The sequence below is a fragment of the Acromyrmex echinatior genome, chromosome 11 (assembly GCF_024713525.1).
Source record: "Acromyrmex echinatior isolate Ae372 chromosome 11, ASM2471352v2, whole genome shotgun sequence".
Classification (NCBI taxonomy): domain Eukaryota; kingdom Metazoa; phylum Arthropoda; class Insecta; order Hymenoptera; family Formicidae; genus Acromyrmex; species Acromyrmex echinatior.
The window spans coordinates 10,600,932-10,737,461 of record NC_141862.1 but is presented as its reverse complement, the minus strand read 5'-3'; the positions used below and the strand labels follow the sequence as shown (position 1 = coordinate 10,737,461).

The 136,530-nt window shown below is 43.5% G+C and overlaps 2 protein-coding genes across 13 annotated transcripts; both read left to right on the top strand.

Moving 5' to 3' along the window:
* The first annotated feature begins 44,154 nt into the window (after window positions 1-44,154).
* Window positions 44,155-121,072, top strand: LOC105148447 (protein groucho). 8 transcript variants are annotated; one of them, XM_087411171.1, is made up of 13 exons: window positions 44,155-45,534; window positions 65,947-66,044; window positions 68,544-68,607; window positions 76,319-76,363; window positions 92,478-92,615; window positions 96,137-96,410; window positions 100,378-100,403; window positions 115,229-115,348; window positions 115,428-115,707; window positions 116,944-117,310; window positions 117,434-117,712; window positions 118,024-118,627; window positions 118,749-121,072. In XM_087411171.1, exons 1-13 carry the CDS (start codon window positions 45,475-45,477, stop codon window positions 118,854-118,856), a joined length of 2,463 nt encoding a protein of 820 aa, XP_087267297.1. In that variant the 5' UTR covers window positions 44,155-45,474; the 3' UTR covers window positions 118,857-121,072. The 8 variants fall into 8 exon arrangements, with proteins under 8 accessions (XP_087267297.1, XP_087267295.1, XP_087267294.1 ...); XM_087411169.1 differs by lacking the exon at window positions 68,544-68,607 and adding an exon at window positions 70,419-70,482 and having other exon boundaries at window positions 44,156-45,534; window positions 96,131-96,410; XM_087411168.1 differs by having other exon boundaries at window positions 44,157-45,534; window positions 96,131-96,410.
* Window positions 121,073-122,392: 1,320 nt separating this feature from the next.
* Window positions 122,393-124,311, top strand: MBD-like (methyl-CpG-binding domain protein 2). 5 transcript variants are annotated; one of them, XM_087411173.1, is made up of 5 exons: window positions 122,393-122,649; window positions 122,854-122,983; window positions 123,294-123,347; window positions 123,712-123,957; window positions 124,100-124,311. In XM_087411173.1, the coding sequence occupies exons 1-5, from the start codon at window positions 122,525-122,527 to the stop codon at window positions 124,196-124,198; spliced, it is 654 nt and encodes a 217-aa protein (XP_087267299.1). In that variant the 5' UTR covers window positions 122,393-122,524; the 3' UTR covers window positions 124,199-124,311. The 5 variants fall into 5 exon arrangements, with proteins under 5 accessions (XP_087267299.1, XP_011058478.1, XP_087267301.1 ...); XM_011060176.2 differs by having other exon boundaries at window positions 122,842-122,983; window positions 123,712-123,924; XM_011060175.2 differs by having other exon boundaries at window positions 122,394-122,649; window positions 122,842-122,983.
* The last annotated feature ends 12,219 nt before the right edge of the window (window positions 124,312-136,530 follow it).

Below are 136,530 nucleotides of genomic sequence, written 5' to 3'. Positions count from 1 at the left end.
CGGCTGTTTGCGCAACCCTCTTTCATGCTACACCCTGCGGCCCTCCATCGCCGCTCGAACAAAGAACACCGTGCTCTGCCTCGCCGCACCAAGCGCCTCCGGCGTTAATATTTTAAGCACACTTTTCTTCCACCGTACGTCCCGCACACCTCTCCCCCTGGTCTTTTCGCTTTTCCCGCTCGTCTCGTTCTCCTTTCCGCCGAGAAGCCGCTACGGAAGGAAAGCAGGCGATGGTTCGTTCGTTCGCTCACTTCCCCGACCTGAAAGCATCGTCGTCGTCGTCGTCGTCGTCGTCGTCGTCGTAGTCGTCGCAATGGCGGTCGGGGATGACGGGGGCAATCGGGGGGATGAAAAGAGCCAGGAGAGATAGACGATCGGGAGGAAAAAGAGGGACTGAATTTTGCAAGGCAAATTAAGTGTGCGGTTTTACGACAGCGGCTTTCACACCATCACCCTTCGCGCCGCTTTGCCTCGCCCTGCACCTGTGAACCCGAAGGGGATGTTTAAAGAGAACTTCCTCTCTCCTCTCTACCCGTCTATGCGCCCTAAGGTGCCTTCTGGCAGACAACATTTTTGCGTCTCGCGTGTGCTGAAGATGTTCTCGATTAATCGCGAAGGACGAGCGGAGGGAAAAAAGAAAAAAGAGCGCGGATGGTTCCTCGAGCATTATTACTTCGAAAGATCCTGCAGATTGTCTCGGGAAATACAATCTTCTCGAAGGAAATTTCATTTGTTCCTGATTTATTTCGGCTTGTGGAACCTCTGCAAAAAAAAAAGATCCATTAAGCGACTACATTTAAGTCATTGCAACGATATTTATCATAACCCGACTAATCGTCGCGAACTCCTGGCGAGTCGATTCGATCAAGGAGAGAAAATCAACCTTCCTTCGTGCTCGTCGATCGATAAGCGCGCGTTTACGCCGACGTCGAATATAGCTTGCAAGCACGAAGCGAGCGAAAAGTTCTTTTCTTACCTCGGTGTATGTCCGTACCGCGTTGCGGTCATACGTATGAATAAATCGCGAGCATGATTAAGAAGTCATAGGAGGAGAGAAAGAAGAGTCGCTTTTCGTTCAAAGTTTTATGACTCCTCCGCACGGCAGCTCTTCTTCCGCGCCACGTCACCATCTCTCGCTGCAAATATCGGAGCTTTTCTGGCGATATTCGCGAATCTTTGAGTAAGTTACGACGTGCCCTGTGGAAAATTTCAACGTGTCTCGGCTCTCGACGTCAAGGAGAAACGACGAATATACGATGTTATCCCGGAAGAAGAAAACACCGAAGGGGAAAATGCATCCCCTGTCGTATTTCGTTTTCGCGGCGACGATCTATTGCCGCATGCAGATCGTCGATTTTCCCGGTAGCGGTACGACTTTCTCGGCCGTGATATCGTAATGCAGTGATAATGTCGCGGTGGTGTCGCGGTTTCCTCGCTCGGAGGGAAGTTTAGCGAGCCCGAAGGCGAGAGTCAGTCGTGGTCTTGCAGGTGCACGTATCTCAAAGGCTGCGTGCTCGTAAATTCTCTATCGTTTCTACCATCGGTCACCCCCTTCCCGCGGATGTATAGTTCCTGGATAGTGTGCGTTCCACGGTCGTTGAACCCGCGCGATCCTGCCGACGACGACGAGTTCACTTTCGATCTCTCGAACTGTCTGTTAGACGCCGCAATTCAAGGGGAGGGAGGGAGGCTATAGCACGCGCGATCGTTCAAAACTCAACCGACGTCGCTCATTAAACTATCACAAGTTCCAAGTCTGAAAGCACAGCTGCGGCAATGTAACTCGCCGTTTTGCTATGGCCGTGACATTTTATCATTAAAAAATGATCTCTTAAAGGTAACATGCCGCAGCGATGTAAAATTAATGTTTTTCTCACTGGAATTTTTATATATTTTTATGTATTATAATTTTTGCAATATTTCCACGCATACGCATCGTATGTTGTATTGTTAATATTTGCCGTTGAACCTTGAATAAAAATTCTAATAAACTTCCCGAAAAATAAAATTTTTTTTAAATGAAAAAAAAATTTGAAGAAATTGATAAACAAACTAAAATTTATGGATTGCAATTCTAAAACGTTATGTACGCAGGTAGATACCGTTCGATCTATTTAACATGCGAGCTCACGCAATCGGACAATTTTCTCGCATTCGTCCGATTCCTGCGGAACATATTGCGCGTTACCCCGAAGCGTTTTTGTCGAGATTTGCGCGGTTTCAACGCCTGGCAGGTCTCCTCTACACGAACGTACCGCGACTGTATTTCATAAATCCGCCGGCGTGTATCCTACTGCACGTGTCTCCTCTTTGATCCCACGGGGAAACGATGCAACCTCCGCTTCTTGCGCCCGCGTGAATGCCACGTTTTGCATCGCGTCGCGTCGCGTCGACAGAACGACAAAAGCCGGGCTCGCACACTACATCGTAATCTATTCGCGGTGGTTCGTATCACGACGGAAAGCACGTTGCGGAGGCTCCGGGGCGTGTGATATCCGGTCGCTTCGCGCTTCGACGCGCTCGTTCCCGTGCTGTAGCAGTTTTATGCCCGGCGTCGCGAATGTTACGGGACGATTTTAAAAAATGTGTTTTCCTTCTCTCTCTCTCTTTTTTTTTAACGCCGCGCAGCGTTCGTTCGAGTTGGGTTTTATCATAAACTGTAAAAAAATTTTCCGCGATTCCACCGATTTTTTTTTTTTTTTTTTTTTTTTTTTCCCCACGTATATAGATGAAACGACCGGCATGAAAACGCTGGGGCGCGCGTGCAAAAACGACATTTAAAGTTAAAAATATTCGCGTAGCCGTGACAGGGAATCTAGTTAAATGCAAAAACACTCGGAATACACGACGAAATTTCCACGTGTCCCGATTCATTTAATGCGGGAGACGCTGCGATGGAAATCCAAAACAATCCTGCACGCATATATTGACGTACAGCGATCCCTTCAGTTCAGACGCAACGGAAGAGATTCCAATCGACGAAAGACAGGTGGACGAGATTGAAATCAATAGGTACGCGTTGCCCGGATAAAAATGTCAATATCCGTGCGCCACTAGTTTGCTTTACACCGACCCGACAGTGTTCGTTCCGTTGATTGTACAAAGTAATTTGGTTGGTTTAACTGGCGCGTGAATCAACAGCTTTTTTTCCCTTTGAACGAACAATCGGCCGACGAGTCGTTCTAGCGTCAGATTGTTCACGTCACGATTCACTACCGGTGTATCCGGCTGTCCAGTAATTAATTGCTCGCAATCAATAGCGCTTTAATATTAAGAGTCACGCGATCTGCACCAACTACCGACGTACATAGATATTCGTGATAAACGACGCTGCGGTCGAAACTGGATCCAAATCGATTCGCAAAAAAATTTACGAGTTGCGTGAGCACAGCTTCGTTGCCGGATCAGTAAAGGTTATTACAATAAACGTTATTGCAAACGTTACAATTTAAATAAATTTCTTTTTTCTCCGATATTTCCATCGGCGTAATCTCGAGGAGAACGAAACAATGTTGAGAGTCACTGTGGTGAAAGAAGGGGTGCAAAATATTTAGATCCGATCATAAGTGCCCGCGCTTTCACCTAGAGGCCGTCCTAACAGCCCTTGTTTACGTTTATGGCTTTGGGTTTGACGATCGCGTGTTACGTGCCCGTTCGTTCGCATGCATATGCACGTGCATGGCACTTACACACGTGCACGCACGCGTTGCACATACGACTATGATGTAGAGAAAGAGCGAGGGAGAGAGGAGAGAGAGAGAGAGAGAGAGAGAGAGAAAGAGGGAGATGGATTTTGCCACTAGTGCGTGTAGATACCAATCTCGGTAGCAGGGGTTGAAATCGGCCGCGGTAACCTAACCCCATAAACTCTCTACGAGCCGCCGCCCTTCTCTCGGAACTTAATTCGTCGAGGGTCGGCGAAGAGCTGAGAGAGAAATCGAAGGGGGAGAGAGAGAGAGAGCACACGAATGAGAGATGGGAGGGAACAAAGAGGTGACGAGGGTAGCAGAGAAGGAGAGGGTGCGAGAGGGTCGCACGTTTATGGGGTGAGTTTCACGCGATGGCCATCGTCATTTATTGCCAATTTGCTAAATGAAACGTGCCGCGCGTACATCGTACGATTATTAGTACCCTCTGTCGCATAGTCTCCCCCAATTCAAAGTCGACTCGAAACGCGTCTATCGACTCTGCCGACTATTGAAGATGAAATTATGGATATGTACGTTTTACCATTGTCGATTACTATTTTAGAACATTAGAGGATTCGACAGCTGAAACCAGTATAATTCTGATTAATTTAGGGGAGGGGGAAAAGGATCGTTTAATCGTAATGAGAGATAGGCGTACGTTATATTTTTCTGCATTTGTAGTAGCGTCGTGAAAATTGAAGATTTTAATTCCCATTAAAATTCAGCGAGTCTTGGTCAATTACGCACATTATCAAGCGTGAAGATAACGCTCGCGCGAGAAGAGGAACAAAAGAAAGGAGAAAGAAAACTACGTGCGAAGGCGCCTTAGGTGAGAGGAGAGACGGTGGTTTGGGTTTAGAACGGAACAGACGCGGGGACGAGTCATAATAAAAAGATTTATTCGGCTTTTATCCCGGAGTTATTCAGCTCTTTCCGCCCGAGCCCGTGAACCCATCTTTTTTTCTCTTTCTCGTTTTCTCTCTCTCCTTCACTCGCTATCTTTTCTTCTTTATAAGACTCCTCGGGCGGAGCAACCTGAGCAAGGAGTCCGAAGAAGATGAGCCGAAGATAAAGGAAGAAGAGGGGCGAAGCCAGAGGATCCTGATTAAAATATACGAGCCGCAGCCTCACGGATTTCTTCTTATAACCCCCGGGTCCTTATATATCCCTCTCTTTCGTTTGCGCGCCCCGACGAGACGATACCAGGGCGCGCATTCAGGGAATTCGAAATGAAGCCCCGCCATCGCGAATTCACGCGCCGCGTTCCGCGCGAGGCGCGGAATTGGACCGGGCGTATATATTTTACGTGCCGGATTGGAGGGCGGATGCCGGATATATTGGGATTATACCCGCTTTATACACCGTCAAGACGGCTGATGCGCGTAAACACGGTTACAATGTAAATCCGCCGCGTTCTCGCAACATGCGATGGCGGAGTTCTACCACAGCCCAGCCATTTCGCTCGTACCGCGCGAATAGCGTATGACTAATCGAGAGGAAGATTAACGAATGAGTATGCATAGAGTATACGTGTACGAAGGATTTAGGGAATGACCGAAACGGACGAGATGTCATTTAATTTGCACCGATAAATTGCAATTAGCGTAGTTCACTTATTATTCACTATTCCGAGCACGGATTATTTGCCGATGTCTCAGCTGTTTCTGCATGCGATATCAATCAGTTACTCAATATTCAATCAGCATTCCAGATTCGATTACATATCCCTTAGTTACATTATATATGTTACCGATTTTGACGACATCTGCCATGGCATTTGGATAGCGTAACAATCATGACGACGAACGTCACGTTTGCTCCCATAATTTCGTTGCCATCGACTTGATCGCTAGATCGGAGAACACAAGTGGCATGGCGCGAGTTTTACGATCGGAGCGAGAAACGATCAGCGACTGAAGTTATTCGCATACGAGCGGAACTGTAAAGCTACCGTCGTCGTTCAGGTCCTGTTTTATGTACCGTCACCTAATCGAGATCCGTCCGCCATCATCACGATCGATCGTTATGTTACAATGCAGCAATACGTACCAAGAGGTACTTCCTCCTCCTTGTTCTTTCCATGTTTAAAATAGATTCGATATAAGTTAAGTGTATTTATATATAATTAGTTCTATATCTCTTTTATTATCGATCTTTGACAGAGAATGTTGAATCATAGACGACAAACGTAATAAAAAATAAAAGAAGACTTTTAGCTCATATTTAGCTATTTTTTTATTTAGTTTTTTTTATTCTGCACTGATAATAACAGTGTTTCCTTGTATAATTAACTGCAAAAAATCGAAAACTACAATAAAAATTAATCACATCAATATTAGCCTATTAGGTATATATAATATATCATCTCACATATTGTCTTTTATATATTTTTACATCTACAATAATAATAACATTTCTCAACATTAAATTATTTTTAAATATTGAATATTAATTTTTTTCACATAAAGTTACATTTAGAAAGTAATAAAAAAATGTATTTATATATAAATGGTATTTATATATATATATATATATATATGGTATTTATATATGTAATGGTATTTAAATATATGATATTTATATTTATATAGGTAAGTATTAAATAAATAAATGTTCATTAAATGATGTAAAGTATAATCAAAACAATAAAAAATATAAAAAAATAACTGATTCGATATATTACACGTAAGCTGTATCAATCAAATGTTTTTATGACATAAAATGAATTTTAGAATTTTATAATCAATATTGATTCGTGTCGTCAATTGACATAAGAAACGAATTGAATGATAACAACTACGTAACAAAGGTGTCGAATTATAAATCGATAGATGGATTCACAAACCAGAAGAAACTTTATCCAGTTCTCTGTTGTAACAGGGTCGTAACAACGTTGTAACTACTCCAAAGTTTAGTATGTCACGGTTGATGACGATCGGCGAGAAATGATACGAGATCCGACACGAATGATGGATCTGTATGCGTGCTGCACAATTCATATTGCTGTCAGAATGAATTTTTCATATTCTCGATATACGTCTTTATGAATTTTCATATCGACATAGATATTCCGTTATATTGCCAACGCTATCAGAAAAAGAGAAAGAAAGAGAGAGAGAGAGAGAAAAAAATTATTTTTAATATAATACATTAGAGATTATAAATTTCAACATCAAATATTTTAATATAATTGATACGTACCGTATCAACTCCAAGATAATCTCATATGTAAAAAATTTTTTTGCTCCATAACGAATTACGTGATTCATGTAATTATATTCATAATAATTCTGTAATAATTCTTTTTAGAAGAGTAATCAATCAACACAAATTTTCGTTTTAAAAAGATTTAATAATCTGCGAGTAACAAAGTTAAAATATGTCATTAATAATTAATAGTCAGTTAATGTTGACAGGTATTGTCAATATTAATAGCTTCTAACATATATATATATATATATATATATATATATATATATATATATATATAACGTCTACGTATCTATATTGAAGCAAAAGGCAAAATCAATTAAGCAATGATAATCAATCTCATCTGCGAAAATCAATAACAGATGACAGATCGATACGCGTGCAGTTAGAGATTTAAGCTCGTAAATCCTACGAGATAATTTCATGCTAATTACTACCTAATTTGTAACTCGAAAGCTATTGTAACTTACGCATTTCCGTATTTAGAGTTTTAGAGATTCTAATTAATCTCTAGAATTGAAGTATTGTGGTTGCGGGACACCCTGTATACAAAGTGGCGGTGTATGCACGAAACCGATATACAGCCGACAGTGGTCGGTGTAGGTATCGGTGTTTATGGCGATAACTCCGGGGTCCGCGTGCGATAACGATCCGCGATATACCTCGAAACGTCGCGTCGATACGCGGCGGTTTTGTGTTTCGTAAAACATTATCGTTCGTGTTACCGATGCCAATGTTAATCAATTACAGCTTGACCAATGCCGCGCCGCCGCGGGACTGTAACTACAGGCATTATTGCGTTCACTCATTTATCCCAGCAGACGTTCAATTTTGTCGCTTTCTAGGACACGCGCGGGACTCTCGAAATATGATTCTCTCTCATTAAGGCAACGCGACACTCGTGTTTAGCCTCGTGAATGTCGAGGAATCTACGGATTTCAATTTTACTGACGAATACTAGGAATTAAAATGTCAACGTAGTCGAATGTGACAAAGAGAAAGACGCAGCTGGAGTCTCGGGAGCAAGAAGACAACACAAGGAGCGGAATTATGATGTCGAAGCGGAAGTGTCGGAGTTAGAAACGAGCAAAGTTAAGAATCGCTCCGTCGTCACTGTACTCTGGCTCTTCTCTTCATCCTCTTTCTGTCTTCTCCCTATCTATCTATCTATCTACCTTTCGGTGCGCGCGGAATATCCGTTATTAGATCGCGGAAGATTCAAAGGTCTGCATGCGATCCAGGCCCGAAGTACACTACATCCTCAGACTGCGTCACCCAGCACCGGGTCCTGTTTATCATCGCAGTCATATCGAGGGATGGGGAGACGGCGCGTTTTGCCGGAAACTCAAAAGAGAGAGAGACTCCTCTTCCACGGCGCGGAGGTCGCGCAGCCGTAACGTAATTACGGGCGCGCTTAATTTGTTTGAAGTACATTGCGAAGTACGACGCGACGCGGCAGAGGTGTTAATGGCAATGCAAGACCCCATCCACTTGCACCGCGAAGCTTGTCTAGCCTCGACTCTTTCTGCCAGTTGCAGGATGCTGCGACGCGACTATAAGCTACCTCTCGCAAATTACTAAAAGGGAGGAGAAAACTCAGCGAGAGAGGAGTAGTCGCTATCTAACGCGATGAAAGGTTGCGTCGGATCTATATAGGATACCGCAGCACATATATAAATGTTGTAATTAATTCTTGCTCCCAAAAATATATTTCAAATCATATATAATCTAAGATATGTCTCAATGATAAAAAATTGTTGAGAATGATTGAGAAAGCTTTGATTTTTGACTTTGTATAGATTACAAAGTATTGATAATAACGAAAATTGATAATAACGATAGCGATAGATAACTATCAAAAAAATGAAGGTTCTTAAATGGACTTGATTCATAAGATAAATTCAATCCTACTGTCATCTTCGACAAACAGATCTGTGACTCGTGATGATTGTGCAGACGCGTTAATATTTATTGTATCAATAAGGAGAGCGTAAAATATGATCGGCGTTCCCACCCACCCACCAACAACTCGTTAAATAATGTCATGCAAACAGATACACGGCATACGTGTTCATTGTTATTTAACATCGGTCGGTAGCAATAACATGGATGGACGTAATGCGCCGGTTTGCGCACCACCGGCACAAAATTGTCCAATACATGAAATATAATATTCCCGATAGAAATAATGGAGAACGCGTGAATCGTTAATACAAATAAAGTAATCGTTTATACATATAAATCAATGGTCCTTCCGCTCCTCCCTCCACGGTGATTTTGCCCGTTAATTCCAAATTGTCGTGAATTTGCGCTACGTGCCAATCTCTCGGTATAACGCCATGTATATACCGTGAAAAAAGATAATTGGAACGGCACGTGGATAAACTCATGTCGCGCTTCGTATTCACAAATAATTAGTTAATCACATTCGTTCCCGTTACGCCGCCGTAGAACATCCGAATAATCTCCACTTCGGTCTCCGTGCTTGGAACTTGGCCGTTACTTCCACCGCGGAAACTCTGATACATCGTGCCTCGTATCTCGGATGCGCGCAACATTGCTTTTGGATTACGAGCACTAGGAGTGTAGTACTCACGCGAAGCGCGCTGAGAGTTAGAGGAGTCAAAGGAGGAGGAGAAGGCAAAGGAGGAAGTGCGGAATGAAGTGGATGAGGACCCGTCGTGGATAGGATGTATACACTTACATAACCACACATATACATGGATATATCATAGTAACGTAGGTCGGTTGCCTTCAGCCATATCGCTGCAAGAGTTTGGCCAGCGAGTTGATTTCGTTGGTGTTGGGGCACGTTGACGTGGATGTTACAACGAATGAAAGAGAAAGATAGAAACAGTGAGAGAGACAGAGAGAGAGAGAGAGAGAGAGAGAACGGGTGAAAAGAGCGATGGTAGGCAGAGCGGGGGTAGAGTTTCGAAAGGGACGAAAGGGGAAGAGGGTTCGTAGCCAGAGGGGCCGCTCGAGCGAGTCTGTTAATTGGACCAATTACAGTAATTACTGAAAGTTTCGGTGCGGGCTACGAGGGAGCGAGACAGGGAGATAGGGCTGTAATACGGTACCACGACGAACACACGCTTGCGACCGCCGCCACCGCCGTCGCCGTCGCCATCGCCGTCGTCATCGCCGACGCCGACGCCGACGCTCTCGCGTTCTCTCACTTCCCTCCGTTAACGCCGCGTACACCGACACCACACACCAACACACGCTCGACGCCCACCGCCCGCGACATGACACAGAGCCGGGTATTAGCGATGACGCGTACTCGAGGGTACTTGCGGCTGGATACGCTTGTTTTCGTATTTAACCCCTCGGTGTCCCCGCGCACACTTTGACCCTCTCATTTCTCCCCGCCTCGTTCCCCATCTACGTTATCAACCTCCATTAGAAGTAGCCGTACGCGAAAGTGGCTCCGATCGAATTAGCGATTATCATTCAGCGGGCTTGAGTAGGGCTTTTCAAATGAGAATTTGAAAGTTGAGTGTTCTCATTTGTCGGGAGGAGACCGTAAAAATATATTGAGGATAAAAAAAGTTATGTCCGCGAAAGAAATCGTGTAAACGAGAGCAAGTGTCTTGCCACAGACACGAGGAACAAGAGTGCTACTAAAAAAAAAAAAAAGAAGAAGAAAAGAAAAAGGAGAAGACGGATCATGGGTGAAGTGTGTTGTCGGATTCCGAAGAGCCGTTGCCCGAATCACCGAGGTAATAAAAACTAAATGAGGAACAAAGCCTGCGCCTTTAGCGATCGGAAGCGGAAAATACAGCCGCGGGAGAAACGATGGGGCGATTGGAGACGTGCTGGGAATAATGGTAGCGGAATTACGCGCTTAGTAACGGCTCGAGAAGGGAAAAAGGCCACGCGATAGATCGAAATCGTGGTCGGGGTTGTAGGGATTGCAGAGAAAAGGGTCGGGCAAGAAAATCGAGAGAAATTAATTTATAGGGTCTACACAGGTAATTAAGTTTTCAGAAGGCCCTAGCTAACTCGAGCCCCTCCGTTAAAGTCGAGAATCCCGCATCTTCCTTCTCAGCCGGAGGGAATCATTTTCGCCTCTTTTTCTTCCTGAAATTCAGACGTTCGTTCCGTCGCCGGCTGTTCGCGACGACAATGGGGGAAAGACTACGCCCCCTTTCCTTCCTTCCGCTGCGGTAAATCACGTTCCGTTTGGATCGAAGGGACCGCTTGGATCGCGGAACTCGTTGATTTTTATTGCCATCGAGTCACGATTTATTTTACTTCGTTACGTCGTATCGAGAGTTGTGTTCGCCTGCTGCCTTCGAGCACGGCTGGATATGTTTGTGTGAGAGAAGCGCTCGTATACAGCGGGTAGGGACGTAAAAATCTGTTATATCTGCCACCCACGCCAGAATTCTTTCGTGATGATAATCCGGGAAAATGGTATTGTCGTCCGCATTGCGAGGGTTGCGCGCGAATGGATAACTTATCCTTATCTCACCTTTATAGGCGAGGCTTGCGACGACGAGAAGATCGACGGTGGGCGCGTATCGCGACGCCCTTTACCGATAACACTCCCTCAAGCCTCGCGTCAATGTTCCATTTCCGTGTTGCGTGACGCCATGAGCTCGCATGTCAAAAGTCACCTAACGTGATGCTAACGACGGAGATCTTTCAACTCCTTAAATTACATTAGTCTTCTTTCTACGAGTAAAAATCTGTAATTAAGCAAATCGTTTATATTTAATTGAAACGATAATGTTTCTAGTAAGTTAGGACGACACTTATACAATCTGTTCTTATTTTAAAACTGTCTTAATTATCTTAGGATGTTAATGCAGCCCTCTTATTGACTTATGACATCTTAAGACAATCTCAAATATAAGAATCGACTAAAAATATAATGAATGCCGGCCTTAAACGTCTGAAATTATAGATTGCATTTAAAATTGACAAGAACAAAGGATTCTTAATTTCGAAAACAATATAAAGAATGTACAGGGCATATAAGAATCAAATTTAAAAAATTATAAAACGTGAAAATTACGATAAAACTATAATAATCTGTAATTAAATACACATTACATGCTCGGTCTCACGAGTGAGTCTTCTTCAGATATTCGAAAAAATTGTATATACGCAATGAAATTAAAAATAAGAACGATGTGTTCGACGCATGTTTATAACCAGCGTAAGTAAAAATTGACAAGAACAAAGCGGCTCTTAATTTCAGATTGCATTTGGAATCGCAAGAAGATTTCACGTTCATCACCGTTTTAGAGATCCCTCTAGTATACGCGCGTATCATCGATTGCATATGTCGCGTGCACGTACGCATATACGCGCGGACGCAAACGATTTATACCAATTTGCCCAATAATTGTTGCTGTTATGTTAATTCTCAATCACCGACGCCGTTCGCCTCACTTCGTACCCGCGTGCGTGACATGCAAATTTGACCCGGTGTATATGCGCAAAATGCGCTGCGGGCCAACGGAAGCCGCGATAAAGAGAGACGCGGATACGGTGGCTGAATATGAGCGTGCGAATTGGCAAAGCGTGACAGCGAGCGTGGGCGACGAAGAGACGGAAGTACACCGGCGACGACGAGATTGGGCTCGTCGAGGGATAAGTAAATACAGTTAATCCCGGAAGAATGAATTTTTTCGAAATCTTTTTAAATCATAATCCTGAAATAAATTTTGTTGATACTATCTTGTACAACGTTCACCTCTGGGAACGAATCTATGATATTTTAACTTTTAAACACCGTATATCGCTGGAACAATACATTTATGACTAGAGATATATGATAGGGTCTAGCTGTAACGGAGTCTAGTTACGAGCAGTTTTGCGAACAATTCTTTCAAAACAAGAGAAAAAGGATATGTACGCTGTTTTTTTTATACATGTATATGTTATTCTTAACTTATACTATCTTACTCATTTTAACTTACTAAAGTTGGCAAGAAGGACGATCTAATCAAAAGTTCGTCATATCGTGGCCAGACTCTGTTAAACTGCGATCACACTACGAGTTGCTGATTACGGCTGTTAGATAACGGTTCTATTTTAGCCAATCACGTTACAGCTAGTCCGTACTCGCTGCGTTGTGATTGGCTAAAATAGAACCGACAACTGGTAACCGTAATCGAAAATCTTTAATGTAATGACAATTTTATAAAGTCCCCTGGGTATGTATATAATCCAATTTGAGATTACTCATAATTTTATTTGAAATGAACATTGTAAAAAATTTGTTTTCAATAAAAATACCAGATATTAAGGAACGTAACGATATCAAGCGTATGTATGTATCTTTACGAATAAAAAAAAATTATAAGCGATAAAAAAATATTAAAAAAGCATTAGAAAAAAAGTCGGATATGCCACATATACATATCTATATCAAAAAGGCATTTAAAAGTTAAATATAAAATTTTCCTAATTTTCTCGCAACAAATTTTTGTGACAGCATTTGCGACTTCGCGATGTTGTCTCCTTTTCGTTCCCGTATGTGAGCCAAGCGACCACGGATATCCAGGTTTACAACCCTGTAAAAGTTTCATAGCTATATTCCACATCCACACGTTGTTAATTTTAGCGCGAGCGAGCGAGCGAAGCGAGCGACTCACTTTATTTTTATCGACTGACCTCAACACGATCGTTAAACCACAGCGGATGTTTTCCCAACTTGCCGGACTCTATTTCTCTTTCACTCTTTCCCTCCAGCGAGTATACATAACGCGATCGCAGAGAATTACATGGAATATCGGGATAAGCTTAGCTAATGGATGACTTGGAATTAGTTTCAGTTAGCGCAGTTCTTCTTTCGACATGGTTCAAATAAAATATAATAAAAAAAAAGGGCTACGTGCATGGCATGCCCTAAGCCGATGTGGATATGGTAGCTTTGGGAAAGCAGACGGATTGTGAGATTCAGTCGATTGACATGGAGGTCGATAGCGGGCGTGTCGCCAGGGATGGCAACGTGTCAATTCCGAGGAAACAGGTGCTCAACGCCTCTGTGACAGCATGTTCGAGTTCTATCGGGTGCGCTGCGGCCAACGGAGATCGCGATGGGACGCGGGGAGAGAATCAGAGGAAATGAGAGAGAGAGAGAGAGAGAGAGAGGGTAAATTCTGTGCGCGGAGAAGCGCGACGCCGACACCGTCGACGTCGACGCCGGCCCGCTGGATAGTAGGGTGGTAGGGGGCTAACACGGGGATCGCGTGTTGAACATACACACAGTTAGCACCGCGCTCGAGGGGGTTAGTCGGGAGTAATGTCGGCTTGCCGGATGTTGGCAAGGGTTGTTAATAGGCCACCACGGTCCCTGGTTCCGCCCGACCGCCTCCCTCTCCTCTCTCTATTTCTCTCCCCTCTCCTTCTCTCTATCTCTCTGCTTACTCTTCCTCATCCTCGTCCTCGTCCTCATTGGATCTCGTCGCTTGCCGAAGCCCCGCACCGCCGCACCCTCGTGATTGTATCAACAGCCTCATCAGGCTCATCCCCCTAAACCTACTCTGCGCGACCGTTGCACCTCTCGACTGCCACCTATCGTCCTCGACCCTGGAATTTAACGCACATACACATACACACAAACCCACACACATATACACATAGTTAAGATCAAATCGACGAATGAATTCGCAGAGATACCTATCAACAAAGATTATTCGATCCTGAATAAGGGATAGATTTAGGATAGGTGAATCCCCCATGATGATGTCATTGGAAAATTAAGAAAACACGGGTCGACCCGCATATGCGATTTAACGCGACTGCCAGGCGTGCCCGAAAGCACCCTGGCGAATAAAGCACAAGGGGTGTATAACGAAAAGGGGGCCACATGCTCTTGCGAACGCAAGCTATGGGGTACCATGAAGATAATGGATATGAGAACTCGTAGCGCTCAATTTTCGAAGGGGAGAATCCCCTCGGAGAATCAAGGGCGCAAGGGTGAGAAGATTCACTTTCTATTTTGTATACTTTTGCCACTCTCGCAACATAGTATTCCGAGTTGCATTATTCACTGTATCCCTCGGAATTTCCACGTGAGAGAAGTTTCAAGCAAAATAACTTCGACCTAAGTGCACAATCATAATTGAGAGAGAGAGAGAGAGAGAGAGAGAGAGAGAGATATCGTTATAAAAATTGCTTCAGCCCCTCTATAACGGAGGTAGATGGTTTTCGAGTTTTACGCATTTGTTCGTGCGTAATATTTGCGCATAATATTAATAAAACGCATTCGAAAGTACATGCGTAATGCGTGTACGGTTACGTTTGTATTCATTAAAATAATTAATTAAAATAATGTAACGAACGAGACGTGGTCCGCAAACATCAACGAGATTAATATCAAATATAAACATCCAGCGATATCTCGAAAACGTGCGTGCATGCGTTCGATCACGTACGATACGCACACCAGCACCCTGCAATCGTGAATTTTATTGCGCCTACCCTACCGCTGCCGCCACCACCCCCGTCAATCGTCCTTTTACCCGACCGCAGATATGTATCCAACCAATCGAGGGCAAGCTCATGTAGGCTCGGTGGCCCTTCGGCAGACCGGAAATGGTTGCCACGCGACAAATTGGCCGGCGATTGGCACCTAAAGAGAGAAAACGGGCGCGACAGGCAAGAGAGAAGAGTTTTTGCTTTCTCCATCTTCTTCATTGTCTCAATTAATTTCTCTCCGCCATAATTGCCGTCGTCGACGAAATGGGTGGAGATGTTAAACGATACATTCTTCGTGACATTGTCTTTTTATCCTCGATTACACCGCGATGGTGCGTAAGTGCAGCGATATATTGGGAACGTTTTTCGCCTCGTATAGTTTAACGAAATCGACGCGTATGCGCGTGTATAGCATGCATAAATGTTAGCTGCGTGCTTTCATGCCCGCATTGTTCGAGGATATTTTTTTCTTTTTTATCGTTCGTACTGGCGGTAGGTATTATTGTGTTTGTCATTCTCGGTATATACACGTGCGTATTGACTGATTGCAGCGATTTAAAATCATACTCGTTTAAATATCAGCGTACACGCGCGTGACGTAACACGCATTTCGTCAAATTCCAAAACGCGTCCTGTACTTGCGAAGGGTCTTATTCGCGGATATTGTGAATATAATAATAATTTGCGAGAACTCCTTGCATAAAGAATATATTTTTTGCAAAATGAGAAAATTCTTCTCATTTTTCAAAGTTTTTATTTTCTTGCAGCAGTTTCTATCTCGCAGTTCTTGGTACGAGATTTACTTTCCTCGCGGACTGTACACCAGCCTCCCTTGGTTCCTTCCCCCAAAACCGGTACATCGACACTATAGTGCACGAGGTAATGAAGTGGCAACACGGCGTTTCCAGGGGTCGAGAACGGGGGTGAGATTGATACCTCCAGTCACGTCGGACGGCAGGGAGGGATGAGGTGTCGAGAAACCGGATCGACGATGTAGAGGAAGCAAGTAGAGAATAAAAGCAGAAGAAGCGAAACGGAAAGAAAATGTCGATAGTACGATAGAGATAGAAAAGGCGCGAGAAAGAGACGCGGAAGTTGATTTCAGTCCTGGAGGAACAAAGAGAGCAGAGCAAAGTAAATGGAGAGGGAAAAGTTTTGGTCGGTTAGATATTCCCCAACGACGCGACGTTCGCTCGTTAATTTAAGAAATTAGGAGCCAGATCGGTTTCCTGCGTTATCATGATTTTAATTGAAACTCTAAAATAAATTGAACTATATATAAGTTTGTTTATTTGTTTGATAATATTTCTAACAAGTATACAAGATATTATATATACACGATGTATCAGATTATCAGTGCTTTTTTTCTTGAAAATGGATAGTCTAAAATTAGGGAAAAATTTTTCATTATCAAAGCCTATCTAAATTTTACATACTTATATATATATATAAATAAAATTTTAAATAGGAACATAGGGAACGAGCTGAATATTAATATTATTGGCCTTTAAGTGCAAAAATTTTGGGAGATTTCAAGCAATACGAACAGATCTAAATGATCAAAAAAATATATCCAAGTAAAAAACTGTCAAAAAACTGTCAAAGTAAAAGGAAAAAAATCATTAATTTCTGAGTTTTTTATCCTAAAATTCTAGTATTTTTCTGTTGTTTTCTCTAGACTTGACCCAAGTTTACCCTACTTTCGAAAAACTGAAATGGCATCGTTAAATATTTCAGATAGGCTTTGATAATAAAAAATTTTTTCTCCAACTTCCGATCATAATTTATTTTCGGAAAAGGGGGCGAGAAATGAAAATTCAATAGTTTAATACATTCTATATATCAAATAAATGGCGATCACTCGATAGATAAAATATCTCCAATTTGATTGTTCATATTCGGCATTATTTTCCCGCCTAACCCATCATATAGTTATTTAATATGCGCTAACGAGTGATATACATATCTTGAAACAATAAAGATATATCACTCTCGAAGTTACCGCTGTGCATTGTTCGACCCGGATCTGTCAAAATCGATGCATTCAAGTTTCAAGAAGTCGAGAGAGGCCTCGACGTGTGCACGAGGGAAGAAAGGGAGGCAGAGGGAGAGAAAGAGCCGCAAATGAATTTTTCCTGAGCAGGCGAGCATACGAGCGCTCTCAACTTGGCCGAGTCGGCAGTCTATCTACTACCGGCAGAATGTGCAGAGTGGCCTTTCGTCCTCGAAAAGATGTTAAGAGCCTCTCAAAAGTGACAATGCGTCAAATGCTACGACGATAAGTAGAGTTTCAAAAAGAGGGACGTGGCCTCGGTACGGCCTCCTCGAAATCTCCAGTCAATATTGAGCAAACGAGAACGACAATTCTTGTCTTTCTCTCTCTCTCTCTCTCTTTCTCTCTATTACGTGAGTTATACGCAGGAATCCACACACCAACGGGGAAAAGACCAATGATTGCGGGTAATTGCTTTTCCGCCGTTATGCGTATCTTTCGCTGCGCGTTTTGCGCAACAGCCGCAACGTTATGCTCCACGTCGATTGTATTTGTTATTGAAACATATCCCATATAAAACGCGAACAAAATTCAATTTTTTTTTCACAGACCAAAATATATTCGATTCGTTTCCCCCGCGCACTTTTTCTCTTCTCTCTTCCCGTTTCTCTCTCCCTTCCGCCCCTCTTCTCCGTGCGTTCAACGCAATTAGTCCGGGAAGTTATTAAATTGCGCGCGACTCGATACGATGTGACACAAAATTGCAAGCGGCAAACGCTTTGGAGTATTCATTAAATTTTGTCGCGCGCAAAACGTATTTGCGAAACAAATTAAAAACAAACAATCCCCCTCGCGGTGAGTATCGCGATACCGAACGCGGAAACGATTCTCTCTCTCTCTCTCTCTCTCTCTCTCTCTTCTCTTTTTCTTTTTCTCTCTCAATAGATGTTCAACATTTCACGTGGAATGTTACTAGTTTCATTTAATAGACACTTTTGATGAGAGATCAAGACGCATTGATTAACTTTAAAAATTTTTCCACGATCCCATTTGAGTAAACAGATAAATGTTGCATCGTAAAGTTCGCGACAATTTCAAAGAAAGCATATGGTAATATTTGCGTAATATATTAGATAATGAATATACACATTACAATGAGTGTAAAAAGTATTTATACGGATCAGATATTTTTAAAAAATCTTACTTTCAAAAATAAACATTAATTAACAACTTTTTAACCAAGAAAAAAAAGACTGTACATCTCTCAAAATTATTTTACATAAAAATAAGCACTTTAAAATAGGCACAATAAAAAATTATATTATTTAAACAGATGAAAAAGTATTCATATACAGAAATTTAGTATCAGTAACATACAAAATTATATCAGGACCGTTATGTACTCGATTGTGTAAAATTGCTAATTAATATTTGTTATCTACGAATAATGTTTTTTAAATGAAAATTTCCCCTGTATAAATATGATATACTCATTGTATGCATACATATAGATAAGCTGAATAATATAAAAATATTTCTACATCTCTCGTTGTACAATAATACAGTAATTGTTGCAATGATTTTGACGTTTTAATTCGTACATAAGTGTAGACTTTATCTATGAACTCAACCGCTACCTTTTCCGTCTCCTTCGTCTCATATTTCTTCATCTTTCTTCTAGGTCTTATCGACCTTCGTCCTGAGTTAACTCTCGGCCGGTACGAGTCCACGGCATGCGCGATGAAAAGATTTGCCAAGTTCGTAATGCATTGCCTGCAAGCACGTACGAACGCTATAACGGTACAGCGATAATGACTCATTAATGCGCGAGATATTTACGCGCCCGAGCTTGCGGCGAAGAGGAAGAACGGGAGAATAGGCTAGAGTTCAGGCGGCACTCGGGGATTGATTATCTCATGCTGTTACAGTCACCTGCAAGTGTAGACGATGTTTATAACTACTACGTGTCCCGCATGCGTGTGAGTATACGGTGAAGCGCGGGGTCCCGGTAACCGGAGGCGGGAATGAAGTATTATCGTCGGCAAATATTTATGTCACGCCGGGCTTTGAATCACGTCCCTCTTCTCCTCTTACCGCTGCATCACCGGTGGAAGAGACGCTATTTACTTGCTAGATTAGGCCGTCGTGCTCACCTCGCGCGAAATTTTCGCGACGTGTCGTTAGGTGCCGGGTGATAATAATCGTTTCGTTCGCGCGTCGATACAGCGCCGTTGTCGCGTATAAAGTCATCGCGGAACACATGGAAGGATCGACGATGCACTGTTTACCTTTATCGCCTCGTCACAAATGCGAGCACTATGAAAAAAAAAGTGCACGAAACATTTTTATTTGCGCGGCAAGAGAAAAATAGAGAGAGAGAGAGAGAGAGAGAGAGAGATGAAACAAAATATCGGAATATACTGCACGGTCAATGTATTAGGCAACATTGGCAACTCCGTGTACGAGCTGTTATGCATGTTTTACGATGTTTAGATTGTTTATTACATATATGCAATAAAGATTTGCCGTGTTTGACGTAACGGTTATTTACCATCGACGGAAACACTCGACACAGTGCGTTATCACGCGCCGGTTGACGCTTTAGAAATTAATACGCTGATATCACATATTAATTCGGCACGATCGATAATACATGCATGGCGAAAACGGTAAACGACCCAGTCGGATAAAGCCGACGGCCGTATGTATTTTTAATGACGCGGACTCGAGAGCATAGTGGACTTGAACGATGTCTAATAAAGGCCCGCTATTACGGGCCAATTGCCCAGTCATCGTTAAGGTTAAAAGTCTACGAGAGCGGTTTCGGTGGCTCGAGGGATGATAATTCGCAAATGGCTCGTTACGGTGAAACGTCATCTTTCATCGTTCAGCTGGAACACTTTATACGCTACTTAAAAATCGAGTACAGAGTATCTTCGAAAAATCAGCGTCGTTAGCGCGCGTTTTGTAGCAACTTTACTAATAAATACATAAATCATACGCTTCTTTAAATTCTTCGTAAAGCCAGAGGAGACGTCGCTCCTCGCCTCGTTCCTCATTTAAATAAATTACCCGAAGAGAGATTATCGTGCGTTAGAGAGAGGCGAGAATCCGCGGATACATTCACAATAGACACCTGCTTGATCCCGTTTAAGCCAACGAAGGAGAAGCACCGCGTAAGGCGAGAACGCGGGACACGCACTCGCACTTTGGTTCGTATGGAACTCGTACGCCTTGCAACGCCTTGAAAGGCAAGAATTATTTTCACGAGTTCCAGGTAGGCAGAGGCTTGTCTCGCCTTTGTGGGCCTCCTCTTACACTGCAGGCAGGTGCTCGATCGTCGTGCTCGCCGCGCTTGAATTCTCTCTTTACGGGCCCACAGCTTGCCTACCTACCATTATATAGAAAAACGTCTCCATTCAAACGCGTTTTAATCCGCCGCGTGTCTCCGCTGCGCGCTCGGCCTTGCTGGATTGCACTTTTATCGGGCGACCGGAAAGCCACGGCCAACGATTACGTTCACCACGTTCGATTCGATTCGACGTAGCCGCGATTATCAATCGTATCGTCGCGCGAGATAGCGGCGCGATTAAATCGCGCAAAACTCTATACTCCTTTCTCGAAATCCCTTCCCTTCCGTCTCTCTTCCACCGACGACGGCTCCAATCGGAGGATCGTATGTACAATTACATCGCTATTAAAAATTTTATCGCCTCTCGCGCAATCCGATGCAAACGAAATCGCGCGGGGCAGGTAATGCAGCCGGGGGTCGTTAACCCCGCGTGTACCGCTAATGGTGCCGTCGATTATAAAATTATTTTAATTCATGGATATCATCGGTATACTCGTGTATACTGCCTAATTAAAAAAAAAATTACGATACAGCGATCGCGCGTTTATATCGCGCGCGAGCGTGTAGAGTCAGAAGAGCTCGCGCGTAGAAACGCTAATAACGATTAATTGAAGAGCGCATAAATTTTTCAAAAGAGTTTCTCGTGTATATATATTTCTCCTGAATGATATATAAAAACTGACTCGTCAGCACTTTTGCGGCCACATGTACACGACCACGATTCACTTTCCTCGCCAGACGTAGCTTCACCTTTCTCGCGTCTCCCCCCCCCCCCCCTCCCTTCCTCTATCTTTTTCCGTCTCTTCTCCTTGTTCCCCTACATATCCGGTCCTATCCTTTACGAGATAGAAAACGAGGCTAAACAGTCCAATGTTTGTGGTAGGGCGGTCGGGTAATAAATCGCTCGACGAGCTGGTGGAAGCCGATCCCGACCCGACGAGGAAAGAGAACACGGCTTGAAAGGAAGCGGGTAAAAGCGAACAAAGAAGAAGAAAGGAAAAAAAAGCTCGCACGAGCTCTCGCGCGAGGCGGCGGGTAAGGAGAGGGGAATGCTCGGAGGGAACAGGCTGGGAATGGAAGGATTCGGAGTACTTGTATCTTGTTACCCTGTTTGTTAGAAGAGGACTCGAGAGGCCGCGGGGGTAAGCAGAAATCGGTTTTAGAGACCGGAGTTTCAACAATGAGGACGAACGAAACGAGAAGCGAGGAAAGAAAAATGCGTGCGCGCGCGCGCACATCTCTAGATCCCTTCTTTCTCTCAGTGCTAAAATCCAAATTTACGAGAAAAACATCCGTCCTAGAGGAAAATTTCACTTCTCGCCCTCTCGGTGTCGATCGTACATCTCGCGTATTCCACAGACGGGATAAAACGAAAAGAAAAAAATAAAGTGTGTTATATATCTTCATTCGTAAACGCGCGGTATGTACAGAACGATTTCGAGTTAAACAAGTCCTCGAGTCGTGGCCGCAAAAATTCCGCTCTTATCGCGCTTTACATTATCGCCGCGCTTCCATATCGGTCGCTTATCTCCTACGCGAGTGAGTCCCACGACTTAAGTCGGACGCAAATACAACGATTCGATAAACAGATCGACATGTTCGGTTGTCCCATATCTCTTCGCGCGGCCGATAAACGCTTACCGAATGACGCGTAGACGCGGGGCGGGGAGAAAGGTCGAAGCGCATTCTTTTTCGACGCGATGGAATCAGCCGGAGCCCCGGGAACGGCCCTCTGCCCTATCTCGAGTATATATGACGCGTATGTACATATCGCGGTGATAAAGTGAGGATTGTGCAAAACAAATCGACGGCGCCGACAATTGTGTCTGAATGATCCGTGGGTGTACTATTACGAAACTGTTTACGATCCCGATCGGAAACTTGCGAGTTTCTGACTAATGCATCTTCAAACTGTAGCCTATCGTTGAAGCTAATGAGCTCTATAATATACTGGAGCGAGCTAAAGATTCTCAAGTAAGACATTGTTTAAACAACTTCTGATTGGTTCGCCATATTTTTCATAAAATAGAATGAGACGCATAGATGTCTCGTACGTTCTATCTCATTCCACTTTAAGTTCTGAAAAATATGGCGGACTAAACGTAAGGTGTCCAATCTCTCACTTGAGGGTGTTTAGAGAGAGTCATTGAGGAGTATCTCAATCCCTAAATAAGGATTCTCTGATGCAAAGATATGGTACTGTTTTCTTTGTTGTGGAATTCGCTGATTGATTAATGTTGGTTTGACCATAAATAGAAAAAAGAAAGATCAATATTTATAGAAGAAAATTTACCTTCCTTTTTGGATCACAATTTTCTATAGTTTAATGGAAGGGAAGGCTTGCTCCAGTATATCATAGAGCTCACTGAATAAAGCAAACGATACAGCTCTCTTCTTCAATTATGGCGCAAGGACCTTTACAATTTCGTTTTCTGATTGAAGTCGACTTTCCACTTGTTCGCAAGCTAGTCGGAAACTTTTCGATCGTTTCGAACATCATCCAGACGTCCATAATGGAATAACCGATGAAAAACTGCACCAATCCAGCTGGAAACCTCTTCTGAATCAGAGAAAGACCGTCATTGTTCGTTACGTTGCATAGCGATGGTAAGCCGATTTCGAAATTCCCTAGTCGGAAATTCGCGTTTCCGATCTCGAAATCGTAAATAGTTTCATAATAGATGTCCCAGCGCGTTTACCAGAGGACTGAACAATTTACACATCATCTCGCGCGTGCATATTAACCTTTAACGATACAACCGATGTAATGTACATTCAATAACAATTTCATTATTGGTTTAAACCAGAAAGAGAAAGAGAGAGAGAGAGAGAGAGAGAGAGGGATTCGAAGCAGAGAGAAAAAAAAAGCAAGGACACCGAATTGCGCAATTTCGCGGAACTATTGCGCAGTGATACATGTAACAATCATATTTTTTCAACGAGATACGAGAACGAATATGTCGCTACGTTTATATATGTCGAATGTGCATCGATATAACACAGGTCAAATATATTCAGAAGCGGCGATTTACAAAGTGAGATACGAGCGAGAGCGTAACGAAAGAGGGTGGCTTTTTTTCCAACGCGGGAACGCAGAAGGTATCCTCTCCCTCGATTACAATCAGGACAATCCGCGAGAGAGTGGGGAGGATTATGGATAAAAGACGCCGTCAGCAATAAAGAAGTAGCTGTATAATCTCATTCGAGCCGAGGGTATAATGTACTTACAATTAGGTATCCCTTCACGTTATATTTGCTTTCATTGCTCTTTCTCTCTTTCTCTCTCCTCTTCGTCTTTCTGCTTCTTACTCTCTCGCTCCTCTTCTTTATCCAAACAAAAATTTCTTCTCTCTCTCTCTCTCTCTCTTTCACGCTCGGTAACCACCCCATGTATCCTACCATTTATGCTTTAATCAGCGATGCAGTCGAGGTTAAGGGATCTTCCCTGATGCGATGACCCCCCTCTTGGAACTTCCATCATCTCTTTCGCCCTTCTGTGTACGTTATATATACGTACGGAACTAGCAGAAAGGGAGTATAAGGGAGACGGGTCAGATTCAACTCCTCGGGTGGAAATTTCCTTGCTCTCGTTAGAAAAACTTGAGGGAGAGAAGAAAGCGTCCCTCCTTAGGAAGAATAAATAAACGTAACGGCGAAGAACGGCGGGATACAGCTGGAGACGAAGTTGATGGAGTGGCGTCTGAGAAATCAGTTATTATAATTAAACCATCCTGATTATTATCCCGGTTGCGTTTACCGTCGAAGCGAGTCGATCGGAAGATCGGCGCGCGTTCGACACGCCCATTAATTCGCTCTCGAGCACGTAAGTGGATCTTTAGCTCCTCGAGCTGAACATGATCGGCACGATGCGATGGTCAGCAGCGCTCGTTCAGATCGAGCATTTACCGCGAGGAGTTGCGAGGGACGAAGACAGCAGTTTTGCATCCGGTATCGTCATGCCGGTCATGCGGGATTAGCGATTGTATGCACGAGGATGCGCGCGCGACGGCACCGTCGTGTAATTACCCTGTTTTCCACGCTCGAACGAGCGCTTGTTCTTTCTTACTTCTTACTAGACTTCGGTATGCCCCCGAAGATATACGTATGTTCCTTCGTCTTGGCGATGACGACGACGTCGACGACGACGATTCATCCAACCGGTGTTCGTAATACACTGCTCGCTACGGGTCACGCTTCGCTCGTTTTGGCTGTTTCGCCACGCTCCACGGCACAATAAATCATCTCGCGGAACCGTTCGACCGGAAACCGATTTCGTACGCTTCGCGCTCGTCGTTGTCGATGACGACGACGACGACGACGACGACGACGACGTTGAGCCGCCTGCGGCGATATATTTGATGTTCCTACCGAGCGAGAAATAATTTTTCTTTCCTCGGTTCGGCGTGGAACGACCGCGAAACAAATTTCTTGGCTACCCGCCAAAGATCACCGGGGAAAGCGCGGTTTACTCCTGCCTCTTTATTCGTTGAGTATCTCGTCTGACGTAATACACATCGCATGACAAATGCGAGAACTTTTTAAGTCGATTGCCTTTTGCAATCGACTCATGGTCGAAAGTTGCTGGATAAAAAATATTTTAATCTTTATTAACTTGCCAAATACGATATTATGAGATTACTTTATCATATATAAAAAGATAGATGTCTAAAAAGGATACTTACGGCATTTACATAAAGAAAGTCTATTTAACATAAAGAGAGAATTGTACATACAAGAAAAAATTAGAATTAATTTAAGATTCAATCCTCTGTTTGCAATTTGGATCTTTATTGTCCTACTATTGGGACCAACAGCACCTCTTTTCAAGTCTTCGTTTTTAAAATATTTATAGCAAAACGTTGTATATATTTTTAATTTTTTTAAACCGCTTAATCACAATGTCGATATTCCAAAAATACTTTTTAATTTAAGAAACTTCTAGATATAAAAGGCATAGATTGATTTCATTACATTATTTTTTTCGCGTTAATATAATTTTAAAACGTTTCATAAATTGTACATCTTAAATTTTAAATAATACTTTTTCAGTGTAATAATTCAAATATTAATTTATTATAATATCCTATCTTTTCATATTTGACCTTAAAAAATTTCACTTGTGGCGCGCGTCAATGGCTTCCCCTTCGACGAATTTTTATATCTGTCAATGAGACACAGACTCGATAGAAAAATTCTGAAATCCATGGATCAGATAGAATGCAATATTTGCAAACACATATATCTAGCTGTTCGCCGTTGTAACCATTCGATAGTCATCTGCTGGTTCGCTGCATAAACCTCCCAGTCCCCCAATAATAAATTCCGAACCATATATATACAGAGAGAGGGTATAGGTTTATGGTCTTTGTGTATGCGCGAGGACTGAAAGAAGTGCGAGAGCACCTTTTTGTCGGCGAAGGGTTTGCGACGGGGAAGGCGAACCAAGGCGAATGCCGAAATCGGCGAGAAGCGACGAGCAAGAAAAGCGGTGCGTTCGATCGTAAAAACTCCTCGTCGTCGCTTTGATTTCCCCCTTTCGTAGAATCACGCGGCAGATTTTCCAAAGCGTTTGAAGCGGTTACAGTTAGGTCTTATACGCACGCCTGAATATTTAATAAAGAAATTTTGCGCAGGGACTGGCGTGCCGTTATATGCCTTTGAAAATTGGTTAGCGGAAATTGCAGTGCAACGTTTGCTGTGCATCGTTACTTCAAGTATCATACTTACTTGCATTATACGTACACGATGTACATGTAGAAAAGCGGGAGAGGAATCGAGCCGTCGCGTCGTTCAAACGATAGCTATCCTCAACAATCGATACCGACCGGCGTCGGTTTAGTTTTACAAATATAACATGGATTGCGACGCGAAAAAGAGAGACGGAGAAAGGAGGTTGCAACGAATGAAGCGAATGGCACGAACAACATGGTCCTCGTCTCGTCGGTAGCGGCAACGATGTCGGCCAATCCGGTCAGAGCGAAACTGGCCGAGCGATTAAAACGCCGCCACGGCGAGTCGCGCCGCGTCTCGTCTCGTTTCGCCTCGACTCGCCACGCCGGTGGATAGCGGAGGTCCGAGAGCTCTTCCCGAGGGTTAATTAAAACCTCTCTAATTATTTATAAACAGTCATTTCTTTTTGCCGCCTGATAATAAACGCGTAATGCCCGCGCCGCCAGCGGATTGGTTTACGCGTGCCAACGGCGCCGTCCGATTGGCGGAGGCGGCTGACGATCCCAATCGAGTCCGCGCGGACTTGACCCCTACCCCTCCGTTCGTCCTCGTCGCTCTCTCACGACTCTCTCGTAGCGCTCAGGCGTCGCTTTCGCTCTCGTCTCCGACGCTCGTAGACGGGCGCTCGAGCGGGCACGGTCTACCGGCGCGTAATCTGTAAATCCTCGAGCGTGGAGAGAGAGAGAGAAAGAGAGAGAAAGAGAGAGAGAATGTACAAGTACGGTAAGTTGCTCGAATCCTCATTCTCTTCTCTCCACTCTTACTCACCACTGCTTTACTTCCTTCCTTCGCGGCGCGCACCTCGGTTTTCGTCTTCGTGTCCCGCTGTGTGGCGGCGCATCCTTCCGTTCTTCCGCCGCATTTCGCGACCGACCCTCTTCACCTCTTCATCCTTCACGAGAATGATTCTACCCCCGTTCACTATCTCTCTCTCTCTCTCTCTCTCTCTCTCTCTCTCTCTCTCTCTCTCTCTCTCTCTCTCTCTCTCTCTCTCTCTCTCTCTCTACCTCTCTCTCTCTCTCTCTCTCTCTCTCTCTCTCTTTCTCGTTCTCTTTCACGACTTTAAGAGAGTAGGTAGTGGTGATGGTGGTGGTGACCACTCAAAGAAGGAAGAAGTAGGGGATTTCTTTCAGCACCGACAAAAACTTCGCCTCTCTGCCCAATATTGATTCGCGCTCTAATCCGTCGAGAAAGAGAGACCTACTCTCCCCCATCCTTCTTACGCCTTTCGTGGGATTTCACCCCTCGCGTTCTTCCCTCTTCTCCTATGGGTTTTCCGTCGTCGTCGTCGTTTTCGTCCTCTCCTTACGTCGTCGACAAAATAAACCGTCGCCGATAGCCTGTGGTATATAAGTAATAACCTCGCTCGAAAAGCGAAAAGAGAAAGAGAGAGAAAGAGAAAGAGAGAGATGGTATCGGAAGGACGGCATCTGGCGAAGGACGTGTGCAACGACAAGGGGTCTCTTAGGGAGGAAATACAACGCCGTAATTTAGTAGTTATGGATATCGGTCCGATATCCGAACCCGACGACCTTAATTCGATAGGATTGCGGGGGCCGGACTTTTTCAATTAGTGCTGCATCCCTTTGTTCTGTCCGAGTATTTACCCCGCTTTTATTTCTATTCTACCAGGATATTCCTTTCCACGTTACTCGTTAGCCGAGGAAAAATAATGAATTTCCAGGACTATATATATATATGTGTGTGTGTGTGTGTGTGTGTGTGTGTGTGAGAAATATAGGTCTATGAAATCTCAATCAGAGATACCCTAATCCTAACCTAACCTAACATAACCTAACCTCACCCAACCTAACATAATTCTAACTCTAACCCAATCTAATCCGCCTAACCTAACCTAACTCGACCTAACCTAACCCGACATAATCTAACCTAACCCGACCTAACCGGACATTACGTAACCAGACCTAACGCAACCTAACCCGACCTAACTTAACTAACCTTACCCGACCTACCCTGACCTAACCTAAGCTAACCAGACCTAACCCGAACTAACACGACCTAACCCGATCTAACCCGAACTAACACGACCTAACCCGATCTAACCCGAACTAACACGACCTAACCTAACTCGATCTAATATAACCTAACCTAACCCAACCTAACCCGACCTAACGTAACATAACTCAACCCGACCTAACTTAACCTAACCAAACCTAACCTAACTCGACCTAACCAGACCTAACCCGACCTAACTTAACTCGACCTAATCCGACCAAACCTAACTCGACCTAACCCGACCTTACCCGACCTAACCTAACTCGACCTAACCCGACCTAACCCGACCCGACCTAACCCAACCTAACCTAACCTAACCTGACCTATCCCAACCAAACCCGACCTAACCTAACTCGACCTGACCCGACCTAACCCGACATAACCTAACTCGACCTAACCCGACCTAACCCGACTTAACCTAACTCGACCTAACCTAACCTAACCTAACCTAACCCGACCTAACCTAACCCGACCTAACCCAACCAAATCCGACCTAACCTAACTCGACCTAACCCGACCTAACCTAACTCGACCTAACCCGACCTAACCCGACCTAACCTAACTCGACCTAACCTAACCCGACCTAACCCGCCCTAACCTAACCCAACCTAACCCGACCTAACCTAACTCGACCTAACCCGACCTAACCCAACCTAACCTAACTCGACCTAACCTAACCTAACCCAACCCGACCTAACCCGACCTAATCTAACCCGACCTAACGCGACCCAACCTAACCTAACCTAACCCGCCCTAACCAAACTTAACCTAACCTAACCTAACCCGACTTAACCTGACCCGATCTAACCTGACCCGACCTAACCTGATCCAACCTAACTTATCCTAGCTTAATCCTAACCTAACCTAACCTTCCTAAAACCTAAACCTAATCTATCTTAACCCTATCGCCATGATTCATGTTAAGAAAAAAATTTCTTGAATATTGCATTCAATGAAAGACGTTTATTGTATTTTAACTTGTTGTCGTTTTATAAAACTTGGCTAGTAATCCTCGGCTTTGATCACATTGGGCTATTAAGATGAGGCGATACAAATTGCGCGGTCCAATTGAATAATCCATAAGAATCGCATCTTTCTCTTCCATGACAGCTTTGTTCTCATCGTAATTCTCGCTGCAGCTGGTAATACAAATTTAAGGGAACAGCAACGGCATCTCGTCGTTTCAGTGAAGAAGAAAGGAAGAGAAGAATCAGGAAGAAGAACGAGAAAAGAAAGAAGAATGGAGCAAGGTGGAAATGGAAAAGGATCGTGGTACGCGCAAGCAATGAAAAATAATAGCGGAGCACCGCCCTCGTCGTTTTCCTCTTACACTCCGACGAGGGAAAAAAAAATTGCAAAAGAGCGGGTGAGACAGAGATAGGAAGGAAAGCTTGGCGCCGTGCCCTTTAATCTTCGCCTTTAAGTCACGAACCGTTTCGCGACTTTCGCGCGAAATGAAAAATTCATTTCCACTGAGACGATGACACGAGATATGCCAGCTCTCCCGCCCTTTTCTCTTTCTCTCGCTTCTTCCATCGTTTTTCCATCCACTTCTTAATGTTCCGCCTGTCACCGTCGTGGAATTCATTACGAACAGAGTTGCAGAGAGCACGATTATCTGGAAACCGTTCGATTCGCGTAATTCGCATAAGCTCAATTCCATGCGAACGAATTCTTCGCTCTCGTCTACCGATAATGGCACACGTTCCCACTGCGCAGAAAATATGTCCCCCCCAAAAAAGAGACATTTCTCAAGCGTCCGCGCGGAGTCATTAGAAATTTAGACATTCAGCGAATAAAGACCGAGTATAGTTCCACCACCTTTCTCGCGGACTGCTTTACGTAAGAGAGTTGATACTAATTATTTCCCACGCGCGGAGGCAATTGCTTCGTGCCTCACGATTTTATCGGCTACCTGGATCGCTATATTATATTTTCCTCGGCGCGACCACCGCGGTAGGGTGTACTACTGTGCCGCTCTTTCGCCATGCACACACGTCGCGATTTGCATGCGACGGATGGCGTTATGCGCCAGATAACGAGCGTATTGCAGCGGGCGTCGCATACGCGAGCATTAATATAACGTGGCCGCGCGATATGCGGCGCATGGAGGTCGATTCGTGTCGACTTTTGCACGCAGGAAAGTTTAACACGCGGACACCACACACACACACACACACACACACACACACACACACACATACACACGCACACACAGAGAAAGATCCGCATTTAAATACGGACGTGTGGCGTGGTTACTTTAGTCGAATCGCGCCCGCTTATCACGAAATAATCTCGTTAATAATCATTCTTTCTGTCGTTGTGACACGAAATGTTGAGGAAAAACAACACATATATAAATAAAGAATAAATTAAAGTGGAATAGAGGATGTACTCTTATTTAAGAATAAAAAGTATAAGAAATTTCAATAATCGTTGGAAACCTAGATACATAAATTTTCCCGCTTCATTTAGTGCGAGAAAAATAAGGTATAATAATAGATTTGAGTGAAAAATAACGGAGGTAAGCGTAATTTAATAAAGAGCGAAGTACTGTATTAAATAAATTTGTATCAAATAAATCATAGTAAGAAAGCGAGAAGAAAAAAAAAGAAAGAGGAAAAGAGAATCTCGCGGACGACTAACAATCGTGTCAGAGAGGCGAAATAATTAGTACCGGTCTGAACCCCCGTCTGATCGTCCGCCCGAGTTGCACGCTCGCACGGTGCTGTCTTATGCAGATGCAGATTCCAGGCGGAACGTATTAACGTCAGGTACCTACAAACTTGCCCTCGCCACCGCGCGCGCGTACCTTCGCGCGTGCATATGGCTTTAATGGATGTAATACATAACCGCGTACGCCCGTCTACTCGGCGAGAGGATATCGATACCGACCCATACGTGTATACTAATGTATACATGCGCGCGCGAGCGCGCGCACCCGTGTATATGTATCTTTGACGTTTCTCTAATAACTCCGCGAGCAAGAAGGGGGGCTATATCGAGTCGCGTCGTGTAAAGCGATTGCTTCGTCGGATCGCCGCCGCCGGCGGGGCCGAACAGACCGGCGGACCGTTTAATTTCCAGGTTACGAGCTACGGCGCTGTACTTACTAAATTTCACGGATCATTAGTAGCCGAGTTATAATTAGGAGGTGATTCTCTCTCGTCGAGCGCTCGTGCATGTTATTATTAGCTCCGGTATAGGCACACGTGTGTTCGCGTCGTGCCGCGCGTTCGTGATTTCATCGCGTAAACTCGATACCGAGATGCGAGATGTATCTCGGAAAGCGCGCGAATTAAAGGAAGAGTACCTTCAGTTAAGATAATAGTTATTACGCGGAGGAGGCTTACCTTCCCTCTCTCTCTCTCTCTCTCTCTCTCTCTCTCTCTCTCTCTCTCTCTCTCCTCTTCCTCTTGCATCTCTGTTGCGCGAGCATCCTTCGCTTGCGGTTAACCCGAACCTCGCACCTCTCGTCGCCGTCCTGAAAACAGCCTTAAACGCGAGGGCGTGTGTACGCGTCGGTATCGAATTTCGATTCCAATGCTCGATTGCCTGTACACTCCCCGACATCCCCAACTTGGCGGCTAGAGTTTCTCGAGAATCTCTCGTTATTTACTGTCATCCGGTCCGGCTACTTCTTCCTTTCTCTCTCTCTCTCTCTCTCTCTCTCTCTCTCTGTCTGTCTCTATCCTTGGTACATGTGCAGGATCGACCGGACAACGGATACCTACCGAGAAACCGAGGAAGGAAGATGGCTCTTGAGACTCAGTGGAAAGAGCTGTTTCCTCTTTTCTACAGATGTCAAATTATCTTTAACTTAATGAGACATTTTCCATTGAGTTACTATGAAGGAGAAAATTTGTAAAAAGCGGCTTATATATTTCTTTAACGCGTGATGAGTAATGATGATTTGACGAAAAATATATAGGGTGTCGAATAACAACATTTTTCACATAAAGACTCATAATTCAAAAATTGAAGAATATTTTTAATTTTTTTGCAGCATAATAAATTATATAATTTCTCGTTCTTATGTAACTTTTTTATAATTTTTTGCATTATTACGTTTTAAATTATGATTTTTAACAAGAGCTTGCAAATTAATGAACGATTTATGAAACTCAAAATCGCACTTCCATTAAAATCATTTGCATATTTAATGAAATTCTTCATTTAAAACATTATAATAAAATGCAAAAAAATTTTTAATGATATGAAAAAGGGATTGTATTTTTAAAAAGAATATTCTTGATAATGTTTGAAACACATGTTAATTTTAATAGATAATTTTAGGATTTTCTATATGAAACAAAATAAACACTTTGCAGATTTACAATCTATATTTTTACATAATAATAAATGGAATAAAAAATGTATAAGAAATGTAAAAATGTTATGCAAGTACGATTTAGGAAATTTTATAAAGAGTATTTTATAAAACTTTATTTATTTAACTTACAAAAAAAAGAATGTAAAGAAAATACTTTAATCCTATTAATCTAATGACATTCTAATCACGACAAGTTATCAAAAGATAGGTTTAACTTACATTTTTTGCAATTCTACTGAATGAAATACATTGAAAAATAGCGACGTTATTACGAATTTTTTATTTACGTAAATAACAATATTGTCATGTTACAAGTGTATGACGCAGCAGCGTTGCAGTATCACGTATAGTTCTCAAAAATAATGTAAGTACAATATAATAATTGAATTTTTAGATGAAATAGCAAGATTTAGGAGCCAGTGCGATTTCAGTCTTACTCTAAGTTTTTTTATAAACAACAAGAAGCCTTTTAAATTGCACGTTTTACGAACAATTATGAAAATTTTCCAGTTAACAACTTTCTTCGAAAGATCAGATTATAGTACCGATCTTAAATTCCATCGGTGCGTTTTAACGGCGATTTATCGACTTCTACATCGAGAGGCGTTACGCATCAGCGGAGCGACCCTTTCCTCCTCTTGCTTGATCGGAGATAAACGGCGCATTGTCTTAGTACTCCATCCGGGAGGATCGCTGGCCGCTTGTAGGTAACGACGATCGTTCTTATGGGCACACCCCGTATGCAGATAGGCAAAGTACGCGAATGTGCACCGGATAGGCCATTATGCTCGCCCCAAGGAACTTGCTGGTGGAGCGTAAGTCCGCCTGTTGGTGCCTACGCTAGCTCCGTATTATTATTCCAAGTGACAAGCCATTGTCGCGACGAGAGCGGACGTTTTCCGATCGTTATCGCGCGCGCGGAGCGAAAGTGCCACCGACAGGCGGGCGGTCGTTGTTCCGTAGAAAGTCAGTAGCGCGTTAAACGGTCCCTGTCATCCCACGAGAATACAGATGTTCGTCAGTTCAAGGCGCATTCCTTAACAAATCAATAATCGCAAATAATTCTTTGCCTGTCATGATTATCGTTTACGGTATATCCCTGCACGTTGATGGACATTCGCGCTGGGATACTGTTTGCTCGAAGAAGAAAAAATCCCAATTGCAAAATAATTGTTATTTCAATTTAACGAGTGACGCGTTATCTCAACCGTGTGATGCGACTCTTGTTCGAACTTGGTAAATGCTTGTCGCGACCGAAACGACTTTGACGAAATACGTCATAACAAAAGAAGTGAAACGCATTGTGAAAAAAGGTGAACAATCTGTCAGTGAAATAGATTGTATACAGAAAAAATGAGAAAAAAATGAGAGTGGGAGAATGAGAAAGAGAGAGAGAGAGAGAGAGAGAGAGAGAGAGAGAGAGAGGGAAAGAGGAGGGAGAGAGGGACAGATAGCGAACAGGAAAGACTTGTAGAAAAAAAGTGGTAAATTAGCAGGCTTACGTTACTCGGCAGCGTTCATTACACTTACCTAGCGGGCTGTTATTAAGTCACCGCCCGTCGCGATGCGATGGTTACAGACGACCTCCCGCGCTCGTGGATAATAATGACGCCACGACTTGAATCGGGATAATAATAGCGCAATAGACCGTACGATGGTTAACTGAGGAAAAAAGAGGGGGTGGAAGTCGTTGGGGGAAAAAGTAAGAGCGTGCGCTAGAAGAGGGGGGCACGAGCCGGAATCGTGTTGCTAATGTCGAACCGTGAAGTGAAGTCGATGGTTCGAGAGGACGAGGCAGGGAGACCGATGCTCGATGACGCGGCAGTCACGGTCCCCTCAATCGGGGCGATTTGTTTACTCCGTAAACACGAGTCCGATCGAAGAGGGTCCGCCGTCTGTCGCGTACAGCGACGTCCGTTTGCGATTTTACAAGTGCTAATTGTCAGCACCGGTTACTAAACTTTACGTAATGGTATTCTTCCTGTCTCGTAAAAAAAAAAAAGAATTTTTTTACACTTTGCAGTTTTCCGTATAATTTTCATTAAGGCTGTTATATGTCACATCTCTATACATTACCAAATATATAAAAATTTTGTAAATTCTTTCTTTGTTATATCTGCGTAAGTTGAATACAATTCTCTTATTGTTTAAGATTTAAAAGTTATTTAATTTTTTTTGTTTGCCTCGATTCTTAAAATCGCGTTTTGTGTCCTACTTATCTATAAATTTCAGGTTAAGTATTACGAATTAAATCAAATTTTTTATGTATATGATAAATATTCATACTAAAGTTCACTTGATCTATTTACTTGTTTAATAATTTTTCATCTAAAATTGCAGCAAAATATAGTTATTTTGCTGCATAAATTATAACCTAAATTATTTGTTATTTTTGCAATTAGTTTTAGGACGTATTTATGATAAAAATTTTTTTCTATTAATTGATATTGGCATTTTTAGCAAATTTTTTGGCTGACACTTTTAACTAGTGTTGCACAACTGAAATATCCTTAAGAAAAAATCGACTCTTTATATAAATTAAAAAAATATATATATCAAAATTTAACGCCATTAAAAAGATAAGATTACCGTAAGAAATTTCATAAGAAATTCTTCATCGCTTTTGGCTCCAGATTGACCAACAAAACTTACGTCAAGTATACTTATGACTCGCGATTTTATGGCTATTCGATACTTTAACGACGTAAACGACATTGAGCGCTACACGAATTTTTAATTATACGTGCACGCATTTACGATAACGCACGCCATACAATGCATTGTAATGTCAGTGGGTATAAACGTTTAACGGGAGTAGTCATCGATAAACGATCATCGACATCGTTTGCGACTTCAGTGTCGTAACATTGCGGATACGAGGCCGGTTAACGCCGACAGACTGCCGACGCAGCTTTCGAACGGATAATTATTCGTCACGCATGCCCGACCACGTTAATCGTCCCGCGCCTTACGGCTTTTGACCAGCTTACGACCTCGTATATACAGGCCGGAGAAGTATGTCTCTCGAGTTGGAATCGCAAAAGCGGATTACGTACTCTCCCAGGCTACACATAATTCATGCTCTCAACTGTCTCGAGGCTAAGCTACGTCGATTATATTCACGTATATCTCGCTTGAAGAGATAACTTCCGGCGTTTTTGGCATCACTAGGTCTCCCTCGCTCATAATCACAAGCTGCAATATACACAATGAGTGAGTCTCCAGGGTATAGACTCGAGGTCTCTCTACATATATCGACGACGAATCGTCTAGTTGCCTAGTCGCCGCCGCAATTGCGTCTAATTAGCCGCTCGGCCGCGCGCGGAATTGAATTTCAATCGTCGTAATTCGCCGATTCGCTTCGTGCGTGCGTGCGTGCGTGCAACGTTTCGCATTGCACGAAAGTGCCACGGTTAGTGCAAGAGCAGATGGATGAAGGAAGAATGGAAGTACAGAAAGAAGGACGAGCGAACGAAGGAACAAACGGCTGGATTGGGAGGAGAAGGAAGAAGAAGAAGAAGAAGAAGAAGAAAAAGAAGAAGAAGCGAATCTCGTCATTGACTCGCCGGCCTTTTACGGTTCCCCTCCGGCACGGGTCGTTACAGACGCGATTGCGATTACACCGCGGGACTCTGGTTGTTGGTTGCAAGATGTGAGGCGAGCGAGCGAATGTGGCTCGTAATCGCGAGCCTCAGCTAATTAAACGTCGACGAGCGATCGTTAACGATCCGCCGCGCCTCGTCATTAAAGATCGCGCTGGAATCTCTCGAAGCGTGTCACGGTTGCTCGCGCCATCGCGTCCGATAGGTGTTCGTCGATTCAGCAAAGGCAGCGTGCGCATCGCGCCGTCAGGATTAACACGCTCGTAAACGTGTACGTATTACGTGGCGAATGTGCCGGAACGTGATACGTCGATTCGATGCAAATATGACATTGTTATATCGTGTGAGATTAGGGGGACGAGATTTCTCGAAATCGAACCACCGTCAGCTAATAAAAAAGCAACTCGAGGATGTTGGGTCGAGGGACAGGTCGGAAGACAGGGCAACGTGCGTGGAACGTGAACCTAATCTCGGTAACAACAGGGATTGAACAAAGGACAACGGAGGCAAGGGTAGGTGGTTGGTGGTCACGGCGACGTGACCGGGGGGGAGTTCGTGGATAGATTTATTTAAGGGCGTGTATTCGGCGGAAGATACAATAGCGAAACGACACGATGCTGGGCATAAATGCAGAGAGGAAGAGAGAGAGAGAGAGAGAAGCGAAAGAACACGTATGAGGGGACGATTGGGTCGTGCCCGTACAAGCTTTATGGCCGACATCTGCGGCCAGTTTTGACCCCCCGTTTGGCGTGACGAAACGCCGAACGGCATATAGGGTAGGGACGGTTTAAGGGCACTAACTGGCTGTGGGGTGAGCATTGTCGCCGTCGCTCTTAGCTGCCGCTGAAGAGTTCAAGAGGATACGGCATGGCATGGCGTGGCGACCCATACACACGAGAGAGCTACGCGGTAAATCGACCGTTAAAAACCTTCCATGGCCTGCGAGTATAATTCTGTTAGTTCGTCCCTCTTTACCCTGCTTCGTTCAGCCACAGCGCGACGACCGTGACGATCGTGACTGCCGTGACGAAATCGCCCTCTTCGCCGTCACCACGTCGTCGTCGTGCCACCGCCGTCGCCGCCGTCGTCATCCTCGTCGTCCTCGTCCTCCTTGTCCTCTTATTCTTCTCGGCATCGTCGTCGTCGTCGTGCCCACTCGTTTCTCTCAACAATGCCTTCTCTAAACGATACTATCCATTCGTTTTCCGCGCGAGAAACCCTCCAGGCTTAGAAACTCTCCAATAAGAGTTTGGATATGAGGAAGCCACTTTTGATTGGTCCGCCATATTTTAATAATTCGAGAGAGAGAGAGAGAGAGAGAGAGAGAGAGAGAGAGAGAGAGAGAGAGAGAGAGAGAGAGAGAGATAGTAAATATTATGTCTTCTCTCAGAAATTGTTATTAAAAATACTATCTTGCGTACATAACTGCAGCTCCAGACTGTTATTGGAGGATCTTTAAGCTTCCTCTTTGACGATATCATAGCTTTCTATGTGTATTAGAACTTTTATCTGGTCGACAAATATTCTACGTGTGTTTGTAAATCTTTTAAAATCGGTGTAAACCCGTAGATAAAGTTCTTCAGAAATATCTCGGCACTTGGGAGGCATCGATAATTATTTATGAGCGTTGCAACATAGATATCAGTCGCAGACTATCCGGGGAAAAATCGATCGTCGCGTTTAACAATGTATAAGTGACCCCGATACGACAGAACAACCGTCTTACCAAAGAGTATCTTAAATTACCCTCCGGCACTAATATCTCGTTAGTTAATTTAGCCTCTTGCGACTGACCTAAAATCGAATTTTAAGCCAAGCCGCGACGTCCATTTTAATCAATTAAGTCTCGCTCCAATTTAAACGCGCTCTATTACGCGTTTAGCCGCGGGCGTCTCGGTCGCAGCTATAATAATGCTTTCTCTTTCGCGCTGACATTAATATCGCGCGCTCTGTAATTTCTTCTTCCTGCTGCTATTAAAGTTGAAACGACGGCAAATTTCTCTTTTTTTTTTCTGCTCTTTTTCCTTTCTCTCCCTTTTTTTTTTACACAGTTACCGAGAATACACTTTGTTCCTTCACAAAAGGTTTCAATTAAGGAAGTTACTCGGCACGGTGAAAAATGTCTAGTCGCGGTTGCGGGGCCCCGTGTATAGCTTTACAAATGTGCATTACGCGTGGTACGCGCGGGCTCTCTGCGAGTGCATGGCAAATGCACCGGCGATGCACACTGAGAGACCACTATATTCGAGCACGCGTTACACGCTGCGAGTACACGTGTATCACGTCCTGTATGCGGTGGGATGTGGCCCAATGGCGTCGAGCACAAGGGCGGCGATGTTATTTGATTATCGCGCCCTCGGCGTTGCCCGAACGCTCCGCGCCGTACTCTCGGCTCCAGCTGGATAAAGGACGCGACCAACGATGGGAAATCATTACCGAGGACAAATTCACGTTTACGGCACTGTTTGCATCGGTATGAAATGCAAGCAAGCGTTGCAAGTGTACGCGGAAGATCGCATCGGCGAACAAACGATTCCTTCGTTTCTATACTCAAATCTCTCATCGCCACGGTAACAAAATAAAAACGGGTGATCGGCAGCACGCCGGATCATTATACATGTCCGAGACCTATCATGCGAGAGCTATCACGGCCTCGATCGTGAATGAAAATTAATGGTCCAAGTTCCCTCGGCAAATTTCGCCTACGTGTGCTAATCGAGGGAAGAAGAGACATTCCCACGCCAGTGCGCCACGTCGCTGTAAAGCAGGTAATAATGCTTGGCTTGTCCAGTCTCATTAATTAATCCTCTGCTGTGGAAGAAGAAAAAGAAACAACGAAACGAGAAGCGAGAGGTGAGGCGAACAGAGGGAGAGAAAAAGAGCGAAAAAGAGGGAGAGGGAGAGAAGGAACGATCTGCCTGCGCTCCTCCTCGGGATATCTGGTCGGGCCTGATCCATAAATACACTTCGCCGTGTTAATTCCGTGTGCCGACCAAGGGGCCGAGCAACTACCGGTATTAACCGAGTCCACGACACGCGGTTACACCACGACGAGTAGTAGTTGGAAGACGCGCGGTGGCGACGGCGTGGCGGAGGGACGGCGGTGAGAGGGGAATAATCTCGAGCTCGGCCGTTCTACGTTGGCTGCAATTTGTCTTCGGGCGTTGGATAAAACGTCAACGGCGGTGTGTTATTTGTAATTTGGATAACGGTACACCGCTGCCAGAATCGCGGAAGGCATTTGTCAGCCGCGGCTAGAGTCGCAGCTTTGAGGTGAACACATGCACACATGTACATACATACGTATACCGCGATCAACCTAACATTTTGCCAAAAGTCGTCAGGTTTTTCATGACTTTTTGTGATCAGTGAGATATTAATCAAACGTTGCATTGCCTCGTTCCCATCAATCGTGTTAACGCTAAAGCTCGCGAGAGAATCGCTCAACGATCTGATTATGAGGAATTATTGTATAATACATCGACCTCGATCACATGAAATCGCGTGATGAAAAATAACAAAAGGGGTATAGGATTATAATTGAATCTTAATTTGAGGCCTGTTGTATTGTCATGAGAAAATGATCGTGGCAGAGACATGTGATTTTTGTATTATATTTCTCATTAATATATTGACAATAATTTCGGCAATCAATTAACGCCCGGCAATCATTCATCAGTCTTTACGGTAACTTTTTTTTTTATCGTATCCGAATACATGATCTGTTAATTATTCGTCGCTACGTAATTAAAATTGATTCCTCGATGCGTATCGGCGGAGCGAAGCAGTTGTTTGGTACATTTGCATAATGGAAAAGTGTCGGAACAATAAAATTCCACATTCCATTAAGCTCCATGTGTGTGAGTGCCGTTAGTGAGTAGCGGTGGTGATTCGGCATTTAGTTATTTTCAATCTGGAGAGACGTGCGTGCGCGTGCGTGCTTGCCGTCGTCCAAGAGCAAAAATATTAACGAGAGTGCTCTCACAGAGCGCCCCGTCATCCTTGCAAATCTTCGCGTTGGCAAGACTGTAGACCATGTTCTCGCGCATATATAAGTCGTCTTCTTGGGCCTCCTTTGACTCGGCTAGCTTTCCTCTTTCCTCTTTCCTCTTTCCTCTTTCCTCTTTCCTCTTTCCTCTCTTCCGGGAATAAAACCGGGTGGCTGATCGCGAAGAGGCTCTCGACCGATAATGATTAATTAAAATAGCTGCAGCAACTCCTATACGATGAGCGATGTTCGCTCGGTGGACGGTTATGTTCTCCAATTATCGTGGGAATTAACTCTCGAACGAGGATGACAGTTTCCAGAAAGATATTATTCAGTTTTCACGCGCGGGCTCGAACATTTTCACGTAAAGCGCCGAGAGAATTCTCGTCGTGAGCGTAATTTGGTGAATCTATCGGGCCGTTTCGAGAGAGTTGTACGTGCAGAGGAAGGCTGGTACGGGCGGCTGCGTGACCGTCGCGGTCGCCGCGGGTTGAGAGCACCGGTGCGGTTAACCGCGGCAACCGCAGCGACCGGTTCGTAGCCGCCTGCCGGCGTGGCGCGGCGCGGTGCGGTGTGGTACGGTATGGTAGAGTGTCTCGCTCGTCGGTGCTTTTCGCGGTATATCGCGCCCTTCCTCTTCGCATTCCTTCGTCTTCGTTGCACTCTCGTGACGTACTCTACGCTCCTCGCGGCTTCCTTCCAATTCTCCTCCACCGGCATTCGGTGAGTACCGAAGCCGAGCCGAGCTGAGTCGAGCCGAGCTGCGTCGGGGACACGTAGAGGTATCCACGTAGCGAGCGAACACGCAAACTGGCAGGCAGGCGAGGCAAGGCGTAGCGAGGCAAGGCGGCTTCGCGTAAACCGCAGTCGACCAAGCGCGACCGACAGCTTCGCCAACACTCCACGGCACTACCTTATATTCCTTCTCGCCCCGTGAAAACAAGATAAAGAGCCGACCGGCGAGCTGACGGACGAAAGAGCGCCGCGGACCGCGGTTGTGGACGCCTAGCGAGAGGGATAGACTCATCTGGCGAGCACCGCATTGAATCGCGCAAAAAAGCGCACGATTCATGCGATAAATGGCACCATACATTCGTGCCACACATTCGTGCGCGCGCCGCGCTTCGTCGCGTATTTATTATATTTCATTAGGAAAATCTTTCTGTCTCTCTCTCTCTCTCTCTCTCTCTCTCTCTTTCCTTTTTCTCTCGGTCTTTCGCACACGTCGGTACGTGTCAGAAGTATATGGGGGACGACGTTTCGCGCATACGCGTATGCGTATTACCCATCCCGCGTTCTACGGAGCATGACAATGGGCTTTTCTAATCCTCCTTTGGATTAAGGGTCGAAAGCAGGGATGGTTGCACGGCGCGGCGCGGTGAGGCGTGTAGCAACGGCGAGCGTATGGCGTGGTAGGGCTAGAGAGAAAGAGGGAGAAAGAGAGAGAAAGAGAGAGAGAGCTCCAGGTAATGGGATCGACGTTTCGTTATGTTACTTTTCCATTCTCATCCTCGGCCTCTATACTCTAGTCGTCCCGGCCTCCTTTCCCGACCCATCCCACGCAACCCCGACTGCACCCAGCCTTCGGTGTCTCGGTTCGTAGGATCCATCCTACAGCGCCCTCCATCTCCTCCTCTTCATCCTCCTTCCTCCCTCGGGTCCGTGTTTTTCCTCGTGTGGCCCCCTATTTTTCATGTTTCGCTGCGGCTTCGCGTAGCACCTTTATTCAGTATAGGTACGTTCTCTTGTAGAGGCTCTGGGGGGAGGGACAGAGCGAGCGAACAATCCGCGCGGACGTCACGTATGTGCGTCATCTGAAAAAGTTGCCACGCCATTGGCCGAGGTCGCGTTTTCATTCGACTCTTTGCCGCCGTCGAGTCGATCGGCCGCGTCAGACGGTGATGCGATTGGCCAAGTGTCGACTAGAGCGGCGCCGATTGGTCGAGGTTACGATCACGACGGCAGAGTCCGCGCGGAGTCAGCGCCTTTACGAGGCGAGCGGACGATAGCGGCAATCAAGTAGGAAACTGCTTGGGACTGTGTGCCGCGCGATATTCACATAGGGGCACCCCCTTAGCACACACAATCGCGCGTACAGGATGGTACTCGCTACACACTCGTATCCGTGTACACACACGTACGATGCACGTACACACAAGGGTGTATACGAGCATACATATATATTCCGGTTATATCGCGTACGTGTACGTCGTGTATGTGTATCCTCCCCCTCTCTCGCTCTGTCGCTTTATGCGGAGCTACGTTGTATAGGGGTTGGGAAAACGGGTGGAGGCGCCATATTTGTGGTAGTGTGGGAAGTGAGGGAAATCACGAGTGGCGAGAGAGGCAGCCGGTCGACAAGCGGGGAAACGAGGCGCGGGGAAAAGCGCGACGGGGAGATCGGGAGGGAAGAGGGGGCGAAAGGGAGTTTACGCGGACATCCGTGTCAGCCCGGTGACGGCCATTTTGCGAAAAACTTTCGATTTGTTTGCACACGCCGTAGCGAACCCGGAGGAACGACTAATACCGACGCGTATGCTCGGCATGCCGCGCCTCTCTCCCTCGCCCCTCTCTCTCTCTCTCTCTCTCTCTCTCTGTCCATCCTCGTTTTATACCGCGCCGCGCGGCGTATCCATCCGTCCGCGACCGAGAACTTTTCGGTACTCCGGAATACTCCGATGGATCCCGGGCGTTTCTCCGCCTGCGAGAACTCACGAAAATCCAACCTCGTAGTCGGAGCACGGCCAACTACTCGTAGTGGAGTATTTCCTATCGTCGGGGATAACGACGCCAGCGAGCAACGAGTTTTTACTAATCATCGTCTCTCGTGAGATCGATATACGCCGAATCGCTTGGATTGCGAAAGGCGATTGTATGCGAATATTAGATCCGTCGCTCGCACTTTTTGCATTTCAATATCTTCGCTTTCTCTCTCTCTCTTCAACGTATATACATATATTTATCTCATTTTATGTACAAACATTTTTGGAAATTTCCAGCAATGTGAAAAGACCTATTATTTGCACGTGGTTCCGCGACGTTGTCATTGTCGCGGTGATAATGCCTTCACAGGCAAGTAAAAAAAAAAAAAGAAAAAACAGACGGCCGGTAATCGATGTCGATAAAGCGTCGATGAGTAAGAAGAAAAAGAGCGTCGAGTCACCTTACGTACGCTCGCGAAGGAACGAATTGCGAGCGCGACGAGTTTCGCAATATCGTTGTAAAGTCAAAGTGCCGCCGCGCGCCGCGCGCCGCCCGCCGCGCGACGTCGTCGGTCGGCAAGACGACAAAATCGGGACTCGCCAGGCCGCCGTAATGATGATACAATTCCATTCCACCGGAATTGCCATTCATCGCTGACGAGCGACGCGTAAAGACGATCGTAAAGACGCGCGTGGACGATCGAAAATCACGATGAACATTCCTCGTTGGAAAGGAGCTCGATAAAACGATCGACCATACGTAAGAAAGAATAATGGAGATATGAAAGAGTAAGCGAGAAAGAGAAAGAGAGAGAGAGAGAGGGAGATGGATGGAGTTTGCAAGAGGGACGCGTAGAGTAACGTTTTAACGAGCCGTGATTTTCGTGCTCGCCTTTTCGAGATCCTTACGTAACGCGACTTAATTGCGAAGGAGCTATCGCGCCGGTTAATACGAGCGTAGAGGAGACGAGAGACATTCGAGGGGATGCTTGGCGGCTTTAAACGCGAAGTAGCGGGCCCGACAGGCCGCGGGGGAGCGAGGCGGGCGACGTAGGCAGCGAAGAAGTGGGAGAGTCGTGGGATTGTGGACGAAACGTTGCAAGGGGTGAAGAGAGTAACGCTGAGCCAGCCGAGAGGGGAGAACGTGATCCCCCTCCATCGGTCTATCCGTCAGTCGCTCCGTAGCCGCTGCAGGGAGAGGTTCGTCTGCGTCGCTTTCATTCGCGCGCTTTAACGCCCGTCAGGATTTCTCGTGAGAACTTGTCGTAAGTGACACATCGATCGTTACCGCGATCCTCGAGCGTGTTTACTCCGCATTTTCGCGGTGATATTCAATCTCCATCGCGGTTATACGCTCGCGCGCGCGCGCGCGCGATCCTTACGTTCGCGCTCGGGTAAACAACGGAGTGGTGTGCAGTGTGCCAGCGCGTGTGACGCGGGTATCAGTGTTGCTCGCGGCGCTCGACGACGCCGCCACCGCCTTCCGAGAAGAGAGCGGAGACGAAGAGGCGGGAGTGAAGTAATAGTATAGATCGAAAAATAAACGTGTGCCGTCGGGGCAAGTGAGGAAATTTTTCGGGCCAGTGTTTCTCCGAAAAACGACGACGTAGGTGACGACGTAGGTAGTTTACTCCTTCCTTACCGACCGAAAAAAAAATAAAAATAAAAGAAAAAGGTTAAGTCGCATCCGTCGCATTTGTAGAGCACAAAGAAAAGACGCGGACACGGCCGTCGCCGAGGAGATCGAGTTGTCCTCGAGTCCTCGCTCGCCTCGTCCCGTCGGCTTGTGCGCGCGCTGTGCATGACTCCGAATGAACGCGACGACCAGCCTCACCTGACCCGGCGAGCCGCGAGAGGGAAGGAGAGAGGCCGCTACCGACCACTGCCCGCGCGAGTGTAAAGGGGAGGAGGAGGTTGTGTGTAACACGTTTAAGCGACCGGTCTCCCCCGCGCTCCCGATGAGACGGTAGTGACGGATGGATTGGTGGCGACCGCCGATGGATTTTCGGCGGGGAAACGGGGTGTTGCGAATCACGCTCGCGTACGCGTTGCACTGGAACGTAGCACGTCGTTGCGAGGCGATACGTCATCGCCGCCGAGAGTGTCGATCGTCATCCTCGTAGCGGTTCGAGTTATTTAATTTCACGCGTCTCCCATAATACCGGCCTTTCTTCCCCTCCTCTATCCTGTTCGAAAACGTCATTTACTCCTGTTAACGGTTGTTGCTGTTGTGCCGTTTGTTGTTGTTATTGTTCTTCCCCGACGGGGGAGCAACTCAGTCGGAATAAGTGTGCCGCGTGTGACATGACGCATCTCAAGAAGTGAAGAAGTTCCTGGAGTTTCGCGTCTCGCCGGAGTCAGGGCGCGAGATACATCGTAGAAATATTGCCACGCATCGAGCGGGAAACCACGCAGGAAGGATGTATCCCAGCGCCGGAATCAACGCAGCCGCCGTGGCCGCTGCCGCTGCCAGGCATCCGGTGAGTAGTGATTATCAATAACATAACATAATAATAACGATAACAGCGCTAACATTGTTTATTTGTATCCCCTCCCGAATCCCGTCGATATAGGCGATGGTATTTTCGGCGGGGGGGGGGGGATAAACTGCGTAAACCGCAATTGTGTAACCATTAAATAGCTATCGGATTTAATCGATGTAAATTCTCAGGCCGAATAAATTAGGCTGAATGCGGCGTTTCGGGATGCGCTTCCCCGCCGGGATGCGGCCGATAACGGTGTCGACGACACGAGACGGTGATATATTTCGCGGTTGCGAACTAGCGATCGTATCTCTGCTCGTCGCTTCCATTTGCCGGGGTCGGATAGTTAGACGTCGAAAGATCGCGCGCGACGTCGATAGAGTATTTTAACTTCTCTCGCTCGCTCCGCGAAATGGCCGCGCTCTCCGGTCGTCGGGCTTCTTTTTTTCTCTCTCCAAGACTCGCCGCGGTGCCTTCCGTCTATTTTACAGCACGTTGCATACTTAACGTAGCGCCGCGCCGCGTCGCGACGTGACGCGCCGGCGCGGACCGGCGCGGCGCGATCGCGTCGCGCGCGCGACAGTCTGATTTACGTCTGTAATTTACATCGTTGTTAACCCTGTTTAACCTGCTCCTCCTTGATCGCGGCCCGTGTTTCTGACGCGCCACTTTCCCTCCCCTCTCGTTTTCTCTCTCTCTCTCTCTCTCTCTCTCTCTCTCTCTCTTTCTCCTCTTTGCCGCGAAAGAGTAATCACACCGCAGGGTGATTTCTTTCCTGTCAGAATGCTTAAGCTGTCGCGCTCGATTGCACTCCCGTTACTCCGACTGCAGCGCGTTTCGCACCTCTCGTAACACGATCCGATGTCATCGACGAATCCAGACGACTTCTCGAGTTTCACCGCGTACACGCGCGAATGCGTGATCTCGATTGACGCTGCGACACGACGTCGACGCATTCCACGTTCCGTTCACATATCGGGTTTCGGTCGCTCGCGAAAATTTTCATTAACGCGTCGGGGAAATCGTTGTGCATCGATCGTTGTGTGTATCGAAAATCACCATCACTAGGTTTCGAGGTGACACGACCACGTGGCATGTGATGCACGTGATGTGATGTACGTTGCGAGATACTCAAGTTTGTAAAAGGTGACTACGATGTATGTGTAGTTGTTTAATTTTCTGTGCAAAAATAGCATACTATACTGTACATGTTTAAATATGTAAATCCGTATTTGTATGCAGTATATATATTATATTTAATAGCCTTTTCGATTCTCGCAGAGTTTGGATCGATTCAAGGTCGATTAACTCGAAATCCCATAAACTCGTTAAATCAGATATTTACTGGAAGTGCCATAAACAACTCGTCAAATCAGAAATTTACAGTAGCGTGTGACTTTATTAACACATTCTCGATAGCATGCGGGCCACTGTTAAGCTAGTCACACACACTTTCCGTAACAATAACCGTAAATACAGCAAACATAAAAATCGAGTAACAATAAACGCAAAAATCGAGCAACGCGATTCGAAAACCTTACTGTTACTGTTAGCGAAAGTGTGTGTGACTAGCTTTGAAGTCATGACAATACAAAAAAAAACTTAAGTGCTAAAATGTAAACAAATCTATAAACAAATGTAAAAAGCAGTAAACAAATCCAACGTTTCCTTAATTTCGTCTTACTGTTGAAATTTTTTGCGTGCATTTAGCTTTATTCAGAATTGCGACAAAATTGAAATTAGGCAAAAGTTAATAGGCAAGAAAAATTGAAAACGGTCAGGGAAAAGATATAGAACGTTAGTACTATGGAGAAATTTATGACAACCTTGTTATTCTATTCTACTGGATTACCATCAATCAAGTATTTTCTACGCAAAGATAATGTTACTCTGTAATTTGAAGGCTTTGTTCCAAAATTTACAGTAGCTGAAAGTCTACAGTGCTCGTAATGTAATGTAAACCATAGCTTTTCAACGCTAACAATGAACCAAAGTATGCTACCTACAATGCACGTTAAATATGTCTTTAGGATTTATGACCTGTCAATGTGAATCCCGTAATTATACCATGACCGACACAGTGATCACGTCATCCACAAGAAAGAATTAGTCCTCTTTCTCCGAAAATGTGTCCGTTATGAACCATGTTAATCGATCTCGAATTGATTCAAATCCACTGCAGTTGAAACCGCTAAATTTATATACCGATAAATTTAATTTATTAAATATATAACGCGTCACGTGGACGTGCACGTGTTTCTCCACCGCGCTCCGAAAATTCGGCGGTAGGAACGCGGAATCGCATTCGCCGTCGTATAGACTTCTCGCGACCGTGCGAAAAGCGTTTCGCCACAGCATTTCGTCGTTGATCCGTGAACCGAGCAGAGTGCGAGCAGAGTTGTCCGTGCAGCGGTGTCTGTATTTAATGGTCCGGTCGAGATAATGGCGACTTAGTCGTCGCGCACGACTCGTCGTCCACCGCGACTCTCCAGCCCCTCGGAGTCGTCGTTGCGTAGTCCCGTCACGTTCACGCCGTTTCTCGGTTTTCTTTCCCGCTCGACAGTATATAACGTTCCTCCGACCATTACACAGGATATTAACGCCTTTTCTTTCGGTTTCGCCGCGACGCAACTCTCTCGTTAAAAAAACGCGGAGCACCCGGCGCGCAATAAATGCCGTGGACAAACAATTTTTTCGCTACTCGCTAATCCAGTCAGTTAGTCGAACGTGACTCAGAAAAAGATATATATTGTATGCATTTACTGGTTATTGCGAGTGACAATCGCTGTGACGCGCGAGCCAACAGTCAAACGTCACTTTGTGTCGGTGTCGTTAGCCTGAGAAAAGGGGCTTAACGACCAGTGTAATGAGATAATATTTCCCCAGGAAAAGCCTCGACTCTAATAATAATACTAATAATGGGCGGTGTATTAGTGTGGTCAGATATATACATATATATATATAGTAGAAATTTGCCTAAAAGGATCGGGCTTTTGTTGTATGTAGATTGTTAATAGATTTGAAATACATCCACAGAATACACATTGAAAATTTTTCTTGGTTTAAATTTATTTATTGTTTTTGAATTTCCTCATCAAAAGTTAAGTTTTAATTCATGTCGATTTTATGCTCTTATTTAGCGATATATTTGATTCGCTCAGCATCTGATTTCGGTTCTTTCTGTCGAATATTATTAGGTGTTGGAATTAATTCGTAGCGTTTTTAATGAAAGAATGTTATTTATTTCACATGAGCATTAAAAAATACATTAATGAAAGTACTTCCCATCACTTGTAAAACGCTACGAATTAATTCCAACACCTAATACAATTTATATATGTTTTCTTAAAAAATGGCAAAACTCATAAAATTATTATAAATTTGCCAGAAAAGGAGAAATATTTTTCAACTTGACGAAAAAGTATCGACTAATCAACTAAAATCAGCGAAAAATTCTTGATATAATCTTTTTTGTCATTTTGATTTTGTAATCTTTAACCTTTAAGAATAGTCACAGCACTTCACGTATGGTTATTTGAAAAATTTTATTAAAAGAAAATAAAAAATATTGTTCAGAAATCTTAAAATTCATTATTTTTACATTCTTCTGTTTCATAAGAATATAAATTAATGTAAATTTAATTCCATATTATGAAATATTATTAAAAAATATAACTAAAAATAAAATTTTCTTGAGATGTTTTTCTGTTTTTCCTTTCTGTTTTTTTTTTGAGATGAACATTTTACCTATCTACTACTTAAAAAGACTACTTAAGAAACCACTCTCTTTTTGATAATTTGACGATTTTCTTATTAAGTTAAGTTGTAATTTATTTGAAATGATTGATAGGGTAATGTTCACTTAATTGATAATTATAATCTGAAAATTCCGTTTTTTTAATTGTGTCACTTTTGAAATAAGGGAACGATGTATTAAACTCACGTATTTGTGTTCAATTCTGAACCTTATAAGCCCTTTCCATATTTAACAAGCATTTTTCTTCATATTGGGAGTATCCATCCCTAAAATAGTTTTCACGTATACTACACGTATACCCTATGTAGTCGAACATCATGGGACTGGTGAGTAGGGACGAAGGGAAGAGAGCAGTGATCCGTAACTCCACGGGAAAGGCTGGATAGACGGACGGTGCGAAGTGCTGACGTTAGTTAGCAGGGTACACGTTGCGAACGTCAACTGACAGACGGGCGTCGTTACGTATACACCCGTACACACGCGCGTATTAGAGAGACCGGACCTCGCCGCCGGGTTTACTACCTCCTGTAAACTGCACGGCGCACCGTTTGCGCAGGACCCCCAATTCGGTAAATATTGATACTTTTAATCGGTCTGTTTGCACCGACACGCTGTTCAAACGCGTCCGAATGTGCACAGCTGAAAAAACGCAACCGGTCGCGAGTTCCTTCCCTTTGTCTTCGTCATCTTCATTTTTTAATTCCTCCTCGTGTCGAGACGCGACACGTCGAGACCTCTTTATTAGCAATATGTTAATCTCTGATTGCGCAAGATCGTTTGATACAAGAGATTGCGCGTAGGACGGGAAGCATCCAGAGAAAGGTTTCTTCAATTTAAAGAAGTGTTTCTTTGTTACTCGGTTAAAGAAAAAATTTCTTTCTAATTTGAACATCATTTCTTTGACATTTCTTAAACATTATTTATTTGATTTAAAGAAATTATATTCAAATCGAAGAAATTTTTTCTTTAACCATGTAACAAAGAAAGAAACATTTTTTTGAATTGTTGAAACTTTTATCTGTGTTTCACTCGTATGAAGTTAGAGCCTGTAACTTAAAAAAAATTAACTTTCTATAGCTCAATTTATTGCTCATCGTATGCATATTTCGAATTCTCGTCAAAGCGTTATTAAAAAACCAATTTTAGGAGTCTATTATAATTTCATACTAATCTCCCAACTACTCAAATTAGGTCGAAAAGTCTTAGGCCCACTTTTTTAATTATCTAACTTGCGATTAACTTGTAGTTTAGACTTAACCTCATTTCATTTGATGATAATGGAAAAATTATGTTTTTCTAGCCAGGCTAAGCACTAAACTAATAGTTTTGTAGTGGTTACTTTAAAAGTTCAGTTTAGTGATAATCATACATATAGCTAAAAGAATTTTTATTTAAGAGTTATTATTATAGGTTGAACCTGAAAGTTAACTAGCGAATGAAAAACTGGGCATTAATCGATAGATCGAATGATTTTTTGATCGCGTTTGCCCGGATACTCAATTTCCAAAGTGTCAATCACGCAATTTTGCAAGCCATTTAGTAAATGTTGAAAATTTGAATTTTTTCGATAAACACAGATACTTACCACGACAGAGGTTAATTAAATCTGAATTCGCATTCGCGCGATTCATCGCGATTCATCGATATCCGGGTGATAGTGATACACGCAACGTTGAAATCCGACTCGGCGAAATTACAGGTTGAGGCCGCCTGCGATAAATGCGCGACGCGATGCGGATATTCGAAGCGGAGCTGTGGGCAGAGGGCGGAGGGCGGAGGACGGGGCCTCAGGTTCTGGACCGATTCGATCTGGCTTGTCCCGTCCCGTCCTGGTAATTGCTCGTATTAAAATCCGAGATCTAAACCGACGCGTACGCGCGGTGAATCGCGGCGTTACGCTCCGCCGCGCCGCGCGCGCATCGCTCGGAAATATGGAATCACGGTGATATCTTGAGCGTCACGTCGTCCATTATGCCGATGCGGCCAGTAAATTTCACGCATTATACTCCCATTATACGTTTCCTGGCCGAGCCGGATCGCGATCTCGTGCTCTCGTCCGACGTAATTACACGGTGCTGCGCCACCGAATGGATGGAGGAACTCCGCGGCGAGATATCGTATGTATGTGTTTCGCGTTCCGTCTTCATATACGTGCGTTACACGCGTGTGTTTGTGCGCGCGCGCGCGCGCAGTGTAGTGGAGAGTAGCGACGATTTTAATTTCCACTTTCTTACCTACGCTTTCTCCTTTCCGTGGTGGTTTTATCGCCCAACGGAACGCGCATCTACCGACGCTAACGCGTAACGCGCGAGGCGTTTACCGATTTTATCACGGGACGTCTGTATTTACTTTTAGATACAATTACACGTTAATGCGCGGCGACCGGCGTAGGAAGCGGTTTTGCGTGATACACGCAATCGATGACGGGTCGAGTGAGATACCCTTCTCCCTCTCTTCTCTCCCCCGTTATGATCAACATACTCGATATATGACGAGCGATCCATCCCGTGCCTTTTTGTTTCGTGTTGTACCGTTTCTTTGCTCAACGATATACTTTACGACGTAATAAATAATAATCGCTACCGCTTATGCGCGATTAAGCGCTGATGACCGAGGAAAAAGATATAAAAAGTACACGTTATGATGATTAAATATCACGCTGGGCTGTGTAATTAGTCGATTGCCGTAATGTATTCGCTAGAAAAGTCTGACGCGACAAAATTCTGCCACATGTGTTTCGCGTGAACAGATGGCAGGTACTGGCTTTGCAAATATTCCTTCCTTCTACCTGCCGAAATAATCTCTGGTATTACAATAATCATACACGAGAGCTTCTCCGAAACCCTCGTGATGTCGTAAATTGGTCCGCTAGGAATTCGAAGGAGGGTGGATGAGAAAGAGAGAAAGAGAGAGAGAGAGTTTTACCTATAGATTCTTCTGATTATTTCCAATTCTCCTGCGGCTACCTTTCCGTACCCTTAAACTTCTGAATGGACCCGAATCATCGTCGTCGCGTTTCATTCTGACCTGAGCACAAGTTTTTACCTGTGAATTTTTCGCTGTGAGATACAATTTCATAGCTCTAATTCGATAAGCTTTTCTATTTAAAAATAATCTTTCTGTAAAAATTTCATTTTAAAAAAGAGCTCATTTCACACTTGTATTTGAAAGGGTATTATCCATTGTAATTTTTGGCGAGGGTACGCATACGGCTTGCACATTCGACATACCTGAAGCCAAGCAGTAAAAGAGAAAAAAGAAACTTTGGAGGTAGCTTCGAGAGGTCCCTGCGGGCCTATTCGTACAGGAGACTGGCACTAATTGGCATTAGACCTGGCGGTTTGTCATGTTGTCTCTCTACTTGCTTTTTTCTTTTCCCTTTTTTCCCGCTGTTTCCAATGTTGCATAGTCAAAGAGTGCCTCGTGTCTGAGATTCTTGTTACGTAATCACGTGTCTTCTGCCATTGTCCCTTTTTCTTTTGTTCTGATTTTTACGTAATAAAAAGTTTAGATTTTCCTCCTGGATAAATTACTGAGATTAAAAGATTAATGGCATTCACCAAAAAGAGCATTAACGTGTACTAATTTCATTCAATGTGAATAATGAACAATGATTCAAGAAGAATTGTATCCTTACTACTCAATAATATCTCGTGTTTATGCTCGCATAGAAAATATGTTAAATATGAAGTCTTATTATCATCATTAAGCCTGTTTCCTGTACTTTATTTATTTCATGGTTATTAGTTTTTATTCTTTCAACGATATCGTCGAGAATGATCATTATTTATCGCGACTTTTCAATCCTTAGTATTTTTAGAACTGAATCTGAATTTAAAATTATCAAAGCTAAGTCTGCTTAAATTTATTGTAGAATTAATATTTTATCTGTCTTTTCTTTGAATTTGTTTTGTCTTAATTTATAAATTAAATATTTGTACCAAGGAAAAATTGAGTAAATAATTTTCTAAGAAGCGTGCAGTTAAGTTTCTAAGGAAGTGCGCGACAGGTTGACTTATATCACTAGCTATTATAGTTATCCATTATTATCGACGTCTTATGACCCCCCCCCCCCTGATTCGATTTCTCAACGGATGGGAATACGAGAGCGTGTATAAGAGGGAACGGAAGAGGTCGTGACCGTGCGACGACACCATCGTTTCTTCCTGCGGCCAATCATCTTACAACCCGGACGAATGGGGAATCGGCACGTAAACGCCAACGGAATTATTCACCGCTAATGGGAAGATGAATGCCATGGATAAATTTGAGGCCGGCACTACTACCTGGTCATTAGATGTTCGCTACGGATTACGTCGGAATAATCGAGTTTATTAGCAAACGCGTCTCTCTCTCTCTCTCTCTGTCTCTCGACGTGATGCTTTTCCGAAATGCGAACCATGTCGAATGGTAAATAGCGAGGATTCGCCTCTGTTGTAAATCTAAACAAGCCTGAAAAATTACAAAACGATCGGAAAAGGACGATTTTTACGAATCAAATGTCGAGGACTTTTCGAGTTGATATTGTCCGCAATCCCTGCGAGAGTTCATAATTGAAATAAACTTTGTCGGTTGATTTCATGAGAATGACGCGGGGAATTAGTGGTACCATTTTCAGGGACGTTAACGCGGAGCTCGTATGAAGAGACGTAAATCGCGTCGAGTGTATAATGAATAACGGTATGAGAACCCTATTATACTGACGATCAAACGACCCTTACGTATCTTCTCCCCTGTCACGTAACACATGAGTGGACGAACATCCCTATTATTTTCCACGAGATCGTCCGTGACCACCCTGATCGTCGTGGGCTCCCTCTTCGTGATCGCCCGTAATTTTTCGGCGCAAGCAAGGCGCTTGCTTCGACCCCTCGAGGACTTTTGGGCGTTAAGCTGAATTAACATAAGAGAGTGTGTGCAAACACGAGGAGAGTCGGTGGAGGGCGAGGTGAAAGGTAGCGGGAGAAATAGTCGGGAGAAGGAGGAGGTAGAAGCGGGAGAAGCGAATGGAAGGAGGAGAGGGAACACGATGGGAACACGTGTCCCACACGGAGATAGTTAATTACTCGTTTGTGCTGCGCTGGGTCGGAGTCATCTGGAAGAGAGACGGTGCGGGTCGGGGCGAATATCGCGCGGCGTGGATGAAGAAAGAAGACGTGTCGAAGGGAACGGGAGAGAATATACGCATTATATGCGCGGATGGGAGAGGGAGAGAAAGAGAGAGAGAGATGCGGAGTGAGATGCAAACGTGACACGAACGAGAGAATGAGACGATGCATTCCTGTTTCATCAGACTGTTGAGACCCATGTTTGTCACGGAGGTGGGGTGGGCGGTTGTGGTGGCTGCGAGCGAGGGGGAAGACGAAAAATAAGGATGAGGTTAATGATATACACGCCGGCTACCGTAGACTACTGTCTCGAGCTCGTCCTCGGCTACCATCTTTTCGTCTTTTTCCTTTTTTTTTCCCCCTCGTCGCACTCCCGCACTTCTTAACTTTCTCTACTTAAGAGAAGCTCTTATGGATACACTACGACTTCTCGTATTTTACATAATTGAGATAATACAACCGGTATAATGTCCTAAAAACGCCAGCGTTTCTCTGGCGCGTTTTTAAGACGGAAATAGTAAACGCTTGTATAAAAATGGTTTTTAAAAAAGTGATAACTCCGCCGCTAAAAGATGAGTAACAGTTTTTTTTTTTTTTTTTTTTTTTTTTGAGAGAGACGCTAAGAAATAGTGAGGAAGTGGCTCCATGATGCTTCGTGTAGAGATTCTATTTCAGGTATCGCGCAGATAAAATAGAAGGATAAAATCAGGGTCTTAGTCGGGATCTACATTAGTTGTAGCTTGTTCGCCAGATAAAGGCCGGCTCTATGCTCTTAAAAACGCTCGGTCGACTGTCGAGAGATAGCTTCGATAATGGCTCGACAACTCGAAGACACGAGGGAGACATTCTTTTCTCCACCCCATTCCGCCGCTTCGCGTTCGTTTCGTTTTTCGACTTGTATCCGATCGTCGGAGCGAAGAAACGAGTCCCGCGACAGTACTCTCTCTCTCTTTCTCTCTCTTCTCTCTCTTCTCTCAAACTCTGTTGGCGTAGAAAAACAACTGATACGAAATGGACGTTTGGAGCACATGGAATCGAACGCAGTTGGCTTATGAGTGGTCCGTTCCATAGTCGTTCCCGTGCGAATAAAACATTTACTTTTTACGATCGGATAACGTATGATATCATAGTACTCTTGCATTTTTTCTACTGCCGTAAAATATAGATAAATATCTCTTATCACTAAAACTCTTTCTTTATTTATCCATGTACTGCAGTCATAATATCAAATTATATTCAATTAGAGAATTTTTAAAATCATTTTTATAAGTCATCATTGTTCGTACTCAATATTAATATTAATTAATTTAATTAAAACAATGAAATTAACGATTTAATTCAAGAAAATGCATTAAATTTGACATTGTTTACTTTGAAGTTAACTACAGAAATAAATCGATTATATTTTGTGGAAGTTGAAATGTTATTTAACTTGAGAGATTTGGTTGCCATTGTTTCTCTGATAACTAATGTAGTGTAGATTTTTCCCTGCAATCTGTACATTCTCTTCGAAACATTTTATCTCCTCGTTTTTATCAAGAATCACCGATTGTCATTTTCAATTTGCCCGGCGCGGCGGCGCGGCGGCGGCGGGTTATGACGTTATGACTCAGCGTGATCGCGCATTTATGATCCGCAAAACGGATGGTCGGGGGCGCTGACGAGAGAGCGGCGCCGATTAGAATCGCAATTTAGATGCTCTCGAGTGATGTGGCCGCGTGCTCGGATTTCATTGCCTCGATGCACACTCCCTCGTCGTCGCACGAGGGGGAGGCAGACAACAACAAGGGGTGCCGTTCGTCCTTTACCCTTAGCCTTCCACTTTCCCGATTGTCGGCGTGGGTAACGAGATTATCGTGAAAGGGAGTGGTAAGAGAGTGGCGGCTGTCCTCGTCCTCAGAAATTTCATTTTGACGTTACTGGCTGGCGTTCGTGATGCGCGGCGCGTCGTAAAAAAGATGAAGAGGGAGAAGGGAGGGGAGAAAAGAGCGGTAGTATCGGTCCCGGGAGATCGAAAGGGACAGGCATTGTCGCGAGTGCCGAAAGCGAGAGAGGTCGATAGGCAGGTACGGATCAGCCCCTCTTTTTCGCCTGACTCCTGCTCCAGCGTTCAGTTTGGCGGTAATTATAACATATTCCCTCGATCTCTCCCCTTAATCCCAAGGGGAACGACCCCTCGTGTTACAGATTCCCCATTGAGTATCGCGCGACGCCCTCAAGGACCGTTGATGCCGCAAAAGGTTCGATGCTATCGAGAAAAAGAAAAGCACATCATTCGACGATCGTCAAGTCGTTATTAAAAGTTTCCAGAGAAAATACAAAGATATTAAACTTGTGGCATTACGTATTTCATTGTCTTCACACATTTTGCACACGTTTCGTGAAATAACTGTCTCGTTAATGATGTTGAACGAATGTTCTGCAGGTGCTGATAGAATCACTTTGTAAAAAAATTGGAGAGAATGAGACAAAAAGAGGGAGAGAGAGAGAGACTGATGAGCGTTTTACGTTAAGGGTGAGTTGCTCTGTCGGGAAGAGCTCGTAAAAGGGCGTCACCGTGAAGGCAGGGGGTAGAGACGAGAGGGTGAGAACGGGGTTTATGACTGTAACAGATTAGGTGACCGAACTGCCAGGGTAGCTCCCGCCGTGCTTCCTATTATCGCCGAAGCTTTTGTAACGCCGTCGCTTTTGTTGATACCCCCTGTTCTCGCTTCCACCGGCAACGAAGCGTACCAGACGGTGAAAGAGAGACGAAGAGATAGGAGTGAACGAGGAGAGTGAATGGCTGTTCCAGGGAGTTGGGAGAGACGACGCGACGGTAGTGGGCCACGACAGTTGGCCGATATTTGAGCTCCCTTTGTGTCGTTAAAGTACCACGCGCGGGGCTCATTCGCCCAGAGTTCGACGGAGTTTTCTCGTCGCGCTTTTATTCATTGTCGTAGTTTTTCTTTTCGCTCCCTTCCTCTTTCTCCTCTCGCTATCTCATTTCCTCTTTCAATGAGATTGAGCTCCATGGTCGAGGATAGGAAGCGCGGAGAAAGAAAAGACATGAATCTCCTCTCTCTCTCTCTCTCTCTCTCTCTCTCTCAACCAGTAATTACCTGGTCTACTCAGAACGGCCGAATCATAACTCTCGACCCTTTGTTTGCCCGCGGCTTCTGTCCGCTTAATCTTTATTCCTGCCGTTTTTCGTGTGCTCTTTTTTTTCCCCAACGTTCCTCATTCTCTCATCCGTCTGTTATCTAATGTTTCACCTCGAACCTGTCACGTCCAATATTTCTTTTTATGGCGCGTAGTATCCGCCAAGTACACACAGTATATGTACAACAACAGCGGTTCTTAACCTTTTGACTTGTGTACACGCCCATTAAATCATTACAGTTGAAGAGGAGCTGTGTTTGAGGTTTCTTTGCGTATTTTCCTTGCACTGACAAATTTATTATCACTGTATGGATACAGTAATTTCGTGACTCGTTACATTCGTATACTTTATTCTATTCTGTTGTGGAAATACGTGTAACGTGTACGATTTCTTGCATAATAGTGGTCTAAGGGAATATCAGAGAGAGAGAGAGAGAGAGAGAGAACGGTCACTTTACATTCGCCAATAGCAAAACGGAGTCTATAAACGTCAGCGTCCGCATGTTATTAAGTTAAGTCTTCTGCGCAGCGATCTCTAGCGTGCACAGCTGGTTGTCGTCGTCGTCGTCGTGATCGTGGTTACTGCGTCGTGTGCATGCATGCAAGATGTCATGCAAAGCATTCGTGTAAATACGCTTAAGAGAGAGAGAGAGAGAGAGAGAGAGACGAGGGACTACACATACAGATACGAGAAGAAAGATGGAGGGTAGGTACATTTATTCATGTATCAGCGGCATGCCAGGGTGACGTTATTTCACGAGAGCGCCGATCGTATCACCTTAATTGCTCAACGGGTTAAACTGCCGCGCGGTCGCCTCTTATCGAGCAATCTGCTCGAATGCATGGCCTGGCCTGCCAGTGCAGTGTCGGGATCAGGCGAATCGTGCGTACACGCGTCAGGTGTTTTCAACTCGCCTCGCATCATCGTGGGTTTGTGCCATGGACATACATAGCCATGGGCGGATTGACGTACATAAAAGAACGCATTGTAGACGCATTGCCGGCAGATAGGCGCCGACACCGTTACTGCCTTTTCCCGTGAAATAGCGTTTTGACGCGATGGTTTTATTAGCCGCTCTACATACGTTACTTCTCGCGAGGTAAATTTTAAATAAATGGTCTGGTAAGTTATATGAGATATGATTATATTGTATGTTAACTGTATAAAGCCCGATTTTTCGTTTGCTGATTAACTTGTGATTAGGCTTAACCTGATGGTAAAAATTGTATTTTTTTATCTATTGTTAAACATCAAACTGATGGTTTTGTTGTTGATGGTTGTTACTGAATAACCTTTAAAGTTTAAAGTTTAAATTTATCACTAAAATTAGTTCGGTGATTAAATTACAGAAAAACACAATTTTCACATTATCATCAATTTAAGTGAGAGTAAGTTTAAACCACACGTTAACCTCTTGAGAGATACTGGCACATATGTGTACATTTTTACTGTTATAGTTTTATTTAATGTTTAACATTGAAATAAGTCAATTTTTTGTTTGCACATCTTTAGTTAGAAAATTATTAACAATTACAGTTTCGGGACGTTTGACTCAGATAGATAGATTCAAATTGTAACTATACTCAAACTCACTCTGGTGATTTTAAGTATAGTAACTAAGTACTGCGATTTGAATCTATTTATTCTCAGTGAACCATCTTCTAACTTTAATTAATAACTTTAACTAAAATTGTGCAATCGACTTGTTTTGGTATGTACAAAGAAAATCGATTTAGTTAAATCTAATTTTTTTCATGACTGATGTGAAATTAGCCTCTCAAAATTTTTTGAACTTTATTATCAGAAGTGTGCAAACAAAAATTTGAAATGCGCATACATGTGCCAATGATGAGCAACCGAATGAGTTATAGGAAGTTAATTTTTTCAAAAGTTGGAGGGCCAACTTCACAGATCACTCTGAATCTTTTTTGTTCAGTCTAATTTTTCTTTACTGTGTTAGACCACAGTAAAAAAGTTTCACTCTCAAATTTCTTGGCACAAATTTCAATTTCCATTAAAAATAAAAGTTTTAACTTTTAATAATTAAATAACTATTCGGTAATGACGTAATAAAAATATCGAAAAGTAATTTTTCTAGATTTTTTGAAAGCCTAGAAATATTTAACTACTAATAGTTACTTAACTCAAATGAAAACTTTTATTTAATGAAAATTGAAATTTGTGAGTCAAGAAATTTAAGAGTGAAATTTCGTCTGAATAAACAAAAGACTTAGTGTGCCTATGAAGGGTTAATGTTATAGCAGAAATGCTTGCTTCTTGAGATCTTTCGAATCCTAGTATTTCCGTTTATGATCTTAAAGAACCTTTGGCTTCATTGTTTCGCCTATCTCCGAGCCTATTTGTGCTCCTTCACGCAGAACGATGTACGGTAGGATCTACCGTGACGTGTGCACAAAGATCCCGCGAATCACACCGCGAGATAGCTGAATATAACACGTCGGTAATAGTTAACGAGAGTAGAACAAAATGCATACGCCGTGGCGGTGTACCGCAATTTCAGCATACCTAAGAATTGTGAACGCGCGAGAATCGTCTCGTCTCGTCTCGTCTCGTCTCGTTTCGTTTCGTTTCACGATAGAGAGACTCGCTTTCGCGCGCAATGCGAGACGCACTACGCGCTCGCGCGCTATCATTATTCTATGCATTATTTATGTCATTCCCCGTGTGCCGAGTACAATGTGGGTCTACGAATCAAAATGCATTGCTTATGCAAATAGCGGTCGTGCCCCGCAGTCTCGGGATGAATTCGCAGTCTGCTACGGGGAATAATCATAATGATCAATAAGATACAACCGCTCGTACGCCCGTCCCTCCCTCTCTCTCTCTCTCTCTCGTTTTCCCCCTTCCCTTCTCTCTCACTCCACACCTCATGCAAATCTTGAGGCGTATTGTCTGGCGATATTAAGGGAATTGTTATCGCGTTGCATAATTTCGGTATTCGATCGTGCTCGGGTTTGCTTAAGCTCACTTGCTTGGCAATCAGTTTGTTGTATACTCAGCATCGATTTCCGTATTGTTTTTCGCCTAATTTCCCGCGAAAATTGTATAGAAATTACGTAACTCAAGCTCATTACCGTCGATCATGGTTATTTCGAGCGCGCGATATATTATGGCTCTATAAGGATTCTTCTGATTTTATGGCGCTTAAACCGTTATAAGATAAATCATGTTTTTACCTATTATCCACCGCGCGCGATATTTCGATGATATTTCGCGACCAGCGGCTCTCTACGGAATAACGGAAGGTGGTAGAGAGAGGTTCGCTTATAGGGCGAACGCGGTCGGTTCTGGTCGTCGGGTGGTTTTGGAATCCGCGCCACGAGTCGGTGGTTTTGCGGTGCGGCGAAAACCGCCGACCCTCTCGAAGCTCTTCCCGGCCGTTCTCCCTGTTTGCGTCGTCCTTTCGCGTAATCCCACCATGGTTTAGCGAGTTTCTCACGAGAGCCTCTAAGTAAAGCGGACTAGTGCTCACGGCGCCACTAACTCCCGAGACTACCGTCTCTTTGATTAGCGTGGTATATCGGGTGCTCCGATAGAGCTATTTCTCTCATCTGTGTCAAAAGGAATTTTATTACTTCTCACAAGTTACATCCTTACGAGTAAAATCCTTTAATAGCAGTTTTATTCTTTTTAACGAGAAAGTTGAAATAAATTGAAATATATCTAAATTTTTAATCACCAACTTTTAATAGGTAGATATAACCATAACATCTCACACGTGATAAAAAATAGATTGCCTCGAAGTTTTTAAAGTTCACAAAATTTTTATATTCTTCCATCTCACAAGCTGGATAATGTAAATAATGTAAATTTAACTCTATACATGCTGTTAAAAATACACGGAAAGATCGGTTTTGCTAAAATATTTAAAAATTTAGCTGGACTACACGGATCTGAAAATACATCAAAGTAATTATGTATATGGAATGCTTAAATTGGTTGCTAGAATATCAAAACTTTTTGCAACATTGTTCATCATGTTTGAGATTCCTACGTACCTACCTAATTAACTTGAATGGGCCGAAATTATTTTCAGCTTTGTAGATAAATTTTTAGATACTTCAGCAAAATCATTATTTTTCCATGTATAAAAATAAAATGTTTTTAGGATGTTTATTTGAGCACTTCATCTACCTACTTAAAAGTTGACAGGTTGTGCAGCGTTCTTTGGAACGAGAATGAATTTGTAACGTTCAAAAGCGCAATATGTATATCTAGATAATATATCTGATCGTTCCAGCGGCATTTCCATTTTAGACGCGACCCTAATGTGGGCACAATGCCCGTTTACCGTAGCTCGAGATGAGCAAATGTTCTTGGCACTTGAGCGCGCGCGTGCCTCGTGTTTGGTTACGGACTTGATCACAGGCGGGGACATCGTAGAGAGCAGTTAACCTGTTCGATAATACGTGTCGATAATCAGGCATCTAGTGGATGACGGACGGCGGGATCGATGGAGCTAACGTAATTAGACGCAGCGATACGCGCCACTTAAGCGTACTTGAGTGGCTGCAAACGCAACTGATTGGTCCAGTTGCTGTTAGCGTTAGGACATAACACGGCGTGGTCGACTTGTCGTCTCCTCTCCTCTCCTCTCCTCTCCTCTCCTCTCCTCTCCTCTCCTCTCCTCTCTCGCTCTCGCTCTTTGATGAGCGAAGAGAGAGTGACTGTAAACGACGACGTCGCCCCGTCGTCGGCTTTAACGAACGTCCATTGAGCGGCCTCCTCGCTTCATTGAGTTGTCCGCGATAATATACTGCGAAACGGTAATCCGGTATCTGCCGGGATGTATTAAATGTCGCGCGAGACTCGAAAAGCAATAAAAGCGCGATCGTGCCGATCGTTGCGCTTTAATGCCAATTCTTGTTCGTCGTTATCCGGCCCCGGCTATCGTTTTCACGGGGGTTGTCGAGCCGATAACGCGCTATTTGAATACCGTCCCGGCGCGAACGCGCGCACGCTATTGCGATGGCTCTCGATCGCGCGGAATAAAAAGCGCGGCGTGGAAAGAGGGACCGAATGATGATGCGGGAGAGAGGAGGCTATCGGATAATTAAATCGGCCACGGCACGTAAAGGACACTGATTGACGTACGCGACGGCTACGTTCTCTCATTATTATTCGTCGAAACGACATAATTCGCGCGCGCTTCGCTTTTCGACGGACTCTAACCGTGTCGTTCGACAGTGCGTTGCTTCTCCGTCTCGCTCATTCATGCGAAACTCGAAAGACTATCACTAGCGTCATTCCATCCATTCGATGAATGTTAAAATCGATGAATATTTTAAGAAAATATCGGCAAGATCCTGTTATGCTTTTGACATTTGTAATATCATAATATATTACGTTCGATATTTCCATGTTTATCAAGTAAATGTGTTTTGACTTTATCAGTAAGCATAATTTATAATAATTATGCATGCGGCGAGGCTTTATAAATATGAATCTGTTTTATATATGGCGTGGCGTGGCGTTGGTATTTCGATAGACCGACATTCTTGCCTTATCGATCTATAAAATGGAGCTACTGGAAAATGCCAAGCAGCACGTAGCTGACGCCTACTGTTCTGTTCCACAGAGCGAAAGCTGATAAATTAATTGGATTGACCGTCGTGACTTGTCGCATACAAATCGGATCAGCGATTCCGTTACGATCAGCTGTTAGCCAATTTGCATTAACTCCGCTCTTCCGTCCCTTAATACGGTAGGCAACAGAATCTACTCGTATTACGTCGCATTTAAAAGTCACTTGCGAAAGATGAGCTTCTGTGTACAAGCGTATATACATCCGCAAATAACAAGTCAGCGAGCGAGATATGCAATGTTGTCTGGTACAACTCTGCCGATTTCGAGCTTGAGCCGTTTAAATATATTGCACGCCTGGCGCACAAATCCTCCAACGTAATTCGAACATATACGTGCGATAATGTAACGGGTAGAGAAGCCTTTTGCGAAGCCGTGAAGATTAATAAAACATGCTACAGTGACTACGAGTAGCTACGAGGCTTAAATTTTTTAAAACTACCACATGTTAAGATACGTTGATCTACGTCGCGTATCTTCTCTTGGAAATATCATTTTCACTTTTCAGTAAAATAAGGCGTGTTATAAAACATAAGAGATTTTAACAAGACAATAACGGACTTTTAACCTTAGTACATATGATTTTTCAGTTTTTTACTACACCCTGGGTCTTTCGTGTCCCGGGTTAATTTTCGTCATTTTAACACAAATTAAATAATTGTTAAGTAATTCTTACATGTACTTTAACATTTTTTAATTTAGGAAGTATTTATGAAGTTGTGTAATTAACAAAATTATATTAGGTGTTGGAATTAATTCGTAGCGTTTTACAAGTGATGGGAAGTACTTTCATTAATGTATTTTTTAATGCTCATGTGAAATAAATAACATTCTTTCATTAAAAACGCTACGAATTAATTCCAACACCTAATATATAAATATGATAACTAATTACTTGAGGCTCCTTTTCGAAGAAAAAAAAAGCGCAAGACACGGATGACCCAATCGTGTGTACTACGCTGTTGAATCTGTAGCGTTAAATTTAATCTGATTTAAGTCGCCACTGCTCCTACTCAATACATTGTTATTGTATACTAAAACAATAGATAAATTTGACACTATTTAGTGTCAAATTGATACCATATAATGTTAAATTCAACCCAATTTGAACTGTTCAACTCCATTGCTTTAAAATAATGATATATTGAGTCCGGTTTTTAAAAATCTCCGGTTTTTAAACCAGAGAAAGCTAACCGTGATACAGCGGCGTGCAAAAGTTTCCGGCCAGTGACATTTTGTACTCTAATTTATAAAGAAAAGCCCGATAAAATTTTAATCATTGTCAGATATCAGTACAAGATTTCGTTATCCACATCTTGTATCGATCCCCGATAATGGTTAAAATTTTATCAGGTTTTTTTTTTATAAACTAGAATACAAAATGTCACTGGTCGGAAACTTTTGGCCACTGTATATAGTGACCGGGTACGGTATCACGTGTGACTCATTAGTGCAGTAACGCGCCTGAAAGTTGATCTTTATTTTACGAGTTTTGGCACGATTTTCATTACGCGATCGCGATCGCCAGCGAATCATTAGCGACCCCTCACATGAAACATCGCGATTCCGGCATATGTACTCCGTTCGCTGCGGAATCTAGATCGTACGACACGGGAAAATTGGACGGGGGAAAAGAGAGAAAGGGAGAGGGAACTATATTCCGGCTTTTACGAGGCCATAGTGGCGTATCCGTTTTGCAGGGCACGACGTGCAAAACGATCGATAACATGCTCGTAACGTTATTACCAACAGGTATACGGAGGCGGGTAGCACCGGTACTACCGGCAATAATGTGGCTTTTACGCTCGTGGATGCTGATACTGCAACCACCAAAGTAACTCGGCGTTTGCTACAGCACGTTTTGCAAAAATAGTCCATTATGTAATATCTAATTAATTGGCATAAATGTAAAAATATACTTGAGGAGTAGAAATCTAATTAAGAATTATTCGTAACGTGATAAACCGGTTTAAATTATTAAAATTGTTTCTATTTCTGTTTCAAGACCGACAAATAATTGGTGCATAGCTTGCTTGAACTGGAAATTGTATAAATTCCAAATAATAAATACTATTAAGCACGAAGGCCGAATATGGCATTTTTTGTGATTGTTTCTGTTCTTGCAGTTGATTATAAGTTTGATTTCCTTAAGTTTCAGGCGTCAATAGTCAATCACTTTAATCGAATAATAACAAGGCAGTTCCAAATATTTTTTTTTTCAAGTGAAAATCTAACAAAATTAGTTTAGCGCATTATCTTGTATTTATATTTATTATTACATTGTACTTAGTACGTGTAATGCAATGAAATCTGAATCAAAATGAGATATACGTGAATTACTAAACTAGTTAAACTTTAAACCGATCTATATTACTATGATTCTGCGTTGAAGTTGTGGAATAGTTTGAAATACATATATTCGAAGATTATTTCACCGCCAATCGTTGACTTGTGGAAAACTCGTGAATGGAATTCTAGAAATCACCAAAATTCAACAATAATTTTTATGATAAGAAAAATAAAAAGTATTATAAATATACAGTCACGAAGAACAGAGAGATTATATTAAAATTTAAGAAAAGCATTAATTAACGAAGCGGTTTTTCTGTTGTGAAGTTTAGGTACGTCTACCTAAGTAGCAACATTTTTTTATCCGACTCTATGTATCGATTTCGAGTTACTTGTGAGTCTGTGGAACAGCGTAGAGTCTCTCGAATAAATCTCAGGGTCTTATGGGCTTTAATGGCGTTAAGGGATTGTGGTACATCGATACATTTAATGGCGTTTTTGTGTTGCAGGGTCCACCGCAGCCTGGACAGCCGTTCAAATTTTCGGTCGGCGAATCCTGCGATCGTATCAAGGAGGAATTCAACTTTTTACAGGCTCAATACCACAGGTATCTTTCTTCATTTCGCACAAACGTATTCTCATCGATTGCAGTCAATTGAAGATGTACGGATTTCGTTACTATAAATAAAGATCAATATCAATACGATCAATTTATCACATTTGTTTTCGACAATCCCGGCAATTTGTATTAATCACGCGAGTTAAACTCTATAAACTTACATCTTCATTGTCTGTCAGCGATATTAATATTTATACAATTTTTTTAAATTGACGACACATATTTTTTTATTCTGGTTATTAAAGTAGCAATGAAGTACCTTTGTAAAAAATTGATATTGATACAATTTGTCCCAAAGCTTTACGCGATCTCAACCGCGTTTTTTTTTTTTATATAAAGGAAAATTGTCCGATTCCCATATTTCTCGATAAAAAAAAAATACATATTTTCCCGCGGATGGTTTAAGCGTGATGCAAATTCCGTTCAGCGGTCAGTAGTTTGTCGAACGGAGTAAACGTTCGCGTCCGTGGACACCATAGGGTCGTATCCATTAGGCGCTCGTGCAAATACCGCGTGGGCGCGCACGCGAAACGCACGTAGTACGGACGTAGGCAGATAATTGATTGTCCAACCGGAAGCTGTGTACACCGAAGTATGCGCACGGTCTGGAGAAGGAGCGAAGACCCCATTTGGACAGCGCACCTATGTGCATGCGTGCACGTAGTAAGCAGTATCTGCGATCGGCAGTAAAAAGGGTTTCCTCAGAGATCACGCTCTTTGGCAGATTCTCGGAAGCGAAAAACTCGCTGGGGCGTGATTAGTTTCTTCGATCGTTGCACTGAAAGAAATGTTTGGTATATAGAATAACAACAGTTTTGTTATTGCAAGAACTATTTTTTTGTTGATATGTGACCATTTGTAAATTGTTGGTTATGTCGCGGATATTAATTTGTTGAATTTACTAATTTAAATAAATACACTGATGATTTAATGATAAAAACTGTTTTGTATGATGCTCAGAGATGTTTTATAGTTAAAAACAGAATATTTTGTTATCTGAACAAAATAATTACACGGGAATAGTATGTATCTCTTATTCTTTGTATACAGAGTGAAATTATGTTTAGCGTTTTTGAACGTTTCTGGCTTGACAAAGATATGTAGAGACATATCAAGATCGATTGATTATTAATTGCCTTGAAAAAGAAATGTTGCCTTAATGTGGCGAGAAGTACACGAAACGTGTACTCTAATTCCGTTTTATAGGACGTCGAATTTCTCTTACGAGAAGACACGCCATCTCTGAAAGCTCCGCGAAACATTCCTCATTTTATCATAATAAATTATTTTTTTGTAATTATTGAAAGAAAATTGAAAATTTCAACTTAATATTTTATATTATTATTTACAAAACGTGAGTAACCAAATAAAATTGTATTGTTAAATGAAAAAGATTCATATAATTTTGCTCATCTAACAAAATATATTTGCTATTTTAACAAAATTGATAATCCGTTTGTGAATAATTCTCTTTTTTTGTTATCATTACTACAACTTTTTTCTCAGTGCAAATTCACGTTTCTCTATTTATTGATACGTTAAATTCACAGTGTTCCGGGATTGCAGAAAGAGCATCGGTATTCCTCTCCCCTTCCCCCTTTTTCACGTTACGAAAGTTAAATATAGCATTATAGCACAGAGTGCTGACAACAAGAGAAAAATAATTACGATAATGACGCGATGATATCGGGCACGTTTTAAGCGAATAAATTTTATCTCGCGTTTAGAAATACCGCGATGAGAACAACATTCATAAATTTCGTGAATTGAGATATTAATCACGGAAAGGCAAAAATGCATCCCGACCGAAACAGAGAGCTATCTCGGCCACGTGTTAGTAGGCGCGCGCATTCAAGCGCGCAACGTGATTCTCGATAAATCGTCCCGTAAATCGTTGGCACGGCGTCAATCTGAAATAATTAATCGACTTTCTGACCGTACGAGCATTGCCGTTTGCGTAACGAGAGTTGCCGCTCGCGCGAGCATGATCGTTAATACCGTGCTAATTTATCGCCTTATAGGTGAGATTACGCCGCGCAACGTATAGCGCGATTCGCCTTTCACGAATATTAAACGCCGCGTCGGAATTACCGTGTGCATTCTATCATTTCCTCGAACCGAATTAAAATCGCTTCGCGTCCCGTTACGCGAGGCTTCTAAATTCCCCTCTTGAAAAAAACCAAAAAAAAAAAAAGAAAGAAAGAAAGAAAGAAAGAAAATTTAGTTGTATTCGAGAAACTGTAACTTTATTATTACGCCTCCGCGCTGAAAACTCGATGACGACGAAATAAACCATTTTTACTCCGTTCGTTATCGTTGAAGCTTTTACAGTTCTTTATTTTCTCTCATTCGCGATATATGGCGCGTGTTATACGGCGCGTTTTCAACTTAATGTCGCGACGAAGAACGACGAGCGGAGGGACAATGGCTCCGACGATTTCGAGGGCTGGTGGATATTAATGCTCTGTTCTTGTTCTTCTTACACAGCCTTAAATTGGAGTGCGAGAAACTGGCCAGTGAAAAAATAGAGATACAGAGGCATTACGTGATGGTAAGCCGGGAAAAGGATAAAAACGTAGAAAGGGGGCAGCGCGTATTACTCATACATACACGTCACATATACGCACATGCACACAAAGCCATATACGAATCATCCTGCCGTTGTTCCCAGATTAAAATGCATTCGTTTTCGTCGCGCTTGAATTCGGGAGATATCGCTCGGTCGCGGTCGAGCTGTTTCAATTCTCGCGAAATTGAGAAGAACCTAAAAAAAAAAAAAAGGGAGGGAAATTATTAAAAAACCGATTTGATTTTACTGAAATGAATTTTCGATATGCGCGGCAGCGCGACTGTAACGCTTTTATATTATACGTGGGAGTGCAATTAAAAGGAAAATGGTACACGGATCTTCAAAGAAATGTCAGAGGTATAATTTCAGAGAGATTGGATGAACGGGAGAGAGAGAGAGAGAGAGAGAAAGAGAGAAACAGACAAAAAAAGAACTCGGGGAAAATTATCGTCACGAGCATTGGCGTCGCACATCAAAAGTGCTGGGAACATGGGGAGAAACACGAATCACAGAGAGACACGATGCGACGCACCCCCATACTCGTTATCGTAGGTATACAGTCATGGAGCAACGACAGCGGCAACAGCAACAGCAACAGCAGCAGCAGCAGCAGCAGCAGCAGCAGCAGCAACGACGGCGGTCGCGATGCAACTCGAGCGTTACAGGCACATACGAACGCATTCATTTGCCGCGGTACAAGCGGTTTTGTCGACCGCCGCCACCGCAAGATTATTTTCCTGCACCCCCGAAGCGCCGCGCTAAACAAAAATATGGCGCGGGCTTGTCATCGTTAAAAAAGTTATCGCCATCGCGAACGGGGCGCCTTTGTCCCGCTCTCTGATGTCGCTGTCGGGTAACATGGTGGACCGACCAAGTGAATATTAATATGCGCTTTAACGCGTCGGGGAAAAGCGCGACGCGACGAGGATTAACTCTTAATGAACCTGCGCACTGCCGCGCCGATTCTCTCGTATTGATTTTCTATTAACTTTCTTTTTGAACGAGGCAAAGTGCTCGAAAATACATTTTCTGACGATTACATGTTTTTTTTTTCCCATAAAATGATTAATTTATCGTTCTCGATAATGAACAGTTTTGTTATTTAATATTTAACGACAAGTAGTACCTACCTAACGCGTTTGCGATTGTTTGTATTTGCATACGATTTCCTTGTTAATTGAACGCGATGTAAATTCCACGAATGCGTTTTTATGAATTATTCGCTCGCAATCGCGACGCTTCCAATATTCTCCACGGTCCACTTGGTAAACACGAAACTCACACACAATGTTAAAACACATATACATGTACACACGATGGCCAGTATATAACAATTATTATCAATGTTTGTTGCGGCTGCACTAATTGTGTGTTTTTAATGGCTTGGCTGTGCACCACCCCTCCGCAATATCCCTCAATTTGGGGGCGTGATAAAAAGAACGAACCGGTTCGGAAGGTTAAAAAAAAATATATACACGCGGAAAAATCCGGGAGCAAATTAATGAATCGTTATACGATTGAACAATGTTCGCATTCCGCACATTATATCGCATCCCTCGTTTACCACGGAGCCCAAGTCACAGACCCTCGACTCGTTGACGACTCGATAATCTCGTTTTAGCGGCATTATTATTCTCTATTGTTAGCCAAAACGCGCCACGAGATTCTTCCCTGGTCATGCGAAAGAGAGGCGCCCCCCCCCCTATCTTTATTTTGTCCCCACAGCTTTTGAATGTCGCCTGCACTTACTAATGTTTAGCTTACACGTGCGATTTCCTGCTTGTTCTGTCCAGTATTAAGTTGGAGCTGGAGAAACTCGCCCAGGAGAAGACGGAGATGCAGCGCCACTACGTCATGGTGAGTCCACACAAGCTTACGAAACCTATCGCAGGACCTATATCGGTAGTAATCGTATTAAACGCAAAGTGCTTTTCTTATTTCGCGTCTAGAGACGAGTCCTCGAAAAATTTAGGTTTGCATTTAGCTTTGCGCTCCCTCTTGACTAAACCGTTGCGGACTGCAGGGAACATTTGACGTTTTAAGCTCGCTCGTCAAATTTGCACCACGATGTAATGCTGAAGTATATCGAAATTATAAATTTTATTTCTCGCGCATTTGTCCTCGTTTACATTAAAATTAAAATACAATAAAGAATAAAAATTAAAGTACGTATAACGTATCTCTAGAGGTACGATTTACGATAAAAAAATATTTGTCTTGCGACATGGAATGGAATGGCGAAATAATTTAGGATCACGTCATACACGTCGCCGTGCGTTGCTTCTTCGCGGCTCCTCTTTCAGTTTTGTTTTTCGGCTTTGTCCCGCGAGAGTACATGTAGACGCCGCGAAAGTCTCGGCTTACTTTCGCCCGTAGATCTTCGTTATCGCGATTCACCGTCGACTGCGCCAGTGTATGCATCTTCATTAAGCCGTGTGAAGCGTAAAGAGGCGCGCACCGCTTTCTTCATGGGAGGTCGAAGGTCGCTGAGAGTACCGGTTTTTAATTTTACGCCAGTTGTACCGACGTCTCGGTGGATCTCCATTCTTTTCGTTTATCCATCCTGAAATATCTTCACACGTAACGTGATAATTTCCAGGTATATCGTCTAGATGCGATAAGCACTCCCCAGAGAAGCGTAGATCCAAATCTTTTTTAGATCGAGGCACCGACACTTCCTCGATTTGTAAATTTACCGCGAAGATATTCGTCGTGCTAAATCGACTGGAAGTTTATTCGAGAGAGATCTTGATAGCGGCGTGATTCGCACGCCGCGCCGTAAGTTCGCGGTCCGCTAAGTTCGTTGCCCAAAGTTCGCGAAGCGTGCATTATAGGCCGGCGATAATTTATAGGCCGTAGTCCGCGCGTAGTCTCGGTCGATGCAAATAACTTCATATAAAATGCGCGGCGCTCGCTCTCGCGTGGACGTGGCACTTCCGCCGATTCACGCCGGCGCGAAGATTAATCGCCGGCGCGATCGTCTCACGTTAGGTACATAGCGTGTACGTCGTGCGAGAACGCGCTTATCTCGCGCGTCCCAGGTATGTCGCTCTTACTCTCTCAAACGATCGATCTTCCATCGATCTTCGCGCTCCTCGATCCTTTGTTCCGTACGTTTGTATCGATCGGTCGGCCTGCGACTCACGCGGCTCACGCGGCTCACGCATGCGACAGGTTTAAATGTATTGTACACATCATACTTTATTCCACTTTCGTTTCGATATGGCACGGGGAGCGCTTATTGTTCTGCCAGTTGCGCGGTAACGAACGTCGGCGCGAAACATAGCGAAACCACGGAATGCACTTAATCAAATTTCGATCGGCGAGCACGAAAGCATATTTATTGCGCTATCGTCCTATCGCGTCGTTTTATCATTGATGATTGATTACCGACGTAACAAGAATTTATCGTAGTATCGGGTTTAGGTCGGCGTTAGCAACAGGTACTCACGTCTCTCGGCTAAACACGTCCGTGTTCGTATCGAGCGGAGTCATTGATTCCTACGGGTGCAATCGTAGTCTCGCGGTGCGTCGCCCAGATGCTTTGTCGTCCTCATCGTCGATGAATTGCGAGCATCGAATAAAGTATCACGTTGTCGCGCGTCATGGTCTTGCTACGATAATCACCGCAGTTTGCTTTCCTGCGACGGACAACACCGTCGTTTTCCCCGTAGAATTACGATGGCTCCATGTCCGGATGGAACTGCCGCGTTCCATTTATATACCGGTACAGTAACACGGGATATCTCTCGCACACATCGACACGGGGGTGTAACGTATAAAGCTGGGTCCTCGTATCTTGCCTCCCTCAAATTTTCCACGTGACATCGCGAGGCAGCGTTTACTGGCAGAGCCAGCCGGCGAATCTCCCGGGACTCGTTATCGATGGAGGCCATCGCGTATATACGTTCGTGCGAGCCGTCGGATCTCCGATACGACGTCGTTATACCACGACGGGTGTAGCCCCGGCCACGGGGCGTTACGCCTTTACGACTCTTTCATGTAATTGTCGAGCTCGTGAACTCTTTTACGAGCGCGCGAACCGCGAGCGTGGCGGGAGAGATCGGCCGCGAACCACTTCGTTCGTCACGCTCGCAATGCCACTCGATACATTTAGCGTATGTCCTCCGCTTCATATTTCCGCTTGCGAAACTGTAACTACGCGCGATACTTTCGTTGGGTGAGTGAGATTTTAAAACGTTCCTATTTAATACGAAAATAATGTTGGAGGTAACAACGCGTTTGTAAGAGAATTAATTCCCGTAGTCGGAGTTGCCACGAAACTGGAAATCAAGGAATTGATAGGGAAACGGTCAAAGAATGTTTTGAAAAATTTTCTCGAAAATAAAAATTTTTGGCTTTAAAAAAGTTTAATATATATATATACATACATATACGCAGTAAGTAATTTTGAAATACTATCAACTTAACAATTAAAAATGCAAGCAACGTTAATAGTAATTTATATTGCTATGTTAAATTAATCTCAATAAAATATTTAATGGGATTTTCATCCAAATCGGGATGAAAATATGTACAATAAAATTTCCAAATATTATTGAAAGTCAGGGAAAATTATTAAGTTTGATTTGAAAATCAGTATAAAAGGATAAGTTATAAAATTTTAGGATGAGGAATTTGCGACAAACCTGATATGCGATACGTCGAGGCTTGATTTGCTGAGTCATTTCGTAGCACGAATATACGAGCGAAAATGCAAACCATTGCAGTTGTAGGCTGTGGTATGTTCTTGATTAAGCCGATTCGACCGCGAAGTAATGAGATTGCAACAAGGACGAAATTTGCAAATCGTACACGAACCAGAAACATCGTCATCGCCTAAAGAGTACGTTCAGGAACGATTTTCATTGGAAGACGATGAAAGGCATGATAAGAGTCTTTTTATCTTTCTCTAACGCGAGAGGGGACGAACCAACATGTTCGTGGGGTAGATACCGATCATGATCGATATCGTTCGGCTGCTCGTGAATTGAAAAGAGATTGCGCCGTCCTAGAGTCGTTTTCGCGATTCGATCGGTCACGATTAGAGGTGACTATCCACGGAGTAAGTCGAGGAGTTTCAGCTAATAATTCAACCTAAATCTTCTATCGAACTGTTTCTCGAAAGAGAAGATTTTACACGAACGTAGATAAAAACTCGAATTATTTTCAAACGAGAAAAGACAAATGTCGAAATAGTATCGAATTCCTCTTAATTGTTAATATAAAAAATGGCGCGATTGCAACTGTAAAATATTGATTCTATAAAGTATTCGTAATCACGTCGTATCGAGTTTACGAGTGGCTTCATTCCATTATCGTAACTGACTGTTGCCGTATTCCTTCACAGTATTCCTTCACTCGTATTAGACATCTCGACCGCGAGAGTGGCGTTTCCAGTCTCGTGATAATTAAGATCCTGATCTCCCGTCTCCAACAGTCTCCCTCCGTTAGTGAAGTCTATTAATTAAAGACCAATTGCTTCGTTGGGATCTTCAGCGGCGAGACGATCTTCGTGTAGCTGCACTTCTTAACTGTCTCTTTCTCTTTCCATCCTCAAATCCATCAAATGCACGAGGAAGAGAGAAATCTTTTACCCAGCATATTTTAGATAGTAAATTTTTATAATGATTTATAATTAGTTCTCCTCGATAAGTTCTATTAAAAAAAATTCGATAATAAAAAAAAAACAAAATATATGTCATTGATAAATTTTTAATTGCTTTTTTTTTTTATTTTGTTCTCGACGTTTTATAATAAAGTTGATGTATTTAAATATAATTAGATTTCACTATATGTTAACATAAGCTACGAGCTTTCAGCGAAATTATTATTTTCGCAAGAACAGAGCCGATTGAAATATACATTTCGCGATTTATTGATAATGCTCGCGAGCGCGAATGTAATAAAAATATGGGCGGATTAATTTATATTTAAAAGCAGAGCGTGCACGAGGCCAAATTTCTACATTTATATTTTCTATATATACATTGTAGCGTTCGCAATTTACAAAATAATCGTAATTTCGAAGATAAACCGCGCCGAATGAATATCGAATTATTAAAACAAACGGGTTTAATTAATCGCGGCCTGTCCGAAGCAGATTCGTAAAATATTCATCCAGACGAATTTGCCCACGTTTGAAGTATTAACGGTAATTCTATCACATTGCGAAATAAATATTACCGGTGTCGTTAAAATCGTAACATCGAGAGCATTGCATTCGAAAGCGCGAGACTGTCTTCTTCGACCTCGTCTCGACGTTTATTACGCTACATTCCCCTCGTATGTACGCGGGAAAAACTTTAAACCGACTGTGTCGTAGCCGCACCGATATATTAAAACGCGGTTTAGTACGCTCTTTACGATCACCGAGCAATAAAGCCCGTTTCACAACGGTCGTTGATTCCGTCGGGGAATAATGCGGCGACTATATTCAAGACGCTCGTTAAAATCGCGAACTGCCGGATTTTCTCTCTTTTCCTCTCGTCGTTATACCCTCTACCCTTCCACCGTCTGTTGGTATTGCGTCGGTACGGAATATGTACTCTCGGGGAACGGAAACGCTTGTAAACCATCGCTATACAGCAACAGTTTACGATAAATATGTGCGCGGTATTTTGTCGCACGGAGTCTTTACGATCAGAAATCTCATGCGTGCGAAATGAGAACCGCTGTTCAGTAAGCGAATTAGTTAAAGCCAGCCCCGGCTGAGTCTCTTGTACACACGATGTAGAAACGATGTTACGAGAAACCGGTCTTTGGTCGACACGCATACGCGCGCGCGAGCGCACGTACAAGCCTTTTCTCTCTCTCGCCTCTCCTTGGGGGTGAAGGAGACGAGAGAGGGCCGCGCTCCTTTCTCATCCTCTCTACTTCTTCGTTCTTCTTCGTTTTTCTCATTTTCTCGACGCGCTTATCCCTCTTACCGACTGACTGCGGCCTCGCATTACGGCTCAATTTGGTCCGCTTTTCGTAATCTCGTAATCTCATTTGATCGATATAATCTCAACCCTGCAATCGTTGAAGCAGACCCTTAAGGATCCACCGCGAGGCGTTTCCTTTCCTACACAGCCATCATTATGGATTCAAACAGCATCTTGGTTTGCGAAACTCGATAATTCGATTAATCCCGCGCGTAGTGGCTTTGCGTTTTATTCAATGTGATATTTATATGCCAATTTCAATTATTTATACTCGGATATCGTTATACGTATACGTATATAAAAATAACACGTCGTATATTACGACGTAATTTTTCTTCGTCGCAATAAAAGATGAAGTCGATGAACGTGTACTTATATATCGGTATTGCAAATACTTATATTCGTGGTGCAAATTTAATCGAATTCTCTTAGCTTTCTAGAGAGAGAGAGAGAGAGAGAGAATAAACGGGAATTTTACACGGTAACGTCTTCTTCGGGATAGGATAAAATGACAAAGCCGTAACATAAATACGAAAATTGGATTTCGTGTGAGCAACCTTCCGGCAAAGTTCAGCTTTTGCATGAGAAAGTCGGCGTTACGCTGCTAGTTTACGCACGCATCACCTTACGCTTAACGTCGACGTGGCTTCGTTAACGAAACGCATATAACGACGTAGCTATGCAACACTACGCTTGTACTAATTCCATACTAACATTGTAATTTATGCGATTACGTTCTAATCTGACTGTTTCATTTACTTTTGCAGTATTACGAGATGTCGTACGGGCTTAATGTGGAGATGCACAAACAGGTAAGAGATTCAAGTTTTTGCATACATTATTTCAAGTACCTTGAAAATGCGGTAAAGAACGATATCGTCTCTCACGATGATCGATACGCGACGTCAGTTGGCGGTGATTTATTAATCGCTCAGTTGGCACGTTGCGCGCAGCTTTGGGCTTTAATCCAAAATTAAAGGGCCGAACACGAGGAGAAAGCCCCGATTACGGGGTGTTTGCGACCCTCCGGGATCTTAGCTATTGAATAAATATGTAAACAAGGTAATAACATGCAAATAGCGGCGCGGCCGGAGTTCCCGTGTTGCCTCTTGCGCAAAACCTTGCGCAATGAAAAAAAGCAACCTAGCTCGACTTTAGACTTTTATTAAGAACTACCGAGATTACCGTGCTTTTAGAAAGCACTCGGGGCAGATCGTGGAGCTTTTTACGCTTCTTTCTTCGCGGTGCACGTATAATACGTACGAATCAAATAATACTCGTATTTTGTTTTCTCGTATAGACCATCGTTAAACGTCTATGTATTATTTTTTTACATATATTATTATTATATTTTTGTACCGATGATCCATTTCGAGAAACTCCATTGCAAAGATTTCAGTAAGCTCCTTTTGTATCCATTTGTATATTCATCGTATATCGAACGGATCATTTGAATTTTTTTATTTTCTCGCATGTGCATCCATTGACGGTAAGCGGTAAGTTTGCATCGCAAAGCGTTTTATCTTCTTTCGAAGCAATCCCTATTCTCCTTTTACGACGAGAGAAAGGTGGTACCCAGTGAAATAAATTAGGGTCGACGTGACTCGCGAGGGAAAAGGAGAAACGCGCGTTAATCGATCGACAACGAGAGAACTCCATCTCTTAATTATAGGCCGCGTCTGATAGAAGTCAAACGCCCCCGGGCAAGTTCTCTTGAACGTAATTTTATACAGAAATCCCGTCGGGGAATCGCATACTTCTGTTGTTGTTATCCGCGGAATGGATTTTCGATCGTTTTCCGCCGCCGTTCGCGAAAGGTTTGAGAAATATCTCGTTTTGAAACCGACATACAAGTGAATTCGTCGAATTATCGACAAGCCAGCAATATCGACGACGTAGCTCTCGAGTGTCCTAGAGAAGGCATCCTGTACACGCTATCGAACAAGAATCTCGATCACGAATTCCATAGAATAAATGGCGATCCCTCTTTCTTCGCCTACTTCGATATTCTCGTTCCCCCTTCATCGACACTCCACCATAATCTATCTTGGGCGTGGGCGTGCAGCGACGAGTAATGCTCACGTTTATTGAATATTTAACAGCTGAGCCCGTTATTTCCTTCATCCCGCCCTCCACCCGCTTCATCCGCTTTGCGTCCCGCCTATTCTTTCTGTCTCCTCTTCTTTTTTTCGGCAGGATGCGCCCCTCAAATCATGAATAAGACCTCGCGTTCGCCTTATGGCAGCTCTGCCTTACACGGCACGAAGTGCCAGTAGCGACGCAAGTCAGGTAGCAGCTTGCTTATCTCTTTTCCTGAGCAAGGCATTCAACCGAGAGATCGTGTTGACGCGTTTGCAAGTATTTTAGATAGGACGTGACTGGAGAAATTGAACAGCAATTACGCGATCCAAAGCATTTGTTTAACTTATTTATTCGATAAATTTGCATCCTATACGTTTGACATACGTCATTTATTTATTTATTTATCCCTCCGCTGGCAATGTACATTATATTTTACTTAAATATATTCAACATTCGAGGAAGTAAATAAAGAATTAAATTAGTTTAAGCAAATGAACAATTTTTTTTTCTCCGTGTAACATGAACATTTTCTTTAACTCTTCCGTCAGTAATATGAGAGTCTTCGAGAAGCAAATTTTTTTTATCGATTCAGATATAAAAATCTGAAAAAATTTGGCATACTTGTTCGAAGTTTCAGCAATGAATTTTTACCATGATAGAAGTCGAATTGTACTTTATTTATACTTTATACACGTTTAAATTTATCTACCAAAATTCGCAATCAAAATATCGATGATACCTTTAAAGATTCCAATTCAGTCAGTGGAGGATTAGAAATTGAGTAAAAGTAATGTTTGAAAAAATATCGTTAAATAGGAAAAAGAAAATATATCAATATATGTAAAAGAGTACACAAATGGAAAAGAGGAAGGATTCTATATTCTGCGGAGACCGGAACGGCAATTTTTCTGTATGATCGAAACGTGGATTTCCGCCTGTAAGTCTCGTAGAAAAGTTACGTATTAAGGTTGAATGAAGAGCATAACTCTTTCAAGACTCCGTTCACGAGGACATTCGTGCCGAGGTACGTGGAGGAACAAGCCGCGAGATACGTACCGTGTGAAATGTGGTATCGGAGCGATGGAATATAAATTCCGATAGGAAATCGCAATACGATCGTGTCGTATCCCCCGTTTTATGCCCCTGATATCCTCGAGATAAGCACTCGAGGCGCGGCACTCTGAAATATACGACGTGGCGGTCTCGCGCACTTTTCTCGGATCGGAATGACGATCATTATCTGCTGTCACTTTTAATTCGGTTACGATTTATCGCTTCTGGTAGCCGGACGTCGGGGATTTATTATATTATCGGTCGGGCATTATCGCGCGCGATTTACACGCTCGTACACGCGCGCGCGCGCGCGCGCGGGGCGCGTATATATATATCCGGTATCTCATATTTATAAAATCGAAATGCCGTGCCGCGCCACCGCCTCGTCGACACCGCTCGTTCCTGCCACGCCGGTATCCGCGATTAATAGCCAGCCCCGTGTGCGTTTATAACGAGGCCGGGCGTTGTCGCGAGCGCGCGCGATGGAAATAAAAGGAGAAAAAGCGCGGAACGAGAATGAATAACGGATCCGGCGATGCGAAAGAGCAAAATATCGTGGGCGCCCGGGAATTATTGGGTGTTACATTAACGCCGACGATGACCGGTTCGGCAAGTGTCCACCAGGCAGTGAACGCGCCCGCGTTCTCCCCTTCCCTCTCCCTCTCCCTCTCTCTCTCTCTCTCTCCCCCTCCTCCTCCGTTCCCCCCGGAGGTTATTAACGTCGCTAATTCTCGGCAATTACTGTCATCATCGTCAGCCGTCTCTGACCGCAACCGAGCTGTTACGTTTTCCTGTTACACCTGTACGATAATCATTGTCAGCCGGAATCACGCTTGCCGGATAGTTTATGGATATATCGCGCGGCTATATAAACGCCCACGTTGACCGAGCAGTTCTTCGATTGGCCGTATAATACGTGAATTAATAAGGTAATCGCTACTGTGGCTCATTTAATATCGGATGTTATAGATATGCCTAGTAATTATCGATTTCCAGAAGTATCGACGTCGTGAGCGGTTATAGTATACGAGAGCGCTTAAACGTATCGACATCTCATTGCCGGGAAGAGAGAACGTCACGTTTTTCATATTTTTCTCATAGTTCCTCTCGGTCCTTCGCGCCGTCAATGGAGAATCGAGAATGTTACGTGTCACGATGGGTTATAGTTTGATTTTGACCCGTTTCGTCGTACATCGTCGGCCAATGACCACGCGGTCGCGCGCGTTCCCCACGTTTTTATTTGCAGGAAGCGATGCGTATTGTAAACGCTTTCAGGCATTACTCTCGATTTTACTAACGCTATTACCGGCGATTCCGCAGCTGCACGTACGTGTCGGGACAGTCGGAAAATTCACGCATGAAAAGTATGGGCGGCCACCACGAGTGATTCGATTTCGTTGTTTTGTTCGATTCGCTGGTTCGCTCCCCCTCGCGCGGCGCCCTCCATCTCGCCCCCCCATCACCGCCCCTTCCGGCGCTTGTCTCCCCCGCCGGTTGTCTCTCCATATCCATCCCATATACAGTACGCTCATTATTCATTTATCGGTTTAACGAGCACGTCCGCGATAAAGCGTCGCGAAATATCGATATCGGATGGTCAATACCCGCTCGGCTCGCTCGGTCCCTTGTTTGGCGCGTGCTCCACCTTTCACTCGGAAAAACAAAAGATCGGCCGATCGCGATTTCGCCTGATGTATCCGAGACGCGTACGCTTTTCATACTCGTTAACGAGATAACGATGACGGTCGCGGGAAATTGTCGAGCGATTTTGAGATCTGGTCGAACAAAATGAAACGTTTAACGCGCGTTCGTTAAAATTGTACGCCTCTGTATTTTTTATCGAGAACGTTGGGCGTTGCGTCTGGGGGAAGGAAAAAAATACGCGACGCGCTCGAGGAATCTCGTTGGGCGCTTCATGAATAACTTCTCAAAAGCGTCCGGTAGCTCGTCATCTCTTGCTCGTGAGGGAGAGAAAAAAAGAGGGAGGGAGAGAGAGAGAAAAAGAGTAACTGCGCGAAATGTGTGCGCGGCCGTCGCTTTTTTTCCCGTTTTTATTGTGTCTGCAGTGCCACTGGTTTGATCGGTCGGGCCGCGCCAGGTGGAGGCGGAGGAGCAGATGGTGATTGAGAGGGAAGCAAGCGTGAGTCGGGGTGGGCGGGGGACAGGGGAGGTAAAGGGAGAAGGCGTGCGCGGCGGGGGTGGTTGGTCGTAGGCAGAAGGGAGAAAAAAGAGGGCGAGTCCGGGCCGTCGCAACGAGTGGAGGAACGAATGGGACGTTGGTGTCAGGCGGGGGCGAAAAAGGATAGAACAGGGTGCCCGCCGGAAGGGGGAAACCCGGGAGCAGCCGCCACCGCCGCCGCCGCCGCCGCCGCCGCCGCCGCCGCCGCCGTTGAGAGGGGTGGGTGGGTGGCGGTGTCGGGTGGCGCGGTGGTTGACGGTGGGGACGCGTTGACGGTGGCTCGGTGTTGGGCTCGCGGGGCGGGAAAAAGCGAAGAGCAAAATTTGCTATCGGAAAAATCGAGCTCTCCACGCCACCGCCGCCGACCTCTCCACACGCTACGCTCCTCGCTTTTTCTCTCCCTCGACCTCGCCCAACCACGAGTCGCGATCCCTTCCGACCTCGCCACCAACCCCTCCCCCCGGGGGCCTCCAGCGAGAGGCGTGTACGTTGCGTTGGTGTGAGTTTGACACGCGTTCGTGTGTGCAGTGCGGCTTGGCGGAGAACGGTTCGCAATATGTGCACAATAAAATATACACAGAAATATCTACTCTCGCTCGCACTCTCGTGTCTACGTCCTCCTTTTCTCGGTGTCGCGAGAACGCGCATCCGCGGGGAATACAGGCATTCTCATGTATATATGTGCGTGCGTGTACAGGTATACGTCGATCGGGTGTGCTTTCAACGTAGGAATCCGCGATATCGACGGGGGTTCCATGTACCCAATACACGTCCTTCATCCTCGCGATCTCTCAACACGATAAGTTCTTTCAACTGGCACCGCGAAGCTCAGATCCTTTTTCTCTTTTCCCACCGCGCGCACAATACGTGCGCGCATCTTTTTCGCCCCGCGGATAAGAAGGATGTTGTTCGGAGACGTCGCTATCCGTGGATGGTTTTATCCGCAGCAAATGGGCTTCGCCGCGGCAGGAGAGTGCCGCACACGAATCGAATCACGTTCTTTCTCTCCCGCGAACAAGAAGTCAAGTAAGTAACTTACTCTGGACTGGTCCAGAGAGTGGTTCAGTCTCCCACCCTTATCTTATCGGGTAACAAAATTTATTTCACGTATACGATGCGAATTTAGATCTTGACCGTGATTCTCTTTTCTCCTTCCTCGGCGCGTCACCTTAATCGGCGTTAACCAGCTTGTCTACGCGATACGCGAGTGCGATGACTCGCACAAAAATTCGCGCACGTATACTCTCGCATCAGTAATATCTAAAGTAATCATAGTACAAGCGCAAGTACACGATACGAGACCGCGGGCGGTCATGAATTTTTATCGCTCCTCCTTTTTCTCTCTTTCTCTCGTTTCCCGCTTACGTCGGAGGTTCTGGAACCTCCGACGCGAAACACGAGGAATACGCTTAATTCTCGCGTCTCCAAATGGCCACTTAAATTTCTCGCAGTAAAACCCGCGGCGCTGCGAGGAATAGCCGAGCCGTTAACTCGGAAGAAGGGAAGGGGTTAAAGGGTTTGCCTTTGAGGGAAGGAGAGAGAAAATAGACACTATCGAGATCTCTCGCGGGATTTAAGATCCACGTAGTACTCTCACTGTCGTTCTCCCTTCCTCTTCGTAAGGGTAGGGGAAACGTAACTACTTACTAGCCCTGATGTCGGTGGCGGCCGGTTGAGATCGCTTTTATCACTCGTACATCTTTTACGACCCGCCCCGCTCCTCTCTCGTCACCCCCTTTCTCTTCTTCTCTCGCGCCTCTTCGCGCGTCTTTCGCGGCGCGTGTTTTCCATGCCCTCGCTGTTGTAAGCGCTGCGTTTAAACCGCGAGTCGTAAAGTTTGCCCGACGCTTGTATATCGCGCCGCGTGCAGGTGCAGCGCGATGGGTGGTCCGAGGGAAGAGATGAGGCTCGTCTTCATTATCATCGTTTTGAACTTTTAAGAGCGCTATCTTCGAGTCGGTCGGTATCTTTATTTAGGCCTCCTCGATTGATGGTTGCGCGTGATAAGGTTACGTTTCGTTTCTTTTATGTCTTTACATTGTGCGCTTTGATCGCGCGTAAGATTGTACGTATTTGAAATCCCCCCGTTTATCGTCAACAAAGTAAACTGCAATGGAGTTAAACTTGTTTGGTAATCAAACATGTTTGATAATTAAACATGTTTGGCAATTAAACACATTTGGTATTTACGTGGATGTTCAAACGTTCTTGATGTGACGTGTTCTGAGAAGTAATGTGAATACGCGCGAGATAAGAAGTTCGCTGGCGAACATTGAAATATTATAAGCTTGCACAAAAGAAAAGCGTATCGATGTGCGAATCTAATTTACGCCCAGGGGTATACATTGGCGACGCTACACTTCCTTGGGGGCATGTTTACGTGCTCGCCCTTCAGCTGAAGCGACAGTCCCCGAACTTTCCTCCGTCGACTTTATGCAGCCGAGCCCCTAGCACTTTTATCGACGTTGGGGCGTTAGCATTATGCCAGCTATCAACGAGAGGGTCGAACCAACACCCTCGAGCCCTTTTGTGCTTAAGGGTGTCGTTAAGAGATCGCTCCCTTTGCCTGCTATATATATATAAAATAAAGAGCGAGAGTATACATTCCATACGTGATATATATATATATATATATATATATATATACACACACATATATATGGCGTTATTCTCTCACTTTCGCACCGTGCTTGTCAATGAACTAGGGTGTGAAAGAAAAAAAGAATGATAAGCATCATTAAATTTGCGATTTTGTCATAGCAATTATCTTTGCAGGATTCCAATCTCGGTAAAAAAAAAAAAAAATCATTTCTTGACTATAATATAAATACATTTCCGACAAATTTTATGAATTCGCTGACTTGATGGTTTAAATTTCGGATTCGTCTGCTTAGATGCACAATGTGCTTTATCTCCGCGTAGTTTATTCATTCACTCCCTTGGTGTTTACGGCGCGGCCGCGTTAAATAAACCGCGCGATTTTGATATCTCTCGTACTGCGGAAAGAGTCGGGAGAGGGAGGGAGGCGTGAGAGGGAGGCATAAAGGAAACTGGCGCGGTTAATCGCCGTATCATATGACTGAGTAATTGAGTCTGCGAATTGCCGGAGGCAGGTTCCACCGAGCTCCGCTTGGTCTTCATCTCGCAATTAGCGTTAAGTTAATTGTACTTCCTGCGCGAGCTTACCCCCACGGTTGGACGGTCGCTAGGTAGGGAAGGAAGGAAGGAAGGAAGGTCTTGTTTTCCCCGGCATTCGCCGTGCCGGAGAATTACGAGGGTCGCCCGGCGACGATAATTTTCTTGGTGTTTCGGTGGGTGTGTCGAGGGCGGTCGTAAAGTCAAGTCGGCAATGCGGATTGCCGTCGACGTCGTCGTCGTCTTCGTCGTTGTCGTCGTCTTCGTCGTCATCGTCGTCGTTGTCGTCGTCGTTGTTGACGATGCCGTAGCGAATGCATCCGAGGCCCGAGGCGCCCAAGCGTTACGATAGAGAAGTGCCAAGACACTGGCTGGTGGAATGAAGAGGAGGAGTTGCTCGCGCGAGGCAAGGAGGGATCCTTAACGAGGCGTCTTAACGGCGTCCGCAGAGTAGGGCGAAACCCTGCTCGCTGCCACCGGCACTAATTTGCTCGCTTTGCGCCGCGACGGATGTCATTCAGTCCCGTTCTCGACTCCACGTTGATTACCGCAGTCGCGTTTATGTTTCGTTATGACGAGACGTCCGTCGTATACATGCGGTGGTGGATCACTCATACGATTTGATTGTAATTAAAATTGTAATGAAAATTTAATTTCGATTTGCGCTTGCATTCGACATTTATTCGCGAAATAATACCTTTAATCGCGGGGGTCGGAAATCGACTACCAATGGAGGCTAATCGCAAAGTCAAAGACACGAATCGTTTGGTTCAATGAACGAAGATACGCCTCGGCCTGAAATTCGCTTCGTATCAATAATAACAAGCTGTTAGAGAGGGTACTGTACACAACGAGACTCGTACTTGAAAGGGTGGAGAGTAGGAGGTCGGTCGGCCTCGGCGGCTAGTCCGTTAATGTTTAGCGCAATCAGCGATAATGGCGGTCTATGGCGCGTTTAATCAAGGCAGTAGCCCGTTGTGGCTTGCGGTTTGAAAGCGGACTGCCCCTCGGCAGGGTGCAAAGGAAAGGGTCAGCGGAGTCGGAGGGTAAGAGGGGAATGAAGAGAGGGAGAGAGAGAGAGAGAGAGAGAGAGAGAGAATAGTATACTGACGGTAGAGCAGAGAGGATAGGACATATCAGGTGGGCTTAGTGGTCTCTGCCGGCCCCACATCGCTTCGACCAGAGAGTGACCACCGTATATATACGTGCACAGAGCCACACGAATACGTTGCTGCGGTCGGGATTATCAACTGCGCTTCGTTCTCGCCTCCTATCTCTCTTTCTTCCTCTCTGATTCTATTCTATTTCTCTCTCGCGGCTTTTGTCCGCGACGCAAGATCCGGCGAGTAAACGCCGCGCCGAGACGAATCCCTCGCGCAATGACATTCGCGTGAAAGGTCGATCCACCGAAGCTTAAGTATTTAGGATGCTGCAAAACTGGAAATCAGAAGAGTCAGGGAATTTTGCAGAATTTTCTAGAAAGTTAAAATTTTTGTCTTTAAAGAAATTTAATATACGTACATTACACCTACGCAGTTTTGAAATACCAACTTAACAATTAATGCAAGCAGTTGTCAGCAACGTTAATAGTAATTTATTATACATTGTTAAATTAATTTCTTAACAAAATATTTAACGGTTTCCAAATTAGGGGAATACCAAAAATTTTAAAATATTATATTATTGAAAGCATCGGGAAAAATCATGAAATTTTGTCTGGAAATCAGGGAGAAGTGGAATTTTAGGATGAGAAATTTGTGACAACCTTGATATTAAACATCGCATCGGTGAGTTCTTTCGAGATAGCTCCTTTTGCAGTCATCTGGGAGTAGTGACTCTCATCCTTTTAGTAGCTCGGTCGTTCATAGTCAAAGTTCGTTGCTGTTATTAGCTGTTTACCAATGTATCGTAGCTCTTGTGCGCGCGCGTTCGCATCGAGAGATGGGTGTTCTGCACGTTTAATATCCTGAGTGCCGCTAATTTGTCGACCGTAACCCACTGACACTCGCTGATCGATCGCTCTGCCAAGCCATTCGGCCGGCTGCCACTGCGAGCATCGTGTTGTGCGAAAAGAGAGTGAGAGCCGAGAAGTCGGATAATTAGATACGCGAGAAGTACAATAGAGAAGTTTCTCCCAACTTGCTCGCGCAAACCCGCGCCATAAGTTTCCGCATTCTCTGTAAATATTCGTTTTTACATCATGTGGGGAAAGGAAAGAGCCGGCGGTGGTGGTGTAAGTGGTCGGTAAACCACTCTCGTGCGGTTACTTCGTTATTCTGTGAATCGTTGGAGGATATCGAGGATCCCAGTGCATCCTTTCCACATCTCTAGAACGTGTCTGAATGAAAATGACTCCGACCACCCGGTAGATCCTTGGTATCGCGCGAGATCGGGACACTCTTGAAGAGCAGCAGGGAGCAAGTGGGGAGGGAAACGGAAAGGATGGATGGAAGCTCGAGTGCTGAGACAGCACTCCGACGTTCAAACATCCAAACATCTCGATCTTTCGGGGTCGGGCCGTCTGTGTCGAGTCTCCGCCTTACCGAGCTGCTGCTGCTGCTGCTGCTGCTGCTTCTGCTTCTGCTTCTGCTGCTGCTTCTGCTGCGACTCGAGTACCACTTATCCTTCTCTCCAGTGAGTCTCCCCGTCCCTTTCGTCGTTCTACCTCTCGTCAGAGATCTCTAGCTAGAACCCAAGGTCCTTTTCGTTCTCACCCCCTTTCTCTCTCTCTCTCTCTATTTCTCTTACTCTACCTCTCTGATATCCCGACGTTTCTAGCGCAACGATGTAGTTGGTGACGGCAATACCGACTGCTAGTGGCAACAACGACTTCTCTCTCTCTCTCTCTCTCTCTCTCTCTCTCTCTCTCTCTCGGGTCATACACACACACGCAAACACACATTCTGTAGCACGCTTCGTGTTCACGTTTCACGTACGTTTCGTACACACAAGCTGTGGATGTTCTCTGAATTGCGGCTACTCCAAGTCACCCCTCGCCGCCCTCGTTGCGCGACCACGACGAACCCCGAATTGATTGTAGCCTGTTTACCGTCGAACGTTCGCGCACAATGTTCTCCCTCTCGGTCCTTCGTCGTCTCGTCGATTGCCCTCTGTTTTCGGAGATTGGCCCGAGCTATGTTCGCAGAACCGTCTACATCCTCGAATTCCGTGCACGGCAATCCGATCGTAAAGTGGAATCGTATTTTATGATCTCTGACCGAAGTTAAATAAATCCAGTAGTATTAAATAAAAAACTCTTATTGTGAGAAAAATTGAATTTCGTTGAATTGTACTAGATTTATCATCGCGTGGACAATTGTTGTTACAGTATGTTGAAGTACGATCGAAGCCGACAACCGCATCATCGCGACAGGCAATTGTACCCTTCAACTAGCGGTACAACAACCGCCAACACATTGTACAGCCAGCGTATCATCGTCATTCGTAACCCGTTCGTTCCGATAACCCGTTTAACGGCGATTCGAGTTATTCGAGTTGGCGAGTTGGCCATTTTACGCGACGCCGTGATTTTCTCCCTCCCTCCCTCCCTCCCTCCCTCTCTCTCTCTCTCTCACTTTATTTTTTTTTAAATTCGCGAACGAGATCATGCGTGCCGCATCGCGTTGCAGAGCGGTATGTGCAACGACGTCGAGAGACGTGCGAAGCGTATAAAATTTCATCGCGGTCTCTCGGGTGCGTCCACCGCGGAAAATTAACCGAATGAAAATGGCGAGCTCCAATATTTATACAAGCAATTTCAGGCGTTGCTAGTCCGCGCGGTCATCCCGCGACGCGTTCGTTTCGTGCTCGCTCGCGCATTGCTCACGCGACTCCCGGATAAAATACTGCGTGCGCGTGTTCGGTGTTCGTCACGCGTGTCACGAGGAAATCGCCGCGTGGAACGATGTCGCGAGCGTTTTTTCCCCTCCCCACCCTTTCGTTTTTTTTTCACCTCGCAATCCGCTCGCATTTTAATCGACTTCGCGATTCGGAACGCCGTTATTTTCGACCGACGCGCTCGCGCGGATATCGCGCAATCGGTACGACGATATTAATGGATAAACGACGAGGCGGCGGGAGGTACTCGTTTTGTGCCGCATCAAATCTCCGCCGTTACAGCGTTTGACCTATTTGTCAGTTAACTTCATGCACCACGTCGACAATACGAGCGCGAGCGGATAGACGGAACAAAAGACAGGGCGCATTATCGATTCTTTTCACGTCGTCGCGACGAACGCGACGGAAGGAGATCCCTGCTGCTGCTACTGGGATACGCGTTGTCTGGTTTCGTGACGCGATGAAAACTAGCTGACGCGACTCGATTGGATGCGACGTGACGTTACGCGAGACGGAAAATTGATTTAATCTAACTTTTTCCATGTAACAGGACGCAAACGATTCGAAACAACAGCGGACACAATGAGTTTTCGGTTCTTCGTATACTTTAACGGACGTTTTATCCGCGTCCCATCCCTCTTCTATCTCTAATCCACCCACCGGTGCACTCGCGCGCACACACAGTGGTCCGGCGTATGTACACAGATGCGCGCGCGTACACATGGCCACATCCGGTATTCTCCGCAAGCCGCGGGGTATTGCAATCACGCGGACGTTAGCCGGGCTTTACAGGCCGAGCGAGCGAGAACCGCCGCCGGTGTGCAGGGGCTTACCAGAAACCAGGGAGTTAGCCGAACACGCCAGTTTATTTGCTCGCGCAGCATAATACCACCAAAGTCCGACGAGCAGCCGTTGGTTTACTCGTTAGCGCAAGTAACGGCTTCCGGTTAGTCGGCAGAGGTTGGCGGCGAGCATGGCTTTGTTGCCACAAACTCTGTATTTCTCTCTCTCTCTTCTCTGTTTCTCTCTTATATTACTGGATGCTGACTCTTCGATTAAACATTTTCTAGCGTAGGGATAAAGTTCGTCGCCGGATAGAGATGCGCGATAAGAGATAAGATCGTGCTTCGATATTTGCCGCATAGCATAGAACGCAGTCGGATTTGCAGAGGCCCACCTCTTCTCGAGATAGCTTCGAGTATCGGATTATCGGCAGTATCGGGCCAGGCCGGGCTGGGCCGGGGCGGTGAAAGAGCATTCAGTTCACGTCACCGTTTTACAGGCGAGGAATTTTATCGACGGCACTCGGGCGCTTTGCATTTTCATGCCGTGAATGTTGCTGCCTGCTTTTAGACATACGCTATAGCGTGTTGTTTGTATGTATGGGAGAGCGTCTCGGAGAGTGCCTGATTCCTTTTGAGATACATCGTGTGTTCGTAACCGCGTGTCCGGGTATGTGCAAGCGTGCGACACAACGGCGATGCCGCATGTGTGTGTACGTATCTGTGTGTGCATATGTAGGAGGAGAGGCATGGCACTTTGCGAGAGCTTCTTGCGGTTTTCGCGATATTACTGAACCGGAGCATCTGCGTCTTCCGTTTCAGCGCACGTTGCGACTCCTCGTAATGTCATAAAGAACGCGGATATGAAAAAGAAAAGAAGAGGAATATCGAAGGTTTTTGAGAATTGTACACCACACGTACGTGGTTATTTGCATGTAACCATAGATTTTTAGTATAGCCTTCATCGAAATCTTATTGTACCATCCTTGATATTCCGATAGCAAACAACAACGTCCGTTGCAAATGCTATTTTAAGGAAAAAAAGCCATTCGCGCTGTGAAAGACTCCGCTCGGAGTAGAGCAATCTTCGTTGGTCCAATTTGGCACGAGAGAGAAAAATTCATTCTCAGGGCGAGATTTTCATCTCTCCCCCGTGTGAAATCCAGGCCAACGAGAGCATCGCGGCCAAAACTCGGTTTCTCGTTTCTCTACTTCTGCTGTTTCTCTCTCTTTCTCTCTCTCTCTCTCTCGTTCATTCTCGCTCTCTTTCTCTTCTGGAGCGAGAGAGCAGTAGCAGAGCATCCAAGCCATTCATTATTTTCTTGGTTACCTCTCACCCGGGGAAAACTTCTTGGCAACGCAATTACGTTTGCGACGACTCCACCCCCGTCGTCGTCTCTTCCTCCCTGGAGTCGCCACCATTTCTCGCCCACAATGTCCTCTCCCATTCTACCACTCGCTTGAAATCTTCTGGTTCTAGTACCGCCACAAACTGCCGTACAGTACGCCAAGTAGATGGGACTTTACCGCACGTTACGAAACACACTCTCCGCGTGTTATCCTTGCGAACAATACAAGTACGTTCGAGTTTCGTTGTGATAATGAGCCGTCTCATGTTCAGAGGTCAATCATTAAACACGTTAAACGTTTCGTACCAGTTATTTCTTTAAGTAAGAAATAATGGAGAGGGTTAAGTTTTATGAAAAAAAAATCATAAATTTATTATAGAAAATTTAATCAATTTATATGTGAAATTATATTTACATATTGAATATCATTTTTTTTTTTATGGAACTCTTATTTACTCGTAATCTCTTTTATACGTACGTATACATAACGTATGTATGCACAAAACGTGTACCTTTAAAATTCCAATGTTCCATAAAATTGCACATTCTGTATACCATATGTATTGCGCGCCTTTTGCATCCTGCGTAAACCTTCTTGCTCTCATACATGATGTCTCGCCGATATAGCTCGACTCATTTTCGCGTACATTATAATTAGCGGCTTAATAACCAGCACTCAGAGGGCGACGAGTAATTAAAACAGGTCCTCCTCTTTGCGTTCTCTTTCATCTTCGTTCTACGTACACATACGTACGCACACTTGTACACTCTTTCGCTCTTTCTTTCTCTTTTTCTGCTCTCTCTCTCTCTCTCTCTCTCTCTCTCTTTCTCGCCACTTCTCTTTTCCCGCTCATTCGCCGAGATGTAGCTCGAGGGAAACTTGCCAAGAATTTCAGTTGGTCTGGCAATATTTCAATTAGCATCCGAGACTCGTTTAAGCAGCGACAAAAACGCGTTGACGGAAGCTCGCGTTTATATCAACCGCGAACTTGCCGTGCTTATATTTTCGGGGCGTTTACGAATTACCGAGGATGCGGATACGATAGGAGGAGAGAATGAGAGGCATGTAGAAACCAGCGGTTTACTTCCTGTTTCACGACGAATCGTCGGCTTCCGCTTCCGCGTCTTTCGAGCGTGCGAATTCTACGCGTCGGCAGGAAAACGAGCGGCGGAGCTGCCGCTTTGTTGAGGTAATTAAGTGATTTCATTTTCTCGACGAAAGCATCGAAAATGGTCCGCGCTCCGCTCCGCTCCGTTCCGTGCGCTGCCTGTTGATTCCGCGATAATTAAATGGAGTTTCGCGCCGTGTGATATTGTGCTGTGTGAATAATTATGCCGAGTTATCCGGCCTGGCGCGTAGATTTATACGTGCTCACCTAATAATGGGCTAGTGTTCTTCTATATTTAGAAAAGAAATTAGTAAATTAAGAAAATAATATCAGGATTGAGTCAAGGAAGTTACGTCACGTGTCGAGGTGATGTCAAATTACATAGCAGAAGTTGAATTTAGACATATTGAACGGTGACATATCCATTAGCGAAAAATATGTTCTTGAAGTGATATAAAAAAGCAACGTACTCCCCCGATGTTGAGTTACGTTGGGGGTAAGTCAGACTAGAGTGAAATAACACAGTGCGTGTAAATGCCTGCGCAACTGTGGCAATCTTGCCTGGATTTAATTTAATTCCCGGCAGTCTCTTCCAGCTGGAGGGCGTCGTAAACACCCTCGGTCGGTTATGCCGCACCTGCATCTTCACTCGTTTCCTTCGTGAGGGCGCGTTAAGCTAGCCCTTACCTTTCTTAACGATCCGGAACAAGCCGCCTGAGGGCCCTGGGTGTCAGATTGAACACCCTCCCACCGTAATACGTGTCTTATCGAGGGGAAAGTATTGAGTGCTCAACGAAATATTCTTTTTTATCGTTTCTAGTTTTTTTTCCTTCTAATTTCTCTTAATGGCTTTTTAATTGAACAAGGGAAAACGATAAACAATACGATATTTTCAAACGAAGAAAATTCATAAACTCAAATTTCTGTACACTAATTTGCAATGATCAGAATCTGCGATTCTCGTTCTTTATTTCTGCGTTCTATGTTCGTTTTTTATTTTGTATTTAACAACTTTTATAATTTCCCTTTGTTTTAATAATTCAAAGAGCGACAAATTTTGTAAACAAACAAAACAAAGGAAATGAAAGTCAATCATGTTGCTTATCAGTTAAGCTTGCTCGTAAAATTTTTTTTGACTTAGCGATAAATAGATAATTATTTAACTGATGTCAAATTGATAACGTCAAAGTCATTGAGTTGTTCGAATAATTATTATGTCTGATTGCTCGTGTTTATTTCGTTTTTCATGCTTATTTAAGTAGTGATTAATTGTAAAAAAACCTTCACAATTTTTAGAAATAATCTCATTCTTTGCTTCTACTACTCGCAAACATATAAGTATGATAATTTAATAATTTTGCCAAGATATTTTTTAATAGGTACTATTAAACTTTTTCCAGACGGAAATAGCGAAAAGGCTGAACGCGATCGTTGTGCAGATCCTGCCTTTTCTCTCTCAGGAGCATCAGCAGCAAGTCGCTTCAGCACTCGACAGAGCCAAACAAGTGACCATGACCGAGCTGAACACTATCATCGGGGTGAGTGCACGCCAATAGCATAGCTTGTTACAAAGATGGATCTTCCGTCGCCGCCGCCGCCACCGCGAGTACCGTCGTTGAATCACGCTCGCGACACGATCGAATACATAGCAAATCGATTCACGTGCGTCTCGGCGTGAAAAGCATTCGCGGTGGGTGGAGAACCCCTGCGGGGGCACGCTACGCTGGAAGCCGATGCACGTCCGAGGAATCCAAAAGCGGACGGGACGGATACGATCCTGGCGAATCCCGAATCCTCCTCAATATTGCTCGAGCACTCAATTTCCTCCCTATTAAGCCACCGGCTTCTCCAACCCCTCGTTTCGTTCTCTTCCTCCGTTGCTCTGTTCAGCCCCCGTCGTCGCTCCCCTTCCCCCTCCTCCCCCCCCCCTCTCCCTCAATCCCTCGCACCCTTATTCCTCGCCGCATTCGCTCTCACTACCTATATAGCTGCCTCTTCCTCGCTTTCTCTCTCTCTCTCTCTCTCTCTCTCTCTCTCTCTCTCTCTCTCTCTCCCGCTCACTGAATCTTATCCGGAGTCTTCCCGCCCGGTTACCTAAGCCATCGGGGGTAGGTTATAGTGTTACGGTTCACGAGCGCCGACTAATCAGCATTCCAGCTACCCCTCCGTCTCCGAACCTTCCTTCCCGTACAGCCCACGGAGAAACTTCTACAGATCTGCGACGTTGTCGGGGTACGTGCGGCAAATCCTTAGCAGGATTCCGGAATACCGCCCGTCTTAGTTTACTCTCTTCTCTTAAATCCCACCAGCTATGCCGGGTGGATCGAATTGAACAAGCCACGACGGATTCGCTGGTCGATTTCGCCGTGGATAGATAAGACCAGGAAACATAATCATTTCGCGGATTATATCATATCGCGATATAGATATATCGCGGTAGATTAGCTTTTCTCGGAAGGTACGTTCTCTCTCTCTTTCTTATATAATGGCTATTAGAAACCATTGCTGTAAACTTCCTTACGTACAGATATCACAATTGTGAAGCTTCGATGTTGCGAATGATATTGGCTTACGCTACGCACACTCATACTTGCATCGATCGCAATCCTTGTGGCGACTGCTTACTTGGACCAAAGACGCTTACCGAGTGTGTCAACGATACGCAACATAAGAAGGTTAAGACGATCCCCTTTAGATCTCTTGGCCGTATAACTTTGTGTCTGGTCGAGTCAGCAAGTGGCGATGGTGACGAAAACTGCTGAGGATGAACACTTGGTAACGGATGCAGGTGCCGCGAGATGCGATGATTGTTCGCACGATGATTAAGACGCAGTAACTGGACTTTGTATCTGGAAATAAAAAAAAAAACAGGCACTTTAAATCGGGAAATTTTTTTACGTAAAACCTTCATCGCATTCGATGTATCTTTTTTGTCTGTTTCCTTCTCGTTAGCGAGGGTCTGAAACTGAAATTCACACCTTTAAACACCCTTCGTGTAATTCGTTCGCGCCACGACGTCAAAGCGTTCCTCCCGTTATTGCGGTATTACGGGGAATCTCAGCACGTGGATGAGAGAGTGGTTTCCTGGCACTGGTAAGAGGGTAACACTCTTGAGTAGATGTCGGATCCGTGAGGATAGCAGGCTCCCCAGGTCAGGATTATTATCGCTATCAAGAGTGGAAACTCGGAACGTTTCCTAGGGGCTTCAAGACTTCCTCGAATCACCAACGACATTTCGCAGAAATACGGCTTCGTGGACCGTAAAGCCGTTTTCCGTCTTTCATCTTTCATCTTTCATCTTTCTCTTTTCTCTCGCTCTTTCTATTTCTGCCTCGCTTTCTCTTTCTCTTCTCAATCTCCATTCCTCCACATAGACGCAGCGTGGCGTCGGCATCGGCACGCTTATACACATTTCTCTGTTTGTGTGTTTTGTGGGTGGCTCTGTTCAGACAGTCGACGCTCGACGCGAGGTTATTATATCGTTAAGCCATTTAATTATCTCGGCAAACTACTCCCTGGAATATATATTCGCCCCGGCCTGCCTTAACGAGTGTACATGGTTACAGACGGGTGTGGGTGTACCATACCTTCCTCTAGCACTTGCCGTCTGCGCACTATCCTTCCTCCCTTCCCCCCCCTCTCTCTCTCTCTCTCTCTCTCTCTCGTGATTACCTACTTCCCACCAGTCTCGCCTCCACACCATGATCTGCGAACCGTTAAAACAGCGTTGAACAGATCCACAATTTGTCTGGCGGCTTGGTCCAACTAACGAGGAAACTACGAGCAAGATACGCTTAAGATTCCCGTGAAACTTTTCGTCGACGTTTATTCGTTCGCTCACTCACTCCTTCGCTCGATGGTAGAACGCGCAAGTCTTTCCACTTGTTTCGCAGCCTTTGATTTACCCGGGCGAGGTCGAACGCGGAGGTTACTCAAACTTGCCGGAGTTTACTCGGCAATTTGTATGCTTTGCTAATGGAAAGTTGCCTCCGTTGACTGTAACGAAGTGTATTTTCGCGTAACGGCGGCAGCGGCTGGCGGTGGCTGGCAGTGACGAGGAGAAGAGAGATTCGCTGAGAGACAGAGAGAGAGAGAGAGAGAGAGAGAGAGAGAGAGAGAGAGAGAGAGAGAGAGAGAGAGAGAGAGAGAGAGAGCCAGGGGAGAACGCGCGATCGTGACTGGAATTAAGCGGAGCGATTTTTCCAGCGAATTATCGTTGCGTTGCTTTTTGTTCGCCCCCTCGCTGTTTCCCTGTCTCCTCTCACAGAAACGAAATTGTTTGATCAATTATGATGGATGAGTGGGAGAGAGAAAGAGAGAGGAGAGGTGCACCGTGCCGTGCTTTTAAATCCACGCGCGCTCGCTCGCGAGCGCGATTTTATTTGCTTATGCATTTGTCCGCGCTGGAAACGTGAGTTCACGTTCAGCAAACAGACTCTCCTAACGAAGCTGCGGCAGCGTACACACCACACCACCGTGCTAAACCGATAGCCCGTAAAAATCATTTCCGAACTTCTATTGGACTTGGCTCTCTCTCTCTCTCTCTCTCTCTCTCTCTCTCTCTCTCTCTCGGCCATAGCGACCACGATAATATCGACGCGCTATTAAAGTTTTCCCCATCCCACTCGTCCCGTTCAATTCCAATCTGCCGCGCTCTTAGCGATGATCGCCTCGATTCCCGTACATCGCATTTTTTCACGTCTTTCGCAGAATAATACTCGCTCGCTTTTATCTGGTAATTACAGCGGAAATACTTGAGAGGCGTTACGCGCTCTCGAGCCCGTTAATTGCCTCACCACTTATTTAATCTAATCTACGGAACTTATCGAGATCCGAGCGATATGTATGTATATATATATATATATATATATATATATATATTATTCGCGCACGTATGTACATACTCGTAAACACGTAATCTTTCCCGTGTCGATGCTTTATGAGGCGTTTATCAACGAACAACCGATAGTGGTCGACGATATTATTCCGATCGTGATGGATAAATCGTGTATTGCGTAAACGATGTTATTGGCACGTTAAATTTTTGTTTCAGCAACAGAGGCCTGATCTACCGAGACTCCTGCAACAGATGCATGCCCAGCAACTGCCACCGGGCGCGGCGATGGGGCCGCATCCGGGTATACCCGGACTTCCTGGGTTGGGCCCGGGCGCGGGTATACCGGTCCCCACCTCGGCATCCGCAGCGCTTCTCGGTTTAGGCCTTCCCCCGGGAGCGGCTGCCACCCCCGGAGGTACGGCTGCACATCCGCTGTCGATGCTGACCAAACCGGAACTTCATCGCGGTCAACCCGATGATCTCAAACCTAACGGAGGTAAGTTACATGAACTTTCTTTTTTACTCTCTAAATCCTTTGGAGTGGAGTCGCAATCTAAACAGTGAAAATTGAACCAGTCTTGAAAAAGAGTGGCTCAGTTTTCAATCTTTAAAGAGTCTGTCACTCTTCAGAGTAAGATTCACTCTAAGAGTCTTAGAAAGTATATTTTTGGGCCATTTAATATTTGGAGCCTTAAAATTGTTTCAAGCATTAAATTCAAGATTTTTTTAAAATTGACGTGTGTATTTATAAATAAAGTTTTCAAAGGAAAGAATTTATAATCAGAAACCGAAATATTGAAAATTTCTTTTACAGTTGGTAAATTTTGCTCTAAAATTATTAACTGTCGTCTTTGGATGAATTTTTTTTTTCATCAGCCGCTTGACGTGTAAATTTGCGTCTCTTTTGACGAGCGTGTAAGGTCAGTCGCGTCGATAGAAAAGATTCAATTCGTGGAAGTCTGTCGATGCCAATGTCTCGTCTGTCTGCCAATGTCGCGCAGTCAGCGACTCCGCTCCGTGGATATTTTGCGCGCCAAACGATCCGTTTAACCGTCTAGTTCGCAGAAGGTTGCGCATCCAGCCTCATGTTTCACGTAACTCGGCTACCTGCTGTTCAATCGCCTATCTTTGCTTCTGCGAGAATAGGCCGGTAACCGATCCTCATGAGACGATATGTTGTTGATTTGCCGTGCTCGTCGTGACTCGTAATCTCATCGATGATTCAGCGCTATACGCAGCGACGATGAACGTAAACACGATTAATCCGTCGAGAGCCCGTCGGTGTAATAGATGAAAACTGCTCGTGAGAGCGTTTCAAGAAGCGAAAGAGATCACTTGGAGAATGTACGATGAGACATCGCTCTAAAGTCGCTGAAATTAAGCGGAACCTTTTCGTGCTATTTTAAGTGCAGTCTGGAACGAACGAGTCGATGATGCAAACGACCGTACTTAAACCCGAGAGAAGCTCCTGAAACTCTCGATCTTGACCTCGAGAATCCTCTCGGGTTTTAGTCCCCTCTCCTCTCTCTTTCTCGTATCTTCTTCACCTCTCCTACATCTATCTTTCTCGTTGGCACGTCACGCGACTGCAGATCTTGGTTCGCGCTCTTGGGGGCCTCACGTACCGCTGACGAAGACGCGTTGGTACTCCTTCAAACTCCTCTCTTCCATCTTTCGTTTCTCTCCTCTCGTGTCCTTATTCTCGCGCGTTGCCTAGCTTTCCTTCGATCTTTCGCTCGACGTGTCTCGTTCTAGCCACAACCATCTCTCGAGAGAGCACTCAGAATTTCCTCTCGACACGAGTGTACTTCCACAACCCTTCCCCTCCCCCTTTCCACGTCTGACGCCCTTACTCGCTGTCTCTATTCCCTGATGGCCTCCACTCTGACCCTGTCTATCCTTTCCCTCGACTTGCACTCAACTATGTTACTCAGGCCGGGTATATAGCCTCCGGCTGGTTTGCTTTGCGCCTTGTTTTGCGTTTTCCGATCAATGGGCCCATAATGGGATATCCGTCGATCTTGAAGCAATCACTTCCACGGAAATGCCTCCGGCTATCTTAGAAATTTTATTAATACCGTGAATTGCTAAATTGTCCCTATTTGATGACGTGAATAAAATAAACGTTTCAGTGAGCAGACAAGTTTGAATACTTGGACAAAATTTGTCGTTATTAATTTCAAATGCTTTTTTTATTATATTATAATTTAATTCTATTTAAAGATTACAGTTAAATTATAATAATAAATTATAATATTTAAAAAAGCATTTGAAATTAATAATAATAATATAAACAAATATAAAGTTTGTTTTGTGTAAATGTCTGGACGTAGGTATACGTCATTGGGACGTTTATGTTATCCGGTGGCACATTACATATTATTTCGTATGTATTTTTTCTAACTATGCTCCATATAACACGAACTCTTTGTCCTCTTTCTTTCTTCCGCCGAAGCGTGATCACACGTCCGCTTTGCTCGCAGCAAAGAAGGCGTGAAAAAGCGCAGTCAAAAAGAACAGATCTACTGCAGTCTACATTGTCAACGATCGCAGACACTCTTTTGAAAAGAGATTCCGCTGCGAACCGAGAGACGTATAACGGCCCAGTATTTCTGTCGTGACAACTGAAACTTCTTCCCTTCTTTCCGGAACATTGCCCGGAGCGAATTGTTTCTACCAGCGCGCGGCAGTCTCGTTCTCGTTTTGTTCTTCCCTTCGGCGGTTTTTCGCGTTTCCCCCTAAAACGACTGTATCCTCGGACATATCCGCCGTAATATCTGCTACCGGCTGTCTGTGTGACGCCACGATTCCTTTTTATTCACTTCGCAACGAGCTGCAGTCTTTATGCTCGATTAGAAACCAATGTCGGCCGTGTTGGCGTTGATAATAGCGGCATTGATAATAGCGGCATCCTCGCTCGATTTATTCTTAAGTTTATATCTCCGCATCGCTCCTCGAGTAGAAGTGGTATGATTTTAATACGAAGCGGATTTTCATTGAATAACTCGAATGCTCGATAACGTGCCACTCTTTATCTGATAATTTTCCGAGTAACGAGCGAGCTTGTCCTCGGTACTTTTAGTGAACTTATCCTAAGATGGGAGAGGAGATGCGAGCACGCGGGTCCTTAAAACGTCTCTCAGAAACACTCGACGACCTCTTCGCGCTTTAGTAGAAAATTATGCGCGCTCTTCCGCGTCCGTTTACGAGCGCGGGAGTAGTCGAGTGAGGGAGGAGAAAAGAGTTTTCTCTGGCCGGATAGGAGGAAGGATAAAATGGGGATGACGGGCATTAGCGAGCTCTATACTGGCGCGTGGAGAAAGAAGATACCTCTTGCTCCTTCTATCTTCTGAAACTGCTCCGCTTTGCACGCGTCTGCTCGATAACGATGTGAACGTGTATCCAGGATTTTAACCCCTGAAACGACCTGACTCTCGGCCTTCTCTTCACATTTTACGTCGACTACCAGTAGACTCGGTGGTAGCTCGGAAAAATACGAGAAAGGTCTTTCGACCCAATAAAGTTTTCCCCGACCATCATTCCCGTTATTATTTGACGGACTATAGAGACTATAATAATAAAATCACTCCTTCACCTCAATGTAGATGGTCGATGATACTCGAGAACATTCAAATGAAAGCTCCAAATGGGAACTTAGAAATTAAGATATTTCATTGAACGACGAAAATACGCGTTTTATCGTTGCAACTTTATTATTGGGGAAAATGTCTCGCTATCGTTTTGTATATCGAAGCTCTGTCTCTCGCGGCGTCAATAAAAATATTTTATTTCCGTGGTGGTTAATGTCGCGAGAAAGAAAAGAGGCAATTTATGGTGGTCCCGGTGCACCAAGAACATAAACGGTTCGTGTAATTCTTATTTCGTAGTAGGGCGGGTAACGGTAGGAAAAAGATATCGTTAAGATATTTCCTACGAGACCAAAGTGTACCAACTGGCGCGGGGTACGGGGAAGAGGAGGAGGAGGAAGAGGAGGAGGAGGAGGAGGAGGAGGTGGAGGAGGCTGGGGAAATCGAGCGAGGGCAAACTATGAACTCGGCTTCTCGGGGACAAAGCTTTTCCGTCTGGATTTTCTCCTCTCCCTGTTCCAGCCGCGGCTTTTCTTTTTCTCGATCTCTCTCGCTCCCCGCGCTCGCCGTCTCGGAAATCCTTGAGAAGTCTAGCTAGTCTCGCGCGTCTCCTCCTTCTTTCTCCTTTATTTGCTTCTTCCCGCGGAAAAGATTCCGTCGACATACCGCCGACTTCTATTCCCTTCGACGCTGTAATAATAATAAAAAAAAACATTTCATAGCATTCGTTCTGTCGGTGGGTAGATCTGTCGAGAGTGATTTCTGTAACATAGATTTATCTCGACGAGAACAGTCGCTGTCATCTTACAATAACATTTTAATAATATCACGATTTTCACGCGTAATTCACACGAAATTTTTTATTCTTTGTTACAGGTCTCAATCCGGCTGAGGAGAGGCATGTGAGTATCACATCCAATATCTAGTAATTTCTCATTCGTTGTGAATGAAGAAGATTGGCACACTGCTGGTACTGTCGGGCGTGTAAAATTTCACCTCATAAAAGGGATTAGATCGCCGCTTACGTGCGATGTATTATTGGACGAGCGGAGGTGGAGGAGACTACGAGAGCGAAAGAGGAAATTAGCGCGATATCGCGTGGGAGAAAAAGAAAAAGAGGAAGAGAGAAACAGAGTGACGCGAAGCGGATGGGAGGTGGAGATGGTGACGAAGGAGGAGGAAGCGTGGAATGGACGTAAAAGCCTGAACACCGGAACACAGGGCCGTAAAAAGCTCGTCGTCAAAAGCACTCCCTTCCGCTTTCATCGACCACTCGGTATTCGTTCTCTTTCCACTCTCTTTCCCTCTCCCTCACTCACTCTCGGCCCTCTCTATTTCTCCGCGTTTCTCTTCTTCTTCGATAACATAAAGCGTCCGCTGGTTGCGGCGCGCGCGTTTATTAAAAGCGCTCCGGAGAGGAAAAAAGCCTCGAGAGCGCTCGAGGGCACCGCCGTTCGCGCTCTCCGCCTCTCAGGTCTCTCGAGTGTCCTGCGAGATCGGTCCTACCGATCGATCGATCGTTCGGTAAAAGGCTCGCGCGAGAAAGGAGAATCGATCAGCCGCGGTTGGAACTCCCACCCGCCTCTTCCATTTTTCTTTTTTTCTTTTTTTTTTCTTTTTTTTTCTTTTTTTTTCATTTCAGGATGAATATCGATGTGCGCAGTTAGCTCGGGCGTCGATTAAACGGTCCCGCGCGTCGTAACAGCGTTCCCGCATTAACCGATGCGATGCGGCGAAACGAATAGGCGATTAAGGTTTCACACTCGTTGAAAAATTCCCGAACTACTTGCCGAATCGAGAAAAATACAGTTTGATATTTGATTTTGCCAATATTTTCGCGCCCGGACGAGCGATTTTTTGGTTATTAATCCTCTTTCAGTCGCGATGAAATTTACTGCGAGAGAGAGAGAGAGAGAGACAGAGAGCGGGGGAGGGAGAGAGAGAGAGAGAGAAAGAGACAGAGATGGAGAGAGAGAGCGAAACGGACCGCTGAGTTGTAACTCGTTCGATTCGATGGCGATGGCGCCCGCGGCACGCTGCCAGCCCGATAATTAGTGCCCGTTTAATATGCACAATTATTACGGATTGATAATCGGGGCTGCGCGTCCATTACATCGGTATGGAGATAGATGGTAATAGGTTGCTATCGATATTAGTTCTCCTCTTTCACCCTCTACGTATTCCTCCCTCTCATCCGCATCGCTTCCTCCCCTCTGGCTCTTCTCTGTGAATTCTCTTCCGTTTATCTCCCCCGTTTCACCGCTCCAACCAAGTACCTTCCACAGTTTCAAACTGCGACTCTGAGGCCTGTGAAATTGAAATATGAATGCTAATGGGGTTACTCACCCCGTATAATATTACTGATTGCTGTAAAGGTGAATCTTGTTATTCACCTTCCTACATACCTTTTTCTTCACCTTCTGTATTTTCCTTTCATTTCATGAACACCTTAGCAGATCGATAGCCACGTTACGCGTTACTTCTCTTGTTTAATGTATTAATAATAATGGCAAAATGAATTTTAAAAAAAGCTATAACTACGTGTATTTTTATTTCGAAATTTCATATCTTCCTTATTTTATCAAGACGTTTCACTGCATGTATACCGTATTGATCGAGGGTCCGATCTTGGCGCGAAGGCGTCTATCGTCTTCTTTTTAACGGAAGGGAGTTCCGAGCCATCGAACAAATTGACGCTGTACTTACCGAGTTCCGAGGAGCGAAGAATTACGTTCCCATCGATCCGCTTTCTCGCGTCACTTTAAATTTATACGTCCTCTCCACAGCGCGCAGCACGGGGCAGGCTGTACGATAAAACTTCTATTCCGCTCGGCGGGTCGTTACCCAACTACATTTTCATGTTCCTTCTTGCACCTCCATCCACCCTTCTTCCGTGCAATCCGATCTCGTGATTGGATCGACGAGAGGAAGAACGGTGCTTGCGGAAAAGAGGCAAACTATCGCGGAAAGCTAGATGGAAAGGAGAAAAAAAAGTCTCGAGAAAGAGTGAATATATATATATATATGTACGTATGTACAGAGGAAGAGACGAGAGGTGGAAAGGAAAGAAAGTTGGCGTCTCAAATCGAAAACCGACGACAGCCGGAGAGAATACGAGTCGTTATTATTCGTGCACCAGTAAAGTCCTCTCCTTTCATTCCTGAGAGCTTTACCTTTCGCATCCCTCTTCTCATTTCTCTCTCTCTCTCTCTCTCTCTCTCTCTCTCTCTCTCTCTCTCTCGCGCGCGCGTGCGTGTGCGTTGCCTCTTTACTTTCAGGATCTTTCACGACCCGGGAAATATTTCCTCTGTATGTTGCGAAACATCCCGAAGCTTTTCGAGGATGCGGGAAAGAAGCCAACGGTGCCTATAGCTAGGATATGTTGTCGTCACTCGTTGCGCGAACTCAAAAAAGAAGAAATATGGGAAAAGATTTAGCTACTCTCTCCGTGCGAGCAACTCGACAACTCTCTTCTCAATCAAAAAGCGTCGACTCGTAACAAATCCATAAAACATCATGAAGCACGGCTGCCCCCTGTGGCGTAAAAAGGCAGGAAAAGTGTATAGGAATGGAAGGGCAACGGACGACCGCGGAATATTTATTTATTGCTATTGCTTCGCACAGACGGGTGAAAAAGGCGGGAATTCCCAGCTATTACCTGGCCCCCTCGTGGACATGCAAGCGAGAGTTAAATTGAATTGCGCGATGCTTACGCCTCGTTTCGGATAGCTCGCGGTAAATTGTCGCGAAAACTGGTGGTCTCTCGATGGTGACGAGGAGAATACTCGTATGGGAGACCGTTAATGTTGATTCATCTCGCTGTAATGTGAACGCATTTTCACGAAAATTACCTGCGACTGTAAAGCCAGATATATATTATTATGTCCCCGCAATTCTTTTTCGCGCGCACTTTCTCCGCTTTTGTTCATATTTGCAGATAACTCTATTTTCAACATGAAATATTTAATAAACAATCGCCAAAATAGTGTAACGAGAATATTTCATGATAATTCAACGATATTATACCTTTCATTGGATGTTATCGCTTTGCAGCTTAATGTTGATCTTGTACAGTAACCTCTTTATAGAGCGAAACATTAATGCAAATATGCAATAATATATACGACATTATTCGTCACTTATTTCAGAACAATGACGTTGATATGATTTACCGAACGTTAATTGTAATCAAATATTCTATTGCGGAAAAAATCACCCCGTATCTCGTAGCCCGGAGGCTGGCATTGCAACCGCATCAGCGATCCTGATATCACGAAAACAGAAACGATTTTAAACGTTTAATCGAAATCGATTCCGTTATTTACTGTGTGTATAAGCCCTCGCGCCATCGCGATGTTGTGGTGGCAGGTACATGTTGGGCTGTTCCGAGAGTTGAAAATCGGCTCCAAATCGAGACGCCGCGATATCGATTGTTCGTTCTCCTCCCCCTCAGCCCCTCGTACGCCTCCTCGCTTTTTCCTTGGTTCAGCCATTTTCCGGCAGTTCGTTCTCCATTGGTCGCGGAGCTCGCGGTCGCGTTACTCTTTTTCCAACTTTTACGCCATCCTCTCACCTCTCCCTCACCGCTCAGCCTCTTCCATCCTATCATCCCCTACCCGCCTTTTTAATCCCATCACAGAGTCGAGCGCGCACCAACGAGGCTGTCGCCGGAGGTCGGTAAATTAAATCTCGAATAAAGTGCAAATAAACGAGCAAGGGGGGGAGAGAGAGAGAGAGAGGGAGAGAATGAGGATGGGAGAGAGGGGCGTTACCCGGGTGGTGGTCGAAAGTGCGGTACAAAAAAGCGACAGGGTGAGAGCGAAAAAAAAAACGCTAGTCGAGAGAAAAGAGGAAGGGAAATGAGAGAGAAGGGGAGAACACAGAAAAAGGGTGAGTACGGGTGTGAGGCTAAGAGAGAAAGAGATACGGAAAGGGAACGAGAGAGAGAGAGAGAGAGAGAAAAGAGCGAACTGACGCGCGAGAGTGTAATTTATTTTAATTAGAGTGGCTGCATTATGTAAGCGGGTGAAGCGCCGATGAAAGGGTTTGAAAGGGTCGAGAGATCCTGACACCGACCCCCCGACCAACATCCCCTTCCACTAACACCCTGTCTCTGCTGTCTACCCCCGGGAACAGACTAATTCGCTCTCATCCAGGGCTGTGAGGATCGCAGGAGAGAGTTTCGAGAAGTCGCCGTTGAGATTCGCGACCGATGCGCGATGCCGCGACACGGCAATTTCGCATCCGGAATGTTTGCGCTTGAAATGCAGTGCACACTAGAGACGATATATTTTACGTACACAGCTAGTCAGGAAGCTTAAAACAAATTTTCCGTTTATAATTGTGAAAAATTAGAAGTTATATAATAATATTTATTTAAAGTTTTATTATTAAGTTTTTCTATTAGATACAAAATCCGGAATTTAATTAGCTATCTAGTTTCTTAGATGGAATTTGAACGAGATTTTTGCTGCTCCGACGATCTCGGAGTGTATTCAACCGCATAGGGTGCGCGAAGCGCGAGTTACGCTCTTGAATTTCTCACCCTCTTTCCTTGGCGGGCAAAGTAGAGAACCAGCCAACCCTCCTGCTTTACCGACGCCTCTGATCTCGTTAGGAACGCATTAATTAATTTACAAGATGGCGGCGGTGGCGACGACGACGGTATAAGAGAGCAAGAGCCTCGTTGTACCGCGGAGGGGTGGAAGAGTGGCGACTGGGGGTTGGGGCGAGGGTTACTGCACGGCACGTTTTAATTACTAATTGAAACGTTCTCCTACCACCTTCCACCGTGCCGATCCCGTAATTCCGTTTCCACGTTGCTGTCACTTTCACCCCCTACCCTTAACTCTAACGACTCTCCAACCCTCTCTGAACTTGCAATTCTCTCTGTCTTAATATCCGCTCTTCTCTCTCGGGGATACTTAATATTTTTAAATACTTTACATACTTTACTTCTATCCCCGATATTATACTTCTTCTTGGTCTTTCTCCCCCTTCGGGAAGGATGCTTCTGACACAGGAATTTATGAGACGGTGAATCTGCGGCTTTCGCGAATTAATTAATTAAAAATACGGTGGCGCTTTAACAACGCCTCGCTGCGTTCACTTTTCGGCATCATTTTATCATCTTTCTCCTTGTCTTTTTTTTTTTAACGATATTCTCTTCTTGCACGCGAAGTAATGAATCAATAGATCGGAAAAGATTTAATCCGTTATGGAATGTAACTTTAACGAAGTTGATGAAAGATTTCTTTATTTTTTATAATGTCTTTTTTATTTCTTATAAAACTGTATAATTTATATACATTTTGTAAAGTAAGTGCTTGTTTCGTTTTATTCACGGAACTATGACGAAACGCCAAGCGCTAAAGTATCGCGTAATAAATACGGGGAGACGTTTAATTACTCTAAGTATCAATTATCTTAACGAGAGGCGCATGCGATGATACGGTGATCGTGCTTATCGTGCTTACGAAAGCGACGGCAGCAAAAACGCAACATGGCACTTCGTAACGCGTCCTAGTTTTACAGTCGATTGGCAACAAACGTAATCGTTAGAAAAAATAAAAAAATGTATACATATATATATATATATATACAATAGAAAGGTTGCGTCTCGCGCGCGCAACGATCGCAATCAGAGCACGACGGATCGGCGGTTTTATAGTCATTGCGCGCCCGCAGTGATCGATGACGATTCTGCGAAACGGAATAAAACGTTTCTCCAATATTTATTACGCCCAGCACGATACGTAGGTGTGCGGTTGGGAGCAATTTTAGCAACAGTGCCTCAACGGCGAATTGCTCCGTCGCGGTTCTTTACGATCGATTCTCTCGCTGCTCGCGGCTTTCGTTCCGCTTCGCGCACGCCGATATTTACGCGCGCCATTTGTGTCCGCGTTACGGGCTCAACATAAGCTCGCGCAAATTTTCCCAGTCACAATCTTCCGGCAGGAAATTAACGCGAGTTTTTCACGTCGCACTTTCTTTTTATTCGCGCGCTTTGCGGACGATTTTTTTATCCTCCAAATTAGGAATCTTCAATAATTCACTGTCTATGGAGGCCATGGCCCTTCCTTGGAATCTCATTTTTTTAGAAGTATTTATGTAAACTGTTATTATATGTATATTTTTTAATATATTTCTGAAATGCTTAATTATAATTTTAATTCTAAAAATATTTTTTAATTTAAGGTATTAATTCTTTTAGGTATAATAATATTTTTTAATTTAAGGTATTAATTCTTTTAAGTATAAAAATTATTCATTATATAGATTCATTATATAATAGATTTCATTATATTATTCTTTCTAGTGTTAATTAATAATTTTTAATTGAAACGTTTTATGAATTATACATTTTAATAAATACTTTTTCAATGTAATGTCAATAATAATTTCAATATTCTATCTATTCATATTTTATTTTAAAAAAAAATTTCACTTGCGGCGCATCAATGACTCTCCCTTGACAAATTTCTGAATCTGTTAATGGATTTGTTAAGTGTTCTCACCCTTTCCCCTTTAAAATTGTAAAATTTATTATGTAAATAAATTCTTCGCGTGTGCCAAATTTTTTTATCTTCTATCAATTTCTTATTTGATATATCGTTAAAGATGGCGCCAAATGCGGCTGAAACGTTCGAGATTGTAAAAGCAAGTTAAATGTGATTTACATTTAAATTAAATCACTTTGGAAATTTTTTTCCGCACTAAGTACTACCACGCCGTACTCTCATTTGCCCAATTTTTTAAAAAATTCCTGTTAAATATTTATTCAATGTGCTTCATACTGTTACTCCCCCAATACATTCAAGATGATCGTCCTCGACACGAGAAGGCGTGCTTTTACGACTCGTGGCGCGTTTAATGATCGACTAAGCTTTTTAATAATTTACCAACTGGTAATTAGAGTCCGTAATTTAATGAGACGGCCGTAAAATGCCGCACGTAGTGTAGACAACCGACGTAAAGATCGACCGTCCCGTAATTACGTCGCCGTGTATATTTCACAATATAATCAGCCGACTGTGCTGCGTATCGTGCAACGCGTTTTCTACCGCGCCGTGAAAAGCTTTTTTCACGACGGTGGGAACGAAAGGGGGAGAGAGAGAGAAGGGGAGGAAAGGGAAGGAAAAAGCAGAAGCGGAAGAGAAGAGCGGCCGCGAAAGCGTGGATTTGTTATTAAAACGTCCCACTGGAAATAACGGGCGCTGTGTAACGCGCGACGGATGCAGTTTGCAAACGAGGACGCGAGATACGTAGCGAAGGATCATTATTTTATTCCAACATAACGTCCGTTACATAACGTGTCCGATACGCGAACTCGCAGGAAAAATCTGTGAAATTCGCGAGAGCCGTCCGTATATACGGCTCTCAACCGGCTCTCTCGCGCCGTACGTTTCTTGTTAGAAATTCAAGCAAATAAATAGAACGAGAGAAAATACCACGCAGCGTATAATTCGGGCTCTGTATATTTCGAAGGGAAAATCTAATATCGCTCCGCGCGCGTCTACCATTCCGATCGAGTATTCCCGCATTCTGCTCGAACTTTCCGATCTAACGGCGTACATGTGGCTGGCTTTTTGGCGAACGTTCAAGGGGACGGTGCGCCGCAGGAGAACGTTTAACCCGCTAATGTAGGAAGCCAATGAGGTTGCGCGTTCTCGTCTTTCCGGTGGAAGATACTGCCGCTATAAATCAGACGGTCGATCGACGACGGGCGGCCAACCGGTCTCCTCTCCTTTCTACTCTTCCGTCTCCTCTCTACTCGCCTCCTGCCGGCTGCAACGTGGCTCGACGACGGCCATTAACTCTCTTTTTTGCGATGTGTAATGACCTTAAAGCGCCCATGGTTTACGAAGCCATTCGTTAAGGGGTCCCTCCGCGCCGCGCGTCGGTAATCGCGCGAGAATGCACCTCCGCGGGCATTGTTGCGTACGATCTTTTTTTTTTCTCCTCTCCTCTCTTTCCTCTTCCTTCTCTCCTCTCCTCTCGTCTCGTCTCGTCTCGTCTCGTCTCGTCTCGTCTCGTCTCCTCTCACCACCGGCTTACCTCGGCGGGCATCTGCTCGTCGTCGCGCCTCCCTTTTCCTCCACGGCTTTTTCTCGTCTTTCTTATTCCGACGTGCGGAAGGTGAGAGCACGAGAGGAAGACGACGACGGCTCGATGGGAGTGGGTAGAAGGGCGAGATAATAGGAGAGAAGCTCTGGTATACTGTCGAGCGTGCACGAGCGAAATAAAGCGACGATCGGGATGCACCACGGGCTTTTCAATTACCCGTAGCTCCACCTCTCGCCGCACACTTCTTGCTTCGCCTCTTCTGCTCGTCCTACTCAGTCTGTTTTGCTTCCTTCTACTTCTCTCTGACGGAGCGATAAAAATGTTTCCTCGTTCTCTCCTCCCCCGTGGATAACGCGCAGGCACTTTATGGCAAGCTATTCTGTTTGCCCCTTATTTCTCCGATCTGCTCTCGCCCGCTCAATAGCCTCTATTTCTCTCTCTGTCTTTTACCCTCGCATCACCCTTCGTGTCGCCTTTCCTCGCTCTTCAGCCTTGGCGATACTCTCTGAGGAAGCTACTGCCTCGTAAAAGACCACTCACGTTTCAGCTATCGCTGCGAAACGGTGACTTAGTCGACAATGCCTCCGTATGAACGGACGTATGGGTATTTTCCCCTTTGAAAAATCGCACCTGAAATAAGACCGACCGTCAGGTTGGGATAACTGGTTGGTCGAGTAGGTATTCACGTGATGGCGCGACGTGGTGTTGGTGTTTCTCGTTAGATTCACGTTCGTAATTAAAAACGTAATTATAAGCACGAGCTGTACGACGTGCGACGCTTGATTCTTATCCCGAACTTAACTCTTAGTATCCACGATTGGGTCATTCGCATCCTGCATTGCACATTTCTTTTCTTCAAAGAAACTAAAACTGTCAAGTAATTAGTCATAATAAATATAAACTATTTTTTTTATAAATACGTAACTCTATAAATACTTTCTCAAGATGTTAAAGTACAATACATACAAGAATCACTTAGTAATTTATATATATTAGGTGTTGGTTTAATTCGTAGCGTTTTTTAATGAAAGAATGTTATTTATTTCACATGAGCATTAAAAAATACATTAATGAAAGTACTTCCCATCACTTGTAAAACGCTACGAATTAATTCCAACACCTAATATATTTTAAATATATTTGTTAAAGTGATGAAAATTAACCTGGAACATGAAAGACCTATTGTGTACGGTAAAAGGACCGGAAAATCATCTACGTGTGTACTAAGGGTTGTTCCACGAGGGGTTAGTCGTACAAGCACGTACGTCGAGCACGTGTGACGCTTTTCAAAACTCTGTTGGTTTTCTGAACTTACGTTTTGTTTAAAAAAACCGAGAAATTTGTCTGCCTTTGCAGTTTTTGTCGCGTAAGCTGGGTTAGGACGAAAAACCATCCTCGCCGCGAGTTCGTCGGCGCGATAACGATAACTGTTGCACTATCGATCACACGGCGGGTGCGCCTATGTACATGCGGAAGAAAGAACGGCGGCGACGAGATGGTGGTGTGTACGCGGGGGCAATGGGACGCGGTCCACACGCGCGTTGCTGCATAAAATTGCAGAGCCCAGCAGCAGCAGCAGCAGCAGCAACAGCAGCAGCAGCAGCAGCAGCCAGCAGTGCGGCGCCGCCGAGCCGAGATATCTGCAAACAGACGCGAGTTAATTTAAAAATGCAAATTCCACCACTGGGTCTCTCTGCCCGCTCTGAGGGCGGCGGACACGGCCGGGGAAAAAAGAGAGCGAGACCGAGAGGAGAAGAAGAACGAAAGGGTGGAGGAGAGGAAAAAGGGAGAGGGGGGAAAAAAGCGCAGCGCGAGAGAACACGGCGAGTAACGCGCTGAGAGAAAGGGAATTTTGCTATTTACGGTTGCGCCATAAATCATAGCGTTGTGAATGTCTGTCTGATTCGCGGCGCTGCGTGTGAGCTTTATTTATACGTCGTCCAATTTGAGCAAGTCCGCGATTGCGAGATAGCACGCTCCTCCGAAAAATTCGACGAGGACAATCCGCGGTAGAAGTGTGGTAAACCGATGCGCGGTGCGTTTGTATGAATAAATAAAAGGAAGTACGTCGCGCTATGGGCATTTTTATGATTAAAATTTGCGCAAGTATAATTTAAACAAAATCCCGTATATATATATATATATATATATATATATATATATATATATATATATCCGGAAAGAGATGTCCGATTTGCTCGTGTGTACGTGGGAGCGCAATATCGACGATTTTGTTTTCGTCGAGGGATGCAGGTATCGATTTCGATAAAGTCACGTAAAAAAAGATCGGCCGGACTAAAACACGTGGCCCGTATCTGTGTTGCCGCGTCGGTGATAAAAATTCGCGCGCGCACACTAATTGCCGGTATGACGAATGCACCGGTTGACCCAGTGACACGTACGCGCCGGATTTCGCGAACCGATTACCGCTGCCATGCCGTCCCGCCGTCCGGCGCGACCATAAAAAATTCCATGCATTCGCGAGTAAGCTGCGACGCGCCGTATACCCAGCGAGCCAACGGATATCCGCCCAAAATTACGCTCGCGATCCTACCATGAATCTCTCGGTAGCCGGTCGCGGGAGCGATTTCGGCTAATTAAATTAATCGTCCGGGGCGTGCAGAAACGAAAATCACGATCGAGCATCGAATATTCAGGAGCCATTAGTCTCAAACGAGTTCGAAATCGTGGAACAAGTGTCAAGTTAGTTTAAATGCCGCGGATGTTTATCTATTCGGAAATCGAGTTTGAAGACTCGATCGTACTGGAGAATCACCCTCGTTCGAGATCTATGTGGTGTCGTCACAATGGATGTTTCGAGTGGAAAGGTAAATACCGTGAAACTGATAAGTCTAGTTGGAAACAGCTTGTACGGTCGTTCGTACGACGTCAGTCTCAAAGTTGAAATACAGAGAGCATTGTCTTTACATTTCTACCGTGCTTCGACGGTTGGAGTTTTGCCGACACGAGACGCATTAGTCGAACGTCTCTGCGTCGCGGCACAAAGCCCCGCAATGTCCGTCAACCACGAGCATCCCCCGCAGTCGACGGTATCGAATCGTACGGATCCACACGGAATCCCAATTTCCCGAACGTCTCTCGTTCCGGCGCGTTCCTTCGAGACCGGCGCGGTGGCGATGACGACGACACTGAGAGCCACTGGGTGCAATCTTGTACCAGCTGGGGTTTGCGGGGTCTTGGGAGATGCGACTTCGGCTCGTAACCTTCTCTCTCAGGGTCCTAGCCACGACGACGACGACGACGATGACGACGACGACGACGACGACGACGTTGGTGGAGTGAGGAATAGGGAAACAGGCACCACAGGCAGGCAAGCAGGCAGACGGATGGAGTAACGGGGGTGGATGGTTGGCCGACGTAGGGTGAGAGCGCACGAGTGGCAGTAAGGGGTGAGAGACGACGTAGAAAAGGGAAGAGGAGAGAAGGAGCTGGAGAGAGAACGGGTGGGTGGTCGGTCGGTGGCTTGGGATATATCCGTAAGGTTAGGGTGGTTGAGTCGAGACGAGGCGCCGTGGCGAAGGAGTCGCTCACTCACTTACCACCCTCATGGCTGCGACCGCCAACTCCAATACCATGCACACGGCCAAAGCCGTCTCCCCGTCCGTCTCTCTCCTCCCGTTCTCTCTCTCTCTCTCTCTCTCTCTCTCGTCCTCTCACCCTTGAAAGAGCCACCCCTGACTGTACTTCGGTGCCTGCTGCTGCTTGCCAAGTTGCTTGCCTGCCTGCCTGCTTGCTTGCGGACCAAGTCGTCCCTAACACTACAAAGTCTATATATCTACGGTATACCCGCAGCTCCTCCTACATTCCTTCTCCTCCTCCTATCTCTTCGTCTTCCCCTGAGGTACCAACCCCCATATTGATCGTGGCACGAATCCTCTTTGTGGGAGAGGGTGGTATGGATAGCCGACGGGATAGGTGTAAGTAAACTTACGTGAATGGAAGGCGGGCCGCGTGTATATCGTTTCTTCGCGAAGGTATGTATATACATACGCGTATGTATACATGTATTATGTATACGTATGCTCTGTACATATACCAACGTAACACGAACAGGCAACGAGGAGGAAGTAAGAGAGAACAGAAATGGAAAGCTTTCGCGAAACGACATTGCGAGCTATCGGCGTCTCGTGACAGGGTGGGGGAGAAAGGATGCGCTTATCCCCGAAAGACGAGACTTCCGGGTACATACTTACTAGCGGTATCGACTGCGGACACGAGATGGTGTGTGTTTCCGCATGATTTTCCAGGGAACTAAATCCAGTCGCGATTTTCTCGAAAGAAATCGTTTTACCGTAGTTCTTATACTCCATCTTTCAGGAATATATTTTTTCTATCTTAATAATATTATTTCTACATCAATAATTATTAAATATATTTTGTAATCATTTTGTAATGGCAAATTCCACTGTTTCTCAATATATCTTGTTTCACTTCTCATGATTTTATTGTAATTTATCCTTATTTATAACAATGTGTATTACATCTATTTACAAGTTCTTGATTATATCTATAAATTCTCTTGTTATATCCTTTTTTATGATTTTTGTAATTTTAACTCCCTGTTTGTAAATTATACGCCATAACATTATTATTATATATTTCATAATACCATATAAATATTTTATTTTGTAATACCATAAATCATTTTTTGTTCAAATAAAAAGTTATTCGTGTATAATTAAGTGTATTCGTGGATAATTTAAGACGTGTGAAGCGATGCAACGATCAAAATCTTATCGAGAATGTTGCTCCGCAAATGTTGCTTTTACCAGTGATAACGTTTGTCTAAATCATAAAATTTTCAAGTCATTATGGCTTATATTCTCGCGAATGCATGTCAAGCGTTGTTTTCTCGCCAGATTTTTCTTTTTCAACGACACGACAGTCATCTCATCCGCTTCAGTGGACTCTGGTCGGATAAGCAGTGACCGACCGTTTCCGGATAACGAGAGGACGTCTTTTCGGAGGAAAAAGATCCCTCTTTCTCTCTACCGGGATTCTTTCGCGAAGAAAACTTGAAAGAGCGGCACGTAATACGGCTCCCAGGGGATCCTTTTCTTACTGGGAATCTTTCATGACGTGAGCAGAGCGCGTGTTTGCGAGACTTCCCGTCTGCTCACCCTCTCCCGGCTCTTTTGTCTTCGCTTTTCTTCCCGTCGCTATATCGTCGTTGTGAACGAGAGAACATGCTCCCGCTCGATTTTTCCACGTCGCAGGGTTTCATACACGTTCTCGCCGACTCTCTTCCTCTCTTCAGCGATTTCTTGACAGTATCTGACAAGACACTAAGCGCGACACCGCTTATCCTCCGTGCAGCATGTAATTTCGCACGTTAATCGCCCAGAGATACTCGCGTATTCGTATATATTTGAAGATTCCATTTTTCTTTTTATTTCTTTTCACCCTGAGTGTTCCGGTCGACAGGCGGGAGATGATACCGAGGCGTCGAAGTAATGGACCGAGAGAGCGAGAGAACCGGTACCGTTGGTAGTGGTGGATGAGGGACGAAGGGTAATTGAGAGAAGAGGAGATTTACTTCGACACTAGCAGCGGTGGCTGCGAGGGGATGCGACAGGGGTGGTTTACGGGTTTGCAAAGATGGGGAGCGCAGTTATCAGGGACAGGGAAAGGGCTTCCACGCTTATATATATGTGTGTGTGTGTGTGTGTGTGTGTGTGCGCGTGTATATATATATATATCAAGGCATGTGGACGATGTTGCAATGCTCTGTCCGACGTATCGACGACGAAACTACCGCTCGTAAAGCTTCCGGTCGATGATACCCTCGACTCGATGTTTCTGAGTGTGACTTCAGCGAGCTTGCATTTTCCAGGGGTGGAGAGGACACCTTTTCATGTTTTATGAAGATTGTCAGCGTTGATGATCTTCCTCTTGATTTTATCCACTCGTATCAAAACATGAAGAAGACAAGGTCGGAATAGCGATAATCTTTGTGTTGTTTATCAATGACTATATACAATTCTTATCTCTCGTTTACGTTTCTTATATTGAAAAAGTGAAATCTTCTTTTCGCTGATTAGATTCTCGGGAAAAGAGTTTGTCTCAGTTCATGTAAGCATTTATTGAAGAGGTGCGATGAAATAAAAAGAGGTCGATAAAATGTCTAAGATATTCGAGTACTTTTGCATTCGGAATTGCGTGCCGATATTTTTCTCAGCACTCGTGCATAATACGATAGAAAAAAAGCAGGATTCTACGATCCGTCCTATTATTCTTCGTTCGCCTCGAAGCGAAATGGAGGTCGTACGGGTGAAGAGGGATAAGTAATTCCATCGATGCCTCTTCCACCCGTCCGACGGGCAGGTCGTTTTATTTAATCGCGAAAGAGGAAGGAAGGAATTTAGTCGTTCTACCCTCCGTCGACCATCCCTACGGTCGCAAGAAGTCCTTCGTCTCCGATACTTTTCCGTGAAAATCTATCGGGAGGAGGTAAAATCCGGCGCGGTCCGTAAAAATCTCGAACGAATAAATCCTGTAAATCTCCGTAATCGGATTAACCGCACTAGAGAGCGGATCGTATCTTTCGCGTTGATAAGGGATTCTATAAAAATCGTAACATCCTCGTTCGAACGGCTTCGTTAAATATTTTGTAGTTGAATGTCGATTATCTTTGTTACAGAGGAACTCGATATCTCCAGCGGAACGGGAGAAGTATAGACCGCGTAGCACACCAGATCCGCAGCACGAACATCTGCTGGGTAAGAAACTGAAGAAGGAACAGGACAAAGACATAGGCCATGTAAGTATCCAAGATTAGTGCTCCATGCTTCTCGAGTCACGATCCGCCTTAATAAAGCCGTGCGTGTTCTCCCCGACAGCAAAGCGATGGTGAAAAGAGCGACCAAGACCTGGTGGTCGACGACGCGAGCGAGGGTCCGACCAGCCCGGCGGCGAATGGCACGGCGTCACCGCGAGAAAACGGTCTCGACAAGTTGGGCCCGTCGGTGACTATGAGCGGCCAGGTCAAAAAAGAAGTACCACCGCCATCACCTAGAAGTGGTACTAGCAGCAATGCGAGCACGCCTTCGGCCAAAAAGATGGAAGAACGTGAGAAACCAACGACACCAATCTCGAAACCGGTCACACCGACGTCGGCAGGTACGGTGTTATTCAAGATACGTCAAAGTAAGAAACAACGTTCAGGAAATAAGCGAGTTTAATTGGAATCCTTCTTGTATGAAGAATCTGGTCAATAGATCTATTTGCGTTGCTTGCACTTTTTACACTTGGAACCTTTGCTTTCTCTCTTTTCAACGCCTGAATATATATTTATCTAGTTTTAAGCGCAAAAAATTTTGGGAAAGCAAACCTATTAAACTTAAACTGATATTTATAATTGGTTCTTATTCTTATAGAAATATAATACTGACCAATTTAATATTTGCCAATTTAATACTGAAAGATAGTAATTAATTAGTTATTTTAGTATTAAAAGCACTGTTGTTCAGTATTTTTAATACTTCAAATAATTACTGTCTTTCAGTATTAAATTGGCCAATATCAGATTTCTGTAAAAATATGTAAGATCATATTAAGATTATATATAAGATTTTAAGTACAGTTTTAAGATGTCATAAAGCAATTATAGAGTATTAGCATCTTAATACATTGAATACTTAATACTTATCGAAGGCAATCTTAAAATAAAAATGGACTATGAATACCAGTCCTATATCACTGAAGCTCGACAAAACATGACATATATCTGCGTGTGTATCTAAATTTGATACATATTATTGATCCATCATATTTTATCAAGATCAATAAGTTTATAGAAAATGACAACATTGGCTAGATTCTTACTATAATAAGGTATTTACTACCTAGAATTTTTTGGAATTTTTTGTCTATCTTTGAAATCAGGGATTTTCCTGGAATTTTATCGGTACTCAAAAATTTTTGGAATTTTATTTTTAAAAATCTCTATCACTTTCTGAAAACATTGTTTCTTTTAATTTTTTTTTCTCGATGTTACAAACTGCTGACAATCGGTTACCATTAAATATAGCAGATATTTACGTACGTTCGTGTACATTTACGTATAATCTTGTGTGCTCGCGAGTTTTATTAAAAAAAAAGTCAAGGTGACAATGGAAGATAATACTCAGCAGAATACAATAGCTCACTGGTTTTTTTACTATGTTGTAGTAACTCTTCTCTATATTGTCCTACATGTTTCGCGACTTTAATTGTAGACAATAATAGATATAATCTCGTATTCTCGGAATCCCTATCTTTTACTAATTTTCGATATATAATTTGTTTGTGTTGTTTCCACTTCAATTAATTTCAAAGTTGTATTAAACATTTTTTTTTAATTTTTAAATTTTACAGCGAACAAAAATATCAAGAAAATTCAGGCATTCTTAGAGACTTTTTTACAAGATTTCAGTACACCTCAAGACGAAAGGACACCTCTATGTTTAACTGATAATATCGTAGGTAGCAGTTCTGGCTCCGGTGGCCTAAAACCATCGAGTTCCAGTAAACCGTTAGTTTCGGCTTCGGTGGTCGGCCCTTATCCGCCGCACTATCCGCCGCCACATCATCCACCCACAGGACCTCACGTGGACATGCTGGGCTATCCTCCAGCGGCACTCAACGGTGGTTACCCTACGAGACCTCCCCTTCAACAGCTTTATGATCCTCATGGCAGCATGAGAGCACCACTCGGACCGATCATTCCTCCCGGTGGTAAACCGTGAGTGTTCTTTCCTTTTCTAATTCGCTGTCGTCTACTTATCTAGGCGTCAGTTTATCAGTATATCATTACGTTTATCGTTATATCGCTGTATACTTTTATGAGATGACGTTTTTCTCGTAGCAGTGCCTACAGTTTCCACGTATCTAGCGAAGGTCAGATGCAACCGGTACCGTTCCCACAAGATGCGCTCATTGGTCCGGGTATTCCGCGACATGCGCGTCAAATAAATACGCTAACTCACGGTGAAGTAGTCTGTGCTGTGACGATCTCGAATCCAACGAAGTACGTCTACACCGGTGGCAAAGGTTGCGTTAAGGTGTGGGACATCAGCCAGGGTGGTAGTGCTAGTGCGAAACCCGTCTCCCAGCTTGATTGTCTGCAACGGGACAACTATATCAGGTCAGTGATAGTAACACGTGTCTTCATTCGCAATTCGTGACACATTGACTCTCGAACGCTACATGCGGTCGCTGTAATTAATTTCTGACTCTGAATTCTGGATGATATTTAGTCGTGTCCGCCGGCTGTATATCACGCCGAAGCGCGGCATCGATTTATCACATGCATTTTCCGTATGCATTTACCACCCTTCCCAATTCCCTCCTCGCGTACCGTAGAACATGAGCGACCATAGTAATTATTTAAAAGCATGCATAAGTGGCGGTATTTAACGGGATTAATGTAAAGCGACGCTCGATTGTTGTTATTAGATCGGTGAAGTTATTACCTGATGGGAGAACTCTTATTGTGGGAGGCGAGGCGAGTAATCTAAGCATCTGGGACTTGGCTAGTCCGACACCGAGAATCAAGGCAGAACTGACTTCTTCGGCGCCGGCGTGTTATGCTCTAGCCATCTCACCGGACTCGAAGGTCTGCTTCAGCTGTTGTAGCGATGGCAACATTGCCGTCTGGGATTTGCAGAATCAAACGTTGGTGAGACAATTCCAAGGTCACACGGATGGCGCCTCTTGCATCGACATATCTGCCGACGGCTCGAAACTGTGGACAGGTGGTCTCGATAACACTGTGCGCTCCTGGGACCTTAGGGAAGGTAGACAACTACAGCAGCACGATTTCACGTCACAGATATTCTCTTTAGGATATTGCCCGACCGGGGAATGGTTAGCCGTTGGTATGGAGAATTCGAATGTCGAAGTACTTCATGCCACGAAACCCGACAAATACCAGTTGCATCTGCACGAATCTTGTGTGCTATCGTTACGCTTCGCTTCATGCGGCAAGTGGTTCGTTTCCACCGGCAAGGACAATTTACTTAATGCCTGGCGCACGCCATATGGTGCCTCGATTTTCCAGGTTAGTCGTTATCGCATATACAAATTGCTGATGTTTTTTTCACATCAATTTTGCGCATTTCGATTCGTTTATTATCACATTTCTCCGAGTATAATCATTTCTTTTTTTTTTTTCTTTCTAGTCGAAAGAATCGTCTTCGGTGCTCAGCTGCGACATTTCTACGGACGACAAGTACATCGTGACCGGATCTGGCGACAAGAAAGCTACCGTCTACGAAGTGATGTATTGAGTCACATATTGACTTGACGATACACTTCGATACAACATCGATTAAAGTTTCACGTGACATTAAGTGTGACTTATAACGGAGGAATTGAAAAAAAGAAAATTAATTTTTTTTACTGCAAATGTGACTAATAATAAATGTGAATTTAAGGAACTACGAAATGCGAATTATAAAGTTTAACAAGAATTGACAAGACTTAGTCGATGTACTACGGTCGCTACATTCGACAGAAACCGAATTAAATTTCTATAATCCCAAAAAACTAAATTATACTCGGGGTATAGCAAATAAAATAAATTGTGGGGATATAAATATATATAAAGATTATGGCACTTAGCTGTATAAAATTGTATAGAACCTGTAATCGTAGGATGGAGCGAATGGAATGTGAGAGAAAGAGAGAGAAAGAGATAAACGCGTGCAAGTATCCTGCGCCTGTATTTAACGTGGGAGGCGATAATGAAATCGCTTGTGTAATATGTTAACTGATGTAATATAGAATCTTTATAATTATAATTAAGTCCTTTTGCATGTGATCGTGATGGAAACTGAGTGAAAAATTAAACACATTTCGTCGGATGAAATCGTTCTCTTGCAATAATGCAATGACGAAACGAACGTCACGGCGAAATACCGGAATACGTACGGAATGCCGATCTAGTGTTGTAGACTTGTCAAAGTAGGGATGTGTGTTGTGTCGCAGAATTATACATAATATATATTGAGCACATATGTAGACAAGAATGTTTACGTCATGTAGCGGAGAAACTGTAGGGCTATGAAAAACCGATAAGTATCGATTACGCTAACAGTGTTGGACGTACGCGATGCTGCGTTCGTTCGGTATCGAAGCCAGCGATGTGATCTTTGACATTTCTACCACCGACAAGAGGAATAATTTGTACTTATTATACTTTCAGTTTTAAATACAATTCTTTTGTAATTATATGGCACTGTTACGTCTGCCGTTAAGACTTTATTGTAATTGAGATTTTATAAAACATGTCGAGGGAGTAGGACGGTGATAAAACAGAGAAAAAGGAGGGGAGCGAAAGATACTTTTCGATCTTTTGCAGTAATTATGAAACTGGCTTTCATACGCCTATTACGAGCGGTATCGAATACAAATAGGAAACTCTACAAGTTGCGCGCCGAACGCGCACCGGATAACTTGATACAATGTACATTGTTTGCGAGTCTTGACTGCCATAATAGGCATATACATACTACGCACACGCATATACGCGTAAACAAACACGAGCGAGCGGACCACGTTCGTGGGCGGATTTTGCAGAATATTCGATAAAGTATTTTTGTGACTATTCATCGTGAGACCCTAGGCTTTAACCATCGAGCAAAACCGGTCGAGCGTGATCGACCACGCGCGCGTCTGCATCGACGACTGCAGAGACGGGACGATATTATGTAAAATGAGGCGAAACACTTGAATTCTTACACCACTCCTTCGGTACAGATTACAAAGCCGGAGGTGCGTGCATCTGGACTTTTAGGGTACTAGCTAGCGCATTATTATTCGGAGGCCGTATGGTGAAAGCGGGTGATGCGTAATGGAGATTTATATTTTGTTACAGGAAGGCACATACATACACACACATACACGTTGACATCTGCTGTGACCGTTCAAAATTCAATATTATACGCCACGATATTATAACTGCCGCGATAAGAACTTTGCAAACTGTAACCGTGGTTAACATTCACCGGTTGAGCTGCGACATGCGAACTGGATTGAACGGATTCTCGGATTTTGGACAATCACAGCCCCCGTTCGTATAGACCAATAGAAACAACGATACCTCAAGAAGACTCAATAGTTAATTATCTCTAACTCATTGACTTGTACAGAATCGATATTCTTTTACAGTTGAATAACACACGCACCGTGAAAAAGAAAGCATTACGCGAGATAAAAAAAAAAAGATCGCATAGCCGCGACAATGATTGTACCCTCTGCCTCTTCCCCATTTCCTCCCCTTTCCTAGCCCCATCCAGAACCGTTAATACGTTGAATTGCGTCTCCGTGCTCGCATTTTGCACTCCGCGAAAGCGTACCGAAAGCCGCCGTAAGAAAGAACATACGTTCGTAATAAACGGAAGACAGGCAGCGTAAATCTTTTTCCAAGCACCGTTCAAGTTGTTCCTATAGCTACGCGAAAATTGTTTCTTTCGGCAATTAAATCCTCTATATCTATATACAAGAGTTTACGTCATTGCTTTAACCGACCTGTTCTCCCGATCCTCCTAATATTTTTTATTCAAATTTATTCCAGAGAAGGTTCAATAAAGATATCGGAAACACTTTAATCGCGAAACCCGCGATTCTGAGATTTTCATTGTTAATTCAATGTTATATTCAATGTTAAAGATAGAATTCTTCTGACCATTTTCATGCAATCTTTATTAAGCAAATTTAATACCTTTAAATGTTGAAGATAAATATCAAAGCAAAAGTATATTAGAATCTAAAGATATTCGTCAGCTGAAAAACCCTTATAGAAATTTAATACTGGAAAATAGTGATTAATTTATTAAAAGCATTAACAATACAAAATAAGAAATAAAATGTAATAGTATTATAGATAATATTAATTAATGGGGGTTCTAAGAATAAATCTAATACAAGTAAGATACCTACATGAACTTTTACGGATGTTGATACGTAAAATAAATATTCCCTAGTCGATACAAAATAAAAATGACGACATTAATGTTATGATTTTGCACTGAAGTGTTACATAACACCATGTTATATTACATTTGTATTGTTGCGTACGAAATTGTAACATTGATTTAGAATATTACTTTTAGTTGTCGACTAAATTATAAATATAGATAAATATAGAATATAGCGATAAATATAGAAGTTGCAGACAAATGGGATGCATTCATCAAATATTTACTTTAACTTTCTTTTATAAGTATACATCCCAATTGATTGTATTTTCACGTTATGAATATTTAATTTACGCAACAACATTCGTGGAGGCTTACATAGAAATTTTGTTTATATCAAAATAAATAATTTCTAACATTAAATTAAATTTTTTAGGAAAGATTTTATGCAAAAAAAAAGATTATAATAAAATAATACAAGATGATATGGTCTTGGGAAAACAATTTAGATTTGAGAATATTTCTAAAATAGAATTAGCTTGAAAACAAATTTACTTTAATATTTAGACTTATTAATTCACCTATTAATTGATAAAAATTTTAGTAAAAAATCGATATTAAGGACACTGAGGAGGATGCAGTATATTATGTCTAGAACGAGTTCATATAATTAAATAATTAAAAAGAATTGTTTGAAAAAACCATGAATTTTACTTAATAAATTTTATTAAAGTTATTAGTATTCAAAATTTTACCTTACTTTTCATTGATCATAGAGAAATTTCGTTTTACTAGACACGTTCATGCGCAAAACAATGCGAAACGGAATGCACGTGCATCGTGTTATGCACGTGCATTTTGTGTACTAGAAAGTGCTGCACTCTGTGAACTAGTCGTTGAACTGCGTACTGTCGACGCATGTTACGACGCTTAAATATGGCCGACAGTGAAGCCACGGGACAATTACGGAGTATCTGTGACCGTGACATTTTCGAAAGATAACTGTGTGTGCGATATAAAGACAGAAACTCGCAACGATGAACATGTCCGTGGAGAAGAAGAAGTACGCCTCGGCGTTGCCAATCAATTGGCCCGCGAGAGAAGAACCGAGGAAGAGTCAAAATCAATTGGCATCCACGGGGAAGGTTGATTATTATTACAAGTAGGTTGAATGAATTCTCGAGAGAAAGACTTGTTCGATTTTACGGGGGAACGAGACGTGTGGATTCTCGAAGAGATCTTTGAGATCGAAAGTAATTTTCACAGACAGACACGCAGTTTCTCGAATACTGAAGGTGATAACCTCGATGACAGGCCATCTTCTCTATGTACTAACGATGCGGCTCTTTTTTAGCCGCGGTGTCAGGAATGACGCATCGTTGGTGCCACCAATCAGACAAACAGCGTCGATTTTTAAGCAACCGGTAACGATTTACAAGACACAGGAAGGGAAAGTGAAGGATATCAAACATGGCACTCAAGAGAAGCCAAAGCAGGTTAGTTTGCGTAACGATCACAGCTGATTGTATGTATACGCTAATTGGACTGTCAAACAGTTTGATGTGTCAATGAGTCGAATTTTACTACACTGTATCTCATCTATTCACATATATGATATCTAGTAGTTGCACACTTTTAATCTATAAATATGTTCACGGATTATTGTCTCATATTATTTGTCTTAGAAAACTTTCTAATCCCTGTACCATGCCTGCGAGATACACTTTGTCTGCTTACACCCATTCACTTGTACTGCTCTTCGTTAGCTATCCTTGTAAATTCACAACTGTCAAATCGTTGCTTTAGGAAGGAGCCGATAAAACTGATGGCAAGTATGGCTCCCAAGATAAGCCTAAGCAGGTAACTCTGAACATGCAATCATGAAATCGTCTCAATAATTTTTTGCTTTTTCTGTTACATTTTCAATAGCAAATGTGATTAACTACTAAATTTTAATAATAATTGAAAGCCAATAGTTTTAATATTTAAATTGGAGAAAAGTATCTTATAGTTTCGCCATCCTGATTTAAATAGGATTCTAAGTTAATTGGTGGTGGTTGGTGGTGGTACTTAATAGAAATTTATATAAGTTCAAAGCAATGATTCAATTTAATACAATTTTCATGTAATGAAACATTTTGTAGCTTGTATTATTATTTTTCTTAGTAGAATATGTGATGAGTAAAATGATCAATAAATGTTAATTAAAATTTTAATCTTCCAGCTTTTCTGGGAAAAACGTTTGGAAGGACTACGGGCATGTGATCCCGACGGTTATGAATTTGATGGAATGGATCTGCCAAAGAACTTGAAACCAGTAGGACCATATATCACAGAAGAAACATTGCTCCAAAGCGTGGCCACTGCATTACACGTATCTACTCAACCAGTCACAGGACAAACGGGATCAAAGACGGCTTTAGAGAAGAATCCCGGGGTATTTCTTAATCCTGATCAACCACTTGTACAGGTAGAATCGATAGCCGAACGTCTTAATTGGCGTAAATCATGCATGATCAAATAATATCAAAATAATTAATTAATGACATGGATTTTAATATTTAGTTAATATTTATATTATTAGTTAATTAATTATAACTGTTCTATTTAAGGCTGTCTCGATAGTGGATGAAGATATAAGGAGACAAGAAGACAGAGTGGCTGTCGCAAGAAAAAAGTTACAAGATGCCCTACGTGGTCTTCAAACCTAAATTACATAGAGACTTTACATATTATCACTTGCTCATCTTTTAGTTTTAAGTTCGTTATAAATTATACCATACCACTTTTTGTAATAAATGTTTTTTATAAAAAAAAAGAAAAATATGAAAAATGAAAATCTATAAATTAAGACGAAAAAATCTAAAGGAATATTTAAGAGGATCCTAAAGCCGTCTGTTTTAACAGAATGCAATTGCTTTTTGAGACTATTTTTCTAATTTACCTTTACCTCACATACATGGATTTAAAAATCCTTTTCCACAATTAAAATAGTAATAATGCAGTCCAAATCGGTCAACTATATATGCCGAAAACGAAAAAAAATTTTTTAAATTTAGATCTACTTACCTGTTCTTATTATTAATCCAATATGGCATCCAGAGTTATCAACTTGTGCCAATATTTGCTTTGTAAAAATACAGTATATTTGTACAAAATAGAAACGGTTTGAACTGTCGATTATACAATGTTGAATTCTTAGAATTAAGCTTAGATATCTAATACGAAAGATTAATGCCTTAAAAAATTTGCGTGTATGTGTGCGTGCGATATTAATGTAGTAGTGAAGTGTCGATGTTACATAAATCGTAAATACGTGTAAATTGGTAAAACAGTGATTCCATCGGAATTCAGTCTTTAGAATTGACCTGAAATATTATAATGATTGATCATCTTGAATTATTTGAACGAAGTATTTCGAAACGGAATAAAATCAATATTGCAAGGGAATAGATCGTATAGCTGAATGCTCGTTTAAAGAAAATTTTGATGTGTTAGTTACCATTATAATTCGAGAATAATTCGATTTGTAACGCTTTAAATAGCTTGAATTGCCATCTGTCTAATATTTCCTGTGACATGCAGAAAAATCAATTAAGCTAACGATGTACTTACGAAAATAATAAATTTCTCAGATTCGGTTTCGACAGATGACAAAAATGCCATATTTGGCTCGGAAATCGTATATTAAATTATCATATAGATTATTGGAAATTAATATTTAGAAAAACTATATTGATCACTATTTCAATTACAATAATTCAATAGAGATTTTTTTTGGACGCGACGCGATGGTTAATGTATAATCGATACTATTCATACATTGGACTCGAGAATCGAGTCAGTAAAATGTCCATATTAATTATGGAAATTGCTGCGCTTAGTTTGACCTGAGAAAGGCCGCGCGGGAATTGACCGATCTTGAAATATCATCTTGAAATTCGAACATGGTCGTCGCACGAAACAGTCTGCATACTTCAATAAAACCTTTCATCAAGATGTCAATAGCGTAGGATATAAAAGTAACAGAAAATTGGAAAAGAACTGTTCAAAAATTTAATTATCCTATAAGATCTGTGTTGTCCTATAAGATCTTTGTTAAATACAGAATGTATTTAACGGATTTAACGGAAATACGCTTTGTTATTTTAAGTAAATAACTTTATTATTATGCTTCAGCATCTGTTAAAATTTTTTTAGATATTCTCATTACAATAAAACCTTTGTAATGTGAAATTTAGATCCTTTTTTTTTATTATTTTGTTATTTTAGTCATGTATGAAGAATGAAAATATATTGTTTCATTTTATTCTTAGTTGCTTTGTCATTCTGGGAAGATTTATGGTAGAAGAACAGCAAAAAAGGAAAGAATTAACCGATTCAAGGTATTCTTAGAATATTATTCTTAGCATTTTTGTACATTGCGGACGCAAAGGCAGGTAAAAACTCTATGACATCCTGTGGTGTAAAAATTAAGCTTAAGAAGAATTCTTTTAAAATCTTAAACGAAAAGTTCAATCAATAGTTTAGCCGAGGAATTACTTTCTGAAAGAATGAATTGTTATTTATATATATAGAATGATTAAAAAAAATCTTCCCGAAGACTTTGTTCCATACGAATACTATTTTCTAATCGGATCGCATTAAGTACCATGTTACTAATACTAGCGTTCGAGACGTGCATTGTGCCGAATGCAGTTATATATCGAATACTGTCCAAGGCTCTCTGGGAATCGGTACGTGCCCAGGGCCCCGTACAAAAGAATGCTCAGGCAGGTATACAGGCAAGCGTCGGTTTTCAGGTAAGCATAAGCGGGGTACCAGGTGGTAACCTCTTTTTTTTTCTCCTTGCTTGCCTCCGTCCCTCTGCCTACCCGGCACCTCTCCACCTTCGACCAACAGCTGTTTCCCTCTGCGGCAAGGGTCGCTCTCCCTTATTGTCAACCAGACGAACAGCCGTTTTCGCCCCACCGTGCACTCGGGCATATGTCCCAGTTTAAATCATTATAACTCGTCGAATACATACACATACATATGACTCGACCGACGATCCATCCGGTCTAATCGGTGGTATCGTGAGTACCGGCGACGATCGCCGCATGCATTCGTCGACGACGGGAATTCAACGTCGAGCCGAATATCGCCTGCATCTCGAGCCTGTAGCCCGAGTCTGTATCCCGAACGATCAATAGCGCTATCGCGTGTTCTTTGCAATAATTTATGTACACAGAGACGACATCCGGTCCGAGAAAACGCCGAGAGAAGGCAATGGGGATGCGGTATATTCCTTAAAGACGTTTAAAAATCGTCAAGTGAAATCAGAAATCGTAATTTTTTAAATATATAATTGCGAATTAGTTTGTACTTTTAGTTTTGGCAAGTTTACACTGAGAGAAAAATTTTTGGTATCTGTTACTATAATTATGATTATAATTGCATAATATTAATAATAATAACTATAAATGCAGTTCTATAAATATATAGCTGGTAATCGAAAATGATTATAATTATAGTTATTATTACTATTATTATAGCAATAATAATCACAATTATAATGTGTAATACAGTTACAAATTTTTTCTCTCGCAATGTGAGTTTCCAGGCAGCATTATTACCTCGCCTTTTGATCGTGCATTTTCGTTTTGTGTCTTTTTCTATTGTTATTAAATTTTTCTTTATATATTGCACAACAATAAAGTCATTGTTATTTATTATTCAGAACACTAATAAAGAAATACGAGCAAAGCGCTGTACATTGTGGGGTAAATTTCAAAAAGAGATCTTTATGTTTTAAATTATTAAAATTTAATGATTTAAAACATTAAGATCTCTTTTTGAAATATTAGCGCATGGTTCTTTTTGCCTGTATTTTTTTATTATTGTTTTTAACAATAGGGAATCTTAATCATATTTCGTTTAAATTATTATTGAGTATCAAGCAATTTGGATAATTATAGTTGACTGACATAATTTGTGTTCGTTATCACTCGTTAGTCACTCGTTTCCGTAAAAAATTTCATCAATTCTATATAAATACGCAACTTCTAGGACGCCGCTCGGGATATATAAAATGCAATTTAATTATATACATATAATATACGTATGCATAATGAATGCGCGTCGCGCATGTGAATATATAAATGCGAATATCGTGCGACGAATGTGGAATTGAAATCGCCACGGGACACATCCCGAAATAATCTCACCGCCCACGTCCCCCGCATACGTGTGCATAATTCAAGCAAATTTTGCATTGCGATTGACCGTCATGCTTTAATGTCAAACACGATGTCGGTAATATTACGCTCAGTTATGCAGCATTTAATTCCGCGTCTCATACGCGCGATTATCTCTCTCGGAGCACTCGATAGATTTTTTTAATGCGTTTAATGCAACCGTCGATCTATGCAGCGCAGCGGTGGCGGCCGGCGGCGTTGCATCGCGTGTAAAGACCTTATCTGGAGCACCATCGAAGATTACATCCTCCGCTGTCTTGAACGTAATATAACCGACGTATAAATAGACGCTTCTCTACGGCGCGTTATCGATCTTTCGCGCAAGCAGTATATTCGACCATCGGAAGTTGACCGACTTGACTATACTATTTGTATTGGGGTTACTGGCCGCAAAGTATTTCGGATTTATCTCCGTGAGGACAGAGAGACGGCGCGATTTTAATGTCTCGGTTGACAATCGCGCGGCGAAAGCGACGACAACTCGACAAGTAGGAAAACGACGAACGTTTCGTCGAGGACCTCGAAAAGGAGGCGTTGGTCCATCTAGCGTTTCGCACGGAAGAACAGCTGGGGGACCTTCGACTCCCAACAAACTATACGTAATCGACATCGACAGACTTTCTCTCTCACGGACTTCACGGAGAGGAGAGGAGAACAAGCGTGCCTATAACCGATCGTGCTCTTTTCATTTTCACCGATGCGGAGGAGAACACACCTCTATCTCGCGTTTCCGTTTTTAACATATCCATCGTCCCAGCACAAAGAGCATAATAATTACGTAAACTATAAAAGAGACCTATTGTACAGGACGGGAAAAGAAAATGTATTTTTAGCTCCTCTCTCGGATCTAAACTTTCGTCGATCGCTCGAACGTGTGACGAGTCTTTCTCTCTTCATGACACGATATAACGATGCAAATTATGTGCCTCTCTTTAAAACGATCCAACTGACGCGTTTGTGAATTACATAATATTTTTTTTTCTTTTTTTTTTTTTTTTAGACTGTGCTTGCGCACGAAACAATGGAAATAACTATTTCCCTTCACGTATATTAAGCGAACGATCGATTTTAATGTCTTTTGATAATTGTCAGTTGAAATTTTCGAGTTTTCGTTCACATCTGCACGAGAAGACATACGGGCATAGCTAATAGATTTCTCTCAGCCTGACTTACGGTTTCCGTTTGCCCACTGCATTGTCTGTTTTCACGGGAAAAAAGAGCTGTCCGTACAAAATATACGGTACAACCTAAAAAACGAACTTCCCTTGGGCATTTCTCTGCCGGAGAAGTTTCTCTTTTGTACAATTGTGTGCTTAGTCATTTCGCAGGCTTTACAGATTGTGAAGTTTCAAAAATGATTTTTCGATAACTACGATTAATAAGTTCGCGATAAGATAAATCGATTCAGATTGGTTTTCCTATCTATGCGACAACGAATGAGTGCGATAGGATGGAATATACAATAATAAAGATGAATCAGGAAAAAGGCAGGTGTACAAGAAATACGGTGAACAAGAAATATTATATATATTATATATTTATAGACGTTTAATCGGATATTTTTAAATATTGCCATAACCATGCAACATATTAATATTTATATCAGTCTGTTATACACACACACACACACACACACACACACACACACACACACACACACACACACACACACACACACACACATATATACAGAGTGTTCCAAAATTTGCGACTCAAAATACTAGCAAAGTTTTCGAAAAATTGAATAAAAAAGTTATTTGTAAATTTTTATTTTATTTTATTTTAAGCAATAGTTTGTAAGATATAAGGGTTTAAATACGATTAATTGCGGACTGCGTTTAGATAATCTGTAAGTATTAGTGAGTACGCTGAAGTACGCGCTCATAAATACTTACTAATACTATCGCACGCGCAACTCATGCACAGATCTAAATTATCTACGTAGTTTATAACTGGCAATATTTATAAATCTTTATCATCTAAAAAATTACTACTTAAAATAAAAATTTACAAATAATTTTTCTATTTAAGTTTTGAAGAAATCTCTTGCTGTAGTATTTTGAAAATACGAATTTAAACGCACCTCATATAATACTTCTATAATAGAATAATAATATATTATAATAAAATAATAAATTTTTTCTAGCTCTATTTTATTGTTTCTGGAAAAATCTATGTAGAACATCAGGCTCTGCAGAACATGGTACCTGTGAAAGCTGTGGTTCAAGAAAGAGAAAATTCTTTTCCGGCTTTCAGACCAAAGTTTACAAAAGACTTGTATTGTCATTCAACAATACAGCCATAGGAGGTCCGACAAAGTTGTATTCTTGTAAAATCGAGGAGAGACATTGAAGAATCTTCCGTTTGCCGACCTTCGTCGCATCTATAGTTGGACGCAAGTAAATCTTGCATCGGAACTCTAAAACGTTTCCGTTGTATATCCTTGGCATGCATCCTTTAACGGACATTGCGATTTTTACGTTTCCGAGAGTTTGCATTTTGCATAAACTCTTACGACAACAAAATAGAGTTTGGATTTATTATTCAAATCGTTTTCTCAGCTATAAAGGATCTTAGCGTAGTTATAGTCTTCGTGTACATACATCTTATTTGCGTTCGAGATGAAACGACTCGACTAAGCTCGCATGTAGGGCTTAAGTGTACTTCGCGGGGAACTCTAATAAGTGACAAGTGTTGTGTCTGCGGTAAGAAAATGAAATTCCGCGAATGGACCTGGTGCGCGGGGGTATATTTAGAAAGGCGTTGTGCGCTTTATCCGCACTATCATCGTATAACCGTGCTATTTGCGTGCATTTTCGTCGTTTCTGCAATGGACTTTACAGTCCGCCACCGTTGTGGTCTCGGTAGTCATAGGGATATCTCTATCTTCTGCGTGCGCGAACGTGGGCGTTTGCCCGCAAGATTTTGTGGATAACCACACATTGAATCCGATCGATACTGGCACATTAGGCGATAATTCGATGTTAGTAGTTCGAGTTAGTTCTCCCGAAGTCATCTCGAAGGAAAAAGCGATAGCATTTACGCACTTGACTCGTAAAAACTTTGTATAATTAAATATTTATTAATTGACACAATCGTCACATTGTTTCTTATCCTAAAATTCCATAACTTTTCCCTCATTTCCGGACAAAATTTCACGATTTTTTTCTAACTTTCAATAATATTTTGAATTTTTTCTGATTTTGTATTTTTATTCTGATTTAGAAATCGTCAAATATTTTATTAGCAATGTAAATTATTAATATTTCTGACACTGTTTGCATTTAATTATCGAGTTGACAGCAAAAATCCAAACCTGCATAGGTGTGATATACGCATATTTAAAGCCAGGAACTTTAATTTTCCAGAAAATTCCCTGACTTTTTTCTGGTTTGACCTTTTAATTTCCCTGACATTTCCTTAATTTTGTGGAAACCACTTTTATGATAACCCTGATTTATAATTTCAGCATATTTCTCGATATTTCTCGATATATTGAAATATTATATCAATTTTATTTGACTATTGATAATGGTTTGTATGTGTTGAATAAAAATTAGATTAGATTAGAACTTCTTCCACATTTCTTCACGATCGTTGTCGAGACGCTTTGCCTTCGACACCGCGGTCGTCGCCGACTCAGAGGCTAGCAATGCGGTTCTTCGATGTTACTGCACCCCGGCGATCGAAATCGAAAGAAATATCTTCTTCACCGTACGCCTCTTCGAGCAAAGCACCATCGCTTCGTACTTTATATACGCGCGCGTGCACGTATGTACACGCGGTGCGTCTATCCGCGTGTACACATCGGCGAGGACGAGGCGGCGCACCACGGGAGTCGCCGGGTTTCGCCAAAGCAACGACAATGATCGCAACGTGGAAGGCAACCGGTTGCACGCCGTAAAAATGCGACGAGCGACGCGGAACATCGAAGAGAGAAGTCGGTTTAATGCATCGGCCGGAGCGGCCAGAAAACGGATGTGAGCGACGCGACGCGTCCTTTCGGCGTCGAGGCCATAGGACCGGCCGTATCCCTCGATGTTGTCTAGTATTGAGATGATCCCATGGGAGACGTATCCTATATAAATAGCAAGAAGAAACTTTTCGAAATTTTTCATCGTTTCATCTTACCTTTTGTCAAATTCTTTGTTGTAATGTTTTATATGATTTGTGTGTGTTTGTGTGTGCGTATCTGTCTATAATACTATCGTCCTTATTTAACAATATCTGGACCGGAAAAAATTTTAGTCATTTTTGGTTCAATGAATGATCATTAATCAATGTCCGACTTAATGCCCGACTTAATGTAATTAATTCATACAATGGCTGGATTCATTTATATATTTATTCTTGCAATAAATTCTAGTAAATAATTTTATAATCTAAATCATTATGAGAATTCAATGGACCAATTTTTATTACTTTTCCATAACTCAATGAATATTTTATTGTATTTACAGTTTTGATTCGGTGTGTTTATAACTATAAAAATGTTTTCGATTTTGTATCAACTGTTGCTGTTGTCTCGCCATTTGCTTTGTATTTTTTCTTTTGTCTCTTGTTTTTTAAATTTTAATTTTTTGTTTAAATTTAATTTGCAAATGCATGCAATAAAGTTATTATATATAATAATATAAAAATAATATAAAAATATGAAATAATATGTATAACTTTATTGTATGCACTCTCGTAAATTGGATTTAAACAATGTTTAAAATTACAAAAAAAGAGATACAAGAGAACAAATATTTTGTTAGATTAAAATAATTACGTTGGAATCTCAAGCACGATAAGTAATGCCGCAAAAAGTTTTGGCATTCTAACAATCAGTTTGAGTATTCTACATAATTATTTTGGTGGTCCAAATAAAATTACTTTCAGATCCGTACCTACAAGACAAATTTTTAGATAGTTTAGCAAAATCTCTTTTCCATGTAACGTTCATAGGAAAATTTTTCTTCCTTTCTACCCAGAACACGCTTACGTAATAAAACATATTTATGACTCCGATGATTTTCATAAATTGCTTTTTCATAAATTCAATCGAAGATTGAATTGAGGTTGATGAATTAAATTTTTCGATGCTACAAGCGCGACAAGACGCACGGAAGCTTTCTTTTTTAATCTCTCGGTCAGCGGAGATTAGCGATCACCTCCGTTACCCAGAATTAATTGGCGTGATGATTAGTGAGCGAGCATGACGTGTTTGCGCGAATAATCCATCCTGCCACATACGATCGCATCTCATCGCTTCGCGGCGAGGCAAGAGGCGACTGTAAAGGCGGCAGTTTGTAAAATCATACGTACGATAACACCGAGGTATTTACGAGCGAGTCGAGAGCACGAGCAGTCGGCAGGTGCTTGTGGCAAAAGGTGGTTGGTTGTCTCGAGACAGCCTTGAAGGGAGAGAAAGAGAGATCGGCGGCGATGTGCACGGGTCGTTGCTTTCGGCATGCGATGAGAAACAAAATTAGTCGCTCGCACCTTCCAGCGAATTCATCGTCAGGTAGACCTCGCTGCTCGTCGAATCGCCCGATTTTCGTCTCGCTCTCTCGTGCGAAAAATGGGAAAACCTTCTCCCTCCTTGTTCGGATTACGCGATTACGTCGAACAACAAAGCGTTCGCCGTGTTCCTTAACGTGCACCACATAGTTCGATACATAGAAAACAATGAGTCGCGATATATATTTGTGAATCGCTGGCGGGCGCCCGTCATTCCGTTTGTCCTCGAGAATGGAGGACACGGGGGCCGATCTGGTATGGGGCCTCCCGACTAAAAATCGAGCAATCTCGAGCCGAGAGTGCTCGGTCGGAGAGAGGACGAAGGGTCGTCGGCAGAGAACAATGGATCACGTTTGCGCGTTCGGTTCAAGGTCCGCGCGAACGAGCGAACGAGCGAGCGAGCTGTCCGCGTCTAGATCGGTTTCGAGAGACGGAATCCTCTTTTCACTCTTACTTAACGAAACCGCTAGTCGGGCAGGTGGTCGGGCCCGATACGTGATTCGTGACTTAGGGGGAAGGGAGGGGAGGGGAGGGGGGGGAAGCGCCGATTATATTCGGCCGACGGGCATTCGCTCGGCCTTGTCCACGTCGGCGCGAATCGGACGTGTCGTGCGGCGTAGTGCCGCTGGCTCATCACCCGATAAATTCCGATTACTCATAGTTACACATCCCGCGTATCGATTATCGTCCATCTTTGGAAGAGATGCGCAACGTAACAGAAAACATTAATAATATCTGTCACGGATATTTTACGGAAATACGGAACAGCACGAGCACACGAAGTGAATGAAAATTTAGGTAGAGAACGAAAATTCCCTTTAGAAGAGAAGCCTCCCAAGCAGAACAATAAGTCACGATCCCTTACAGAAATCTAATACTGACAAACTTATTATTGAAAGACAGCAATTCATTACTTATTTGGAGTAACTAAAAAGCACCGAACAACAGTGCTTTTAATTATTTAAAATAGGTGATTAAATCATTAATTATTGTCTTTCAGTATTGGCCTTTCAGTATTAATTTTCTATAAGGGATAACGTCAAGATATAGTTAAAATGAACTGATTAAAAAGTGACTTTGAGGTTTTTTTTTATTTTCTCATTAACTTGTAGTTAAGTTTAATTTGGTAATAATGTAAAAATTGCATTTTTTTAGTTTCATCAGTAAACCGATGGTTTTGGGAAAAGTATAACTTTTAAAATTATCACTACAAGTCAGTTTAGTGATTAATCATAGCTGAAAAAACAATTTTTACACCATCATCAAGTTAAGTGAAGCTAAGTCTAAACAAGTTAACAAGTATTATATATAAAGACTGGGCTTTAGTACTCATTTTGTGGAGTCATTTTCATGTCATGATAATTTATGTTCCGCTTCGACTATATCATATACGAGACATCAAATTTAGGCGAAATGCTTGTGAAACGGATAATATCCAAAATTTGTTAAACAGTGATGAAATTGTGGCGTTTTAATAACCAACAGCGACTTTCGTACAGGTGTTAATGTCGGTGTCGTCGGTCAAAGTTCAAGGATGATAATTGGATGAAAACTTAGCACGAGTCGCAAGATTCTCGTCCCTCGGTTATCTGTAAAAAACTCAATTAAGTAAACCGCGGTAAACGTGAGGATTCTTTCCATTAGGCTTCCCCAGGGATTTGACATGACATTCAATTCGCAGGGCGACGGTCCACCGGTAATACGAGATTTATTTACGCTCTAAACATGACGCAGATCGTTGTTATTTCACCAGACTTAAGCCCAGTTTCAACTTACTGGTTAATTCTTAACCGAGGTTCAACTTATTCATTATAATTATTCTCTTATCAATTCTAGAATTGGAAAAAGATGAGAAATAAGTCGAACCTCGGTTAAGAGTTAACCTATGAGTTGTGAAACTGGGCCTTGTAAACCTTCCTTTACCTCCCCCATTAAAATAGAGAGATAACTGCGCGGAAAAAATGTCGGTGCACCTCGTGTGCACGGATCGTGCGCGCGAAGCCCGTTGACGGCCAGGGAGGAGAGAAGAGAAGAAAGAGCGTTATACGATCCACCTAGGTCGGTGCACTTTGACCCGTTCGACATTCGCGGGGAAAATCATATATCGTCACGGGCTACATTTACTTCACCAGATCTTACAATTAGCTCTCCGTAATGTCTGCAACTGTATGCAGAAACGGAGACTTTTATGAATGTGGAATATCTCATCCGAACGGATATTTATCCCTTTTTTGGTTGATATACGAGATATATTTCTATATATATATGTATCCTAAAAATACTGCTTTTTGTCAAATCACTCAAAATTTTTTTAAATTTGTTTTCGAAAATTAACATACTTTTTTAAATACCATGAATTCATTGGTGTGGAATTCAACACCCATAGGAACTCTGAATGTGGAAAGCTCCATAATAAAAGGCTCGTTTATGATTGCATAAGTGCAGTTGTAAGATTTGATAAATTACGATCGAATATTCTCCTCAAATTCGGCTGTAAATAATCAATTCTTACAATCACTTATAATTATTTTTGTAGAATGGACTATGAAGAGTAACGAGAACGAGATTTTCGCATAATGCATAACGCACAAAGCATTAAAAAATCGACCATTGAAATCTTTTATTTCATGGAAAGGCAGGAAATGAAGAATTTTAATTGGTTTCACAAATACAAGATTTTTCTATTTCCAAGAATCAGAAAGAGATAGTAAATTAAACCGAGATTAATTTTACATTTGTGGAATAGGTCCTTAATTTGTTTATGCATAATGCATAACTCATAATGCATAAAAAAATGAATTAATCGGAGTCCTTCGTTTCCTCCCTTTTCTTGAAATAAAAGCTTGATTGGTTAATTTTTTTATGCTTTATATTACGCATTATGCGTTATGCAAAGATCTGTGCTCCGGCCTCAACGTTCTAAAATTCTGTATTGCGACAAAATAAAAAAATTTTGAGTGAGAGAGAGAGAGAGAGAGAGAGAGAGAGAGAGAGGAAAGAAAGAGAGAGAGAGAGAGAGAGAGAAAGACAGAGAATCGATTCGCGATTGCCATGTATATCTACAAATCGTTCGGAGGTGCGGCTCAGCATTCGAGAAATATCTTCGAATCATAGATATCTCCGGCTCTAGGGGATTTGCACCCCGGTGTCGATATCACGACAAGCCAAAGACACGGCTGCGTTTTTCCATTTTCGAGTCAATCCTACGGGTCCGGGATTCGCCGCTCCGGGAAATCGGAGCGAGTGAAACGCGCGGGCGTCCGGTGTGAAGGGACGAACAGTGGCGTTTCCACGGGGAAACTTCG

Bases quoted from the DNA above. Each gene is read 5' to 3' on its own strand.
- MBD-like (XM_011060175.2), top strand. From the start codon at position 122,525: ATGAACATGTCCGTGGAGAAGAAGAAGTACGCCTCGGCGTTGCCAATC. The intron at 122,650-122,841 runs GTAGGTTGAATG...GCTCTTTTTTAG, and splicing joins AAGGTTGATTATTATTACAA to CCGCGGTGTCAGGAATGACG. The intron at 123,958-124,099 runs GTAGAATCGATA...GTTCTATTTAAG, and splicing joins CTGATCAACCACTTGTACAG to GCTGTCTCGATAGTGGATGA.
- LOC105148447 (XM_087411169.1), top strand. From the start codon at position 45,475: ATGTATCCCAGCGCCGGAATCAACGCAGCCGCCGTGGCCGCTGCCGCT. The intron at 70,483-76,318 runs GTGAGTCCACAC...TTACTTTTGCAG, and splicing joins TGCAGCGCCACTACGTCATG to TATTACGAGATGTCGTACGG. The intron at 115,349-115,427 runs GTAAGTATCCAA...TCTCCCCGACAG, and splicing joins AGGACAAAGACATAGGCCAT to CAAAGCGATGGTGAAAAGAG.